The 144,179-nt window shown below is 43.7% G+C and overlaps 2 protein-coding genes and 2 pseudogenes across 2 annotated transcripts; 2 read left to right on the top strand and 2 right to left on the bottom strand.

Moving 5' to 3' along the window:
• Positions 1-32,930: 32,930 nt before the first annotated feature.
• LOC129524431 (glutathione hydrolase 1 proenzyme-like) lies at positions 32,931-50,373 on the bottom strand (annotated as a pseudogene).
• Positions 50,374-51,116: 743 nt separating this feature from the next.
• On the bottom strand, positions 51,117-89,719 carry LOC129524663 (immunoglobulin superfamily member 3-like). Its single transcript, XM_055350940.1, is given in 10 exon segments — positions 51,117-51,189; positions 51,514-51,585; positions 53,526-53,595; positions 58,980-59,390; positions 70,192-70,596; positions 73,874-74,275; positions 81,195-81,467; positions 81,470-81,583; positions 87,025-87,435; positions 89,314-89,719. Coding segments are annotated over 10 exon segments (2,637 nt in total).
• Positions 77,319-81,566, top strand: LOC129524428 (N-lysine methyltransferase KMT5A-like; annotated as a pseudogene).
• Positions 89,720-127,266: 37,547 nt separating the features above from the next.
• LOC129524662 (histone-lysine N-methyltransferase 2C-like) lies at positions 127,267-142,844 on the top strand. The gene is made up of 4 exons (XM_055350939.2): positions 127,267-127,372; positions 127,877-127,942; positions 129,209-129,421; positions 142,626-142,844. Exons 1-4 carry the CDS (start codon positions 127,267-127,269, stop codon positions 142,799-142,801), a joined length of 561 nt encoding a protein of 186 aa, XP_055206914.1. The 3' UTR covers positions 142,802-142,844.
• The last annotated feature ends 1,335 nt before the right edge of the window (positions 142,845-144,179 follow it).

Here is a 144,179-nt window from a genome sequence, read left to right as displayed (position 1 = left end):
GTACATAAAATATCAAAGTACACTGAATACGTATTATATACCATACATAAAATATCAAAGTACACCGATTACGCATTATATAACGTACATTAAATATGAAAGTACACAGAATACGTGTTGAATACAGTACATAAAATATCAAAGTACACCAAATACGTATTACATACCGTATATAAAATATCAAAGTTCACCGTATACGTATTATATACATGCATAAAATATCAATCTACAATGAATAAGTATTATCTACCGGTCAAAAAATATCAAAGTACACCAAATACGTATTATATACTGTATATAAAATATCAAAGTACACCGAATACGTATTATATACCGTAAATAAAATATCAAAGTACACCAAATACGTATTAAACACCACACATAAAATATCAAAATACACCAAATATGTATTATATGCCATACTTAAAATATAAAATTACACCTAATACGTATTATATACCGTACAAAAAATATCAAAGTGCACCGTATACGTATTATATACTGTACATAAAATGTCAAAGTACACTGAATACGTATTTCATACCATACGTAAAATATCAAAGTACCACAAATATGTAGTATATACTGTACATAATATATCAATGTACCACAAATATGTATTATATTCTGTACATAATATGTCAAAGTCCCACAAATATTTAGTACATACTGTACATAAAATATCAAAGTACCCCAATATCTGTTATATACTGTACATAAAATATCAAAGTACACCTAATATGTATTATATACCATACATAAAATATCAAAGTACACCAAATATGTAGTATATACCATATATAAAATATCAAAGTACACCAAATATGTAATAGACTGTACATAAAATGTCACAGTACACCGAAAATGTATTATATACTGTTCATAAAATACCAAAGTACACCAAACACGTATTATATACCATACATAAAATATCAAAGTACACCGAATACGTATTATATACCGTACATAAAATATCAAAGTGCACCATATACGTATTATATACGGTACACAAAAGATCAAAGTACACTGAATATGTATTATATACCGTACTTAAAATTTCAAAGTACACAGAATATGTATTATATACCGTACATAAAATAACAAAGCCCACCGAATATGTAATATACTGTACATAAAACATCAAAGTGCACAGAACATCTATTATATACTGTACATAAAATATCAAAGTACACTGAATACGTATTATATACCATACATAAAATATCAAAGTACACCGATTACGCATTATATAACGTACATTAAATATGAAAGTACACAGAATACGTGTTGAATACAGTACATAAAATATCAAAGTACACCAAATACGTATTACATACCGTATATAAAATATCAAAGTTCACCGTATACGTATTATATACATGCATAAAATATCAATCTACAATGAATAAGTATTATCTACCGGTCAAAAAATATCAAAGTACACCAAATACGTATTATATACTGTATATAAAATATCAAAGTACACCGAATACGTATTATATACCGTAAATAAAATATCAAAGTACACCAAATACGTATTAAACACCACACATAAAATATCAAAGTACACCGAATATGTATTATATACCATACTTAAAATATCAAAGTACACCGAATACGTGTTATATACCGAACATAAAATATCAAAGTACAAAAAACACGTATTATATACCATACATAAAATACAAAAGTACACAAAATATATATTATATACGGTACATAAAATGTCAAAGTAAACGGAATATATATTATATACGGTTCATAAAATATCAAAAAGTACACCAAATTTGTGTACTATTCTGTACCTAAAATATTAAAGTACACCAAATATGTATTATATACTGTACATAAAATATCAAAGAATGAAAAATATGTATTATATACTGTACATAAAATATCAAAGTACACCATATGTATATTATATACTGTACATAAAATATCAAAGTACACCAAATGTAAATTATATACTGCACATAAAATATCAAAGTACACCAAATATATATTATATACTGTACATAATATATCAAAGTACACCAAATATATATTATATACAGTACATAAAATAGCAAATTACACCATATATATCATATAATGTACATAAAATATTAAAGTACACAAAATATATTATATACTGTACAGAAAATTTCAAAGTACAACAAATATATATTATATATTATACATAAAATATCAAATACAGAAAATATTTATTATATGTTGCACATAAAATATCAAAGTACACAAAACATATATTATATATTGTACATAACATATCAAATTATAAATAATATATGTTATATATTGTACATAAAATATCAAAGTACACAAAATAAATATTATATTGTACATAAAATACCAAAGTACGAAAAATATATTTTACTTATTTTACATAAAATATGAAAGTACACAAACTTTATCTTATATAGTTTACATAAAATATCAAAGTACACAAACTATCTAATATTTTGTACATAAAATATCAAAGTACACGAACTATATTATATATATAGTACATAAAATATCCAAGTACACCAAACATTTCTTATATATTGTACATAAAACATGAAAGTACACCAACCATATCTAATATATTGTATATAAAATATGAAAGTAAACAAACTATATCTTATATATTGTACATAAAATATCAAAGTCCACAAACTATATCTTATATATTGTACATAATATGTGAAAGTACACAAACTATATCTTATATATTGTACATAAAATATCAAAGTACACCAAATATATAGTCTATACTGTGTATTAAATATAAAATTACCCCAAATATATATTCTATACTGTGAATAAAATATCAAAGTACCAAAAATATATATTCTATACTGTACATAAAATATCAAAGTACCAAAAATGTATATTCTATATTATACATAAATTATCAAAGTACTAATAAATGTATTCTATAGTGTACATAAAATACCAAAGTACCCAAAATATATGTTCTTTACTGTACATAAAGTATAAAGTACCCAAATATATATTGTATACTGTACATTAAACATCAAAGTGCCCAATATATATATACTATACTGTACATAAAATATCAAAGTACTCAAAATTTATATTGTATACTGTACATTAAATATCAAAGTACCCTAAATATATATACTGTACTGTACATAAAATTTCAAAGTACTCAAAATACATATACTATACTGTACATAATATATCAAAGTTCCCAAAATATATATTGTGTACTGTACGTAAAATTTCAAAGTACCCTAATTATATATTATGTACTGTACATAATATACCAAAGTACCCACTCTATATGTTATGTACTATACATAAAATATCAAAGTACCCAAACTATATATTATGTAGTGTACATAAAACATCAAAGTACAGAAACTCTATACTATGTACTGAACATAAAATATCAAAGTACACAAATTATATATTATGTAATGAACATAAAATATCAAAGTACCCAAAATACATATTATGTAATGTACATAAAATATCAAAGCGCACAAACTATATATTCTATACTTTACATAATATATCAAAGTACCCATACTATATATCCCATAGTCTACATAAAATATCAAAGTACCAACACTATATATTGTATACTGTACATAAAATATCAAAGTATGCAAACTATATATTATGTACTGAATATTAAATATCAAAGTACACAAAATATATATTCTATGCTGTACATAAAATACCAAAGTACACCAAATATGTATTCTATACTCTACAAAAGATATCAAAGTATACCAAATATGTATTCCACACTGAACATAAAATATCAAACTACACCAAATATATATACTACACTGTAAATAAAATATCAATATACAACAAATATATATCATATACTGTACATAAAATATCAAATTACAGCTATTATATATTCTATAAGGTACATAAAATATCAAAGTACACCAAATATATATTCTATACTGTACATACAATATCAAAGTACAAAAAATATATATTCCATATTTTACATAAAATATCAAAGTACCCAAAATATGTATTCTATACTGTACATAAAATATCGAAGTACCCTAAATATATATTCATTACTGTACATAAAATATCAAAGTACCCAAAATATATATTGAATGCTGTACATAAAATATCAAAGTACTCAAAATATATATAGTATACTGTACATAAAATATCAAAGTATTCAAAATATGCATACTATACTGTACATAATAAATCAAAGTTCCCAAAATATATATTATGTACTGTACATAAAACATCAAATTACCCAATCTATATATTATGTACTGTACATAAAATATCAAAGTACCCACACTATATGTTACGTACTGTACATAAAATATCAAAGTATGCAAACAATATATTATGTACTGTACATAAAATATCAAAGTACACAAACTATATACTATGCACTGGATATAAAATATCAAAGTACACAATCTATGTATCCTATACTGTACATAAAATATCAAAGTGCACAAACTACATATTCTATACTGTATGTAAAACATCAGAGTATCCAAACTATATATTGTATATGGTACATAAAATATCAAAGTACACCAAATATATACTCTATACTGTACATAAAAAATCAAAGTACACCAAATATATATTCCACACTGTACATTAAATATCAAACGACACCAAATATATATTCTATACCGTGCAAAAAATATCAAAGTACAACAAATATATATTCCATACTGTACATAAAATATCAGTTTACTCCAAATATATATTCTATACTGTACATAAAATATCAAAGTACACCAAATATATATTCTATACTGTACATAAAACTTCAAAGTACACCAAATATATATTCTATATTGTACACAAAATATCAAAGTACACCAAATATATATTCTATACTGTATATAAAATATCAAAGTACAGCAAATATATATTATATACTGTACATAGAATATCAAAATACCCCAAATATGTATTATATACTTTACATAAAATATCAAAGAACCACAAATATGTAATATATACTGTACATAAAATATCAAAGTACCACTAATATGTATTACATACTGTACATAAAATATCAAAGTACCCCAAATATATATTATATACTGTACATAAAATATCAAAGTACACCAAATATGTATTATATACTGTACTTAAAATATGAAAGTACACCAAATATATCTTATATACTGTACATGTACTATGGAACCTCCCCAAATATTTATTGCATACTACACGTAAAATATCAAAGTACACCAAATATATATTATATACTGTAAATAAAATATCAATTTACAACTAATATTTATTTAATAATGTACATATAATATCAAAGTACACCAAATATATATTATATACCGTAGTTAAATATCAAAGTACACCAACTACATATTATATACTGTAGATAAAATATCAAAGAACACCCAATATGTATAATATACTGTACATAAAATATGAAATTAAACCAAATATATATAGTGTACATAAATTATCAAAGTACACCAAACATATTTTTTATACTGTGCATATGTCAGAGTACACTAAACATATATTATATACTGCACCTAAAATAACAAAGTACACAAAATTTATATTACATAACGTACATAAAATAGCAAAGTACACCATAAATATATTATATACTGTACATAAAATATCAAAGTACACCAATTATATGTTATATACTCTACATAATGTATCAAAGTACACCAAATATATTTTATATACTGTACATAAAATAGCAAAGTACACCATAAATATATTATATACTGTACATAAAATATCAAAGTACCCCAAATATGTATTATGTACAGTACTTAAAATAACAATGTACCCCAAATATGTATTATATACTGTACATAAAATATGAAAGTACCCCAAATATGTATTATATACCGTTCATAAAATACCAAAGTACACCGAATATGTATTATATACCGTACATAAAATATCAAAGTACACAAAATACGTATTACATACCGTCCATAAAATATCAAAGAACACAGAATACGTATTATATACCGTACATTAAATATCAAAGAACACCGAATATGTATTATATTACGTATATAAAATATGAAAATACACTGAAAACGTAATATATACATACATAAAATATCAAAATACACCGAATACGTATTATATACCATACATAAAATATCAAAATACACCGAATACGTATTATATACCATACATAAAATATCAAACAACACTGCATACATATCATATACCGTACATAAAATATCAAACTACACTGAACACGTATTATATACCATACATAAAATATCAAAATACACGTAACACATATTATATATCGTACATTAAATATCTAAGTTCACAAAATACGTATTATATACCTTACATAAAATTTCTAAGTATACCGAATACGTATTATATACTGTACATAAAATATCAAAGTACTCCGAACACGTATTATATACTCTACATAAACTATTAAAGTACAACGAATGCCTATTATATGCTGTACATAAAATATCAAAGTACACTGAATACTTGTTATATACCGTATATAAAATATCAAAATTCACTGAATATGCATTATATACCGTATATAAAATATCAAAGAACACTGCATACGTATCATATAGCGTATATAAAATATCAAACTACACTGAACACATATTATATACCGTACATAAAATATCAAACTACACGGAACACATATTATACACGGTACATAAAATATCAAAGTACATGGAATACGTATTATATACCGTACATAAAATTTCAAAGAACACTGAATAAGTATTATATTCTGTAAATAAAATGTCAAAGAACACCAAATACGTATTATATACTGTACATAAACAATTAAAGTACAACGAATACCTATTATATGCTGTACATAAAATATCAAAGTACACTGAATACGTATTATATACCGTACATGAAATATCAAACTGCAACACATATATATTATATACTGTGCATAAAATATCAAAGTACACCAAATATATATTACATAATGTACATAAAATATCAAAGTACACCAAATGTATATTATATACGGTACATAAAATATCAAAGTTCACCAAATATGTATTATATACTGTAGATAAAATATCAAAGTACACCGAATAAGTATTATATACCGTACGTAAAATATGGAATTACACCAAATACATATTATATACTGTACATAAAATATCAAAATACACCAAATACATATTATATACCATACATAAATTATTAAAGTACACCGAATGTGTATTATATACCATACATTCTATTTCAAAATACACAAAATACACATTATATGGCGTACATAAAATATCAAGCTACATCGAATATGTATTATATACCTTACATAAAATATCAGAATGCACCGAATATGTATTATATAAAGTACATAAAATATGAAAGTACACCGAATATGTAATAGACTGTACATAAAATGTCAAAATACACAGAATATATATTATAAACTGTACATAAAATATGAAAGTACACCGAATACGTTTTATATACTGTACATAAAATATCAAAGTACACCGAGTACGTTTTATATACAGCACATAATATATCAAAGTACACCATATACGTAGTATATACCTTACATAAAATATGAAAGTACACCGAATAAGTATTATATACCGCACGTAAAATATCAAATTACACCGAATACGTGTTACATACCATACGTAAAATATCAAACTAAACCGAATATGTATTATATACCATACCTAAAATATCATAGTACACTGAATACGTATTATACACCGAACCTAAAATATCAAACTACACCGAATACGTATTATGTACCGTATGTAAAATATGAAAGTACAGCAAATACGTATTACATACCGTACTAAAAATATCAAAGTACAATGAATACGTAGTATATACCATACATCATGTATCATCTACACCGAATACGTATTATATACCATATATAAAATATCAAATTACACCGAAAACTTCTTATATACCATATGTAAAATATCAAAGTAAACCGAATACATATTATATAACATACATAAAATATCAAAGTAAACCGAATACATATTGTATACTGTACATTAAATATCAAAGTACACCAAATACGTATTATATACTGTACATAAAATATCAAAGTACACCGAATGCATATTATATACGGTACATAAAATATCAAATTTCCCCGAATACGTATGACATACTGTACATAAAATATCAAAGTACCTGAAATATGTATTATATACCATAGAAATAATATCAAAGTATCCCAAATATGTACTATATACTGTATAAAATATAAGGGTACCTAAATGTGTATTATATACTGTACATTAAATATCAAATTACCCCAAATATGTATAATATACTGTACATAAAATATCAAATTACACCGAATACATATTATATACAGTACACAAAATATCAAAATACTCCGAACATGTATTATATACCGTACATAAAAAATCAAAGTACACCATATGTGCATTACCTACTTTACATAAAAAACCAAAGTACACCAAATATAAATTATATACAGTACATAAAATATCAAAGTACACAGAAGACTTATTATATACGGTACATAAAATATCAAAGTACACCGAATATGTATTACATACCATACATAAAATATCAAGGTACACCGAATACGTATTATATACCATATATAAAATATCAAAGTACACCATATATATAATATGCTGTATATAAAATATCAAAATACACAAAATATATATTATATACTGTACATAAAGTATTAAAGTACACAAAATGTGTATCATATACTGTGCATAAAATATCAAAGTACACCAGATATGAATCATATACTGTACATAATATAGCAAAGTACACCAGATATGTGTCATATAATGTACATAAAATATCAAAGTACACCAAATATGAATAATATACTGTACAAAAAATATCAAAGTACACCAAAGGTATGTTCTACAATGTATATAAAATATCAACCGTATATAAAATATCAAAGTAGACGGATTATATATAATATACTGAACATAAAATACCAAAGTACACCGAATATGTATTTTATACTGTACATTAAATATCAAAGTACACTGAATATGTATCATATACTGTACATAAGATATCAAAATACACCGAATATGTATTATATACTGTACATAAAATATGAAATTACACCAAATATGTATTACATTCCGTACATAAAATATCAATGTACACCAAATATGTATCATATACTGTATATAAAATACCAAATTCCACCAAATATGTATCATATACAATACAATAAATATCAAAGTACACCAAAATTTGTATTATATACTATACAAAAAATATCAAACTATCCCAAATATGTATTACCTTTCGTACATAAAATATCAAAGTACCCCAAATATGTATTATATACTGTACATAAAATATCAAAGTACACCAGATATGTATCATATACTGGACATAAAATATAAAAATACACCAAATATATATTTTATACTGTAGATAAAATACCAAAGTACACCAAGTTTGTATCATATACTGTACATAAAATATCAAAGTACACCAAACTTGTATCATATACTTTACATAAAATATAAAATTACACAAAATATGTATCATTTTCTCTGCATACAACCTCAAAGTACACCAAATATGAAACGTACACTGTACATAAAATAGCAAAGTACACCAAATATGTATCATTTACTGTACAAAAAATATCAAAGTACACAAAATATTTATCATGTACTGTGCATAAAATATCAAGGTACAACCAAATGTATCATATACGGTATATAAAATTTCAAAGCACACCTAACGTGTATCATATACTGTATATAAAATATCAAAGCAAACCAAATATGTATCATATACAGTACATAAAATATAAAAACACACCAAATATATCTCATATACTGTACATAAAATATCAAAGCACAGCAAATATATATCATGTATTCTACAAAAAATATCAAAGCACACCAAATATATATCATATACTGTTCATAAAACATGAAAGCACACCAAATATATGTTATATACTCTACATAAAATATCAAAGCACACAAAATATATATTATATTCTATACATAAAATATGAAAGTACACGCAATATGTACGATAAGCTGTAGATAAAATATCAAAATGCACAAAAGATGTATCATATACTGTACATAAAATATCAAAGTACACAAAACATATATTATATACTGCACATAAATTATCAAAGTACTCAAAATATATATCATACACTGAATATGTAATATCAAATTACACATGATATGTATCATATACTATACCTAAAATATCAAATTACACCAGATATCAATCATGTACTGTATATAAAATATCAAAGTACACCAAATATGTATTATATACTGTTCCTAATATATCAAAGTACAAAAAACTTATGTTATATACTCTAAATAAAATATCAAAGTACCCCAAATATGTATTATATACTGTACATAAAATATCAAAGTATACCAAACAGACATTATATACGCTACAAAAAATATCAAAGTACAGCAAATATATATTATATACTGAACATAAAATATCAAAGTACACCAATTATATATTATATACTGTACATAAAATATCAAAGTACACCAAATATTTATTATATACTGTACATAAACTATTAAAGTACACAAAATATATATTATATTCTGTACATAAAATGTCAAAGTACACCAAACGTATATTATGTACTGTACATAAAATATCAGTGTTCACCATATATATATTATATGCCATACCTAAAATACCACAGTACACAAGATATATATTTTATTGTGTACATAAAATATCAAAGTACACCAAATATGTATCGTATACTGTACATAAAATACAAAAGTACAGCAAATATGTATCATATACTGTACATAAAGTGTTGAAGTCTTTTGCCCATTTTTAAAAAGTTGTCTGATTTTTATTTAGTTAGTTTGTTGTTGTAGATGTTTGAATATATCTTAAATATATTTAAAATATATTCTAAATTTTAGTCTCTTACAAGATAAATGATTTGCAAATATTTCCCCCTTTGTGTAGAACTTTAGATTCACAAACTTCATTAATTTGTAAGAAATCCTCAGCAGTTGACCCCAAACAGATAAGACTGAAGCAGTATTTTAGGAATAGTTGAAAGTATGATCACCACAAAACATAAGCGTAATCAAATCCTGCAAGCTACATGTAAGGCACAATGACAAATAAGGCAGCAAAGGGCCATCTGGTGATTAGTTCACCACACTTGTTGCAACTGTTTGTGCTGAAGAATTAAAAGATACCAGCATTCAACCCATGTCTCCTCTCTTGAAGTAAACTGTCGTATGTTGGCTGGCCTGAACAAGTGTAGATATTCTCCATCCTCAATTAATATGCATGCATGACAAAGAAAAGGAGGCCTGGATGAAAAAATATTGTGTGATTAATAATTATGCTTTAATTAATTTTAAAGGATATAATTTCAGTACTTCTAATTCTCCCATCAGCAGTTATAACAAAGGATTAGTGAATAAATACCATAGACTGTTTTGCCTAGAATTGAATCCAATCTGTCTATTAAACTTTGCTTTTATTCAAGTGCAAAATGCTAAAACACATAATAACTACAGTGACAGCCACTGTGGATCCTCAGAGGTAAAATTAGTCTTGGGACATAAATCCTGCAAGCTAATATTGTTTTTACAGGGTTTAGAAAACCATTTAACTGGGTTTCAAACCTCACAGTGTAAGCAGTGGGACTCTCATCAAACTATAGCATGTGCTTCAGTACCATTTGTAGACTGACTCATTCCCATTGCCTTAAGTTGCCATCAGCAAAATGCCAGGGACTCTATTTCTTGCTCCTTAGCTCCTCGTTCCTGCCTGTCTTTCCACGAGGGAAGATTTTCTGGCAGGAGCTCAAGCTGTGCTTTTAATGAAACACATCCACACACACTGTCCTGTTGTCCACATTAAGCAGAGCTCCCTGAATAACTCATGAACAAAAGCATCTATGACTAACTGTTGCTGTGTGTCCTCCTAGCCTCTGAGGAGTCTCTAGTTCACAAGGACAGAGGAGATGGAGAGAGGCCAGTCAATGCGAGGGTAAGGTTGCCTTGCTTTCTCTGAAATAGAAATGTTCCTTTCTTGGTGTCTTTCTTTTTCAACTGACTTTACATGTGAGAAAATGACAATGTCCATGACAGGTATTCAATGCAGTTTTCTGAGGGGGAGGAAGAAGTGACTCTTAGCAACTGATATGTAATCCAAAATGGCATTTAGCTATGACGGCTTCAGGTTGTAGACTGTATCCTTGGGATCCTTGTCCTTGGAAGCAATGTCTACTCCTTGGATTCAGTATTTTGCACTTGCCAACCTACGTGGACCTGAGAGATACACCATCCAGAAGCTGATGTCTTTTCCAGTGTGTATCCTACCCTTGTCTTGGAGGCCTTGAAGTTGACTACACTTTCTGATCAAGTTTTCAGTATTCATTGAGAGAAACAGAGCCTTGTGCAAATAATGCACAACATGACATACCCCTCAAAAAGTTCTGTTTCTGTATTGCAGGTGGTGCAGGTGGTGCAGGTGGCCCCTCTGAGGCGTGAATCTAGTAAGTATTCTGGGATCACTTGCCAAGAAAACAATCTGGATGCCAAGAAACGTGTGGCATCCTTGCCTGGTTTCAATGTGAAGAGCCACCCTGATCCTGGGATTGTGATAGGAATAAGTATAGGGGAAGTGTTTTTTTAAAACATGAATTCCCCAGGGAAAAATTATGGCCAAATTTTGAGGAAGCAGCTGTGCTCCCTTTTGGGTGGTGCTGAGTTGGGTGCTTGAGGATTGGTGGTGTCTTGTGTGAGGCTGCCTCGTGTGGTGTGAATGTGTGTGTTTCTGTACAGGTGAGGCTGTGTGTTTTCTCAGGAGAGATTTCCCACTTATACAACCCAATCACCAGTGTCCACTTCTAACAATAAAATCCACCCCCGCTCTACTCTCTCTGTACAGTGACTCCTCCACCCTCACCAGAGCCATCCCCGGGTCTGCCTTATTATCCCGACTGCTCAGGTGGAGAACCTGAAGGGCCAAGGGAGTGGCCCCAGCTCCTGAGGTCCTGAATGAAAAAGTGAAAACACGAACCCAGGAGTGTGGGCCAGTGCTGACACTGACATGCACTTAGTCATGGGGTGTTCACCACCACACAGGGAGTCCAGCATTCATGTATAAACCCAAAAGCAACGAGCCCAAAAGGCCCCAGACACTGCCCATCATCATAAAGTGGCCTCCGTGGTCACACAACCCAGGGCAGTTATAGGCTCATCTCCCCACGGACAGGCATAGTCATCAGTGTGTCAAAAGCACAAAGATCCCCAGGTGTTTGGCTCAGCTCACAGATCTTTTTTTTTTTTTTTTTAACTTTTAAGTTCAGGAGTACATGTGCAGGATGTGCAGGTTTGCTACATATAGAAATGTGTGTCATGAGAGTTTGTTGTACAGATTATTGCATCACCCATACATTGGCCTAATATCAGTTATTTTTCCTGATCCTCCCCCTCCTCCCACCTCCCACCCTCCAGTAGGCCCCACGCACACAAATTCTAAGAGGAGTGGGGGACCACAAAGGCCAGTGTGGCCCACTTCAGTTGTGAAGTTAATTTGCTCAGCAACTGGCCAAAGTCTATAAGGATGGGTGATGTATTTTAGTAGATTTAGTAATACTATCTTCCCAAGCCCTAAAATGCTCAAATCCTGCCAGCCAAAAATGGTGAGGAGGGACAGATAGAAACTCTGTGTAGCACTTGATTATTAGCCTGGCTTCCATCCCTTAGTGGCAACTCTCTTGTATATGTGGGTTAAAGACCCTCAGCATCAAGCCAAGCCTCCTCCATGAGGAGCCATCTCACTATTGACTGGCTAGTGCTGGGTATGGCCACCAGCCCAACTGAAACAAAATGTTGCCTTAAAACAAGTGTAAATCTCATACAACAGGCAAATGCAGAAGCAGTGTGGTCTCACAAGTTGTAAAGAGGACAGTCGCAATTTTGCTGGACTTCAACCTGGGTAGAAGACATGAGGGAACTCTGTCACTGAATCACGGCAGAGTTCAAGGCCACTTGTAGACTATTTCGTGTTACAGAAGGTGGCCTTTAGCTACTAAGCAAAGGCCTCGGTTTCTCATTTCTTTCCTGTTCATCTTCTTGGTCATCCTTCTTCCGCAAGGGAAACGAGCCCAAGCAAAAGGCAGTTTCAATATTAATTTGACCGAGGTTTTGTGCAGTTTATTATCATCCAGGTAATCAGGTGCAACCCAGTCTGCCTAGCAGCCCCCCTATCTCTGCTCTGTGTTTTCATTTAATAAACATTTTGGTCTACTTACTATGTGCTACATTTTCTCGAGACCAAGTAAATGAGAATCTTTATGTCGGCAGCTAAGTTAGATTTAACATAACTGACAAAAATTAAAATTTCTGATTTCTTGTAAAAATATTTTGTATGTGTGAATGCATACTGAATGTAAAGTGGATAAAAAAATCACACTTGCACTCATGGAAGGCTTTTCATGAATTTGTCAATTTCTAGTTTTTATATTTCCCCACTTCACCGGATAATGCATACCTGAACCTGGAAACTGATTCCGACTGCAGAAAGCGTTCTGAGACATATCCCTTAGCTTCACTAGTGCAGGTCCACCTGGGAGTATGTCCCAGCATCAGCTTGGCCCATGCTGTGATAAGCCAACTCCATGCACCACACCAAGCAACCCCCTGGGTGATTCACAGTCTCCACCACCAGGGAACTGACCTTTATTCTGTGTTCTTCAAGCTCCCCATGGGGACACCATCCACGACATCACGAACGAGGACGCCGTCCACGACACCGCCAACGAGGACACCTTCCACGGCACCGCCGACGAGGTCGCCATCCACGGCACCGCTGACAAGGACACCGTCCATGGCACCGCTGACGAGGATGCCGTCCAGGGCACCCCCAACGACGCCGTCCACGGCATCACCGACGAGGACACCGTCCAGGGCATCGCCAACCAGGACGCCATCCACGGCATCACTGACTGGGACGCCATCCAGGGATTCACTGACTGGGACGCCGTCCAGGGCCTCGCTGACTGGGACGCCGTCCAAGGCCTCGCTGACTGGGACGCCATCAAGGGCATCGCTGATGGGGACGCCGCCCAGGGCATCGCTGAAGGGGACGTCGTCCATGGCATCGCTGATGGTGTCACTGTCCAGGGCATCGCTGACGAGGACGCCATCCAGGGCATCGCCGACGAGGAAGCCATCCACGTCATCACTGACTGGGATGCCATCCAGGGATTCACTGACTGGGACGCCGTCCAGGGCCTCGCTGACTGGGACGCCGTCCAGGGCCTCGCTGACTGGGACGCCGTCCAGGGCCTCGCTGACTGGGACGCCGTCCATGGCTTTGCTGACGGGGACGCCATCAAGGGCATCGCTGATGGGGACGCCGCCCAGGGCATCGCTGAAGGGGACGTCGTCCATGGCATCGCTGACGGTGTCACTGTCCAGGGCATCGCTGACGAGGACGCCATCCACGTCATCACTGACTGGGACGCCATCCAGGGATTCACTGACTGGGACGCCGTCCAGGGCCTCGATGACTGGGACACCGTACAGGGCCTCGCTGACTGGGACGCCGTCCACGGCTTCGCTGACGGGGACGCCATCAAGGGCATCGCTGACGGGGATGCCACCCAGGGCATCGCTGAAGGGGACGTCATCCATGGCATCGCTGACGGTGTCACTGTCCAGGGCATCGCTGACGAGGACAACGTCCAGGGCATCGCTGACGAGGATGCAGTCCAGCTCATCGCTGACGAGGACCCCATCCATGGCATCACTAAAGAGGATGCCGCCCAGGGCTTCGCAAACAAGGACGCCGCCCAGGGCATTGCTAACGAGGGTGCCGCCCAGGGCATCGCTAACGAGGAGGCCGTCCACGGCATCCCTAACGATGCCGCCATTCAGGGCATTGCTAACGAGGACGCCGTCCAGGGCGTCGCTAACAACGATGCCGTCCAGGGCGTCGCTAACGAAGATGGATTCCACAGCATCGATAACGAGGACGCCGTCCAGGGCATCGCCAACTGGGACGCCGTCCACGGCTTTGCCGACAAGGTCGTCTTCCACGGCATCGCCGACGGGGACGCCGCCCAGGGCATCGCCAACTGGGATGCTGTCCAGGACATCGCTAATGAAGATGGATTCCACGGCATCAATAACGAGGAAGCCGTCCAGGGCATCGACAATGAGGACGCCGTCCAGGGCATCGCCACCTGGGACGCCGTCCAGGGCATCGCCAACTGGGACGCCGTCCACGGCTTCGCCGACGAGGTCACCTTCCACGGCATCACCGACGGGGACACTGTCCAGGGCATCGCCGACGGGGTTGCCGTCCAGGGCATCGCCGACGGGGACGCCATCCAGGGCATTGCTCTCGATGATGCCGTCCACGGCATCGCTAACGAGGACGCCGCCCAGGGCATCGCCAACTGGGATGCTGTCCAGGACATCACTAATGAAGATGGATTCCACGGCATCGATAACGAGGATGCCGTCCAGGGCATCGCCAATGAGGACGCCGCCCAGGGCATCGCCGACGGGGTCGCCGCCCAGGGCATCGCCGACGGGGACGCCGCCCAGGGCATCGCCGACGGGGACGCCACCAAGGGCATGGGCAACGAGGTTGCCATCCACGGCATCGCTAACGAGGACGCCGTCCCCGGCATCGCTAATGAGGACGCCCTCCACGGCGTCGCTAACGAGAAAATCAAATGTTAACCAGCAGTGACCTGCTTCAACACCATCATCGGAAGTCAGAAGTTGAATTCTTTTTTGATGTTTAAAGCCTGCATAATATTCGCTGTATTATTATTCAGCATATTACTATTTCCTTCATGATGGAAATTTGGTTTATCCCAATTTTCTATTCTATCAAAACACCACTACATAGAAAATCCCCATGCACATATTTCTCCTAATTGTGGAAATATTTTACATAAAAGACTCTAGACATGGGATGAAATTCCCAGGTTACTGGAATTTTAAAATAGATAGGTACTTCCAAATTGACCTCTTAAAAATTATATGAATTCGTAAGCTTCCAACAGTTATGGAGTTACCCCTTTTGAGAAATCTGTGCTAAAAGGACCCAAACAATGCTGATGACAATGATCAGGATAATAAGTATGCTGGGAAGACGACAAAATGATTTAGATCTTAGACAAGTCATTCTAGGTGTCTCCACTGTTTCAGTTCTTGCATTCGTTCATTCTTGTGCTTTTTCATTTTACCAAATAAAATAGCTCCTTGATGTCATATGAATCCACGCTATGCTTAATGAGTATTGGTTAGTAAAATGCCTATAACTAGTAATCTTCATCTGTGCAATTAAATATTAATTCATAAAGCACTTCAAATGTAAACAATAATTAGTAAATGAAAAGTACATAATACCTCGATTAGAAAAAAATCACTCCATTAAAAAGACATTATTTGTGTGATAAAAGAGTTTGCCATTTTTGTATTTTTCTACAAGGTTAAAGAAAACTAAGTCAACTTATACAAGTGAATTTTAAAAGACTTTAGGGCGGGCGTGGTGGCTCACACCTGTAATCCCAACACATTGGGAGGCCGAGGAGGGCAGATCACCTGAGGTCAGGAGTTCGAAACCAGCCTGACCAACATGGTGAAATCTCATTTCTACTAAAAATACAAAAAAAAAGCCCAGTGTGGTGGCACATGCCTATAATCTCAGCTACTTGGGAGGCTGAGACAGGAGAATCGTTTGAACCTTGGAGGCGGAGGTTGCAGTGAACCAGGATTGCACCATTGCACTCCAGCTTGGGCAACAAGAGCGAAACTCCATCTCAAAAATAAATAAATAAATAAATAAATAAATAAATAAATAAATAAATAAATAAATAAATAAAAGCCTTTAACCCAGAATGCAGAGTAAATTGGCCAAAAATGCTAACCTATGCATTTCAATACTATAGGAGTTGCGTAGGTAGAAATAACTAGATGAAATACTTCTGGTATTTCACCTTCCCACCTCACACAAGCCAGTGGTTTTCTGTGAATAACAAAAACATCAGAATTTACTTGCCTATCCATAAGAGGTTACCACTTCTGTGTGTTCCCCTGAAACAAGTGGTGGCTGGGTGAGAAGGTGGACAGCACTAGGGTAGGAGATGGGGGCTCCAGTATCGTGGGCGAGCTTCCTAAACCTCTGCAACTTTCAGCCCGTAAATGGGATGAGCCATCAGAATTTTTAGCACAATGCCCAGAACAAAGTAAGGATTTGACAAATGACGCCTCTCTCCACATTGTTCTGTCATCAGCCACCGCATCCTGTACCTCCAAGCCCACTGGGCTCTGGCTGTTTCCATCACATGGAGAATGACTCAGAGTCTGGCCTCCAGCCACCCTCCTGGCCTTTCTGCTTCTCACTCTGCCACTGGCTCCTCATGGACCAGCCTGGGTGTCCTCAGATATACTGCAAACTTCACTGTGGGAGTCACGCATCCCTCACTGCTCCTTCACCAGGGAGCCATGGGGCTTTCCTCCTCAGGAGGACTCTGCAAGCAGCTGGGTGAAGGGCCCTCCCATCTCTCATCCTTCCTTAACTTTTGTCACAGTTCTCCTTCCTTCCACTCAGTGCTGCGCACACTGATTAATCCTCCATCTTCCCCAAAAGACAGGAACAGCATGAGCAGTAGAGAGTAGATTCCAATGATAGAAAAAATAGTCAGTGATTTCTCATTTCCATTGATCATCAATGAAGAAAATGTATCCTGAAGGTCATGTACCTCCTATGGGACTGCTGCATCCTCAGCCTCCTGAATTTCAGCCCAGCACCTTCCTCCCCAGCACAGCAACAGGTCAGCCCTTACCAGCATCCCTCTCTTATTGCCTTTGTGCACAGCCAGCACCAGGGCCGGGGGAGGCCTTGGGATTGTCCCTCCCCAACAATCTGTGAAACAATCCTTTATGTCACCAACAAAGCACAGCCTTATGCATTGGTGATCAGTCCCTCCCAACACCTCTGTCACTGTAAAGCTGGCAGGCAACCCTCCAAGGTTGGCCTTCCCAAGCACTGCACCTCTAGGTGACAGAGCACGTCCTTACCTTGAGGCCTGGGCTCCCAGTCTATCCTGTCCAATGAGCGAGCTGTGGAGAAGGGGGGATTCCGGGTTAAGGGGAGACTAGCAGGGCTCCTGCTTTTATGTTACTCTGTTGGGAAGGCTATTAAACACAAAGTGCTAAGCAGTGGGGATAGAACATGTTTTCATTATTTAAACCAATACATTCCACAGATGGAATAATAAGAAATGCTACAACCAAGCTAACTGAATCCAACAGCATATCAAAAAGATAATCCACCATGATTCAAGTGGGTTTCATACTAGGGATGCAGGAATGGTTTAACATAGGCAAGTCAATAAATGTGATACGTCACATAAATAAAACTAAAAACAAAAATCACATGATAATCTGAATAGATGCAGAAAAAGCCTTTGACAAAATCCAGCATTTCTTTATGATTAAAACTGTTCATCAATATCAGCATAGAATGGACATAATAAAAGTTATCTATGACAAACCCACAGCCAACATTTTCCTGAATGGGGGAGAGTTGAAAGCATTCCCCCTGAGGACGGGAACAAGACAAAGATGCCCACGTTCACCACTTCTTAACACAGTGCTGTTCACTACAGCATTGGTTATAAGAGCAAGACTGGAAACAGAACGAATGGATACCCATAGCGGGGTGCTTAAGTAATTTCGGGAATAGTCATAGGGTGCAGTAATTTATAGCTCTGAAACAATACAATGGATTTACATTTGAAATGTGGAATGATAACTAAGGTGCATTGCCCAGTGATATATGCAGAGGCGCAGAGGACTTCGTGTAAACACGATCACACATCAGCATGCATTCCAGGTGCATGTTTCTATTTGCACATAGATTGCAGGGATGATAGGCAAACAAAAATGTTGACTTGGTGTTTGGAAGTTCAGAGTGGAAGGGAAACTTCCTTGCTAACCTTTTATGATATTTAGAGTTTCTAAATGTGAATACGTAATACATTTAGAAATCTTAGTTAATAAGAAAAGCCTCTGTTCCTGGCCTCTTGCTGGCACGTGTCAGGTGGAAATGGGGCTGTCATGCTAATGTGTGCAAACAGAAAAATCCAAGAATGGGAGTCTGCTTTTTTCATCATACAAATAATTGTTAATAGAAACAGTATGATAATTGCTCATTGATATACCATGCATATTCTATTAGATAATAATAAATTTCTGAAATTTGAACTATACTTACACATGGAAATTGAAATATATGGATGAAACATTGTGGCTTATATAGGCAATTGTTTTATTGGCATTTTACAAACATCATCATTCCTCATGGCACGGGTCTATGTGATATGAAGTAGCTTGTTATGCTTGGGAAAGGCAGTGATGACCACAAGAATGACTTCAAGTACTAAAGTACAATGGAGATTTCAACAATGTTTTGTTTAATATTTAAATATTTCATTGTGCTCCCAGGCTTTTTCTCACCCTAATAGCTCTCATCCATATCATGTGGGTCCCATTAATACAGATACCTCCGAATGCACCACTCTTCCATTATATCCAGTCAATTGCTGGTTACCTTGGGCCTACAACTGGGGGAGGGCAGGGGCTGCTGGCCACCTCCTCATCTACAGTAAGAGTCAATGAGAAGTTAAGTGGATACTGAAAACCATTTATCCTGCTGGCGTGAGAAATAAGTGGTTTCTTTCAACAGCGTAGTAAAATGCATCTTTTCCAAACTATTTATATGACTCAAGGCCCATCTCAATTTCAGATGTGGTTAGCCTCAATTCCTGATTCTCACGAAGGTGTGCAATGTCATCCACGGCCCAGTGCAGAGGAACACAGGTGCTGCCATCAGACTGCCAGGGTCCGATCCCGCCTCCTCACTCACCCCAGGAGATCCCTTTAAGCCGGGAGTCAACAGTGAGGATGGAAACATGAGTGCTTTTTAAAGTCCTGAAAGTTCAGAGGCCGACTGTCAATTTCTCCTCTACCCCTGGGCACACACCAGGAGAACTCTGTCTCCAGGTTGAAGGAAGTGCCTGTGAGAGAGTTGTGTCCCTCAGATTCTGTTCACCACAGGTGACACTCGATGCAACCCCAAACCTTTTGTGCACAATCCCAAGGGGTGCTGACTAATCCAACCCAAAGGCTGTGATGTTTGGCAGAGGCAGAAAAGAAAAGGCCAGGTGTTCTGGGAAAGACCACCTTCAAATAACACATCACCCTCATGGCCCAGAGAGACAGTTCTAACTATTATGCCAATAAACCTGGAAAAGACCAAATACAGTATGACACCTATTTCCTGTTTCGTTTTGATTTCATGCCCCCTCCCTTAACCTCCCAAGCAGCATGGATACCCCGAAGGCCCCTGGGAACTCTCTCCCATTGGATCTTACGTGGAAAGTAGTTACCTACCTACAAATCCCCATCATCGGATATGCTCTCCACAATCAAATCTTTAGAAACACAAACACCAGGATAAGTCATTAGAGAGAGGCCCACCCATTCCTCCCACCCCAGCTGAAGCCATGGTGCTTCGCACAGGATCCCCTGGTGTTTCACCATCTTGGCCAGGCTGGTCTCGGGCTCCTGACCTCATGAACCACCTGCCTCAGCCTCCTAAAGTGTTGGGATTACAGGCCTAAGGCACCATGCTCAGCCATATTTATTTATTTAATTATTTAGAGACAAAGTCTTGTTCTGTCACCAAGGCTGGAGTGCAGTGGCGCCATCTCAGCTCACTGCAGCTTCCACCTCCGAGGTTTAAGCGATTCTCATGCCTCAGCCTCCTGAGTAACTAGGACTACAGATACTCACCACCACGCAGGTATTTGTTTTTTCTATTTTTTTGTAGAGACACGGTTTCACCATGTTGGCCAGGCTGGTCTCAAACTCCTGACCTTAGGTGATCGGAAAGCCTCGTTCTCTCTAAGTACTGGAGTTACAGGCATGAGCCCCTTGCCCGGCCTCTCACTACATTTAAGTGACGCCATGGCTCATGCCTGTAATCCTAGCACTTTGGGAGGCCAAGGCAGGTGGATCACCTGAGGTCAGGAGTTCGACATGAGCCTGGCCAACGTGGGGAAACCCCGTCTCTAGTAAAAACACAAAAATTAGTCAGGCGTGGTGGTACAAGCCTGTAGGCCCAGCTACTTGGAAGACTGAGGCAGGAGAATCACTTTAACCAGGAGGCAGAGGTTGCAGTGAGCCAATATCATGCCACTGCACTCCAGCTTGAGTGACAGAGACACTGTCTCAAAAAAAAAAAAAAAAGAAAAAAAAGAGAAAGAAATATGATGCCGGGGCATCTCGGCCTCAATACCTGCGTGAGCACAGTCATGTCCAGGCCAGGGCTGCTGGTCGAGGTCCAGCCCCATCTCTTCCAGCAGAAAGGGAGTAAGCTTGCGGGGTGGCTGGGGGACAAGATCCCAGGATCTCGGCCTCTGCTCATGGATCAGCTCTGAGACCCCGAGTGAGCTGGGGGTGCTCTGTGCGCTTTGGTTTCCCCAGCTGTCAAGTAAAGGGATTGGATGAGGAAGTCTTGTCAAGGTGGAACGATCTCACATTTGGGGCAGCAGTGAATGATCCCACTCCCTGGGCCATGCCAGTGACCTGGCCTCAGCTGAACACAGCCCCAACACTCTGGAATGGGGATGAGGGGGCAGTCAGCTCTTGCTCCTAGTAAGAGAGATGCAACAGGGCTCTGTGGCTGAGCTGGGTGCCTTGCCTCACACCTGTAATCCCAACCTTTGAGAGACTGAGGCAGGAGGATTGCTCAAGACCGGGAATTTTGAGAGTAGCCTGGACAACATAGCCCGACCCCATGTCTACAAAATAATAATAAAACACACAGCTATAGTCCAAGCTACTTGGCAGGCTGAGGCAGGAGGGTCCCTTGAGTCCAGGAATTGGAGGCTGCATTGAGCTATAATCACACCACTGCACTCCAGCTTGGGTGACAAAGTGAGACCCTGTCTCTAAAAGAAAAAGAAATTGGCCTGTGAGCATGGGTTTGATTTTGAAACAGGACCCGGAGGGTAGGGTAAACGTGTGGGTAAATCTAAATGAATGTTATTGGTATAAAATGACAGTAGTATAGAAAATGATATCTTGTGGGGGTTAAAATAAGTAAAACATACTGAAATATGTATGCGTACAGTTATATATCTGGGATTTGCACTGAAATAATGTGGGGTAGAGGGAAGCAGGAAAGAGTATACATGAAATTAGCTTGGCCATAAGATTGTTGTTGAAATTGAATGGATACGTGGGGCTTCATTACACAATTCTCTTTACTCTTACATAGCTCTACACTCTCAACACAAATAAGAATAAAAACACAAAAAACACACAGGTACATCTATGCACACACACATATTTAAAATACACAAAAATATTAGCATATAAGTCACTGGGGGTAAATTTAGTTCCTGTTCCAAGGTTCTTGTACTGACTAGGAAGAGGATAGAAGTACTAACTCATAGGCTGGGCGCGGTGGCTCATGCCTGTAATCCCAACACTTTAGGATGCCGAGGTAGGCAGATCTCTTAAGGTCAAGAGTTCAAGACCAGCCTGGCCAACATGGTGAAACCCTGTCTCTACTAAAAAAGAATACAAAAATTGGCCGGGCATAGTGGTGCACACCTGTGGTCCCAGCTACTCAGGTGACTAAGGCAGGAGAATTGCTTGAACCCAAGAAGTGGAGGTTGCAGTGAACCAAGATTGCTTCACTGCACTCCAGCCTGGGCAGCAGAGGAAGACTCTCTCTATCTCAACAACAACAACAAAAAGTACTAGCTCATGTTAGACTTCGATAAGTGAAGGATGCATGTTGTAAGCTCTAAAATAATCCAGTCATCTTTTAAAATAACTCTAAGACTGCACAGTTATGAAACTAATAGAGAAGGAGGAAATTAAATAATAAAAATAATAAATCCAAAACAAGATGTGAGAGGAGATAAGAAGAAATAGAATAGGCATGGAAAACAAATTGGTGGTGGGTTTCAACTCAAATAAATCATTAGTTACATTTAAAAGGACAATAAAAATTAAAATAATTGAAAATAAAGTAAAACCCAACTAATGCCTTTTATATAAGGATACAGAGAGGTGGAAAATAATGAAAAATATGTCATGCATGCACTAACCAAGAAAGCTGTATAACTTTTTTTTTTTTTTGGAGATAGCGCCTCACTCTGTCTCCCAGGCTGGAGTGCAGTGATGTGATCTTGGCTTACAGCAATCTCTCCCTTCTAGGCTCAAGCGATTCTCCCACCTCAGCATCCCAAGTAGCTGGGACTACAAGTGTGCCAACTTAGAATTATATTAGCCACACCCAGCTAATTTTCATATTTTTTTGTAGAGGCAGGGTCTCGCCATGTTGCTCAGGTTGGTCTTGAACTCCTGGGCTTCAGTGATCCACCCACCTCGAACTCCAACAAAGTGCCAAGATTACAGCCATGAGCCACCATGCCCAGCATAACTATTTTTAATGAAGTAGACTTTAAGAAGAAAAGTATTATTAGAGGTAAGAGACACATCACGGAAAAGAAGAATTTACTGGAAGCCAGGAGCAGTGGCTCATGCCTGTAATTCCAGCACTTTGTGAGGCCAAGGCGGTGGATCACCTGAGGTTGGGAGTTCAAGACCAGCCTGACCAACATGGAGAAGCCCTGTCTCTACTAAAAATACAAAAATTAGCCAAGCATGGTGGCACATGCCTGTAATCCCAGCTACTCAGGAGGCTGAGGGAGGAGAATTGCTTGGACCCAGGAAGTGGAGGTTGCGGTGAGCTGAGATTGTGCCATTGCATTCCAGCCTGGGCAACAAGAGCAAAACTCTGTCTCAAAAAAAAAAAAAGTTACTAGCTAGTTTCAGTAATTCTTAACATCCAGGAAACTGGATGTGAAAGCTTTTCAGAGAAACTAAACCAATAGATTATACATAGAGAGAGATTTATTTAGGAATTGGCTCACATGATTGTGGGGACTAGCAAGTTTAAAATCTGTAGGGCAAGCCAGCAGGCTATAAATTCAGGTAAGAGTTGATCTCGAAGTCTGGAACCTCACATCTGTAGAGCAGTCAGGAGGCCAGAAACTCAGGCAGGGTTTGTGTGTTACAGTCTTGAAGCAGAATTCCTGCTTCTCTGGGAAACCTGTTTTTGTTCTTAAGGCCTTCAACTGATTGGAGGTGGCCCACCCATATTATGGTGGGTAATCTGTTTTACTTAAAGTCAATTGACTGTCAGTATTAACCACATCTATGAAATAACCTCCCAGCAAGATATTGACAAGTATTTGACCAAACAACGGGGCACCATAGCTTAGCCAAGTTGACACATAAATTAACCGTCAGGAACGAGTAGAATATCCAAAAAACAACATACTAGGGGTATTATATCTTATATAGCTATTATAATTTTATAAAACATATAATTATAGAATGAAGATATTAAGATAACCATTAGAACAAAAATATAAACTTTTCTTTCTTTTTTTTTTTTTTTGAGACCAAGTCTTGCTCTGTCATCCAGGCTGGAGTGCAGTGGTGCAATCTTGGCTTACTGCAAACTTTGCCTCCTGGGTTCAAGTGATTCTCCTGTCTCAGCCTCCCAAGTAGCTGGGATTACAGGCACCCGCTACCATGCCCAGCTAATTTTTGTATTTTTAGTAGAGACGTGTTTTCACCATGTTGCCCATGCTGGTCTCCAACTCCTGACCTCAAGTGAGCCACCCCCTCGGCCTCCCAAAGTGCTGGGATTACAGGTGTGAGCCACCACACCCAGCCAAAAATCACCTTTTTCACAAGGATCAAAGCAGTCATTATGCTGGAGATGACAGACCTCACTGTCACCATGCTCCTTTTGTATGTCTACTAGGCACGGTGCTGGGTCCACACTCACAGAAAGCTTAGGAGCTCGCACCCAGGGGCTCCGGCTGTAGCAGAATCCTAAGAATAAAACCTGGTGCTGAAAGAGTAGGAGATGAGGCCGGGCGCCATGACTCACTCCTGTAATGCCAGCACTTTGGGAGGCCAAGGCGGGCTAATCAAGAGATAGAGAACATCTGGCCAACATGGTGAAACCCCGTCTCTACTAAAAATACAAAAATTAGCTGGGCATGGTGGCTGGCACCTGTAGTCCCAGCTACTCAAGAGGCTGAGGCAGGAGAATCATTTGAACTGAGGAATCAGAGGTTTCAGTGAGCTGAGATCACGCCACTGCACTCCAGCCTGGTGACAGAGTGAGACACCGTCTCAAAAAAAAAAAAAAAAAAAGCAGGACACTGAACTCTGGGAGGGCCTCCTGGTGAGAGGTGAGCACAGAGGGGAGAGATGGAGGCAGGAGCATGGGCTTCTGGTGGCCCCAGCAGACCCTGTGGCAGTGTGGCCAGGGTCCTCTGCAGGGAGGAATCTTGGCCAGGATGACGCTGTAGCAGGCCTCTTCCTGAGGCCTCCAGCCAGCCCGGCCAGGGTCCCAGCATCCAGTGACCCCTGTTTCACAGCAGCAGCTGGGGCCAGCCCCAGGCTCTCTTCCACTCTCAGCTTCTTAAAACTGGAAGTGGAGAGAGTTGTTTGATAAAACACTGGGGCAAACCACATCCTCTCTTCACCAAGGGAGAGTTCGAGGGGATGCCGGCAGAGGGAGCTTTAGAGTAGAGACCCCTACCCAACCAGTGACCGTCAGGCACACAGCAGGGCATGCTATGGAGACCCCCAGACAGTCACTCGGTGAGACCCAGCAGGTCCAGACTCTTCAGAGATCTGTGGCAGCAGGTCCCCACTCCCAAAAGCCACGTGCCCACGGGTGGTCTCTGGTGCCTGAGACCCCAGTCTCATTTGCATCTTTGCAACTTCGAGTTTAAGTGGGTGTCGCATCCCTGTATGTCCTCCTGAGCAGAGGAGGGGCACAGCCCGGGGTGGCAGCTGGCGTCAAACCCTCAAATCCCCTGAGAGCCACTGGGGAGACTAAGCAGTCCGCAGCCCCCACTTGCCCCTGAGCTGCCATTCTCAGCCCTGTGGGAGGAGACAGAAAGCCCTGAAGAGAAACCAAAGGATCAGGTCAGGAGGGGCTAGGGGGGTGGCGTGAGCAATCAGGACAGGGAAGGATGGACAGATGGGGGAATGGAGGGAAGAAGTAATGAATGAAAAGGTGAATAAATGAACAAAGAGAGAGAATGACCACTCCTCCCTTGCTTTAGTTTACAAAGTACTGGGATCCTCCCAACAGCCTGCAAGACAGAATTTCTGGGAAGCAGACCAGGTGGCTAGCAGGGAGGGGAGGCTTGCCCTGGCTTTTGTGGGCCCAATGGGAGGCAGGGGGCAGGAAGGGGCATCCTGTATGTGTCCTCCCTGCAGTGGCAGCAGCACCGTCCTGGAAGAGGATCAGGAAACACCCACTGTGGCCCCTCTCCATCACGACCTCATCCAGGACACCAAGTATCAGTCACTCAGCTCACGAGACCCAGGCCCTGACTCAGGAAGAGAGGATGTGAGGGGTGGGGCACCGGGCTCCTCAGGACTGAGAGACCTGAGATGTGGCCCCGGGCTGGGTGTTGGGGCAGACTGGCTATGGCAGCATTGTGTGTACCCCAGCAGGCCAGCAGCACGCAGGGAGCCTCCAAACCCCTTCACCCATGACCCTGGGAGAAGACCCCAGCCTTGGAGAACTGGCCTCACTGAAGGGGCCTGCACCAGCCAGCAGGGTCAGGCGGGGCCAGACAGGTTCCCACCTGGGATATGCAAATGGGCCTCCTGAATCCTGGAGCCAGGTATGGACTCACACACCACCATTGTCCCAACGTCCCCATCTGCCCCACGGGCACACCCTGCCACCTGTTCTGTGCAAGGGCCCTGAGGCTGTCTCCTTGCGCTCAATCCTGCAGGTGCTGAAGCCCACACACACAGCTCCTGCTTCCTGGGCCAGTGCACGTGCACACACACACACGCACACACACCCACACATACGCATACCCACACACAATCACAGACATTCACACATACCCACAAGCCCCATACTCACACTCACACACACACCCCCACAAACACCCACACATACACTCACACACACAATCACACACATTTACACACACCCACACACCCACACACTCACACTCACACACTCACAGTCACACACACCCTCCCACAGCAAAACACAATCACACATATTCACACCCACCCACACCCCCACACACTCACACTCACATATACTCACACCCACACACACCCACACACTCACACATACACAAACACAATCACACACATTCACACCCACCCACACCCCACAAACACACTCACACATATACCCACACACACTCACACTCACACATAATCACACACACACACACACATGCTCACACACACACGCCTTCTCCAGGAGGGGCTGGCTGCCAAGGGCCACCCAGCTTCCTCCCACGTCTCACTCACCGTACAACATTTGAGCAGACCTTGGAGTCAGCAGCAACAGCAGCATGGACAAAGGCCTGGGGGCCACTTGGGGCCAGGTGTCGAGAGAGGAACACAGCCAGCACAATCACAGCCAGCGCCAGCCCCAGCCCCAGCCCCAGCAGGACCAGGTCAACCATGGCTCCGCAGTCCTGGGCCATGGCTCTGCGGCCCAGAAGGAGAGGGGAGGCCGGTGGGCAGACGGAGGGACAGATGGTTGGGCAGATGAATGGACAAGAAGATGCATAGATAGACTCACAGGTAATTGGACAGATGGACAAACAGGTGGGGGCTTAAGACAGACACGAAGATGGATCGACAGACAGGCCAGATAGCTAGAAAAAGAGGACAGTAAGAGAAAGATGGTCAGATAGACAATGGGACAGAGATGGGCTTACAGATGGGCGGACAGACAGACAGGTCTGAACAGCGGGCTGCCAGATGGACAGATGGGTGAATGGACAGATGGCTGGCAGCTGTGGTGAGCTGCTGCCCTCACCAAGTGCACACTACGGAGTGGCCAAACTCACGCCTCAACTTCTAGTTTTCAGCTCCTGCTTGTTCCTGGCAGGAGGCCAGGCAGCAAAGCGTCTGAGGGGAGTTTTCTTTGCCTAGAGAAGTCAGCTGCTGTGTTAACTCCCTCACTGCTGGTAGGTCCAAAGGCCCCACCTACCGCCTGCCAGAGCCCATGGTCACACTGTCGCAATGTGCAGGAGAACTTGGTGCCTGCTGCACTGCTGTTGCCAGGTAGGGGCAGGGCTCCCTGGAACCTCCACACCATTCCCCAGGTTCTCAGCAGCTCTGGGAAAGCAGAGCTGGGGCCGCTTAACTCTGCCCTGGATCCGGCAAGGCTGCCCCCCTCCCAGAGTGGAGCCCTGCTCCCCAGCTCCCATCTCTATCCCCTAACCCTCTCCGCATGGCCCAGCCTAGTCAGCATCAAGGTGGAGCTGAACAGACGCAGAAGGAGGAGGACCCAAGGTGGTGTCACTCAGGACCCGGGTTCAAGTCCTTATGCTTCTGCAGCCTGGCCTGGGTCCCCCAACACCCCCAGGGTGACCAAGGGCTTCCCAGTCTGCACAGAGGACAGCGGGACTTGACCGCATCAAATGCTGGTGACTACGAGACACTTACGTGGGAAATGCAGACAGACCATGCCTCTAGCCCTTGGTACCCGGCACCATCCATCCCTGGGACTTGCTGTCCTGGAAATGCAGCATGGACCTCCAGGGAGGGGGGCTGTGCCATGTGGGGGCCCCACCCCACCTGCAGCTCTTTCCCACCCTGGCTGCAGTTCTGCTTCCCTGAATCCAAATCCGCTACTACTGTGCTGGCAGTGCAGCCTCTCTGGGGACACTGGCCTGGCTCTGTTCTCCCCAGGCCTCAGGGTGCCTAAAACTGGGCTGGCTCTGTTCTCCCCAGGCCTCAGGGTGCCTAAATGGGAGGCAGCCAGGGGAGTGAAGACCCACCGAGGGGCTCCGTTGACCAGGCTCAGCAGGGGTGCAGGTGATGTGGGGTGGAATCCTTCCCACATGGCCCCCACAGTCCTCCCCGCTTCCTCCCCAGCTGAACACTGCCTGCTCCAGATGTCTACACCTGGAGTCCGGGCGCCTCCATCTGGGCAGCAGAGAAACTGAGGCACAGAGACAGACTGTGTCCTTACAGGCCACACAGCCTGCCAGGCCCCTATGTCTGGCCAGAGCCCCTGGTCAGCCTGGGCCGCAGTGATTGTTTAGAGGTAGGCTGTTCCCACGGCTGCCTCTCACGGTATGGGGGCCTGTGGACGCCTCCTCCCGCCGCTACCCGACTCCCAAGCCTCAGTGACATTGCTCAACCAGGAGCTGAAGTGCATTCCTGGGCTCAGGCCAGCCCACCCATCGACCCGCTGCAGTCCTGGAAGCCCAGAGGCCTGGGCAGCAGGAACAGTGGAGACAGCAGTGTGGGGGATGTCCCCCCTCCTCTCCCCACCATCCTCGTCAGGCAGAGGCCAGGGCGCAGGGACCACCCGAGCAAAGGCCCAGGGAAATGAATGGGTGTCATTCTAGTCCTGACCCGAGGCACAGCCAGGAAGGTCCCTGTGGGGAAAAGAAAGAGATATCAGACTGTTACTGTGTCTTTGTAGAAAGAAGTAGACATAAGAGGCTCCATTTTGTTGTGTAGTAAGAAAAATTATTTTGCCTTGAGATGCTGTTAATCTGTAACCGTAGCCCCAACCCTGTGCTCACAGAAACATGTACTGTGTCGACTCAAGGTTTAATGGATTTAGGGCTATGCAGGATGTGCTTTGTTAAACAAATGCTTGAAGGCAGCATGCTTGTTAAGAGTCATCACCACTCCCTAATCTCAAGTAAGCAGGGACACAAAACACTGCAGAAGGCTGCAGGGACCTCTGCCTAGGAAAGCCGGGTATTGTCCAAGGTTTCTCCCCATGTGACAGTCTGAAATATGGCCTCCTGGGAAGGGAAAGACCTGATCATCCCACAGCCCGACACCCGTAAAGGGTCTGTGCTGAGGAGGATTAGTAAAAGAGGAAGGCCTCTTTGCAGTTGAGATAAGAGGAAGGCATCTCTCTCCTGATTGTCCCTGGGCAAAGGAATGTCTCGGTGTAAAACCCGATTGTATATTCCATCTACTGAGATAGGAGAAAACTGCCTTAGGGCTGGAGGTGGGACATGCTGGTGGCAATACTGCTCTTTAATGTATTGAGATGTTTATGTATACGCACATCAAAGCACAGCACCTTTTTCTTAACCTTGTTTATGACACAGACATTTGTTCACGTGTTTTCCTGCTGACCCTCTCCCCACTATTACCCTATTGTCCTGCCACATCCCCCTCTCTGAGATGGTAGAGACAATGATCAATAAATACTAGGGAACTCAGAGACTGGTGCCAGCGTGGGTCCTCCATATGCTGAGTGCAGGTCCCCTGGGCCCACTTTTCTTTCTCTATACTTTGTCTCTGTGTCTCTTTCTTTTCTCAGTCTCTTGTCCCACCTGATGAGAAACACCCACAGGTGTGGAGGGGCAGGCCACCCCTTCAGGTCCCTGAATGTCCTTCCTCAGGAAATGATGGGGGAAAGGGTGATGAGAATGAAGGAGAGGATTTAAGTCCCTCACCCCCCGAGGTAGTCCTGGGCTGAGCCCCATGGGACCTGGAGAACCAGGCTGTACCCCACCAGCGTGTCGGGTCCAGGAAGTCTCATGGCCAGCTCCCACTTCTCTTGCTGCTGTGCAACCCAGAGCAAGGCCTGCCCCTTCAGCTTCAGTCTTCTCCCCTGCAAATGGGGTCACAGCCTTTCCTCTCAGGCCAAAATAAGGGTTGAGGCCGGGTGCAGTGGCTCACCCCTGTAATCCTAGCACTTTGGGAGACTGAGATGGGGGGACTGCTTGAAGTCAGGAGTTAAGACCAGCCTGGTCAACATAGTGAGACCCCATCTCTATTGGTTTAATTTTTAAAAAAAATTAAATAAATAAAATAAGGATTGAAGAGTGACTTGTACACCAGTTGAGCCTACCTCCACCTCACCCTTGCAGAGCCCCAGAGACACAGCCCTCCAGAGCTCAGACCCAGTGGGACTTGACTCCACAGGCATAAAACCCTGTTTGTCTATGGGCCCTTTGGAATCACCAGGTTTTCGGGGCTCCTGAAGGATAGCCCTGACCTGGCCTCACCTGGCCCCTGGCCCCAGTGCCCCTGGTGATATCCAGGTGCTGGGCTGTGATCACCGCCTCCCACCAGCCCACCTCCACCAGCCCTTCCCAGAACCCTGCTCCAGGTGTTGGAACTGTGCACAGAGGAGGGAGCAGGCCCCGAGGGAGGCCTGGAGGGGCTGCCAATGGTGAAGGCTGCTGTGTCTAGCTGTTTCCTTCTGGACCCACTCCCTCTGGGCTGCGTCCCCGGCTGGACCAAGCCCTGATCCCTGGGATCTGGGGACATCTTCCCGTTTGCTGTTCCCTGAGAACCAGGCCTCCCTCTGGAGAGGATCACAAGCTTGGGTTTCACTCTGGGTTTGCTCTTGGGAACCCCCCCAGGGGCGTGGCTCTGACCGAGATGTTTTCCTCCAGCCTGTTGCCCAGTCCCCATTCCTCGGACCTCAGCTTCACCGCCAGTGTCATCGGCAGGTTGAGCTGGAGGCCTACGGGTCTGAGAAGGCGCCCGGGTTCCCAGCATCAGCTGGCCACCCTCTGCCTAAGAAAGCGCCAGGGTCGTGACACCCCCTGGTGGCTGCTTCTAGGTAGTGTCACTGCCCAGCCCCAGTAAGGGAGGGCCTGGCCCCAAAGTCCGAGGGATCAGGGTGGAAAGGGGCAGGGCTTGGTGTGAACCTTCCCCTGGCCCCCAGCCATGTGCCCCACTCTCCCCATGCTGAAGATGCTGAGGCTAGTTCCAGTGCCCGCATTGTGAAGATCTCCGAATCCCACCCCTCTGTTCCTCCCCAGCCAGATGGCTCCATTTCACACAAAATACACTGAGGCCCAGAGAGTGGGGAGACAGGCCAGGGAGGCCACCTGGAGCCTGGCACAGTGGCCTCATTTATTATGCTGCTCTGCTGCTCACAGGGGAAGCCCGTCCCCCAAAGTCCTCTTCCTTATCCTCGTGAGTATCTTGTCCCTGGGTTGCTTGTCAGCCTTGTCTGCCTGGAGCAACCAGTAGCCAGCAGGTTCCCCGCCTTTCCTGGAGTCCGAGGCAGCTGCCCAGCCACCAGCCGTGCGGACGATGGCTTGCACCACAGCGATGAAGGTGGACACGATCTGGGTGTGATGGTGCCGGGTCTCCAGGGCTGCAGTCACTGCCTGGGGGTGGGAGGAGAGGGGAAGCCTGAGCAGGGCTCCAGATGCCACCTGAACCACGCCTGTGTGGTCACAGGCCTCAGCCCAGGTGGTGCCATTTCAGGCCAGGTCATCAGGAAGAGCAGGTTGGGGCATTCTGGGCCTCATTGGAGCAGGGGATTTGGCCCTCATGGCACAGGGGCTCCAGATGGCCCAGACACTAGAGAGAGGACACCAACCATTGTCCACTCTGTGATGATCCAGGCCTCCAGCCCAGGATGCTCTGGGGCCCCACACCGTGACTCAGTTTCTCCAACCCCTGGCCCACCTGGTCAATGTTTCTCTCCACTGTCGTGATGTTGGGCAGAAGCTGGTTGTGCAGCTGGGGCTCCTCCACGGCCCGCTTCACGTCATAGCTGAACCAGAGGTTGTAGATGATGGTCTGGGGCATTGGGAGTGTGATCAGCATGGCTTGGGGGCTGTGCGGAGTGGGAAGGGCCAGGGAGAAAAGGGGTGACGCATACCAGTGCAGTGGCTGTGGTGATCTGCGTGCCCCCAGCAGCTCCCACCACCATCCGGACCTGGCCGTCCTGGCCCACCATGATCGTTGGGAACATGGATGAGAGTGGCTGCTTCCCTGCGGCTGATGGGAGAAGACAGGGATGCCCATGAGCTGCCTTCCCAGGACACCCGCCCCTCTCCACCCCAGTCCCCCCACCCCCGGACTTCCACCCCATACCTGGCTGGATGAAATTGGCAGGTGAGGGGGGTACCCCAAACTCATTGGTGATGCTGGGAGAGCTGAAGTCGTCCATTCATTATTGAACAGGATCCCGCTGACCAGGGAGCAGACCTTGGAGCCAAAGCTACCACCCAGCCGGGTCAGACAGCGCCCGACCTTGCCTGGCCCAGCCTGGTCCCTATCCACCCACTGAGGCTGAAACATACTCACTGAGAGGCCCAGGATAAGCTACCAAGATTGGGCCTCAGTTTCCCACCAGGAAAAGAGGTGACGGAGCCACCTTACTGGATAAGTGGGCGGTCCCTGGGCCACCCACCTCTGGCACTTTCCCACCCAGGCGTCCCAGCAACCCCTACTAGAGGTTGATGGTGCTGGTGGCGGACACAGCACTGCCGTCCTCTGTGATGACAGACAGGTGAGCAGTGCCCCTGTCATCCGGCGTGTAGAACTCGGGCTTGTAGTAGGAGATCGGGTGAGTGGTGTTGTCAGAGATCTGGGCCCGGAGCTGGGCAGCGAAGAACTCAGAGGTCATGTTGCAGACCACCTGCCGAGACCCCAGAGCTGGCCTGATGAGGTGGGGAGGGAGGGTAGGGAGGGGGCACAGGTCTCAGAAGGCCCCTGACTGTGACTCTGACCAAAACCTTCTAGCACCCACAACCTTCCGTGGCTCCCCAGGACCCAAGGGCAGGCCCAGGACCTTGCACGACCAGTCTGACTCCCTGTCTTTGTTGCGTTTCAGTAACTCTGAATGTCTGTCTGCCTGGTCCTGAGCCTCCAGACCCTTGCCGCATTCAATCACTCATTCCTTCATGCAAAAAATATTTCTAGAGTTTGCACTGCATGCCTGGCACTGGGGAATCAACAGGGAACAGACACTTACGTCCTGCCCTCATGCCAAGAAAAACAAACACACACAGGGAAAGTGCTGAAACCACAAGCCAGGTAAGGGGAATCAAGAGGCATGAGGTATGGGCAGAGTGGTCAGGGAGGGCTTCTCAGAGGAGGCAACGTGTGAAAAGAGCCTGGAATGCAGCCTAAATGGTCAGTGCAAAGGCCCTGAGGCAGGTGGTATAGGCTGGTGAGCGATAGGCAGAGAGTGAATGGAGTGGGGTGGGGAGAAGAGGATGAAGATGCAGGCTGGGGCCCAACCCACAGGACCTCCTAGGTCCCATAAAAACTGGCTTTTGCTCTGTGCCATGCAGGCTTAGGGCAGAGGAATGAGCAGGCTGGGGAGTGTTTTCACAGGGTCCCTCTGGCAGCTATGACAGGGATAAGGATAAATCCCAAAGGGGAGGCTGTGGGTATCAACCAGGCAAGAGATGATGGCCTGGGTGGGAGAAAGAGAAGAATCAAGGATGGTGCCGACTAGCGAGATAAACCCTGCAGAAGGGGCAGGTTTGGGGATGGTCAGAAGCTTGATATTGGACACTTCATCAGACCTGAAGAGCATGGGTGCAAGTATAAAAAAAATAAATAAATAAGCATGGGTTCACAGGCAAGGGCAGGCTGAGAGATGAACATGGAAGTATTGACATTGAGTGGCTGCTGGATGCCATGAGCCTGGCCAAGGTCCCCAAGGCAGTGGCGAGGAGGAGATGAGGAGGTCAAGGAGGAGACAGAGAGGATGGACCCAAAGGCCGAAGAAAATGCCTCAAGAGAGTTTCAACATCAGGCGCGGTGGCTCATGCCTGTAATCCCAGCACTTTGGGAGGCCGAGGCCTGAAATCCCAGCACTATGGGAGGGCGGATCATGACGTCAGGAGATCGAGACCATCCTGGCTAACACAGTGAAACCCCGTCTCTACTAAAAATACAAAAAGTTAGCTGGGCGCAGTGGTGGGCACCTGTAGTCCCAGCTACTTGGGGGACTGAGGCAGGAGAATGGCGTGAACCTGGGAGGCGGAGCTTGCAGTGAGCCGAGATCCCGCCACTGCACTCCAGCCTGGGGGACAGCCTGGGGGACAGAGCGAGACTCCGTCTCAAAAATAAAATATAAAATAAAATAAAATAAAATAAAATAAAATAAAATAAAATAAAGTTTCAGCAACACCCCACAGATTAGTTGACCAATCCCAGGGAAAGGTGTTCTGTCTGAAACTGCCCTCAAGGAAACAGAAAGGCAAATCCACGATGTGGGACATTTTCCAAGACTACTGCCCTGGGCTTTACAAATCAACAAAACAAGCCAGGCACGGTGGCTCATGCCTGTAATCCCAGCACTTTGGGAGGCCGAGGCAGGCGGATCACGAGGTCAGGAGATCGCAATCATGGTGAAACCCCGTCTCTACTAAAAATACAAAAAATTAGCTGGGCGCAGTGGCAGGCGCCTGTAGTCCCAGCTACTCGCGAGGCTGAGGCAGGAGAATGGCGTGAACCCAGGAGGCGGAGCTTGCAGCGAGCTGAGATAGCGCCACTGCACTCCAGCCTCCGTGACAGAGCAAGACTCTGTCTCAAAAACAAACAAAAAAAACACACCTGTAATCCCAGCAATTTGGGAGGCTGAAGTGGGAAGATAGTTTGACCCCAGGAGTTTGAGACCAGTCTGGGCAAGACCCTGTCTCTAAAAAAAATACAAAAATTATCCAGGTTTGGTGGCACGTGCCTCTGGTCCCAGCTGCTCAGGGGGCTGAAGTGGGAGGATTCCTTGAGCCCTGGAGGTTGAGGCTGCAGTGAGCCAAGATCACACCACTGCACTCCAACCTGGATGACAGAGACTCTGTGTCTAAACAAAAACACAACAAAAACCAAACAGCCAAGGGAGCCTACTGTAGGCAAAGAGAAGGGACAGCAGGTTATGTCACCCCGACATCCTGCTGTGCTATGTTCAAGTCTCACTTTTGAGACACACCCTGAGGTGTGACATCAGTAACCTACTGTGGAATCCTTCAGAAAAACACGAATCCCAATAGATGTGGGTGGAGACGGAGAGAGTTAGGAAATCTGGCAGAAACGTCCACACTGCAGACTCCAGGAAAAGGGAACATTGATGCTTGGGCAGTTTTGGGATTTTTTTACATTTTTGTAGGTGCGAAAAATTTGCAAAATGAAAACTCGAGGAGAGTGTGGTGAGCTGTGTGAGATGCTGCTGAGTGGGGCCTGATGGGGAAACTGAGGCTGGACATGAAGATCTGGTGGCATGGGGATAGAGCAGGGGAGAGGATACCCTGAAGGGAGAGAGGACATAGCCCAGCCATGTTTGCTGTAAGAGGAGCAAAGGACAGAAGGAGGCAGCAGATAGAAATTTCTAGAGCAACAACAGCTGCCTTTCTTTCGGGAATAATCCGTGATAAAGAAGTAAATCGTCAGAGGCAGAAAGGAGCATTGTAGGAACAGCACCCCGAGCCAGCAAGTAGATGAAAGAGCTGGCCTTAGCCAAAAGGGAGGGCAGAGGGACACGCTGCAGTGGCTCTGTCCCCTCAGAGAGACAAGACACCAGGTCACTGGCTGCAGCGGGAGTCAGAGGTGCAGAATGCTCACGGGGAAAGAGAAGACACCACCCGGGCAGCTGACGCCCCTCCTGGGAGGTCACTGGTCAGTGTGGGGGTTCTGCAGATCCACCCAGGAATGCCAAGGACCCAAGTAGGTAAGGAGGAATGTGAGGATCCTCAGCGGGAAGGGATATGACAGGGTCTTATAGGGACCCAGCGTGGAGCTGGGGCAGCTACTGAGTGAGTGGGTCAGGTGGTGCAGGGCTGAGGGTGGCATCTGGGAAGCATTAGTTTGGAGTGACAGGGAGTGGGTGGCCGAGGTCTCTGTTCACCTGGCCGTCTCCCTTTCACCCATCCATCTCACCATGCCCGAGGGCTGCAATGCCCCCATGTGTTCCTCATCTCAGCACTGAGCACTCGAGAACCACAGCATGTGCAAAGGACCTGAGGTAGGAGGGTGGCCACTAATTCCCCACACTGTCAGTTCTGTGGGGCAGAAGCCAAGACTGGGGGTCACCCACCAGTCCATCTGAGCACACAGTAGGCCCGCAATCAAAGTTTGTGGCAGGAATGGATTCAGAAAGCATATGTGAGGCTGTAGCCACCCTGGGGAGCCCACCCGATGCCTCTACAGCAGGCCCCACACCCACAGTGGGCCAGCCCCTGCCCCTTACTTCAGTCACATCCACAAACTTGGGGTTCCCAAGCAGGGTCCTCTTGGCGTAGGCAAACCGGAAAGCCTCTATGATGCGGTGGTACGTCAGGCCCTTCTGCTCGGGGGTCTCCACGCTCTCCCGGGAGAAGCTGTACCCTGGTTGATCAGAGCCAGGTGCATGTTGCTGAGCCCCAGAGACTCTGAGGGGCTCAGAGGGTTAACAACTGCCTGAGCCACTTTGCCCACCTCAAGGAGCGTTTAATAACCAATAGCAGCAGCTGCTTCAGAAGGCTGTGGTGAGAGTGAAGTAAGGTGAGGGCTCCTGAGCCTGGGCCTCACGTCACGCATCAGCTCTGGCCATTCAGTGACCAAGTGGCAGGGTCACCCACTGGACCAGGGTACCCTCTGGACCAGGCCCTGCAGCCCTGAGCTCCTGCACCTCTCTCCCTCCTGATGACTCCTGTTCCTCCTCCAACCCTTGAGCATTGCCCGCTTCAGCCCTGTCGCTCTGCACTGCCTCCTTCAGGACATGGTGAGCTGTGATGCAGGGACACACCTCGGGAGCTCAGTGATGGAAAGATGTGGCATGGGGGGCGAGCAGAGATGCAGCAGGGGTGGGGCGTGGGGAGAGAGAGGCAGTGTCATGGGTCCTACCACACAGCTGTGGTGCAACCACTCAGCTTTGAGGATGTTGAGGATGAGGGCCAGTACGGGCCCACTGAGCGGCGCACTGGGCATGTACAGCACTGCGTCTCCCAGACTGATGTTCAGCGGGTGCTCGATCAGCTCAGCACAGTAGTTATTCAGGCCCTCAGCTGTCACAATGCCCCCTGCAATGGGACAGCAGCTCGAATGGGCACTGGGATGGGGCTGCATCACTGCGTGGAGGATGGAGCTGCACCAGTGGGGTTGGGGGCAGGCATGGCTGCACCATGGTGGTGGGGAAAAGCCTGTACCTACCAGGGAGGACAGAGTGCACTACTGGAGGGGTGGGACTGTGCCCTGGGAGGGGGCCACAGGCAACCTCACCTCCTTGGGAACCTCACCAGCTCTGGCACTCCTGTCTCCCTGACACTGCTCACCACCTGACAGCCGGTCTGGGGCCACCTGCCCTCTGCCTGCTTGGCTTAGTGGCTTCCTGTCTGCCTTCTCTCATCTGTGGCCAGAGAGTGTTTTCTGTTTTTTTTTTTTTTTTTTTAGAGATAGGATCTTGCTCTGTCACCCAGGCTGGAGTGCAGTGGTTTAATCACAGCCTTGAACTCCTGGGCTCAAGTGATCCTCCAGCAGACCCTCCCCAGTAGCTGAGACTAAAGGCACAACTACACCCAGCAAATTTTAATTTTTTTTGTTGTGTTTTGCTATATTTCTTTTTTTTTTTTTTGAGATGGAGTCTCACTCTATCTCCCAGGCTGGAGTGCAGTGGCGTGATATCGGCTCACTGCAAGCTCCGCTTCCCAGGTTCACGCCATTCTCCTGCCTCAGCCTCCCAAGTAGCTGGGAATGCAGGCACCCACCACCACACCTGGCTAATTTTTTTGTATTTTTAGTAGAGACAGGTTTCACTGTGTTAGCCAGGATGGTCTCGATCTCCTGACCCTGTATCCACACGCCTCGGCCTCCCAAAGTTCTGGGATTACAGGCGTGAGCCACCATGCCCGGCCGGGTTTTGCTATATTTCTTTTCACTATGCTTTGAATTTTTTGTTTTCTTGTTCCCCACCCCCACCCCCACTATATTTATGTAGATTCTCAATATTTTTTTTGTAGACTCACTATGTTGCCCAGCCTTGTCTTGGACCTCCTGGCCTCAACTTCTACCTCAGCCTCCCAAAGTGTTGGGATTACAGGCATGAGACACAAAGCTTGGCCTCAGAGGGCCTTTTCTTTCTTTTTTTTTTTTTGAGATGGAGTCTCACTCTGTGGAGTGCAGTGGTGCAATCTCGGCTCACTGCAACCTCAGCCCCCCAGGTTCTAGCGATTCTCCTGCCACAGCCTCCCAAGTAGCTGGGATTACAGGCACAACCCACCATGCCTGACTAATTTTGCATTTTTAGTAGAGAAAGGGTTTCACCATGTTGGCCAGGCTGGTCTTGAACTCCTGACCTCAGGTGATCCACCCGCCTGGGCCTCCCAAAGTGCTGGGATTACAGACGTGAGCCACGCACCTGGCTCAGAGGGCCTTTTCTAACTGGAGAATTCCTGCCGGTGTCCCTGCTGCTTAGCCTCTTCTCCTCACGATGAATGGATAGAGGGAGGGAGGGAGGCTCTTAATTCTCCTGGAGTCAGCTCCAAACAGACAGGGTATTGGCATGCCAATTTCCAGCCTCAGTGGTAAAGGTCGACAAGCTAATCACCCTCCTCCATGAAACAGTGACAAAAATTACCTGAAGAAAGCCACAGCCAAGCTCCAGGCCCCTGCCCCACAAATCCCCTTCCCCATGCCTCTTTCAAGGCGACCCTCATCCCTTGTAACCCTCTTGGTGAATCAAAGCCCCCTCTACTGGGCCTTAGCCCAGCTGTTCCTCTGCTAGGAATCCCTTCCTCTCTCTGCCTAACGAAGTAATCTGCAGCCCAGCCACCACCTCCTCCAAGAAGTCCTCCTGGATCTTCAGGCTGTATTCTAGTGCTTCCCCAGCCCTGGCTCTTGCCTACACCTGCATTTACCCCAACAGGGACTTGCTCTCCTGGACTGTGTGGCCTCTCTTGGTTTTGATATAAGCAGGAGCTGTGGACCCACATGGCCAGTCACTGACCCTCCTCCACCAGGAACTTCCTGCAGGCTCAGGCAAGACAGGAGGACCCCATGGCTCTGGGCTACAGCTCAGGGTTTCCACTGCAGAGTTCCTCACCCGGGCCCTTGAGGTTACCCACTCACCGGCCGCCTGGATGTCCTTCACAATCTGGGCCGTGAGGCTGCCATTGTAGAAGGCCTGGGCACCCTGAATGGCCAGCGTCTCGTAGGTGTCAGCCAGCCGTGGCAGGGTCAGTCTCTCCCCCTCCCGAAGCACCTTTCTATCCCGGCAGAACACCTCACTGGGGCAGAGGGGGCTCATGTGAGGCAGCAGGTGGGGTGGACTTAGCTACACCACCCCCCACACCTGCCCACACGGGAGACCAGCACAAAGCAGGGGCGGCGCCTGTCACAGGTGGGTGGCCCCGTCACTCAGCACTCGTCCTCCTAGTGTCCCTTCCGGGAACCTCCTAGTGTCCCTTGCCACTCAGGACACATGGCCAGCCACAGTGGCCACTGGGACCCCACACTCAGAATGTGTCCCCACACGTGGTGGGAAGGGTCTGTATCTCCTCATCCCATTATCAGCGCAGGGTCCTGAAGGCAGAGGGCCGCTCCACTGCTGCTACAGCCTGCAAGGTCCTTGGGCTGTGCCTGCCCTGCCTGTGTCAGGGGGCCACACCCACAGACATACCACAAGACAGGCTGCTGCTCGATGACCGTCCGCTTGTTTTCCAGGGCTACTGCCAAGCCCTTGCCCATGGGGAAGCCCTGGCGGGCCAGCTGGATGCTGGGCTGGAAGAGGCGAGCCCAGGGCAGCCACCCATGCCGCTGGTGTGCCAGCTCATAGCCTCGGATCTCCCCAGGCACCGCCACCAACAGCCCTCCTGGGGAGAGAGAGCCACAGTTAGTGACCCTGAGTGGGGGACATCGGGATCTCTCGCAGGCAGCATCCCAGGCACAGTCCCTGACTCGTTTTACAGATGGGGCAATGAGGCTTAGGAGGAAAGGTTTTTTTTTTCTTTTTTGAGTTGGGGTCTTGCCATCTTGCCCAGCCTGATCTCGAACTCCTGGATTCAAGCAATCCTCCCACCTCAGCCTCCTGAGTAGCTGAGATTACAGGCGTGAACACCACACCCAGCAGAAGGGGATTTTTAATTTTTTTATTTATTTTTTAATTTTAATTTTTTTTTTAGGAGGGGATGTTTAATTTTTTTTAAGAGGGGCTCAGCAGGTAGGAGTGTACATGGACCAGGGATGTCTGAGGAGGGCACAGGAGGGGAAGCAGTAGCATGCGGCTGGGTTTTGCTGTCCCAGGATGAAGTGTCTGTCTGTGCAGGTGCCTGCATGTCTAAAATCCTGTGCCAGGCCAGACCCCCTCCCATCTCGCTGACCACAAGGGCTTATCCTGTAAGACTCATGGGCTCCACCAGAATGTGCCAAAACAAGAGCAGATCCCACCCTGACCCAGGTCAAGCACAGGCCACCTTCAAGACACAGCCAGCCCCAAGAAAGGGCTCCCTTCCTCTTTTCTACTGCCCCAGAGAGGCAAGACTGAGCCTTAACCTCCATCCTGTCCCCTCTTGCAGCCTCAGTTTCCCCATCCAACTATAAGGGTTTTTGTTTGTTTGTCTGTTTTGAGACAGGGTCTCACTCTGTTGTCCCAGCTGGAGTGCAGTAGTGCAATCATGGCTCACTGCAGCCTTGGCTTCCCAGGCTCAAGCGATCCTCCCACCTCAGCCTCTGAAGTACCTAAGACTACAGACATACCCCACTACACGTGGCTTTTTTTTTTTTTTTTTTTTTTGAGATGGAGTTTCACTCTTGTTGCCCAGGCTGGAGTGCGATGGCACAATCTTGGCTCACTCCAACCTCCACCTCCCGAGTTCAAGTAATTCTCCTGCCTCAGCATCCCAAGTAGCTGGGATTACAGGCATGTACAACCATGCCTTGCTAATTTTTGCATTTTTAGTAGAGACGGGGTTTTACCAGATTGGTCAGGCTGGTCTTGAACTCCTAATATCAGGTGATCCATCCTCCTCAGCCTCTCAGAGTTTTGGGATTACAGGCGTGAGCCACCACTCCCAGCCTAATTTTTTATTTTTATTTGTTGTAGAGACAGGGGTCTTGCTACGTTGCCAAGACTGGTCTCAAACTCTGGCCTCAAGCAATCCTCCCACCTCAGCCTCCCAACATGCTGGGATTACAGGTGCACCCAGTCTATAAGGGGTTTTGCCTTCCAGTTCTGACTTTTGAGGAGGTCATTGGAAACAGACCCCTGGGCCTGCTTCCCCCCGAGCCCCACTGCCCATATGGACACTACAGACACTGACCCTTTGCCCAGAAAGGTACAACTATGGCCTCTGCCCCCAGGTACTCTCCTGCTCTTGCGAGAGATGTTGGGGCCATTTGGCTTGGCTTGGCGGCTGCTGCTCTAGAACTGCCTCTCCCACCCTGAAGCCTGGCACAAGTTTCCAAGAGCTGGTGGTTTCAATTCCTAGAAGCTGCACATACATCCCGGAAGGTCTGACACCCAGCACATGATTCCTTCCACCTTGTAGTTAGACAGAAGTTCTTTTCTGTTTTGTTTTGTTTTTTGTTTGTTTGTTTTTGAGATGGAGTCTTGCTCTGTCTCCCAGACTGCAGTGCAGTGGCATGATCTCAGCTCACTACAACCTCCGCCTCCCAGGTTCAAGCGATTCTCCTGCCTCAGCCTCCCGAGTCGCTGGGTTTACAGGCACAGGCCAGCACACCAGGCTAATTTTTGGATTTTTAGTACAGATGGGGTTTTGCCATGTTGGCCAGGCTGGTTTCAAACTCCTGACCTCAGGTCATCCACCCACCTCAGCCTTCCAAGGTGCTGGGATGACAGGCGTGAGCCACCGTGCCCAGCCAAGACAGGAGAAGTTCTAATCTTTGATAGCAGACCAGGGTGATGATGCTTAGCAACAGTATTTTGTATATTTCAAAGTAACGAAGAGAGGACTATGGTGCTAACACCCAGAAATGAAAAATACTCAAGGTGACGGAGACTCCAAATACCCTGCCTTGATCATTATACACTCTATGCATGTAACAAGCACTCACATGTACCCATAAATATAGAAAATATCATGTATCAATATCAGAAAAAAATCTTCTCCTGACCTCAGGCCAATCAGACTCTCATGCCGCCACACTTGCCAAGTTCTCTGGTGACCCCCACACTGCCAGACCCAGTGCCCCTCTCAGCTTTACTGGGCTCATCACTCTCCCTGAGAGCCGCCCCTGCATCCCAGCACCTGGCTCCACCCGAGTCTCCCCCGCCTGCCATCCTAGCTCCTACTCTCCCCTCTGTCTTTGCTCTCTCTCCTCGTGGTCTGCTTGACATCTGAGCTTCAGCCTCCATTTATGCACTAACTCCCAAATTGACCTGCTGGCCTGGACTGCTCCTCTGATCACCAGACCTGAGTGTCTACCTGCCTGCTTGAAGAAAACATCTCAAACTTCACCGTGCCCAAAACCGAGCTCTGAGTGTCTGCTCAACCTGCGTCCTGAGAACTCTGCCTGTCTCCATTAGGGTCACCCCATCCTTCCAGGTACAGACAAAAGATCAGGGGTCCCCGGGGACTCCCTACACAAGCATCACACCCAACCCATCCTCAAATCCACAGGCTCCACTTCCAAGTGTGTCTGTCCAGCATCAGCCACTTCCCAGCACCCTCTCCACGAATTACTGCAGTGACCTCTGGACAGGTCCCCACATGCTCCCTGCCCCTTACACAGCAATCCGTAGGCCAGATCCATCCCCTTCCACTCACACACGCCACGAGCCCCCACTTCCCTCAGACAGGAAGCAGAGGCTTCACCATAACCTAAGAGATCCCACACAACCTGGGCCATTTCCCTTGGGTCACTTGCTGCAGCCTCCCTAGCTCCCCACAGGGCTCTGTCCCTGCCATCACACCTGGATAGCAGACCAGGAGATAACTCCCCTGACCCCATCTCTGCCTCTGGGTCTTTGCTCAGATGTCTCCTTCCCTGACTGGGTCACCCTCCATAGAGTCCCAGATTTTGAGGCCCTCCAGGTCTGTTTTTCTACAGCCCGTAACACACCCGCACCTGCCTAGTTTCTTTTCCCACCTGGAGTGTCACAGATTTCCTCTGCCATCTTTGTTTTTCACCCCAGCTTCAGGAACAACAGCTGATTCTTTAAGACAATGCTCAATACATTCTAGTTAAATAAATGATTCTAAGCATCCACAAGGTGCCAAGCCTATGATTCCCGCATTCTCTTACCCTGAGCAACTTCATGTCTACAGATGCTGAGTTTCTCAATGAGTATTAAAAACAAATGAAAGATTGGCGGGGCACAGTGGCTCACGCCTGTAATTCCAGCACCTTGGGAGGCCGAGGCAGGGGGATCACGAGGTCAGGAGATCGAGGGACCAGCCTGGGCAACATAGTGAAAACCCGTCTCTACTAAAAAATACAAAAAATTAGCCGGGTGTGGTGGCAGGCACCTGTAGTCCCAGCTACTCGGGAGGCTGAGGCAGGAGAATGGCGTGAACTCAGGAGGCAGAGCTTGCAGTGAGCCGAGATCGCATCACTGCACTCCAACCTGGGCGACAGAGTGAGACTCCATCTGAAAAAAAAAAAAAAGAAAAAAAAATCAAAGATTGAGTATGTTGCAGAAGACTCCAAAGGGCGCCACCCAGGACCCCCACCTGAAGTCTAAGGCCTGCTATGGTGAGTGTGTCCTGCCCCTCCATCCTCCAACTTGTTTTTTTTTTTTTGAGACGGAGCTTCGTTCTTGTTGCCCAGGCTGGAGTGTAGTGGCATGATCTCGGCTCACTGCAATCTCCACCTCCTGGGTTCAAGCGATTCCCCTGCCTTAGCCTCCTGAGTAGCTGGGATATTACAGGCCTGTGCCACTATGCCCGACTTATTGTACTTTTAATAGAGAAAGGGTTTCACTATGTTGGCCAGGCAGGTCTTGAACTCCTGACTTAGGTGATCCATCTGCCTCAGCCTCCCAAAGTGCTGGGATTACAGGCGTGAGCCTGTGAAAAAAAGGCCCAGCCTTTTTTTTTTGACAGGGTCTCACTTTGTTGCCCAAGCTAGAGTGTAGTGGTATAATCATGGCTCACTGCAGCCTCAACCTCCTGGGCTCAAGTGATCCTCCCACCTTAGACTCCTGAGTAGCTGGGACCATAAGCACACACCGCCATACCTAGCTAATTTTTTTTTCCCATTTTTTGTATAGATGGAGTCTTGCTATGTTGTCCAGGCAGGTCTCCTGGGCTCATGTGCTCCTCCTGACTTGGCCTCCTAAAGTGCTAGGACTAGAGGCGTTGAGTTGTTGAGACCCTCCCATCCTCCAACTTTTATCTCACAATCTATTGTGCCTCCTTTGGGGACAGACAGTGGCTTCCTGGATGGACAGTGGCTTCCCTTCATGTACCTGGGGAATTTGGGGGCCTCCTCTCCACTTAAGACCAGATTAGAAAAGAGAGACTCCACCTCACATTCTAGAGCGCCATCCCCACAAATGAACAAATGAGTGAATGGGATGCCTGTTGAAAAGGCAGGATATAGACAGCCTGGGTTCAATTTTAGCTTCACCACCTCCCAGCTGTGTGACCTCAGCTGATTTGCATGACCTGTCTGAGACTCAGCATCCTCACCCTGTAAAATGGGAATCCACACAGCATCCCCTAGCCCAAAGGAGCAGGGAGGGTTGTGAGAGGCTCGTGGGTGAAAAGCGCAGAGCAGAGCGTGGGCCCCAGTGAGCCCTGGTCCATGAGGTCTGCTAGCATAATAATTATTCTTTCCATGTGCTGCACAGAGTGGCCCCGGAGGCCTTAGCAGAAATAACAGAAGCTCTCGGCCCTTTACCGTGGTGATGATGGTCCTGACCACTCATTGTGGGACGGTGCTATGGGGCCAGGAAGGGATGGGGGGTACTAGAACTGCCCCTGAACCCTGACGGGAGCAGGCTTCTGTGGGCAAGGCCCCTTCCCGGTGGCTCAGCCAGCTCTGCACCCATGCCCCAAGTCTGCAGCATGGCTTACCCTTCTGGGACTGCTCCGAGCTGTTGAACATGCTGGCAAAGGCCAGCCTGGGGGCCACCTCGTGGGCATTGATGACCTCAGCTTTTCCTAGAAGGAGAAGCAGGTAGGCAGGCCCACCCACCCAAACCCTTTATGCCACGTGAGCCTGGGGGCCACCGAACTGTGCCTCGGCCCAACCCACAACCCCTACCCCTCTCCCTCTCCTCTTCCGAGGCACTCATGGGTGGTGCTGTTGTAGATGGTGAGGAAGAGGCCACCCTCGATGCTCATGCTGTGGGCATTCATGAGCCCCACACACAACAGGGCTGCAATGGCTGCATCCACTGCAGAGCCAGCGTCCCGCAGTGCATCCCTGCCATGTGGCACATAAAGGCATGAGAACCTGCAGGCTTCCACCCTGGCCCCGCATACACACCCTGCTGCCCACCTGCCCAAAGGAGGATGGAAGAGAAGTCCATTCGAGTTTTGGGGTTTTTGTTTTTAGTTTCTTTCTTTTTTGTTTTGAGATGGAGTCTTGCTCTATTGCCAGGCTGGAGTGCAGTGGCACGATCTCAGCTCACTGCAACCTCTGCCTCCCGGGTTCAAGCCATTCTCCTGCCTCAGCCTCCTGAGTAGCTGGGACTACAGGTGCATGCCACCATGCCCAGCTAATTTTTGTATTTTTAGTAGAGACCGTGTTTCACCATGTTGGCCAGGATGATCTCTATCTCTTGACCTCATGATCCGCCTGCCTTGGCCTCTTTTTTTTTTTTTTGGAGACAAAGTCTCTCTTTGTTGCTCAGGCTGGAGTGCAGTGGTGTGATCTCAGATCACTGCAGCCTCAGTCTCCTGGGCTCAATTGACACTCCCATCTCAGCCTCCCAAGTAGCTGGGACTATGGGCACATGTCACCATGCCCAGCCAATTTTGTTTGTTTGTGTATTTTGTAGAGATGGGGTTTCATCATGTTGCCCAGGCTGGTCAAGAACTCCTGTGCTCAAGTAATCCACCCACCTTGGCTTCCCAAAGTGCTGGTATTACAGGCATGAGCCACTGTGCCCAGCCTTTGTTTTATGAGACAGGGTCTCACTTTGTCACCCAGGATGAAGTGCAGTGGCACAGTCTTGGCTCAATGCAGCTTTGACCTCCTGGGCTCAAGCAATCCTCCCACTTCAGTCTCCTGAGTAGCTGGGACTACAGGTAAGAACCACCACACCGGGCAATTTTTTGTCTTTTTTGTAGAGATAGGGTCTTTCTATGTTGCCCAGGCTGGTCTCGAACTCATGGTCTAAAGCAATCCTATCGCCTCAACCTCCCAAAGTGCTGGGATTACAGTTTCTTCTTTTTCTTTTCTTTTTTTTTTTTTCTGAGACAGAGTTTCACTCAGTTGCCCAGACTGGAGTGCAGTGGCATGATCTTAGCTCACTGCAACCTCTGCCTCCTGGGTTCAAGCGATTCTCCTGCCTCAGCCTCCTGAGTAGCTGGGATTATAGGCGCACACCACCAAGCCCCGCTAACTTTTTATATTTTTAGTAGGGACAGAGTGCACCATGTTGGCCAGGCTGGTCTCGAACTCCTGACCTCGGGTGGTCTGCCCGCCTCAATCCCCCAAAGTGCTGGGATTACAGGTGTAGACCACCTTGCCCAGACAGTTTCCTCTTTATGAAGCAAACAAATGTACATGATTTTTATAATTGGGACAAAAAGGGAAATTGCTATACTTCATTAATAACATTTTTTTTCCCTGCTAGAGATGGTGGCTTACACCTGTAATCTCAGCACTTTGGGAGGCCAAGGTGGAGGATCACTTGAGGCCGGGAGTTCAAGACCAGCCTGGGCAATAGAGTGAGACCATATCTACAAAACAGTCTTTTTAAATTAGTCAGGTGTGATGCATGCCTGTAGTCCTAGCTACTCAGGGGGCTGAGGTGGCAGGATCGCTTAAGCCCAAGAGTTCAAGGCTGCAGTGAGCTATGATCATGCCACTGCACTCCAGCCTGGGTGACAGAACAAGACCCTGTCTCAAAATATGAAAAACATAATATTTTTTCTGTTTAAGTCTTTAGAAGGGAACTGATCTTTATATATAACATGAGATAAGAGTCTAAAATAGAATAAAACAGTAGAAGCCAGGCACCATGGCTCACACCTGTAATCCCAGCACTTTAGGAAGCTGAGGCGGGAGGATCACTTAAACCCAAGAGTTTGAGGCTGCAGTGGGCTATGATCGCTCCCCTATACTCCAGCCTGGGTGACAGAGTAAGACTCCACCTTAAAAAAAGAATAAGCCCTTCATGTCCCTGTTTGGGCAACAGCGTTCCTTGGGGGGAGGGGGGAGGGATGGCATTGGGAGATACACCTAATGCTAAATGACGAGTTGGTGGGTGCAGCACACCAACATGGCACATGTGTACATATGTAACAAACCTGCACATTGTGCACATGTACCCTAAAACTTAAAGTATAATAATAATAAAATAAAATAAAAAAAGAAAGAAAGAAATTGTCTCCTATCCAAAAAAAAAAAAAAAACCAGAAAAGAATAAGCCGGGCATGGTGGCTCACACCTGCAATCCCAACACTTTGGGAGGCCCAGGTGGGTGGATTACCTAAGGTCAGGAGTTCGAGACCAGCCTGACCAACATGGTGAAACCCCATCTCTACTAAAAACACCATAATTAGGCCAGGCCACAGTGGCTCACACCTGTAATCCCAGCACTTTGAGAGGCAGAGGTGGGAGGATCACAAGGTCAGGAGTTCAAGACCAGCCTGGCCAACATAGCAAAACCCTGTCTCTACTAAAAATACAAAAATTAGCTGGGCATGGTGGCACATGCCTGTAGTCTCAGCTAATGTGGAGGCTGAGGCAGGAGAATCACTTGAACCTGGGAGGGGGAGGCTGCAGTAAGCCAAGATTGCACCACTGCCCTCCAGCCTGGGTAACAGAGTGATACTCTGTCTCGGAAACACACACACACACACACACACACACACACACACACACACACACACACACACAAATCTGTTGAGCGTGGTGGCACACGCCTGTAATCCCAGCTACTTGGGAGGCTTAGGCATGAGAATCGCTTGAACTTGGGAGGCGGAGGTTGCAGTTAACTGAGATTGCACCACTGCACTCCAGCCTGGCAACAGAGCAAAACTCCATCTCTAAATAGATCGATCGATAGATAGATAGATAGATAGATAGATAGATAGATAGATAGATAGGAAGAAATAAGTAAAAATAGCCACCAAACAACAAAACAGTGGAGTTTATCCAAAGAGACAGAGACTCTTAGAACTGAGAAAAGGGGCCCTGTTTGGCTCTAGGAGACCCACATCCTGCTCTCGGAGTCACCATCCCCTTCCCAAAGGCTACTGAGAGAGTCCAAGCAAAGCTTACATGTGGGAAAACTGAGTCTCAGAGGGGTGAAGGTATTGCTCTGGTCCACTTGCCCAGTTTTCAGGGCCCATGTCCCATGCCCTGCCCCACTCACCTCCCAATCTCCGAGCACTGCTTGGCATCCGCAGCCACGGCAGCCCTGGTATACACATGGTTGTCAGGTTCCTTGGAGGCTGAGGGCAGCCAGAGACAGAGGACGACAATGAACAGCACCAGGACCACGGCCAGCAGGCCCAGCACCACTAACTTCTTCTTCATGGCTCTGCTGCTCCCACGGGGTAAGGAGCAGGGTCAGGCCCAGCCTCAGACATTCCCTGGCCCCTCCCCAACAGGGCACAGTCTAAAGTCGGGGCTCAGAAACACAAGGCCTGTGTCTCCTTCCTGCTTCCCAGAATACGTACAGGCTGTCAGGCCCCCAGACCTTTGCGCAGGCCATGCTCTCTGCCAGAAGCTCTGGGCCTCATCTCTGCCCTCCCAAATCCTCCCTGCTTATCTTCAGAGCCCATCCTGGTAAGAACCCCATCTCCAGCAGCGAACCTTCCTGGGAGCCCCCAGATTTCCTCACCCCTCTTTCTGCAGGGCCTTGCCTACCTCCTCACAGTGGCTGAGCCTCCACTGCTTAGGGAGAAGCTCCAGTAGGGATGGGCCTGGCCTGGTTTCTCCTGTGTCCCCCACCTCAGCTTAGAGCCTGGCACTGTCCAGGAGTCCTCTGAAGACCCTCCACCCCACCTGGAGCATGGGGTTTAGCTTCCATAGTGCCCACAATCAGAACACCCCACAGATTCACTGCCACGGGGACAGGACTTACCGTCCAGCAGCAGACGGGGACCCCAAGCCTTGCCTGGGGTGTTGGCCACAAAAGACAGGAGGATTTGGTGGAAACACCTGAGGAAATAACTGGGGTCTCCCTCACACTCTGCTGAAGCCTGCAGCCACAGGATCTTCTTCAGAGACTCTCTGATCAGGCAGCCTTCTCGTTCTCCTGAAGGTCAAGGGAGGTTACCTGAAGCACGCGCAGCCCAGACCTTTCTGGGGGACTCCGTGTTACCTCCCTCTGCCTCTGGCTGGTTTCTCTGTCTCCAGTTGAACTCTGGAGGCAAAGAGGCTGTCAGTAACACATTTGTTTCCATGAATTCTCTCAGCACGTCTCCCAGGCACAGCTCAAAGAGGGTTTTGCATGGGGCAGGGCAGGTAGGGGACAGGGCATTCCTGCAGAAGCCCAGGATGTGCATGTGGTAAGCATGGCAAAGGGGGCTCAGGGGGCACTGCCAGCCTGCCCTGCTCTGACGCTGGACTTGCCACTCACCTGCTGTGGGGCCTCAGGCAAATCACTGAACTGTCCAGCCTGGATGACGGCAGCACCTCACTTGCCTTGCTGCTGGGAGTTTTGTGAATAGAGTAGGTTAGACTGTGGGCAGGACTTGGTGAATGGTAGCTGTGATTATCATCATGGCTGCACTGGGGACACCCCCAGGAGGCCTGAGTGGCACAGGTCTCTTGCTCACTCTATGTCCCCTGTGGACTCCCTTCCAGGCTGTGCAGTGAGTGGCAGCAGTGACCCTTGGGAAGTCTCATGGATATGGCAGCAGGTGACAGGTGTGACAACAGGGAAGAGGGATGTGGTGACAGAGGTTGGAGTTCCCCTCTCCCACAGTCAGTTTCCCACAAAGGGAGGTGTCTGCCAGCAAGCCCCTCCAATGAGCCCCAAGCTGGGTTTCCCTCCACTCCACCCTGTCCCAGTGCAGAGCGTCTGACCTCAGAGGCAGACACACTGTCCAAGAGGTGGTCTATGAATGGAGTCCCTGTGCCCTCCCCACACACAGGGAACATCCAGATGCCATCGTGGAAGTGTGGCCACCTCCCCAGGCTTGGTGGGCCTGGGGCCGATAGTGTGATACATTTGACCCCCTCCCAGCCCTGGATGCAGACACCAAGAGCAGAGAGACCTGGCAGTAGTCATGCAGCAGCACACCACCCCACATCCCCAGCACAATCCAAAGCAGCCCCTCATCCCCACCGTGACCACCACAGCGTGAATCCAGGTGCCACCTGTTTCTGACCTGAACTCCCTCACAGCCGCTGCCTGCACTCCCTCTCTCCAACATCGCCTGCCCTTCAGTCTTCCAGAAAGCTGCTAGAGGGCTCTGTCTGTCCAACTACAGAACAGGCCCTGCCTCCTCCTTGCCCCGTTGGACAGCTCACACCCTTCACCAGGCCTGACAGCGCTCTTGCCACTCCAACACCCTGGGTCCCAGCCGGGAGTCCGGGTCAGGATTAAGGGTCCCTGATAGAGACACCGATTCCTGGAGGTCCAAAGAGCCTCAGGAGCTGGGCCAGCAATATGCAGCATCTATTATGGACACAGAACATTCCCATCACATGGCCGGGTGCAGTGGCTCATGCCTATAATCCCAGCACTGTGGGAGGTAGAGGCAGGTGGATCACCTGAGGTGAAGAGTTGGAGACCAGCCTGGACAACATGGTGAAACCCCCATCTCCACTAAAAATACAAAAAGTTAGCCAGGCATGGTGGCAGGTGCCTGTAATCCCAGCTACTCAGGAGCTGAGGCAGGAGAATTGCTTGAACCCGGGAGGTGGAGGTTGCAGTGAGGCAAGATTGCACCACTGCACTGCAGCCTGGGCAACAAGAGGAAAACTCCGTCTCAAAAAAACAAAAGCAAAAAACAAAAACAAAAGGACATTTCCACCACAAGTCATGGGGCAGGGGCCTGGCCTGGTGAGTGACCCTGTCCTAGCATGACAGCCCCCTGCACCAAGGAAGCTACCCAGTCCCGTCCACTGGGCCGGGTCATGCTGAGTGCCCTGGAGGGCATGGCCTCATCTCTCCCAGGCTCAGGGTCATGAGCTGAGCCCCCGGTCAGGGTCCTGGGGTGGTCAAACCATGACCCAGCCTCCCCTGTCTGTTAATCTGTCTACCCAAAGGCCCAAGTAGGCACCTGGAGGAGCAGGGGGCACCCAGCCAGGCTTAGACTGCTGGGAAGAACAGGGAGGGGAGTAGGCAGTGCTGGGCCCTGTCCCTTCCTCCCAGGGCAGGTCAGCAAGGGAGGGTGGGCCCAGCCTCCCATAGGCAGATGTCCCCGGCTCGGAGGAAGACACCCTGCTGAGGTCCTGGGCTTCCATTTCCCATCCCTCCACCCTCAAAACTCACTGAAAGAATGTCCAAGCTCAGAGGCCTGGTTCTCACCCAAACAGTGTGAGAGCTGCACACACTAGGGGAAACTGAGGCTAGAAAGTAGGTCAGCTGCTATGGTTGGCCTCAAACCCAGAACCCCTTCCTTGTGACCCTGATGGGCTTACCTGAGGCCTGGGGACAGTGGGGGCCCAGGAGAGCACCTCTTCCTCAGAAGACAGTTCTGGGCTGCACCCGCTGGGGAGGAAGAGACAGACTTGTCTGCCTGGGAAAATCCCAGCCACAGAACTGGCTGGGCCCCCCCACTCTCCAGAGTGGCTCAGAGCCATGCCTGCGGCCCCCTGCAGCACTCCTCAGGGGGCCTCCGAATTGGGAGTGGGATCTGGGGGTGGCCACCTCCGAGGAGGAGCAGAGGCAGGGAAAGAGCAGGAGCGGCCAGAGGACCCATGAGCTTACCTAGTCCAAGAGACCAGCCAGGGGGTGCCCAGCAGCCCTGGTGGACAGTGGGAGGCATCCACACAGGGTGCTGGACAGGCAGGCCTCTCACAGAGATCCAGCCTGGCTGGGAGGATGGGGAAGCTGACGTCACAGCAGCAAGGAGGCACACAGTGACTTGGCACGGTGACTTGGCCTGTCACCACATGACTAAAGTTCACGCAGCCCTGGCAGGGCCCTGGATGGCAGGTGCTATGAGCCGGGGAAAGGGTTTCCTTCCTTTCAGACTCAGTTCCCTCCAAAGGGCACTGTCTGCCCACGAGCCCCTCCAGTGAGCCCCAGGCTGGGTCCCTCTGGCTCGCCCTGTCCCTGTTCAGAACATCTGAACTCACAGCCAGTGTCCCAGAGATGGCTCTGGAGGTGGTGGAGTAGTGGTGCCCCTGGCACTAGACCAGAACCCAGACTAAGGGGCCTCACCACACGCTGCTGTCAATGCTAAAAGTGTGTTCCGGGAACATGGCCTGGGGCCCTGAGTGCAGACTGGTTCTGCTGCCCATCCAGAAACATTAGCACCCCAGGCCCGAGGAACCACCTGAACAGCCCAGAAAGGCAGGGCCCAGAGAGGGCCTGAGCTGGCCCAAGCTCACAGAGCCCAGCAGTGCAGACTTGGCCACCTGGTAACTGCCCCAAGTTACTGCATGTTTCTGACCAGCCCACCAAGAAGTCTGAGCCAGGAACAGCTGCGGACCCAGCCCAGGGGACTTTGGACAGTGCTGCCCATTCCCCTGTGGCCCTCATCTGCCAGGGATATGGGCCAGAGTCTCCCTGAGTCATGGCTCTCTCCCCTGATCCTGGCCTGCTGTGTCTACAGTGCCGGAGAGCCCCTGCAGCCTCCACCTGAGGTCTATTTCGTGCCCATAACACCTACCCCACAATCATCCTTCCAGGCTGCCCCAACCTGACAGAAGGGGACATGAAGGCTGACCCAATATTGCTTCCTGCCTGGGTCACATACGCCTGTCCTGTCATCCACTGCTCTCAAACGGGCTCTGGACAGAACCCACCAGACACACAACTGTGAGATCCTCAATAGCCCTAGGATGGAGGTGCTATGACCAAGCCCTTTCTCAGGCTATTCCTCCCCCTGAAGATCAGGGTGACTGGGAAGATGACAGGGCAGGAACCAAGGCCCCATGACCTGTCCCTGAAGGCTAGACAGCCAACAGGAACATCACGGGATTTGGCCCTGCTGAGTGGCTGCATTCCATGGCAGTCAGCCGGGAGGGGTCTGAAGTGGAGAGCCACAGGGCTCTGTCCCCTGCCCAGCTCAGCAGTTTCCTCTCTGCCTGAGAGCATATAAGACATGCATGTTCTCACTCATAGGTTGGAATTGAACAATGAGAACACTTGGACACAGGAAGGGGAACATCACACACTGGGGCCTGTCGTGGGGTGAGGGGAAGGGGGAGGGATAGCATTAGGAGATATACCTAATGTAAATGACAAGTTAATGGGTGCAGCACACCAACATGGCACATGTATACATATGTAACAAACCTGTACGTTGTGCACATGTACCCTAGAACTTAAAGTATAATTTTATATATAATACTATATATATTTATATATTATAATATATTATATAAATTACATAAATATAATAATTATATATATATATATACACACACACATGTATATGACATACAGGATTCACAGCAGCAGGTGGGCAGGAAGAAAATCTGAGTGAGTAAAGGATGGCCCAGATCCCTGCAGCTGACCCCAAAAGGAAAACCCTGGGCTGGGGAAAGTAGGGAGACAGAGCTGCCTTCAGTAGGGCACAGCTGAAGCCTGGCAGCAGCTGAGGATTCCAGAGAGGGGAGACAGGAGGGGAGTCACTTTATCAAAGGACATGTTAATAGAGGTAGGGCCTACAGAATGAAGGAGGCTTTTCCTCACATGCTGAGTGTGTCACATTCTGTCCCAGTCAGCCCTCTACCCCCTGAATGCAGAGAGGGCACCTAGGGGGAAGTGGGTCCAGGGAAGCCATGTCACCTGAGGAAAGACTGCAGGGGCTGGCCTAGAAGTCTTCTCCAGACCCCACAGCTCTTGTCCTGGGCACATAAGGTAGTGAGTTCCCTGTCCCCAGAAATGTGCAAGCCTCACTCACCCGGAGACACTGACTCTGGTATCAATACCACCCACTTCCAACACACGTGCAAGCACGTGCACACACACACAACTGAGCCTCATCTAGGCTGGGCAGAGCAGCTTCCCAGGATGCAGCAGAGAGAGCAGTACCAGGAAGAGGTAGACACGGCAGCCAGTCTGAGGTTTCCTGGTTAATCCTTCAACCCAGCTTGATGGCTTTGTCACCACAACCCCAGAGCCACAAAGGTGAAACCAGAGCACAGCCCCAACCCCATTCACAGGCAGGAAACTGAAGCTTAGACAAAAGGGATTTACCAAGGTCAGCTGGCTCCAGGAAGTCTGCAGACCTGCGGTTGAGCCCAGGACACACCCACCCCTTACCCTGCCAGCCCCCAGCCTGGAGTCGCTATCCCTGGATATCAGAATGTACAGATCTCTGGCTGCTTCCCCAGGACCGTCTACACCCCTGGACTGGATTCTTACTACCCAGATGTGGAGATGGAATCTGTCTCTCACAGTTTCCACCCTTGCGGCACAGAGTTGAGAATCAGAAAAAACACCCCTTCAGTAAGATTTAATAACCACTACCTGCTGGAAACCTGTAGAAAGAACTATATATATCCCTATATATATAGCTGAGAGGTGGCAGGTGCTCCCTGGAGTTGGGCAATGACCCCTCGCACAACCGGCCCTGCCCCACCCCAATCCACAGGCACAAACAGAACCCAGGAGCGAGGCAAGCATGGCCCAAGGACACAGGGTCCCCCCAACCCCATCACAGCTCTGGCTCTACTCCAGAGCTGACCCCCCACCCCCACTCAGGGCTGCCAGATCCTCCAGGGCCTGTTTGTTCATGCTGCACTCTTTCCTCTTAATTCCAAGAAGCCACGGCTCTCTCAAGAGCTTCTTTGCACAAGTCAGGTGACTCCCCCCAGCCCTCCTTCACCCACCCGCATACCTCACTCAAACTCACGTAAACTCATCAGCCAAGAAACAGAGCCCCCCCCCAGCCCAGACCCAGTCGGATAAAGAACCCAGGGCTCTCCCCTTCTGTGGGATCCCTCTGCAGGATGCGCCCACACAAGTCTTGCCCCCTTCACCCCAAAGTGCAACTCACTCCCACGGCACGGGTACACAAACCGAGGCTCGGAGAGGAAGAGGAACTCCTCTAGAGTGCAGCAAGCATATGGCAGAGCTGAGAATGGGACTCAGGACTCCAGACACTCATGGGAGTGCCCTGACCTGAGCTTCCCCACCTATGATGTCCACCAGCTCAGAGAGGGTGAGTGGCGCCTCTGGGTCACACAGCACTGGGGCGCAACCAACTGCTCTCACTTCTGGGCTCACTCGACGCCCGGTCTGGTCGTCCAGCAGCACACTAAAACCAAGCTAAGATTCCCTGCTGTGACCCAGCTCCTCCTTCCCTCCCCCAGTGGACTGGGGGCGGGGCAGGGGGAGGGGAGGCTTTAAAGGCACAGGAACTGCTGCAGGTGGGATGTGGGCTGGCTCCTGGTCCCATCCCTGGGGCTGTGTGATCTGGGATCGCTGCAGGCTGCAGGTCTCTCTGAGCCCGGTGGGGTCTCAAACCCTGAATGAGAGACCTGAACTCTGAAAGCCTCGGTGGGGCTGAATGAGGCTGGGTTTCAGCGGGAGGCAGATTAGACCAAAGGTTCCCTGGGAGATGGGGCCACAGAGCTGGGCTGCAGCCAGATGCCCATGCCAGGAGGAGCTGGAGATGTAAGCATCTGAGGCCCCACAAGGTCTGAGGAGCCTAGATCACCTCTACAACCCCAAGGCAGGGGATGCTTCTCCTAACAGGCCCTCTCCCCAACTTTCAGGGCTATAGGCTGGGCTCTAGGAGCTGTTAATCCAAGGACCCTAGTCACCTGGACTGAACAGAGTCACGTGATCCAGGAGGGTCCTTCCTCAACCCCCAGTTTCAGGGGTCTGAGCAGACAGGCTGACCGAGGACCCCAGGCAACGGAAGCAGGGGGATGAGGCCCATCCGTCCATCATGCCCTCACCTGCTCTGCCCCGTTCAATGAGATGAGATAGGGTGGGTGCCCCCACAGGGCTGGCAGGTCGAAGCCTCTAAGCCCTCAGATCAAGGTCCACAAATGGTCTGCAGCCTGCCAGAATTGTCACTCTTAGCAAGGCTAAGAGTGGCAACACAGCACCCTCCATGGCCCATCAGGAAGGACAGGCAGAGACAACAACGAATTGTAGGGATGTGAGAATAAGGGATGGAGAGGCACTTAAGGCTACACTATGTGAGAAGTTGAAAGAACTAGAGATTTTTAACAGAGAAGGGGCATACATTTCATGTATTTGAAAGGAAATGACGCAGACTTCTCTTTGTTTTTTCCATGGGCAGATCTCAAAAGGGAAATTACAGGAAAGTGAACTTTTCAACAATCAGAGCTGCCCAAAAGTGGAACTGAGGCTTGCAGAGTGAGTAGCTCTCCCTCCCTGGAAGCATTCTGGCAGAGGTTGAGTGCCACCTGTGAGGGAGAGGAATAAGGGCTACACCATGGGGTCGAGGAAGGGCCAGAAGAGGAATGATTCAGTTTGGAGGCAGGAAAGGCTTGTCTGGGCTGGGCTGGGAGCTAAGGAAGAAGGGGGATGCAGATGCATAAGACCAGAAAATGCCTTCTAGGTAGGAACTCTGGGTGTGGAGCTGGTGTCAGCCCAAGATTCAGGGTGCAAACTGCAAATCCAGAAGAAGATTCAGGAGCTGCCATGAACCCTGCCTTGCCACATTTTGCTAACCACAGCTGCCCTGCTCCTTGGTGAAGATGCTATCCACAGAAGCAGGGTCAAGGATGCTTCCATGAGTCTGCCGTCAGCATCAGGACCCACTGCAGGTAAAATGGATGGGATTGCAGTGTGCTAGGGTGATGGTCTGTGTACCTGCACCCACACTCAGCATGCACCTTGCAGACAGTCTCTCCACACCAGCCCCACAGAGCCCCACCCACCCCCAGGCAGTCTCTGCACTAAACCCACTGACCCAGGACAGCCCTGCCCTGCGGCCTTACCTGGCTGTTTCACAGTGACTTCTGTGCGCCCAGAAACCTCCTCTGCCAGCTTGTACCAGGCGTAGTTGGGGCTCAGCAGCCACTTCTCCAAGTGGCAGTAGTAGCTGCCGCTGTCGCTGACCTCGGCTCTCTGGACGGTGAGGCTGAACAGGCCCCCCGACACATGCCTCTCAAACTGGAGCCTGGCTCTCAGGCCCTCCTCCTCCGCGTAAGTACCGTATTCGAAGGCGGAGTTGTGGGTAGTCTTCAGGATAAGCTTGCCGTTGGCATCTGAGGGCTTGTGGACGTACCAGAGCACCGCAAAGTGGGAGTTCTGGCTGGTCTGAGACTTGACTGAGCAGTTCAGCTGAATGGGCTTGTTTTCCACCAGGGTGAGGGTCCTCTTCGATTTGCTCACCTGCAGCTTTGTCACTGCAAAGGAAAGGGGAACACAGGAATCACCACAGACTCCCAGAAACGTGGCCCATCCACCTTGAGGTTCTGAGTCAGTTTTCCTCCAGCGCAGTTCCTGGGGGATTTAACACCGACTGCCTTCAGTGTGAGGAAGGCAGCACGGAGCCCAGGCCACCGCTAAATACCCTTCCCTGTCTCCTCCTTGCCATGTGCCTGGCTTAGGCCTTCACCATCTCTCCCCTATCCACTGCTTGCACAGCCCACCATCACAGGGCCTCTGAGGGTGATCCTGCTGAAGTACAAATCTAGCTATATCAGGTCTCTGCTTGAAAAGTTTAATGGCTCTGAACTACTTACGGGCTAGAGAGAAACAATTCCCTTTCACAGCACAAAGTCCCTTCAGGATCTGGCCTTCACCCAAGTGTCCTGACTCATCTCTCACGACTCACCCTCAGGCACCCTCCACAGGCGCACGCCCCTGGTGCAGTTTCCCTGAGTGCTGGCCTTTGCCCTTGCTGTCCTCTCTGCCAGTCTCCTTCTGCCACCTCCCACCCTCACCCTTCTCTCCACTTATCCCTCATTCCCATCCCCCTGGGCTCCATACCCTTCCTCAGCACCCTCTATATATCTTTGGGCTGTGTGTCCTCACATCTCTCTCCCATATCCTAGATGGTGAGCTCCCCCAGGGCAGGGATCAAGCTCTTTCCACTCAATCAACCAGTATTTACAGAGTGCCCACTCAGTTTCCCACAGGATGCTAAGTGCTGGGGATGCCCTGAAGAGTAAGCCAGAGCCCCAGCCCTCATGGGGCGGAAGGCCTAGCAGACATTCTTATCGCTGCACCCCCAGAGCCTAGCACAACACCTGGGCCAGGAAAGCATTTGATCAGTGTTTGCTGAAATAGGTGAATGAGTGGGTGAGCGAATGAGAGCACATTGGAGAAACACGGCAACAGGGAATTAGAGGATGCTGCGGGGGCGGGGAGAGGCGGCTTCCTCTAGGGGAGTGAGAGAGAAGGCTGAGAAGACAGTAAACCACGGGACAAGGCAAAGCCAACTGCAATCCTCCCTTCTCCTCACTGTCCCGCTCCAAAAACAGACAAGAGGGCAGCCTGTGGAGCGCCTCCCCAGCAGCTAATTAATGACGATGTTCACCTTGCCAGTGGCAAGAAGCCAAGGTCTAATGAAATCCATCTTAGGAAGGTGATTTGAGATCTCACCCACCCTATCATCATTAACCTTGGCTCTGCATTCCCCCACCCATGCCTCTGATGCTACTAAAAATGAAAAAAAAAAAAAAACAATTCTAAGTTCCTCTTAGGGAACTAATAGCACAAGCATTGTTCCACCTCCACCACTCTCTTCACACTTAGTTTTTCCGCCACAGGGACCAAACCACTTCCCAGCTGAGAAAGAAAGCAGGGGCAAGGTGCAGATTCCACCTAGGGACAGCAACCTAGGCCTCCTCCAACCGAGCTTGTGTGGAGGGCAGGGGCAGGGGCAGGGCAGGGATGCCTGGCCAGGCTCCAGCACTCTGCTGGTCAGACTCTTGTCTCTTTAGTCCAGCTCAACCCCAGGAACTGCATCCAGACCCAGGACCCAGCCCACTGGTCATGACCCTGGTCTGCCAGCTGGCTTAAGCTTGGTTTGGCAGCATCAAGGGTTGATTGAGTCCCATGCATCACAGAACCAAAACTTGTGAAAGCCACAGACTGCCACTTGGTCTCCCTGTAACACACAGACAAATGTTCTGAATGGATGGAAGGATTTAGCAAGCCAAGGTGTGGCAAAGTCCAATTCCCAATGCCATGACTGAGCAACACTGCGGAGCATCTCCCGGCGGTGAATCAGACATTCTCTCCAGGAAGACTTGTTGAATTCACAAACCCACAGACCTTCTCACGCCATCAAGAACACACCAGGCACCACTTAGAGAGAAATCCTGTGTGCCACGGCCCCACCCTCCCGGGTTCATCTTTTTTGTTAGCAAGTCCAATCTTCTGCCTTCTCCCTTCTTCAAATGCAGAAAGTCCTCTAGGGCACACTAGGAATCCAGGACAGGGTTTACCATTAAGCTCCCAAGCTCTGGAAGTTAGATTTGCGTTCACTTGCCAGTCGACTTTTCAGATTGGATTCCTATAATACTTGAAACAACCGGCTCCCTTTTCATTCTTTTCCAACCCAATTCACCGCATGCAAATGATATCTATATCAGTGCAAATGACACCACCTGAATTATCTGGTACTTGGCCAAAAAAACTGGGTTGTTCAGCATGGAGTAGAATGAGGTTTAAAATGTATTATTAATTGGGACTGGATTATTTTTGCAACTGTTACTAAGGAAACCTCAATTGCTACAGTAACTGCATATGTTAAACTGGAATCCTGTGAGTAAACTTCTATTCAGTCACATGGTCTGAGAACAAGAATTCAAGGAAGAGGAATGTTCCAAAGCATTTCCATTTTTTTTCCTTCCCGTGTCAAAATATTGTGAAGTGTTGAGAAGCTTGAAAGAGAGGCATTTTTTAAATTTGGTGCATGTCTGACAGGTGGGCAAGGGGTCAGCTCTTATTCTATGCTCTGGATTTCCTCCCACATCTCCAGGGCAGGTAGGACCTTTCCTGAGGCACAGGGGAGACTGGAATCTCCCCATATAATTAGGGAGCCCTCCCATGTCCTGCCAGAGCCCTGCCCTGGGTGGTGTACAGCTTGCGTGCACCACCTTCCTCCACAGAGCTAGGAGAGCCCTGCCCACTTAGAGACCACAGGTGTTTTCATCTGCAAAATAAGAACAATGTCTCTATCTCCATTAGGAGTTTTGTGCAGACTAAAAGCAATTGTCTATAAAAAGAGTTTAGCACAGAACCTGGTATATAACAAACACCCAGTGAATTTTAGCTATTTTCATTCCTTTTTGGTTTCTGTGCCTTGTCCCAAGTTCAAAGTTCAACACTTAGATTGGGAGTTGTCAAGCATAAGTGGTAATCTTCCTGCTCAAAGTGCTGTTCTCAGACCAGCAGCACTGGGAGCTTGTTAGAAATGCAGACTCTTAGGCCCCACCCCAGACCCAGTAAGTCAGAATCTGCACTTTAACAAGATCCCCAGGTGATTCACAAGTAGCTTCAAGCCTGAGAAACCCTGGACTTGGCGTGTGAGTGAACGGGCTTTGAGAGGCCATAAATGCAGACGTGAAAGAAAAGAGTGAGGCTTGGTTAACCCCCAACAGTGAATTGGCAGGAGGAAGAAAGAATCCAGCAAGAGACAGGAAGAGGGTCCGAGAGCTGCTCCTGCTCACGCCAGCAGCTGCCTTCACAGCAGCCCCCAGGGGCCAGGCCCTGCTTTGAGGGAGTGGCCCTTTCTTTCTGCAGCTGGAGAGTTTCCTTCCCAGGCTTGTGATTAAAACTTGGAAGATCTGTGTTTTGTATGGTAGGAGAGGCTGTTGCGTTTGTTACAAGCCAGGGTAGGGTGGTTTCAAGGTGAGACAACAGGAAGAGGGAAGAACTCCACAGCGGAGACCAGCAGCAGCTTTCTCAGCCAGCCTACCCTCCCTTCAGATTCCACTCTGTGCATGCTCTTCTCACTCAAAACTCATTTATTTCTTCAATAAAGGATTCCCTTATGCTCCACTATAGCTGTTACTGCTGCCTTACAACGAAGGTAATTTTTAAAGTCTTCTCTTTCTTACAAAATTCTAAGCATATGCAGGGCAGGGACTCTGACCCAATCATTGTTAAACTAATCAATGAATAGTTGAATAAATGTGGTTACTTTTTAAAAGGAGGGGCAATTCTGATTTTGATAGAAAAGAGAACATTTCAAAAGGTATGTGGCCTCTGAGCTAGGCCCTGAGAAACAAGTGGAGAAGGAGAGTGAAAGGGCACGCCAGAGAGAGGGGACAAGTGAAGAAAGATGACAACTACCCTGTGCACTCTATTCAAGGAGGAGCAAGTGCTCAGGTGTAGTGGATGAGGTTAGAAAGGTAAGCTTCAGCCACACTAGAAGGGGCCTGCAACTTGTACTTGATCCTGACCACCTGTGGCCCTCAGGGTGCATGCCATGGATCTGCAGATCAGCATCACCTGGGAATTTGCCAGCACCTGTTAAGTCAGAAAAACTGCGAGTAAGGCTCAGCAACCTGCAGGCTCATGAGCCCTCCAATTGATTCTGATGCACATTCAAGTTTGAGAAGCAACAGCTGTGCTGCTGAGGTGGTTGCCGGTAAGTCTGGAGAAAGCGGTTTCTGTGCAGTGGTGTGAGCAGCAGCCAGAGTGGCAGGTGCAAAGAGATGGGCACTGAGGGAGGAAGACACTGCTCTTTATTAAAGACAACAGACAGTAATGCTAGAGATAGAGGCGGCCAGTGTCTGCGGCAGGAGAGATGTTTCAAGTGGAGAGAAGCAAGTCAGATGAGAGACAAGGAAAGAATGCAGGGTGAGCTGCATGGGAAGCCAGTGGCACAGGTGCCTGCCAGTCAAACTGTTACTACCCCTGAGTCCCTCTGTCCTTAACACCCCTTGGCTCCCTGCTCTCTCCACATGACCATTCCCTATTTGGGCCCTCAATGATCTCCTTCTCAGGCTCTTATAATTGGCCTGCATGTGACACTCCCTCCCTCTCGGCCTAGCCACAGCCAGGGGATTTCCCTAAATGGCAAATGGGGCATGCTACTGCCCACAGCTGCCCACCCCACAGTCCATGACAGCAGTTCTCAATAAGGCAGCTAATTGCAAGCAGGTCTCTGGTTGCCATATTGATTTGGGGAGGGGTATATATTCAATAGAATAAAGCCATTAAAGATGTAAAATCATATATGGGACAACTCCATGCAACAAAACTCTGCCTCGTGTCCTGTGTGACTTTCAAATGACATTCATGTGGGCAAAAATTATGCCTCTGAGCCTAGAACCTACTTTCATTTTACTATAATCACAATACTTTTATTTTGCATGGTTTTAATATATGCCAGGTCAGTCAAGAGAGGATTTTCCTTTGTTTTGTTCAGAATTGTAGCAAGAGTTACTCAGGACTTCAGAAACCCTGTCAGGATGGCAGTCCTGCTTATGGTGCCAAGTCTGATACGGTGACTGTTAGTGTGCATTTAGGGACAGCGTTGACTGTGACTGTGCCTCCTAGCATAGCTGTCCTGAGCATTTACACATTGAAACACATTATTTTACTATGAACTACTTTATAAAAAAAAATACTTTCTTTATCCCACAACTAGGACAGTATAGCAAATTTTAAAGATATGATTAGGAATGTTATATTGTATATGAATTTCATTTCTGGGTAAAGGGAATATTATAAATTATTACAAAAATGGAGTATATGATCTGGGTATGAGCTAAAGTCCTAATTTCTGAGTTTAGGATGTTCTTATTTATTTAGCAAACTTTCATCTGGTCCTATGTGCTCAGCACTATTCTAAGCACTTTATAGATATTAACTATTTGGTCCTCACCAATCCTATGAAATAAATATTATTCCCAATTTTATAAAGACACTTGCCCAAGGTCACACAGCTGGCTTAGTGGTAGAGCTGGGATTCAAACCGAGGCCGTCTGGTCTGTCCTTGCTTTTAGCTATTACATATGCCCATCCTCACCCCATGCTCCCATGTACAAAAGGGACTTCTTGATCCCTGCCAGCTTGCCTGGGGGTGAACCCCTCCCAGACCCCATGCTTTAGTCATCTCAAGATAAGCATGCTGCTCCCACCCTCCATGACTATCTTTATTCACACTCTTCTCTGAGCCTGAAATGCTCCACTTCTCCTTCCCAACCTCCCACCCTCACCCCTACCCCATTCTCTCCTCACGCCCCCTGCCCCCTGCCCCGTGTTCATGCCCTGTGCTGGCTCTGCCTCCACACCTGTAATGCTTTTCTGCTCTCCTCTGTCCCTAGGCCTCCTGCCTCCCACAGAGCCCGCAAGGCAGGAATGTGACACACCCATCTCAGCAGCCTCACCAGCATGGCAACCTGGCACTTAGTAGGTGCTCAATGCATGCAGAGAGACAGGGAGGGAGGGGCAAGGGGAAAGCAGCAAGAGTCTGCAGGTGGAAATAGCTAATGAAGGTTACCCAGATGTGCCCTACCCTGCCTTACCTGTCTGCAGGCAGGGCAGTGACCCTGGCTCGTTGATGCCAATAGCAAGTGCCCCGGTGTTACCATGACAACAGGCCTGAGGCATCTGGGAGGGGCTGGGCTCTCATCTTAGGGCTCTTGCACTCATGCCCATTCTATCTTGGCACAGACAACAGGCAGAAGCCACCTGGGATGGAAGAAGGAGAACCCCAGACTCCCCTGAAAGAAGGCAGAGGCCAGTCCTCTGAGGGATGGGGCAGTCATCCCTCAGAATGTGAAAGGAGAGCCAGTGTTCACATGCTCTGGACTCATGGAAGTCAAAGAAAAGCCCTCTGCTATCCCAATCTGCCAGGTCAGCAATAAGAAATAGAAGAAAACCGATTTGGCAACATCCAGAGGGTATTAAATATTCATCCTGAGTGCCCATCAGTAAAATCCCAGCAGAATACACCCTCTGACAAGTCAGCTTTCCACCACTGGAGGCTGTCCTCATGGGAGCTTGTTTATGGCTTTGTCAATTTTAATAGCCAAACCAAGATATTGTCGTAAACATTTGAAAAATGAGTGCTGACATTTCCCTTACTGCTTCTGTATTTAGGGATGTGTAATTGGAGGGCGTTTTGAGCTAAAGAAAATCAGAAGGAAGCAAGGCAATTATGCTTTACAATTAAAAGAGAAAACTGATCAAGAGCTAACAATCAAATATGTGAACTGGCTGAAAGTCTTGCCTAAGCACCCCTTGAGGGGTCACACTATGTGATCAATGGGGATCAGACGAAGCTAGATCAATGGCAATATGACAGTGATGGCATTCCTTGAAGATTCTGTTGGGGATGTGCATACACAACAGGAAGCACACACAGGGCATGGTCAAATAACAGATCCACAAGTCAACTGTGCCATCCAACCAGAGATTCTGATGAATACTGATATGGGGGCAGGATCAGCAGGGACGAGTCTGGGGCACAGACCACAAAGAAGCTTGCTGTGATAAATGATATCACAGCAGTGGAAGGCTGATGGTAAATGGACCAGCATGAGTGAGTCAACAGTCCCTGGGTTCCTATTTGATTCTGATGGAATACGAATATTTAACACAATATTCTTTAAAACGGGGGTAGCAGGGGACACTTCTATGGAAGACACCAGAGCAGGGCTAAGAATCTATGTTTTGAGGGGCAAGGTACGCAGGGAGAGCAAAAGAAGAGAGGATAGCGCTGGTATCCCCAGGTCTTAGAGCCACCTTGTGGCAGAAGCTGGAAGAATCAGGAGTTAAAAGAGGCACAAGATAAAACTTCTACACCATCAGCAAACTGTGTCTTGAGGAACCTCTACCAGTGTCTTATGACCCCAACTTCCAAAAAACAAATTTAAGGATTTGCTAAAGGGGATTAGGAAATCAGGAGTGGTTAACCAGAGAGAGGAAACTTTAAATACAAGCATACGGTACCAAAGAAGATTCCTGAGAAGAAAAGCACTTGTCTAGAACATATAATAATAAAATTAGGGACTTGGACTCTGGAGCCAAACTGCCTGTCTGGACTTGAATCCTGGCTCTGCCACTTACTATGGCACACTGGGCAATTTATGTAACTTCTGTGTCAGTGTCCTCATCTGTGAAGTTGGGTAAAACGGTCCCCCTCACAGCACTGCATGGATTAAGAAACAAGGAACTAAGTTATTATGTGTAAAGCATTCCCAGTGGTTTACAAGAAATGCTCAGTGAATATCAGCTGCTATTGTTGTTACTACCAGTAACGCTAGTGCCATAACTCCTCCACATCATCAATCTACAAGGAGAAAATTCTTCTGTAAAGGACAGCATTAACTGAATGCAGAAAGAAGAATCTCTGATTGCATAGCCTTTAAAAAGGTCAAAGTCTCCCTACCGCAATTACTTTTAAACAAGGCACACCTGGATTCAAATCCCAACTTCCCCCACTCACTAGGTGTTTAATTTGAGGAACTGAGAACCTCTCAGAGCCTCTGTTACTTCATTTATAAAATGGGAAAGCAATATGTTCCTCCCAGGGTTGCAGTGAAGATTAAGTGAGATAATATACACCAAGTGTCCAACAGTCTCCAGCACACAGTCAGCTCTCATGTATTTTTCCACTTCTATTTCCCCAAAATCAATGCACCAGCACCAAAGTATACAGGAAAGAGTAAAAACTCTTATGAAGCTCTCTGGAAAATATTAAGTGCTAAATGCATAAATATTTAATAGAGGAGAGACAGTAACACTTAAGGGGATGCACTCTCCTGGTGCCTCAGCTGTCCTCTGGGAGTCCTGCATGGCCTCAAGCACCCACCTTTGCTCTTCCTAGCCTCCAAAGGGCCATAAAAGTATATTACTGTGCACCTTTAAGTAGAGGCCTCATAACAGCCCAAGTACAGTGATACTCATAAGTCTCCTCTGCCAACCACTGTTCATTCTCATTTTACAGTGAAAACACAACAGAAACCAACTCGAGACACCCAAGACACAAAGACAACCTCAGAGCAGATCTGGGGTCTCCCAACCCTCCAGCTACTTTACCCAGGAGGCAATTATGGTATAAAGGAAAATGTTTGCTCTATGGAAGTCAGAGATACCTGGGCTCCAATCTCAGTTCAAATCTCAGTTTTGCCCCTTAACCAGCTGGCTTGCCTCCATCAAGATTCCTGACCACTTTGAGCCTTGGTTTCCTCATTAGCAAAATAGGGATACAAACACCTACATTATTAGGTTGTTGGATAAATTTAAAAAAGAAAACATGAGTAAAGCACTAAGCACAAACCTGGCATCCAAGAGGTACTTCATACATATTTTTCCCTGTCTGCCTTTAGTAACACCATAAATTAATCCAAATAATTAGAACCTTCAATGAACTCATTCTGTATTCTTCCCTTAGGCACTCCAGTCTTAGATTCCAAGTAGTACCAGAAACAGGCAAATACTAGGGATGGATTCAAAAAGGCAATGTCAGACAAGGTCTTGAGGTCAGCATCTCCTCTACCTTCTACAGCTGCAGAACCATGTGATGGGCAATGCTGCTCAGAAAACTGACTTTGAGAGCCAGAGGGGGCCAAAAAAGGTGCAATTACAATCCTAATGTCCCACTCAATAACGCAGGCAAGTAGGTACGTCGACATTTTCCACAACAAGGGTTCACATAAAATGGGGTCTCTGCTTAACCTTCCACTAACCTGAAAATCCACTTAAGTAAAACAGCCTCTTCTCTGGGCCTCTTGTCAGTCAAAGTTTAGGCTCTCGTTGGCCAAGGGAACAGTCTCATCATTTATACAACTCACTTGTTCCAAATCTGGTACAGAACAGAACTCTGTTATGGGGTTGGAAGAGGTGAAGGAGAAACCCAAAGGTTACCATTATTTAACCTCATGTTGATGAAAACAACACTGTGGCCACCTAAAGTAGTCGGGAAGACCAGGTCAGGCCCTAACCATGGCTGTTAGTGGACAGAAAAATCCCTTTGGCAAGACGTTCCAACCATCTTTGCAAAGTCAAACCCTTGCCCTTGCCTGCACAGGTATCTGTCCTAGCCGAGGCATAGGCTGGGTGAGGGAAGGAACACAGGAGCCTACCGCCTGGGCTCCACCCTCCACCAGCTTCTAACCTGGCAGGAGACAAGGACAGATGGAGGAAAACCATAAGAGCTGCATGTACTTAACTCCTCCCGCATGTCAGCGGAAGAGCCTGATGAAGGTGAGAGTGTTTGCAGAAAGCCCTACTGACTAATGCTCTCCAAATTAATCCATCCTGATGATCCGCTTTGAGACAGACTCAGCCTCCATAGAGAAAGGAGCTCAAATTCAGGGCCCATACAACTGGACAGGGCCTGGGTGCAGGCAACATTGTGGGAGAAAGACAACCGGAGTTCAAATCCTGTCTCCACCATTCACTAGGTACATGACCTTAAGCTAGTCACTTAAATCTTTCCTGGGGTTGTTGTGCAATTCTAATAGAATAACTGACCTTCAGCACCTCATGCAAAGAAGATGCTCAATAGGTGCCTATTACCCTCCCTCTTTACTCAGAATTTCCTTGTCTATGAACAGGAGACAATGATATCACTTCCCCATAATTGTATGAGGATTACAGGAGATGAGGTTAAGTAAAGAAAAGGGCTTTCTTTAAAACAATTGGCCTGTGCATTTCACAAATGTCCATGTCTACAGACACACACATACACACACACACACACACACACACACGCAAACACACAGGTTAGGGAATTGTTCTAGATTAAAGGAGTCTAAAGAGACAGGGTAACAAATGTGATGTGTGATCCCTGGTTGGATCCTAATCTGAAAGGGAAAAATAAAGGGCATGATTGGGACAACTGGGGAAATGTAGGTGATAGAACTACACTAACGTAAAACCCCAAGGGTGTGATAATGGTGCAGTGGGTGGGTAGGTTCTTAGGAGTTACATGCTGAAGTACTTAGGGAGAAGTGTCCCAATGTCCACAGCTTTGCCTCCAATGGCTCAAAAACAACAACAAACATACACACAGAGGAAGAAAACAAATGCCGTCAGACAACAACTGGCTATCAAGGAAAGGAAATACAAGTGTCCACTGCATGATTCTTAAAACTTCCTATTGATTTGCAATGTCTCTAAATGAAGAGCTGGGAAAGGGGGAAGTGATGCTAAGGGCTCCATGCACACTTTTCTTTTTCCCTCACGTCTGCTCAGGCAGCATGGGCACATTGCCCACAGGTCCTCAGCACTCACCTGGCTGCAGCAGCCTGATCACCAGCAGGCTGGAGGTCCTCTCTGCCAGTTGTGTCCAGGTGTTGTTGTAGTTCTTCCGCCACAGCTCTGCCACACACTGGTACTTGCCTGCTTCCGTGTCACTGGCTCGGCTGATGCTTAGGCGGACGTTGTTGCTGGGCTCAGCCTTCTCGGTGGCAGTTCGGGTTTGGAAGCTGGAGGACCTGTTCCCCCACTGGACCCCTCCGTCCCGGGTGAAGGTCACCAAGTCATGGAACTCCACCGTGCCCACCGGCTGGAACCACCATGTCACTGACACGGGGACCTGGGCAGGGTAGTGGGGTTTGATGATACACTGCAAGTCAAAGGAGTCGCTGTAGGTCACCCCCGGTGCCCGGGAGATGGCTGTGACTGCGAAGCCCATTTCTGGAGAGAGAGCAGAGAGATTCAACCAGAGGAGGCATGTGGCTTTCTCAGGGCAGTATGACATCAGCAATGGGGCAGCTGGCAAAGCAAGCAGTGTGGAGCAGAGGCTCTCGGGGCCCCTTTTGGGTTCTCAGGCTAGTGTTGCTTTTACTATCCTGCTGAAGCCCAGTCCAAGAGTTTCCAAGACTCCAAAGAAAGGCCCACCGCAATTCCCCCTGAACAGCACTAGCCTAACCCTTCCCAATGAGATCCTCGTGCATTTGCTCCTCCCCTGGAATTAGACATCACAATCCTCTCAGGGACTGATTGCATGTAGGCAGGGTTGCTCCTAGAAATATTGAGATTCCATGAGAAAACAGGAAAAGAAAACCCCAAAGCCAATTTCCTCCATTGCACAGGAGGAAAACACAACCACACAGCCCCAACACCTCTTTTCCTGGTCCCTTAGTGCACTGGTGCCGAGAAGGGAAGCAGATGGAGTCGGCCTCCAGTCTCTTTCTCACGGCCCTCATGAAATCCAAGAACAGAGCAGGTGGGGACCTCCAGTGGGGTGGGACAATTGTCCTAAATGCAGGGTTCTGCAGTCTCAGTGGCTGTGGGTCTCTCAATATTCCTTATTGAATGGGCAGCACTGCTAAGCTCTAATACTGACTCCTCAATATGAGTACCTCAGAGTTCCTTCAGCCGGGAAATACTGTTTAATATTCATACATTGATCACAATCATAAAGCTAACAGTAGCCAGTATTTATTGAGCACTATCTAGGTGCAAGCATGGTGCCAACTGCTTTGCTCTCATCATGCTCCACTGAATCCCCAAAACAACCTTGTAGAACAGGCAGGCTTGTCATCTCTTCCTGCAGATGTAGAAACTGATGCAGAGAGAGGTTAGATAAATTGCTCAATATCAAGCATTTGGTAAGTCAATGACAGAGTTAGTCTCCAACCACATGTAACTGATTCCAGGGGCCTTTTTAGGTTACTTTACCCATGGAAAGCATAACACGGTGGTTAAAGGTCCAGACTCTGGAGCCAGCAGCCAAGCCTTTGATACTTCCCAGCTAAGTGACATTAAAGTTACTTAACTTCTCTCTGCCTCTGTTTTCCAATCTGTAAAATGAGTCTCTGTGAAGATTAAATAAATCAGTGTTTATAAACATTACAAATAGTACCTGGCACATGAGATATACTATATTTTGTTAAATATTTTGTTAAAAAATGAAATAGAAATTTAAAAAAAGTACTTTAAACACTGTAATGTGAAAGACTGGACACAGGATGAATCTTTTGGCTTTCTATGGGGAGGTTAAGTTGGCAAATAGGTAGGTACAATTTGCTGAAAACTCTGGACCTTTGATTTGGATTTCATGGGCTATCTCTATATACCCTTTAAAAAAGTTTATGACACGGAGGCCCATCCTTAAACATGAAGCATCTCTGACAGTCACTGTGCATCTGTGTGTAGTAGGTGTTGCATGAGGGTGGTGTAGGACAGAACCTCAGGGACAGGACCCACACCAGGTGCTCCTGGCCTCACACCTGAAGGGGAGAGAGCTTCCCCAAGCAAATGACTTTGTCTAGTCCTGACACAGACACATGCCACAGTCACAGAGCACCCAAGCTGCTCTAACTGAACAGCTATAATGGCCCATTGTACATTTGGGACCCGCATCTAATTATACTGATATGAAAATTCATGTGTGTCATTGTTAACTTTAGACTGAAAAGACAACATCAATTAATCTAGAGTGCCCTCCCATTCTTCCTTGTTTAGTCCTTTGGGCCACCTGATTATGGCTGTAACCAGAGGTATCTCAGTGGTGGAGATCAGGTGAACAGTGCTGGCCTCCAGATCCCAGGGCAGAGCCCCTCAGTGCCCCTGGCTGTGAGAACCACCAGACATATGGTGAGTAAGAAAAAACTCAGGGGATAACCTGATACCATAAATTACTTCTAGAGAAACAATCCTCACTAACTCTAATCACTCATTGGACATTCCTAACCTTCCAGGATGGTTAAAAAAAAAAAAAAAAACCAGTACTGGACATTCAAAAGTTGTCCCCCAAGTTCCATCTCACTGGGTCCACATAGTTGCTGAGTATGGACACAGGAACTGAGCTTATCAGGAAACGCAATCACTGGAGGAAGTTTCTAAGACAGAAATCTGAGCCATATAATTACTGCAAAAAGCAGGTCAATCTTTAGGATTAAGCTTTAGAAAACAAATGTAATTCTAATCTCAAAGGGGTAAGAAAATGGAGGACTCTGTCAAGGACAAAAACCACTCGGGGCTGCCGTCTTTACTGGAAGTATCCAAAAGCACCACCATCCCGACCTGCAAGGAAGGTGGTGACACAGTCCCAGGGAGTGGGACATAAAGTTGCTGAGGACAACCGATGTCTCCTGATAAACAGGAAGACCTGACATAACAAATTTCTTTCCCAGCAAAGTCACAGACTGGTCATTTAAAATCTAATATACTGTTTATATCCAGGCAGATAAATGTTGATAGAAGCCTCTTTACCCCAGTGAGAAGCAAATCTAATCTTCCTTGGTTTTAGCAAATCTCAAGGTATCTTTTCATTCCATGCTAATGAGGGAATAGCTTTGTTAGGTATGGGCCCCATCAGGTAGTAGAAACTTCTAGCCTTAGGCAAAGTATTTAATGTGTCTCAGTCTCAGTTTCCTCCATAAAATGAAAGTGTCTGTCACTTGGCTAGGTGGGGATTCAATGGGACAACTAAGCTTAAGTGTTAAGGATTAGCCAGGAACATAGTAAATGCTAAATAAATGACAACAGATAATTTTATACCCTTCTCTGCTCTCTTTCAGGAAGGCTGGCCCCTGAGGAGCAGGGCAGGAAAGACATGCCACACAGTGCTCAGCCACTCTGCTCTCTTTAAGGCCAGGCTGGCAGTGGCCATGCTCCTCCACCTGGGGCCACCACTATGGCTGGGTGGCTTCACTAACCTGGATGGAGTTCTGATAACATCACTCTCTCCCAGCCAGACGAGGAGTAGTCACAGCTTCCAGCTATTGCTATCCCTCAGGAGCCCCATCATCCACTGTGGGTCCCTTAGTCCTTGCTAGCACTATCTTAATTAATTAAACCCTTATAAGAAACAAAATAGATATAAAGGAAAGTACTTCAAACTGTATAGGTAAAAGACTGGCCATAGTTTCCTGCTAGAACTCTGACAGACAAAAGTCAGGATAAGGTGTTTGACACTGAAGCTGTCTCCATACCAGACCCTCTGCCAGTCCCACCGCTCACTCACCAAGAGCTATGATGGAGATGGGAGTGCTGGCCCGGCGCTCCCCAACAATCTGCCACTCGCCATCCACCACCCGCACCCATTCAGTCACATGGCATTCATACTGGCCCTTGTCCTCCTTCCTGCTGTTGAAGATGCCCAGGCTGAATGAGTTGGGCTGCACCTGCTCCATCTGGACGCTCCCAAAGCTGCTGCGCTCCCAGTAGGACGAGCCTGGCTGCACGGTGCCATCCCGGTCTAGCCACATGATATTGCTGCGGCGGTTCTGCCTGTCCACAAGCTGCCAGATGACAGAGAAGCGACCCTGCAGCCTGCCTGCCATGCGGACGCTGCAGGAGAAGCGCAGGTCCTTGCCCTCAAGGATGACGCTGGCATTGCTGGCCACCTCCACGGAGATGCTGCTCTCTAGGAAGAGGGAGAGAGAAACACCCTGGAGGCTTTATGGTCTCCACAGCGCCCTCCCCACAGAGGAAACAGGAGGAGGGGTGCAAATGGAATCATATTCAGGTACGGTGAGCCTCAGAGGGTCAAAAACACTCTGACCCTAGCTGATGTAAGCCCTGGCTGGTTCTGGGCATTGCTCCCTGTGGTTTTAGATCTGATAATCTAGGATGTTCTTTGCTGTGTGCAGAGAACTGTGATAACGAGGTTCTAAGACCTGAGCCTGAATAAGAACCTAAGAAATACAACATAGTGGCATGATGATTAGGGCATAAAACAATTTATTGGGTAATCTATTCAGCTGGAGTTCAGGGTTTTTCAAGTTGAATTTTCAGCAAGAAGAGTAACTCCAAAATCCTACTTCACTTCCCTCTTCCTACCATTCGATACTACAGCAGTCAAATAAAAGCTGAACATCCATAATGTGCCATTTGAGTCCTTCAGGACAATTTAGGAAATATGAAAAAAAAAACTGACAGTAAGTATTTGGATGATAACGTGTGCTTAAGTGTGGGTAATAAGGGAGCACAGATGGTCTAGTTTCGCAGAGTGCATGAGGAGCAGGCTTTCATTCTTTCATTAACACACAGGAAGAAAACAAAGCCAGCAGCTCGTCATCCACCACTCTCCCGCCTGTCCAGTCAGCCCTGGGGCTCCTTTGCTCTCTTTCTAGAAACATTCGGCCAATCAAAAGTTTGGGATAAGGATTCCACTCCCTTCTCTGTCTCATCTAGCCTCTGCTGCTCACTTAACTATCTGAATTCACTCAATCAAATTATTTAAACTCGACATGCCTCAGCCTCTTCTTCTGTAAGACAGGTAGAGAGCCACCTTTAATTGTAGAATTCTTTAAATATTAAAAAGTAAATGAGATGATGCGTATAGATTCACCTAACACATAGTAGGTTTTCAAAAACTGGTCATCATGATCATGATTAATTTTACTATTCCACATAACTCTTTGTTTTTATAAACATCACAGATAGCCTAATATGTTTTAATTATGCCTGTAGTATTTTGTATAATTATCTATATTGAGTTCAGAAGGTCTGTAAGTATTAAAGAACACAAAGTAACTAATCTGGCTCCAATTTTGGGGTACCACCCACATTAAATACATGCAATAATTTAAACCAATTAATTAAATCAAATCCCAGATTTTAAGACGCACACCCAATTACCAAGAGAAAACACACACATACACATAACAATGCATTTGAATCAAATCTTTTCTCTCCTTTATTTCCCCAACAAGCAGAAACAAAGACGAGCACTGAGCCTCAAAATGTAGCTCTTATTATAGTGAGGATGCCTGCTAGCCATTCTGGATGTGCTTGTTTTATGTGAAAAATAAAAGGTCTGGATGGGGCAGGGAATAGCAATTTTCCCAGGAGGGCAACCTCCCCCAGGAGTCATACCAGGATGATTCATAGAGATAATCAGGCTCCTGAACAGTCACCATCTATAGCACTAATGGTTAAGGGGATGCATTTGGAGACTTCCTAACTCTGTAATCCTGTGGTTCTTCCTTAACCTACCAAAGCTCCAATTTCTCATGTGAAAAATTGAGATACTAATAGTGCCTACTTCTTAGGGCATGACATTGACAGGATTAGATGAGGTAATTATTTTTCATCATCATTAATAACAACAATATTCCTCTTTAGATTAAAGACTCATCCCCACTGTTACCAATTCAAAATAAGGGATTAAAAGGGCAACTGCAGCATCAAGGAAGAAAATCCTTTCACTTGTCTTAAGTAGGAGAATGACTTGCAGGACCTTACTCTCATCCCCTACTGTCATCCCAGTGGACTCTTACGCAAGTCCTAGCTCATTTATTGAAAGGGCTACTGTTTGGTGGTGCTCTGTTGCTTGAGCAAGCCTGGAAACCCACATAGTTAGAATGTGGGGCTACAAGAAGAAATGCTATTTTATTACAGCAGCTGAGGCAAAGGCAACTACAGACCTGGTGCCTCACTGCCCACTAACACTATTTACAAGAATCTCCAGGCCTGAGAAAAGGCAGCCGACAATTTTAAACTCTCTGGATTAAGTGAAAACTAGGACAGAACTAATAAAAATCTGAGTACACATTCGCAAATGAAATTTCAAATCAGGAAGTTGATGGTGTAGCACAGGCTAAGCGCAGGGCGGTGGGTGTGGAGTTAGAAGCAAATATTTCCTAATGCAATGCAAGCTCAACCACTAACTGAACAATCAGCTCTGTCACTTCCTGTGTGGTGCTCTGATTTCTTCATTCATTCGATGGATATCATATTGGCCTCTACGAGGATTTGAGAGGTGGGAGCGGAGAAGATGATATATGCAGAAGCACTTTGGTCTCTTAGGAGGAAAAGCGCCATTAAAATCCAAGGCATTATCACCATTATCGATGTGATTGTTGTTGTTCTTCAGCCGACTTACACAAGTGGCCTTGGGACAGGATCTGGTGGTGCTGGGGGATTTTAACTACCCAGTTATCTGCTGGAAAAGCAATATAGCAGGCCACAGATAATCAAACCAGTTCTCAGAAGGGGTTGGGGGAAATCTTAGCACAAAAAATATAGGAAGTAAACAGCGTGGCTGCCCTTCACTTGATCCTTAGAAAACAATGAGGAATTAGTTGCAGATTTAAAAGTAGAGAGTCCGTGGTTAAGGCAAGCACAGACTGACAGGAAAATAGTAAAGACAGTGGGCATTCAATTCAATAATTTCAGTTGTACGGTATTCAGCGAGCACCTACTCTATGCAAAGCACCATGCTAGGCATTGCAGGGCGGAAAAGGCTAAGAAACAAAAGAATTTCAAGATAATTAGGTGGAGCGGGCGGGCTGCTGAGGACGCACCGCCTGCGCCTCCCTCCCTGCGTGCCTCACCCCGGGCGGCCCGGGGCTGCCGCGGTGCGAGGGTGCCGGGCCCTGCCTTGCCGGCCACGGGGGAAGGGGGCGCCATGGGGCGCTGCCGGCCCTTCCCCGGGGCGCCGCGGCAGCGCTGGTGGCGGCGGCAGCAGCAGCAGCAGTGGCAGCGGCAGCGGTGGTGGCCCGGTAGCGGCGGCGGCTAGGGCGCGGGGCGCGCTGCCATGGGCCTGGCCGGGCTGCAGGCAGGAAGATGTCCAAGCCCCGCGCGGTGGAGGCGGCGGCGGCGGCGGCGGCGGCGGCGGTGGCGGCGGCAGCGACGGCTCCGGGCCCGGAGATGGTGGAGCGGAGGGGCCCGGGGAGGTCCCGCACCGACGGGATAACGTATTTACCGGGCAGTCAAAGATCTATTCCTACATGAGCCCGAACAAATGCTCTGGAATGCGTTTCCCCCTTCAGGAAGAGAACTCAGTTACACACCACCAAGTCAAATGCCAGGGGAAACCATTAGCCGGAATCTACAGGAAACGAGAAGAGAAAAGAAATGCTGGGAACGCAGTACGGAGCGCCATGAAGTCCGAGGAACAGAAGATCAAAGACGCCAGAAGAGGTCCCCTGGTACCTTTTCCAAACCAAAAATCTGAAGCAGCAGAACCTCCAAAAACTCCACCCTCATCTTGTGATTCCACCAATGCAGCCATCGCCAAGCAAGCCCTGAAAAAGCCCATCAAGGGCAAACAGGCCCCCCAAAAAAAAGCTCAAGGAAAAACGCAACAGAATCGCAAACTTACGGATTTCTACCCTGTCCGAAGGAGCTCCAGGAAGAGCAAAGCCGAGCTGCAGTCTGAAGAAAGGAAAAGAATAGATGAATTGATTGAAAGTGGGAAGGAAGAAGGAATGAAGATTGACCTCATCGATGGCAAAGGCAGGGGTGTGATTGCCACCAAGCAGTTCTCCCGGGGTGACTTTGTGGTGGAATACCACGGGGACCTCATCGAGATCACCGACGCCAAGAAACGGGAGGCTCTGTACGCACAGGACCCTTCCATGGGCTGCTACATGTACTATTTTCAGTATCTGAGCAAAACCTACTGCGTGGATGCAACTAGAGAGACAAATTGCCTAGGAAGACCGATCAATCACAGCAAATGTGGGAACTGCCAAACCAAACTGCACGACATCGACGGCGTACCTCACCTCACCCTCATCGCCTCCCAAGACATGGCGGCTGGGGAGGAGCTCCTGTATGACTATGGGGACCGCAGCAAGGCTTCCATTGAAGCCCACCCGTGGCTGAAGCATTAACCGGTGGGCCCCGCGCCCTCCCCGCCCCACTTTCCCTTCTTCAAAGGACAAAGTGCCCTCAAAGGGAATTGAATTTTTTTTTACACACTTAATCTTAGCGGATTACTTCAGATGTTTTTAAAAAGTATATTAAGATGCCTTTTCACTGTAGTATTTAAATATCTGTTACAGGTTTCCAAGGTGGACTTGAACAGATGGCCTTATATTACCAAAACTTTTATATTCTAGTTGTTTTTGTACTTTCTTTTGCATACAAGCCGAACGTTTGTGCTTCCCGTGCATGCAGTCAAAGACTCAGCACAGGTTTTAGAGGAAATAGTCAAACATGAACTAGGAAGCTAGGTGAGTCTCCTTTCTCCAGTGGAAGAGCCAGGACCTTCCCCCTGCACCCCCGACATCCAGGGACGGGGTGTGAGGAAGACGCTGCCTCCCAATGGCCTGGACGGGATGTTTCCAAGCTCTTGTTCTCCTAACGTCTCGACAGGCGCTCACTGAAGTGTATGAATATTTTTTAAAAAGGTTTTTGCAGTAAGCTAGTCTTCCCCTCTGTTTTCTCGAAAGCTTACTGAGCCCTTGGCCCCAAGCACGGGCCGGGCATAGATTTCCTCTTCCACAAGCTGCCGCTTTTCTGGGCACCTTGAAGCATCAGGGCGTGAAATCAAACTAGATGTGGGCAGGGAGAGTGTTGCTTACCTGCCCTGCTGGGGCAGGGTTTCCTGAAACTAGGTTAATTCTTTATAGAAATGTGAACACTGAATTTATTTTAAAAATAATAATAAAAATTAAAAATAATTTTTAAAAAAACCACAGAAAACAACTTACATGTATACAGGTCTTGAAGTGAGTGAAGTGGCTGCTTTTTTTTTTTTTTTTGCTTTCTTTGGCTTTTTGTAGAAGAGATTGAGAATGGTACTCTAATCAAAAATAAAGTTTTGTAGTGGAACCAGAGATTACTTATCTGACATCCACCCCCATTCCCCCTCATCCTGCTGGGGTTGAAAGTTCCAGACCTGCTGTCGAGGCCTTGTGTTTGTCAGATACCCAGTGTCCTCCTGCAAGGATGCAACTGAGCTGAGGTGTGAGCCTAGGAGCCCAGGACCCCTGACCCCAGCCGCTGCTGCCAGCCTCAGAAAGGCACCCAGGTGTGCAGGGGAGCACACAGGGCCCGGCAGCCCCCAGGAATCAAGGATAGGGCTAAGGTTTTCACCTTAACAGTGAAGGCAGGAGGAATAGGTGGCTGCTTCCTCCCGCCCTTCACAGAACTGATTCTCACACACTGTCCCTTCAGTCCAGGGGGCCGGGGCTCAGGAGCCATGACCTGGTGTCTCCTGCCCACCCTGGTCCCAGGTAAATGTGAATGGAGACAGGTATGAGAGCCTGTTCTCATCTTTGATTTTCCCCCCAACCCCACCTCGGGCCTTACGACGGTGTTACCTAAGAAAGTCTTCCCTCCCACCCCCTCCCCCATGCTAGCCTGGTCAGTGGTCAGCAAATTGGAAGAGGATCCGACGGGAGTATAAATGTGAGACACAATGTCTTGATTATACCTGTTTGTGGTTTAGCTTTGTATTTAAACAAGGAAATAAACTTGAAAATTATTTGTCATCATAAAAATGAAACAAATTAAAATATGTATTGCCAGGAAAAAAAAAGATAATTAGGTATGTGTGTGCATGGTTTTTAACAAAATAATAATAAGCATAAAAGAAAATAATCCAGTTGATGAGAAAAGAAGAAAAGACTGACAAGAGGACCCCTATGGCTACTTTTTACTTCACACTTGAAGAGAAATATTTTAAATATTAAAACATATAAATAAAAAGTAAAGGAAATTATTACAAGGCTCAGAGAAAGAATAGTTTTAGCAGCTGAGAAAAGGTTAAAGGTTAGTCTTAAATCTTTACCACTTGTTTAAAATCAGAGCATCATAGGTTTTTATTCTCTTTACTAAAAACAGAACTATGGGAGAATGAGATTAATAAGAATATCTTGATACTATGAATGTTTAAACACAACACAAGCAAACACCGGTAGTTTCTGGAATCCCTAGCAATGGCCACTACCCACCCACACAAGGCCAGTCTACATGAAGGCTGGGAGCCCACTGAGGCAGCCTCAGAAATCAGCTAAGCTTAAAAGGCTATGCTCCAGGAAGATGTGAGAGGTCCCATCCACTGACTTTTAGAAACACAATTTCAACAGGGAAAAGCCATTTAGGGAAATGCCAGCCTTTATACCTGAAAAACCCAGATGGCAAATCCTTAATAATGCACTTTATGATTTAAAATCCTCCCATAAAAGACCAGCTCTCCTTAAGTGAGATTTCAAGGCAGGCATCTATCTACCCACTTCTTCTGGGACTTGATTCCCACACAAGAGCAAACAGCTTTCTGGGATTCCTGGTTTCCCTCCAAGCTGAGCTGGCACTGCTTGTGTATGCACAGGGCTGCTAGCAATCAGATAGGCCTATGCCCAGCCCTATCTGGACACCCTGATCCTGGACACCCCTGATCCTGATCCTCTGCTATGGGGAGACTGCTAAATGTAGGCAGGTGGGCTACAACAGGGAAGAGAGGCTCAACGGTTTTTCCCCCAGCTCTGCATTAACCTCGAGGGTTCCATCTGTCTCCCCTCACCCTCACCACACTATTCTCTCTCCCCCTACCTCTCCTAAATGATGCTGAGCCAAAGGAGAAGAAAGCAGCACATCTCTCTACTTACCGAGGGGGAGGACTATGATGGGGATGTTCTTGGGACGCTTGCTCTCCTTATCAATGAATTCCCCCGTCACGGTTTTCTCTCGCTCAGTCACCCGGCAGTTGTATTTCCCTCTATCTTCCTGGCGGAGGTGGTAGATCTTCAGCATAAAGACACTGTCGCTCTCTTTGGCCACGTTAAGCTGTCCCCTGGCTTCCCGGTGAGCAAATTCGCTGATGAGGACAGGCACAGCGTTAGGGCCTATGGTGGCGATGAGCGAGCTGTTGAAGGCCCAGGGACAGCAAAGTAACGGTCGGGAACATTCTGAGCCTCCAGGATGCATCTGAACTCCACCGGCTCGCCCACCGTGTGCAGCCGCTTCTCTGTTTCCAGCCGAACAGTGAATTCTTTGTCTGAGAGAACAATTAAGAAAAGAGACGCATTCTGGGTGAATGAGGGCCCCAGCCAACTAAACCACATTAGCACATTCCCACTATCCTTCCTCTTCTTTACAATACTAATTGCAGGGAAGACCACAGCACTTGGCTTGAGAGTAAAATCCAACTCAGACCCAGGTTATCTGAGGTCCAGAGAAACGCCTGAATATCACAGACAGAATTCAAAACTACTTCAGCCCAGACGGTCTAAGCAAACTGTTACCCCAGTTAAACCAATGGGGCTCAGTCTGAAGCTTTAGATGTCTTGCATGAGACCCCCAGTTCAGTGAGAAGCTACTAATATCACTCAAATGGTGGATTACAAATATCTAGCCTTGATATATGCACCCAGAACTCTATTTAAGCAACAGCATTATAAACATTTTCAGCAGATATTGTAAGACTTACCCCACTGAGGTCTGTGGGAAAAAATTACAGAGTGGCCTAGGTGCTGGCCCAATCCTAACAAATGCTCAAAGATTAAAATTCCCTCTCTACCCCCCGCCATGTGAATACTAGAAATAAGATGTAGCTATGACAAAACCCTAACAGAATTACATAGAAAAAATAAAAACTAATGTCTGTTCACTAGTTTACCACCTGTCAGATCAAATCTTTAGGCAGATTTCAATGGAAGTAGGTACTTTCCCACTGAAGTACCTACTAAGTACTTAACGTTAGTAGGAAAGTACCTACTTTAGTGGGAAAGTACCTACAAAGTACTCATGCCTGGTTAAACCTTAGTAGGTACTTTCCCACTTAGGAAGTACTTAGTAGGTACTTTAGTAGGAAAGTACCTACTTCTGCTGAAAGCCAGACAGCCTCTGAAATGATTACTAAACCCAAGCAGCCTCCAAAGAGCTAGGTGTTTTTTAAATTTTTATTTATTTAGTTATTTATTGTGACAGGGTCTCGCTCTGTTGCCCAGGCTGGAGTGTAGTGGCATGATCATGGCTCACTGCAGCCTCGACTTCCCAGGCTCCAGCCATGCTCCCACCTCAGCCTCCAGAGTAGCCACCATATCTGGCTAATTTTTGTTGAGTTGGGTGTTTAACCAGGCGTGAGGGGGTGACCAAAGAGGGCCTCATCACCACTAACAGCATCACCACAACCTATGTACCAGTGTACAGTGGCTATTAATCCCATTAGACAGCTATCGTATCTCATAGGCACCCAGGGCAGAAGTCAGGGGGAAGAAAACGGAGTTAAGGGTTAGAGACTGGAGCTGTGACCACTGCCCAGTTCTAGCTCTGTTCCTCTAAAAAGAACACTGAGGTGGAAAAAATCTCATGGCAGAGATGTTTGAATTCCATGTAGATTCATTAGCTCTGACCTTGTCTGCCTTCCCTAGACTGGCATGTCTAGTCTTTCCCACTATCTTCAAGATCTTGCCCATTCATCCCGTCCTAGGCACTCTTCAAGCAGACGAGGTTTCTGTTTCCCCGAGAAAACATAAGAGTCACGCATGAGCAGCATCCACATTCCTCTTTTCCAGCCCCAGCTCAGCTTTACCCCTCCCGCTCCTCAGGCTCTCCAGCCCCTCCCCCCGATATAGGCCAGTGTCCTGCTGCAAACACCCCTTTCCAGTGACCTAACTACTTCCTCTAGCAGCCAAACTTCCTGACAGGGAAAACCACGTCATCAACTCCAGGGCCTCCCCTCCAATGAAGTAGCTGCCATCACAGCTTCCAGCTCCCAAGAGACCAGTCTTAAGAGGCATGGATTGAAGGAAGCACATTTCACTCTGCCACCATCTGCCTGGATGAACACACCCATATGGGACAGTCCCCGTGTTATCTGCTGGATATTATCTCTCACGTCAACCCAATTAGTCATTTATAACCCGACATCAATGGCAGAAAAGCACTCCTTCCACATAAACACCACTGGAGCTGTGCAAGGGGTACCCTAGACCTCAGACCTTTCCATTGCTCCAGGTTAGCCTGGCTGTAACTCTGGCTTTCTTCTTTCAGCGGCCAAAGACTCTGCTTATCTCAGGGGAATCCCCCCATGCCTTGGTGACACCTTCATGTTCCCAGGTTGAAGACACAAGATTTACCCGCATCACCCCCGTTTCTGCCCTTGGTTATGCCCAGTCAATTACCTCTCCAGAAACTGACCTGTGCTTTTTCCAATACCCCTTCCACTTCATCTCACTGAAATTAGGCTTCACTGACTTAGCAAATGTCACGAATGATCCACCCTACCCCTACCCCTACCCCCATCCTAATCAAAGGCTTTCCTCAAGCAGGTTGAGGCCTCTGAGCCTGCTCTATGATCCCTTCTCTCCTGCTCTTCTTCTTGCTGGCCTGCCCACTCTGTTCCACTCTCTCACCTGTTTCTCTGGTCACCTCTTACTGCTGCTGTTCTCCCAGGCCCTTTCCCATTTTAACCCCATGGGCTCTTCCAGGGCCCTGATCACTCTCAGGCTCGGTCTCTGAGCCCCAGACCCCTATGTCTGAGGACCCACTGGGTGTTTCGCATACTGAGCATCTCTATCAGAGTCTATCTGATGGATGGGCTCTTTCAGTGGAATTTACAAAAAGAAAAGGCAGCCAATGCTGCCACAAATGCAAAGGTCCCGCATGTCCTCATTATTGTTCCTTCCCTCCCACAGTTCAAGGAACCCCCAGAGCCACAGCCCCAGCCCCTGGGCTTCTAGACAGTTGGACCCCTCCTTCCATTGTGCTCTTTATTCTTTCACCTCTGGCACCTACTGACCTAGCCTTGGCTCTTATTAGTTCTTTTCTACCTGGTCTCTTGGCTTCAGATGCAACGGATTTAATCAACCTCCAGGTGGCCTCCATAGGTTTTTCTTTCTGAAACCCTGATCTGATTGTCTTACTCCCTGCTTAAAAATCTCTACCTCCTCTCCAGCTGTCTGCAGCAGAGGTCTTCAAACTTTATGAAGAAGAGGACAAAGGAAGGGGACTTTTTATTCATATAAAATCTTCTGCTGCCAAACATAGTTGAAGCAAGGGGGGACCACCCAGGCCCTCGCATGCCTTCTCCCTGCACTCCTGGGTATGTACACGTGCACATGAACACCAACACACACCCATGTCTAACCTCCTAGGCACCTTTGAGGGGCTTCCAGGGTTCCAAGAACAGCTTGAAAACTCTTGGCCCACAGAGTCAAGCCCCGGCTCTATATCACTGCATTTGGGGCTTTGGGCTCCCTTTCCTCTCATCACACACATCTGGAACTCAACATCTGGAACTAGTCATACTTGACTCCTTTCTGCTTGCCAAACATATCAAACACTTTTGCACTTTTATGCTTCTTCTACTGCTGACTCCTCAAGCTTCCAGACTCAGTTCAAGTCAAGAAACTTATTGGTGTTCCTGGATTTGTCTTATCAACCATCCCATTCAGAGAAAACTATCGTTGCAAGAACACTTCCTATTTCCGGTATTCCCAGAGCACTCTATACAAATGCTATCAATGCACTTAGCACATTTTACTTGTCCATTGGTTCTCAGGTCTGCCTAAGTGCAGGGACCAGTGCTAGTCATCTTTGAAGCCCTTAATGCCTATCACCATCACACCTTCAATGCTGTGGAGACTGGCTACATGTTTACTGAAATAAACTGAGAAGGGTAGAGTTGGAGATGCAACTGCTGAACCTAAACAGCACAGGAATGCAGAGTGAAGTCATCAACTTTTTTTTCACTTAGTTTTCCTTTTGATGGCTTAGTCTAGATACATTTTCAGGGTAAATTCAAAAAGTTCTAATTCCAAATTGGTAAGATTAAAATAAAGAAGATTAACTGATGCAACCTAATTTAAAAGCATTAAGACTCAAAATTTGGCCCAAATTTTTGAAGTTGATCTTAAAACTATCCAGGAAGGGAAAGGATAAATATAAAATAAAGCCCCTTGGATAGATTTTTTAATACTGAAAAATCCAGAAGCTGCTAAATGTCCTACAGAGCAGATAAAGTGCTCCCTATCCCTACCAACCCCTATGGTAAAAGATTTCACATCCATTAGATGACTTATTAAAGTGATGTCCAGAGAATTGCTTCTGCCCTAGAAGCTTTGCTTGAAAAAAATGTAGATAGCAGAAGAATCACCTGGGAAGCATGCCAGAAATCCAGCTTCCCAGGTCCCATCCCAGGAGCCTCCAATTGAAGACTTCTGGGAAGAAGCCCCAAAATGTGTACTGTTAGCTGAGTCTGAGGCATTACTCTAGAATGGCAGAGAAAGTATGCAAAGACCCAGACAACTAACTGCAGCAAATGGGACAGGGAGCCCAAGAGACAGGTCCTGAAGAAGGACCCCACCTGTACTGCAACTCACCAGCTCATTTCCCACAAAGCCACACTCACTCACCAGAACCACCACAGTCCTCACTGGAAGTGAGCATCCGCACAAGGAAAGGCTTTCAGGCCACTCATCACCAACTTAGTGATGGCACAACAACCACGCTCCAATCAAAGCTGGGGGAACTGAAGGCCCATGTGAGAACCTGCCCTCAGCCCAGCAGAGGCAGCCAGCAACAGCTGTCAGCTCTGGCCTGGAGCCTGGTGGGCTCATGAGACTGGGGAGTAGAGTCTGGGGCCACAGGAGATACCAAGAGAAGTCAGGGAGGGTTTCAGCTGGCTGTGCCACCATCATTTTGCCTCAAGACAAATGATGGTGTCTAAAGACATCATGCAACCTCCTAAGGACCGCTTCCAGGCCTTCACTTAAGAAAACATCTACAGTGGAACTTGGTACTCTCAGACTGGCCTCATCAACATGCCCTATGACTCCTCTTGAGCCCCAACATAAAGTAATCTGCATTCAGCATCCTCACCTGCAAAATAGGAGTACTACCACCTACTCACCTCACAAAACATCTGGGGGATGGTGAAGTAATATGTGATAAAGCATTTTGGAAACTACAAAATATCACCAAAGACAATTATTAGATAAAAAATAATAATTTAAGCCAAAATTTCTCTAGTTCATAATGTTAGACCTTGGATGGAAGTCTCATTATCTCAAATGGCTTCTGCAAATGAAACCAGATGGGTACCCAAGGAAGGCAACATCATTAAGCGGGGCAGCAACTGTGGCTAATGGGAATGAAAGCCCAGAGTTTTAAGATACAAATGGTTTCTCAGAAATCTCCCAATTTTTAAAATGAGTTTCTAATTCAAAAAAGTGTAAACACCACATAGGTGGAAGAAAGCATGTCTCTAAGCAGGATTCAGTCTGTGTGGCACCTGCCTGTGACTCAGGTCTTAGGATACCTATGTCCCGCACATCCCTCAGCTCCCTCCGGCCGCACACAAGACAGGCTTTAACTTCACATGAAAACCTGCCGTCCTGGTAGAGGTGCCCAAAGAAGGAGTCTCCACATTCTCCCAGTATCTGACAGCTTTCACCACCAAGTAAAGGACAGGACAAGAGGCTCAGAGGGACTGACCAGTTGGCTGGACGTTGACCATGGCTCCCTCGGAACGCTTTCGGGTCATAGCATACCATGACCCATCCGGATCCTGGATCCACTCGGCGGCCTCGCAGTAGAACTCGCCCTGGTCAGAAGGCTGCAGGTGGAAGATGGTGAGGCGGAAGGTGGTCCTCCCCAGCTTGTCCAGCAGCACCTCCCCCAGGCTCTGCCTCTGGGCATATTCGCTGCCGGAGTGAAGCATGAAATCTCGGCTCAGGGAGATGACCTCCACGGGCTTCTCGCCAACTTTCTGCCAGAGCCAGGCCACAGACAGGTGGCTGTGCTGAACGGTCTCCGAGGCCACCTCACAAGTGAGCTCCAGTGGGTCCTGCTCCACTCTGTGCAGAGTCTGGGGCATGGCAGTGGTCTGCAGGGAGTCTGGGATCACTGCAACACAGAAATGTCCTGAGACTGCAGTCACAAAGCCACAGAATCTGAGACTCCCGGGGCTAAGCTCCCATTCCACGCAGGTGTCACTGCACTGCGTCCCTAACAGTCATCCTTGAACCATCGATTCAAGGCCACAGACAGCCCCAAATGCACATAAACAGAAAGTTTTCTGTTCAGATTTGGAAATGCATTATTTTGGTGCTTACACTTACCTGTCTCGAATTCTAATAACACTTGGATAAAACATGGGGTGTATTGCATATTACATAATAAATGAACTCCCTGAAAATACTGTCTTTAAACAATTGTCTTATAGGTCAAATAACATTTGTTGTTGATTCTGGCACTGCTTTGAGATACTTTAACTTCACTTCTGACTGATCCTCTAATGGAAATACCTCCTGGAACTTTTAGTTTTACATTTCTATACAACATCCTTTCTTTCCTTCCCACATCCCCATCCTGTAACTTACTTCAGCAAGGCAGCCCTAGGAAGATGATTTTTTTAAAAAAACATTTTTGGTAGAAACAATAATCATCATACCCTATTTTTAGTGGGTTTAATTTTCACGTAATTCATCGATCAAAGGGGTCCTCACTGGAAGGAAGCCACAGTCTGGAGAGATTCAGGCAAGAGAAGAGATTTTCTCCGTGATCCCTTGGTCAGAATCATACCCTGATCCTTGCTTGCACCTTTCTGGAGATTAAATAGCACCACCTCTCTGTATGATGAGAGTACCCTAGTCACAACTAGTATGTGTTTTCTCCCTGTTCTCACCCAAGGATTGGGTCTTATAGGTCTCCTGCTGGGAACGGCCAAGTGCAGTGGCTCACACCTATAATCCTAATACTTTGGGAGGCTGAGGGAGGCGGATCACCTGAGGTCGGGAGTTCGAGACCAGCCTGACCAACATGGAGAAACCCCGTCTCTACTAAAAATACAAAATTAGCCAGGCATGGTAGTGCATGCCTCTAATCCCAGCTACTTGGGAAGCTGAGGCAGGAGAACTGCTTGAACCAGGGAGGTGGAGGTTGCAGTGAGCCCCATTGCACTCCAGCCTGGGCAACAAGAGCGAAACTCTGTCACACACACACACACACATGAAAAATAAAAGGTCTCCTGCTGGGACACAGACTAGTTAGAGAAAGGAAAAATAAACAAATGATAGTATGTGTATTAATAAAAGAACTAGCAACACCCACTGCTTAGTTGTGATAATAAAAACTGGACATTAAGATAGGCAGAAAAACAGAACAGCCTTGATACGGTTAACCCTTTGACACTGGCAAACACTGTGACCAGTGCTGCCCACACCGGAAGCTCCTGCATCCCTCTTCCTCATGTTTCCTTCAGCATTAAGGAGCAACAAGGGAGACAGCCAGTTCATAGTTCCTTACGCATGGAGCCAAAGGACCTTCAATGTACAAGGTCTGAGCAGGGACCCGCAGCCGCATGTGCTTCCTGCTTCAGCAGTGCCCCGTGGGTCTCAGAGCTACCCAAAGGCCTATCCTTCTGAGAGGTTTCTCCTCTCTTCCAACTGATGTCATAAGTCTCACCTTCGTTGTCATTCAGATCATCAACCACAAACGTCCTTGCCTTATGTTTTCATATCCCTTTTCACCAGTTACAGGGTTAGTTAACTTATGAAATTCTTAACCTCTGCATTAGACCTTTTTAAAGTTTCACCCTCAACCACCTATTATTTAGAAGTGAACACAGAAATTTAGTTTCCTTGTGCTATCTGTTGACCCCTAAAATATGTTGGGAGTTTTGGGATTTTTTTTAAAGTCAAATGCATGGCATAAAGCAAAATTACACTACTAAAGAACTGAGTCAGGCCAGACGCTGGCAACGTGAAGACAGCTTCTCCTTACCCACTAGGTTCATCTTTGCACTGTAAATCCCAAAGTATTGCTTATCGGTGCTGGGTGTGTGGCATTCATATTCTCCGGCATCCCGGGCCTGAAGATCTGTGATGTGCAATAGGGTTGGGTTCCCCTGGACTCTTTCTATGAAGATCTTCCCTTCGCGGATGCGCTGGGTGTAGATGGCATAGGGGAAGGAAGAGTCCATGGTGCTGACGATCTGCATCTCTCGCTCTGGTGACGAAGGCAGGTAAATGGACCACTGGAAATTCTGCTCAGAAGGTCCCTGGTAGCCACTCACATTGCACCAGATAGTGATGTGGGAGCCCTCCGTGCTGTACAAGGGTCCTTCCTGAACGGTAACCTGCCGCTGTGCTGACACCACACCTACGAGGGAGAGAAACACACGCAACATGCTGACTTACTTCTCAGACCAAAATGCAAAGTAGGCAGCAATCTCCAAAGGTTTTGTTATTTGTGTGATATGATAATAATATAAACAGCTTACTGGCCCTTTCAAAGGCACTCTGTGATTTATAAATATTAATTAAAACACTCTGTGGTAAAGCACTGTCCCTAATTTGCATATATGGGAATTTGATCATGCCAAGATGTGCTTTTGTTACTTACTCAACAGCTGACCCTTGGGAATTTCATTTAGCCCCTCTGTTTGTCATGTATATGGCAGTTTATATCTATTTATTAATGCTGTGTATAAAGTTTTTAATAAAATAAGCAGGAAAAGTTGAATCCTTGGCACAAATTCAGATGAAAACAAATAAAAGCAACCATCTAGAAATCTGGCTGAAATGAAATGCTTCTTCCTTGGTCCGAGTGCTGTTGGGAGGGAGTCCTGGGAGCACCTTTTTACTGGTGCTGCACCCTTCATTTTCCCATGTAGCTGCTCCCCAACACCACCCCAAAGAGCATTCCTTAGTTTCTCTTCCCTCCATAAATGGAGGCAGAGCTGAGCTCCTGCAGGCTGCTATCGTTTTAAGCTGAGCACACCCAAATACAAATGTGAAGGGCTGAAACAGATCCCTGATGCCCAGATTCCCACAAACTGACAAAGGGGGGAACTAACAGTGCCCAGCTAAACCTGTGACAAGGACAGTCAGGCTACCCTTGAGTTTCCCACTCAAGACTCCCTTGCTGACCTCCTGCCTTCTGGCTCAGATACTGTTCTCCAAGGTCACTTCTGCCTGCCTTCTCCATGTTCTTCTTAAAGTGGCATGGTGAGTTTAAGTTCTCATTTCATGCCAACTCAACACTGATTGTGCCTGAGCCACTCAGAAGGTGGGAGGCGCACACCGCTGCCTCTTCATTTCGGCAGTGGTCACGTACTGCAGGTTGTGAAAAGCGCAGGTGAGTTATAGGCGCAGCTTTGCCACCAATTAGAGCTGGTTGTGTCATCTCAGACAACTTGCTTTTCTTCTCCAGACCTTGATCTTCTCATCTATCACATGATTTCTAAGAAGGCTTTAGAGAGGACTAGCATGGGTTCCGATGCTGGCTTTGTCACTTATTAATTGTGGTCTTGGATAAGCTGCTTAACCTCTCTAAGCCTCAGTTTTCTCATCAGTAAGATGGGGATAATAATGCCTGTCTCATAGGGTTATTGAGAAGATTTAGTAACATCTGTAAAGACCCTAGCACAGAGCCTAGCCCACAATCAGTCCTCAATAAAGAGCTGCTGGCTAAGACATATTTCTGCTGGAACATTCTGTGGCTCTGGATCCATAGAGGATAGGATTTGGCCAATGACTGCTTAAGGACATTTCAATGGCCCCTTGACAATGACACCATCGCTGGGCTGCCCACCTCATCCCACAGCTGCAGCCCATTCTTGTGATAGCTTCCCTTTTCCCCCACAAATGGGAATGGCGGCTGCCCTGGCTATGCCTATCTGAAGTGGATCCAGCTGGTGAACAGCCGGGACAGCTCAAATACTAGTGGAGTGCAGCTCTCTGCCTAGCCCAGCAGGTGACTGTGCCTCAGTGTAAGCTAATCTAATCTGCAAGATGACAGACCTCAAAACGGCCCATACAATGAAATGCCCATGGCTTGCAAAACTTTAATTCATGCAGAACCTTTCCTCACAAACAAAATCTTACACAGAACCCCATCTTGGCTTCAGCAGAATCAGGAAAAATAAAAAATTGGCAGGGGAAGGAAATAAACAGAACAAGTGGTATCTGAATTTATTTGATATATTCTGGTTGATGGCATTAATTATGATACTTAAAGTCACCATGAGGACAACTCATTAGTAATATCAGTATGTTAAAATATGCTGCATAACATTTTTACTATATGTACAGTCATGCACTGAATAACATTTCAGTCAATGAGGAAACACATGTGCAACAGTGATCCTGTATGATTATAATGGAGCATATATAGAGATCTAATATATGGCACTTAATGTTGGCGTGGCAGATCAAGTAGGGGAAATGACTGCTATTTAGTAACAGTGCTGGGACATTTGATTTTCCATAATAAAATATATAAATGAAAAAATATATATCCCATCTAGGTTTGTTGAAATACTCCCTATGATGTTCACACAAGAATGAAATTGCCTAACGACACATTTCTTAAAACATGTCCCCATCATTAAGTGACCCATGACTGTATATACACACACATATGGTGACATTTGAATCAAGTGATTGCAGTATTCCTGAAACACAGAACATTTTGCAAACAATTTACCTACATTCATAACATTAGGTATCCTTTGAATTGCAGTGTTCTATGACAGAGCAACTACAACCAACCCCCATCCATCTCTTGCAAAGAAGGCTGGAGGCAGGTCAGGGTACACCAGTATCTTCAAGGACTGCTTCTCAGTCCTGGACCTACACTGGAATCACCTGGGGAGCTTTAAAAAAATAACAGTGCCTGGACCCCACCTGACATAACTGGTCTTAGGATTAATTAGGATTTTTTTTGGAGCTCCACAGATGATTCAAATCAGGTGTAGCAAAGCGCTGTTACTTTAAAGTGTCTCTACCTACATGGTGCCAGCCAAGTGCTCAAATGAAATATCTTAAGGCTCTCACTAGCTTTAAGTTTCTGTCTTTGGTAGAGACCCAATCACTGGTTCAAGGAAGTTTCATTCTCCTCCAGTCTTCCCCAGTGCAAAAGAAAAGAGCCGAGACCCATCAGATACTGGCTTTTGTGATGCAATAATGAGTTTAACCAGAATGCATCCTATTTACAGACCTTACAAAGGCACTCGGCCAGCGGATCATGCATGTCCTCCCCACCCAAAGGTAAACAGTGTTAAGTGGCCTGAATGAGCCAGGACAGAAGGGTCAAATCTACTTGTCTAGGCTGGAAGCAGGTTATAAACAATCCGGACAAATAAATAACTACTGGATTGCACTTTAACCACACACATTCAGCTGCACCTGTTTATCAAATACCTCCTTAATTTCCCTCTGCCCCACAAAGGGCTTCTGACCCCTGAAAATAATGCTTCTCAACATAAAAATAATTGTTTTCTTCTTGGCAGTTTAATTCCCCTTCCACACATCCCACCCCACCCCCCATTTCCCTATAATGGTAATACACTGCTGTGCAGACCTCTGCTGCCTCCAAAGAGACACAGGCACCCAACCCTGACCAGGGCATCCTCTGACCCACAGCCCCTCTATCTCCCCTCTCAACCTACAATAGAAAGTTCCTCCCAGGCAAGGATCATTTTTTTTTAAATAACTTTTTTAACTTTAGACATTCTGTACTCTTTGGATTACTCTGCAATAAGCAAATATGACTTCTGTAACATAAAAAGAAAGATCAAAATGTTATATATAACTGCATGAAAAGAACTAGAAAGAAAATACTAGGTGACAGGATGGCAAGTGATTTTTATTTTTTTCTTAATATTTTACTCCTTCCCCCAGTCCTCTGCAATGAGTGTGTACCAGTTTTATAACTAGAAAAAAATTTTAGCCAAAAAGAAAAATAATGCATGTTTGCTATATAAAATTCACTACTGTAGTATTTATATATATATATACATATTTGGTCTTTGTCCCCAGTTCCTGGCACTGAGCTCCTAAACCCCTTGGAACTTCCTAAGCAATGGGAATACCTTTTGTTATTTATAAGAAGCCCCTTTTGGCCATCCCAGAGTTTATGCTAATGAGGTGACTGAAGGTGAGCACGGAGGCAGTTTCAAGGAAAGAGCTGGCCACGCTTAGAGTTGTGGAGTTTTCAGCCCCAGCCTTAGACCTCCAAGGACAAGAGGGGGACCGCAGATTGATCCAATCAGCATTGGTCAGTGATTTGATCAGTCATACCCATGTAATGAAATCCCATATGAAAACCCTAAATAACGGAGTTAGGAGAGCTTCTGGGTGCTGGAAGCGGCGTGCACCAGGAGAGGGCATGGGCAGTCAGCACTACTCCCCTCTCAGACCTTGCCCTATGCACTAAATAGGACTGACCTATGTGACCAATAGGAAATGCACAAATGGTAGAATGTGACTTCCAGGGCTAGGTCATAAAAAGACAAGCACGATGTTATGAGGACATCAAAGCAGCCATATGGGGAGGACCACATGAGGCCTCCTGCCAACAGCTAGCACTAACTTGCTAGCATGTGACTGGAAGTAGATTCTCCAGCCTCAGTCAACTCAGTCAAGCCTTCAGATAATGTCAACCCCAGGCATCTTTTTGTTGTTGTTGAGACAGGGTCTCACTCTGTCACCCAGGCTGGAGTGCAGTGGTGCAATCATAGCTCACTGCAGCCTTGACCTCCGAGGCTCAAGTGATCCTCCCACATCAGCCTCCTGAGTATCTGGGACCACCAGCACACACCACCATGCCTGGCTAACTTTTTTATTTCTTATAGAGACGGGATGATATGGTTGGGGTCTGTGTACCCACCTAAATCTCAGGTTCAATTATAATCCCCAATGTTAGAGGTGGGGCCTGGTGGGAGGTGACTGGATCACAGGAATGGATCTTTCATGAAGGATTTAGCATCACCCTTTTGGTGCTGTGCTCATTAGAGTTCTCAAAGTATCTAATTGTTTAAAAGTGTGTGGCACCTCCCCCCTCTCTCTCTTGCTCCTGCTTTGGCCATGTAAGGCGTGCCTGCTTCCCCTTCACCTTCCACCATGATTGAAAGTTTCCTGTGGTTGCCCCAGAAGCCGAGCAGATGCCAGCATTATGCTCCCTGAACAGCATGTGGAACTGTGAGACAATTAAACCTCTTTTCTTTATAAATTCTCCAGTCTCATGTATTTATAGCAATGTGAGAACTGACTAATACATAGGGTCTCACTGTGTTGCCCAGGCTGGTCTCAAACTCCTGGGCTCAAGTAATCCTCCTGGCTTTGCTTCCCAGAGTGTAGAGATTACAGGCATGAGCCACTGAACCTGCCCCTTTCCCCCCAACAACATCTTGATTGCAACCTCCTGGGAGACTCTGAGTCAGAAGTATCCAGTTAAGATGTTACTGACTTTCTGAACCACAGAAACTGTGAGATAATAAACATCTATTGTTCCTTTAAGCCTTAAGTTTGGGACTTTTTTTTTACACCAATATATAACTAATATCCCTAAGATTGGATGCAAAATCGTGTTACATACACATGAGAGTGTTCTTCTGGGAAAAGAGTCCATAAACTTCAAAAGATTCTCAAAGGCCAAGACCCAAAAAGATTAAGAAACATTGCATCAGACAATAGATTGTCAATGAGCAAGGTCCTGTCCTTTTAGACTGGGTTTTGAAATCACCCATCCCACAAATATATGATACCGCTTAACTAGTTTTTCAAGATATTTCTTGTTCAAAGATGCTCCCACTTTTTCTTTGTGCTCAAGTCCTAGATAAACCTGGCTAGGGGCAGGAGGTATGATTCAGGAGTTAGTGAGCCGGGAGGGCTCACTGTGCCTGGGAAAGCCAGCTTCTCATGCAATTTTTGGAATATGCCTTGGCTCAGAAACCTACCTCTCTAGGCACAGGATCCAACTTACATGTTCAAGATGCGTGACTGAGCACGTGAAAGTGTCAGATGGATCAACCTCACCATTTTACATCTACTTTTCCAGTTGTGGCCCCTACAATCATCAAAGCCCATTCAGCACCATGCTTCTCCAAATTCTGCATACGACTCAGCCACACTAGTATCTTTCTTCATCTATAAGATGAAAGTAATACAATGCACCATGTAGCAAACTCACAGGAGACCCTAGAGATCAAATAATACTGTGAAAGCCACCAAATGAATATTTTAAAATTTTATCTCATTTCTGTCAAGGTGAGATATCAATCTAAAAACAGGATAAATCTTTGTAAGTACAAGAACATTAAAAAGAACATTAAGTTTGGGTTAAAAATGCAAAACTGCATATGCAGGAAAATTACCTTTAAAAAAAAATCCTACACCTACAAAAACAACCAAACAAAACATTGATGATACTGGGCTGAATCACTGAATGGTGAGAATATGAGTGATTTTCTCCTATCCTATTTTTCTCAATACCTTTTCTCTATTACCTCCTTTTTTAAATAAGCAAGTATATATTGTTCTAAACTGAAGATAAATGATCATGAGTAGCACTTTCCCAGGCACTGTCCTAGTTGCTCTGCATACATCATCTCATTTAATCCTCACAACAGTGAATGGGGTCGATTTCATTACAGCCGCATTTACCAGACAACGAAATGGTTTTCAAGGTTAAGTAACCTTCTCATGACACAGAATGTGACTAAGAGTTTTCTTATTCCGTGGCAACAGCCCTCTGAGGTAAATACTCCTAGTGACCTCACTTTACGGATGCAGAACCTGAGGCAAGGAGTTAGGGAGTAAATGAAGCTGGCTAAAGACACTTGCACTGGCCAGGCACAGTGGCTCATGCCTGTAATCCCAGCACTTTGTGCTGGCCAACATGATGAATCCCCAGCTCTACTAAAAATACAAAAATTAGCTGGGTGTGGTGGCACACACCTGTAGTCCCAGCTACTCGGGAGGCTGAGGCAGGAGAATCGCTTGAACCCGGGAGCTGGAGGTTGCAGTGAGCCGAGATTGTGCCACTGCACTCCAGCCTGGTGAAAGAGTGAGACTACGTCTCAAAAAAAAAAACAAAAACAAAAACAAAAACAAAAAAAAACTAAGCATCAGTCAATAAATCAGACAAAGAACAAGTTAAATTCAAAGAAAGAAAAAGGAAAAACATAACAAACAAATGAAATACAAAAGAAACACACAATAGAATCAGCCAAGCTAAAACTTGTGGTTTTTTTGGTTTTCAGATAGGGTCTCATTCTGTTGCCCAGGCTGGAGTGCAGTGGCTCAATCACAGCTTGGTACAGCCTCCCCATTACAGGCTCAAGCGATCCTCCCACCTTTGCCTCTCAAAGTGCTGGGATTACAGGTATGAGCCACCATGCCCTACTAAAACCTGGTTCTTTAAAAATACATTATAAAATTCACAGACCTTTAGCAAGATTTGTCAAGAAAAAACATTCAAAAAACAATCTTGCACAGGAGGACTGTACTACAGATAGAAAGACTCTGAAAGGAAGTCATAACTTGCAGGCCAAGAACGATGGCTCGCACCTGTAATCCCAGCACTTTGGGAGACCAAAGTGGAAGGAATGCTCAAATTCAGGAGTATGAGACCAGCCTGGGCAATATGGCAAAACCCCGTCTCTACCAAAAATACAAAAATTAGCTGGGCATGGTGGCACGTGCCTGTGGTCCCAGCTGCTTGGGAGGCTGAATCAAGATGGTGGCTTGAGCCTGGGAGGTGGAGGCTGCAGTGAGCCATGATTGCACCACTGTACTCCAGCCTGGGCAGCAGAGTGAGACCCTGTCTCAAATAAACAAATTCATAATGTAAAATTATGAATACCTTTACGCCAACAGACTTTAAAGCATAGATGAAAAATCTTTTTTTTTTTTTTTGAGACAAGGTCTCATTCTGTCACTCAGGCTGGAGTGCAGTGGCACAATCACAGCTCACTGCAGTCTCGACCTTCCAGGCTCAAATGATCCTCCCACCTCAGCATTCCAAATAGCTCACACTACAGGCACCCACCACAACACCAAGCTAATTTTTTTTTTTTGTAGAGATGGAGTCTCACTATATTGCCCAGGCTGGTCTTGAACTACTGTAGTCAAGTGGTCCTCCCACCTGAGCCTCCCAAAGTGCTGGGATTACAAGCATAATCCACCATACTTGGTGAGATATGAATTTCTAGGGAAAAAAATCAAAATTGACTCAAAAAGTAGAAAAGAAACTTACATAGATTAACTATATTGAATCAGTAATGAAAAAACTTCCCATAAAGAAATTTCCAGGCCCAAGTGCCTTCACCAAAAAGTTCCATGAAACATACAAGAGAAACAAACCAACCAACCAAACAAAAAAAAAACTGCCACCAACACAAACAAATAAAAAAAGAAGACTCCCCAGTTCATTTTACAAGGTTAAAATAAAAATAACCTTGATATCAAAACCCAACAAGGCAAGTGCAAGAAAAAATATTTACAGGCCATCATTATTCAACATGGATCAGCAATTATTTTTAAGATGTACTGGCCAGGTGTGGTGGTCATGCCTATAATCCTAGTATTTTGGGAGGCCCGAGTGAGAGGATGGCCAGAGCTCAGGAGTTTGAGACCAGCCTGGGCAACAAGGCAAAATCCCGTCTTTATAAAAAATACAAAAATTAGCTGGGCATGGCAGCACACCTATAGACCCATCTGTTTGGGAGGCTGAGGTGGGAGGATCACTTGAGCCTAGCAGGTTGAGAATGCAGTGATCCCTGATCATGCCACTGTGCTCCAGCCTGGGCAACAGAGTGAGACCCTGTCTCAAAACAACAACAGAAAGATATGCTGACTGCCTGTGATGCTGGCCAGGATGGCGTATGCATGCTACGGCCTGTCATTTCCACTGATCGCAATTTGAAACTCTGGACAAAATATAAATAGCAATGACCCAAGTACTCTGAAAAGTAACCAGCAGACAGGTTGGGAAACGTCAAAACCTGAAGAATTATCTGGATGGCGGTGGTGAGAGATCATATTCTGGGTCATAAAACAAACCCTATAGTTAAACAATTAAAATTCAGTGAATTATTTTCTCTGATGACAGAATTAAACTAGGAATCTAGAACATTTCTAGAACATCCCCAAATATGAGAAGTTAAATGGCGTACTTCTAAATGGCCCATAGGTCAAAGAGAATATCTTAAGACAAACTGGAAAACAGTTTGAACTTAATAAATATGACATCATCTTATCAAAATATGTGCTTACAGGGCAATTTGTAGCACTAAATTATGAGAAATGAAGCATCAAATCAATAATGTAAGCATTTACTTTAAGTAAAAAAAGAACCAAATAAACTCAAATCAGGCATAAGAAAAACAGAGAAAATCAGTAATATTTAAACAAAGACAGTAAAGGAAAAAAATTCAACGAAATCCAAAGTTGGTTCTTTGCAGGGGTGGTGGGAGGTGGAAATCAATCAAATGAGGAAGCCTCTAGCAGACTGACAAAGGAAGAAGAGAAAACACAAATTGCCAATACCAGAAATGAAAGGAATATTATTCCAAATCCTGTAGACACTAGAAGGCTACAATGGATACTACAAAAACAAAACAAACAACTATATGCTTCTAAATTCTACAAATTAGTTGAAATAGATCAATTCCTTGAAAGACAGACTACCAAAACTCAAGAAGAAACAGACATCTTGAATACCCCTGTATTTATTAAAGAAACAGAAGTGGCACAGCACTTTGGAAGACAATTTGGCAGGTTCTGATAAAGTCAAACGTACATAGACCATGTGACTCGGCAATCCTACCCTTAGGCATTTGCACAAGTGAAATGAAAACCTATGCTCAGACAAAAAAGCACTTTGTGAATTCCAATCCACTTATAATTTACCAAAAAGTGAAAATAGTCCATATTCCTCCAATGACAAACCAATAAGCAAACCATGTAGTATTTATACAATGGATTACTATTTGGCAATAAAAAGGAATAACTGTTGATACAGTACATGAAAGTAGCCAGACTCAAAAGCCTACATCCTGAACGATTCCATTTGTATAAAATTCTGAAAAAAAAAGCAATGCTAGAGGAACACAGATCAGTGATTTCCAGAAGTTTACAATGGAAGGTTTTACTATAAAAGGCAAGGTAATTTTTGGAGTGATCATATAATTTTGTAATCTACCAAAAACAAACATAATAAATGGGCAGATAAGTAAAGTTCATGGATTGGAAAGTTCAGTATTGCAAAGGTCTCCCAAAAATGACCTATCAATTTAATCCCAGTGGAAATTCCAATCAGTTTTGTGAAGGCTGCTAAGTCAACTCTAAAACGGCCAAGAATAGACAAGATCACCGGAGAGGAAGCAGGGAGGTGGACACAAATATCTTCTGATTGATGAGTGAAATCATTAGAAGGCCAGCAAAAATACAAGTAAGCCAGAATTTCTAAAGCACCACAAAAGAACACTAGTTAGTAGTGCATATAGGTATCTCCCAAATTTGTTGTAAACATAGGCCTTTAAAAAAATATTAGAAACTGATATTTAAAGAGATATAAACTCATATTAAGCTTTTAAAAAATTCTAAGCAAGGGCCTCACCTAATTTCATAAAAGGTTGTGTAGAACCAACCATTGCTGCAAACGATGTGCTGCCCTGAGATGTGAGGATCCCAGTGGTCCCTCTGGGTCAACAGCAGCTACCACGGCTGAGCCCAAACTCTGATACATTATCTATCTACAATCTTTATTTTTAACAATTTATATCAATGCTACCCATAAGGCACAGAGAAGCAGAAATGTTTATGTGGCCTCCTGCCAAAAACAATCACTTGCACTTATTTCTAGTACTCCAGAAGACAGTAATAGAAGTTTTTCAATTTAGAAAAACATTTACAGCAAAGAAAAAAATCTCTGTAAACTTCCTGCTTAACCAATCTAGTGAATTGTGATGAGCCATATAAATTCATTTAGCCACCTTATGAAAGACTTAATCCAAAGTCACTTCTAACTTCTAGAAGAGCTAACGTATTATAATCACAGTTGTGAAAGACTCAAAGGCCAGAAATGTCAAGGTGTGGTCTATATCCTAAGTCCAGAAAAAAAAAACAAAAAGCAACATGTACAGGCCAAATGATTGCCAATTTCTTCTGCCTACGTCATCTTTCTTCACTATAGCCTGAAATTACATTTCATGTCTGACAATTCTCAGCAAGGAGACAAAACAAGCTCATGAGTAAAATAATAGAAAGCAGAGCCACAGAGAGGATGACAGGCAGGAGTCATCTCCCAAGTCCAAGTTCCACTTCTATATTATTAGACAGGGCCTCAGTGTTTTTGAACTGCAAGGAATTAATATTGATTGTAGCATGAGTAAAACCTATCTTCTACTCATCATGAAAAGTCACAGTCGTTTTGTTTAAAGACTCCAGAATTATTATAGGCAGAAACAAGAAGGTTACACACCTATTTGGTGAAACGAGGAATCAGGAATGAGCATTCCCAAGAGAATACAATTACAAAAGTAAAATCACCTAGAGTTTTTGGGCTGCTTAAAAAACCCAGAAAGAAGTGCCAAATGAGAAAATAATCAAATTCAGTGGAAAAACTCACTTGAAGGTATCATGGTCAGCTGCGTTTCCACCCCTTTGTTGCACTTCAGATCCTGGGTATTCCACAAAGACTTGCTCCTTTCTAAAGGCTATTGTTCACGTTCAACAGAATAGCAGCAACCACCATGAGCCTGAGGGCTGGCTAGTCTTCAGTATTCTGCCTTATTCAAAGAAATGATCATTTCCCTCATTCCTAAAGATCTCCCAGGTCCATTACAAAAAAAGGAGCAGCAGCCAGGCCCAGTGGCTCACACCTGTAATCCCAGCACTTTGAGAGGCCAAGGGGGGAGGATCACCTGAGGTCGAGAGTTCAAGACCAGCCTGGCCAATATGATGAAACTAAAAATACAAAAAACTAAAAATACAAAAATTAGCCGGGTGTGGTGGTGTGTGCCTGTAATCCCAGCTACTTTGGAGCTGGGTAACTGGCAGAGGTTGAACAATTTGCAGGTCTCAGAAGACAGGAAAATGTGGGAAAGTTTGAAAATCCAAGAGACTTGTTGAATGGCTTTGACCAAAATGCTGATAATGATATGGACAATGAAATCCATGCTGAGGCAGTCTCTGATGGAGATGAGGAACTTGCTGGGAACTGGAGCAAAGGTGACTCTTGTCACCTTTGATAAGATGGTGGTTGAGGAGAGGTCTTGGCAAGCGGTGATGTGTGAATGTAGTGAGGGGCCTGAAAACGGAACTCAGAGAGGACACTGGGTTTTAGAGGCTGAAACTACAGAAAGTCCGCTGCGTTCAAGGCCTGCTTCCACCAAAATCTAGCAGTGTGGCCTCAAGCAAACCATTTCACTTCTCTTGGCCTCAGTTTCTACATCTGCAAAATGGGATTTATAATCCTACCCCAGCCCACAGAATTCAGAGTTATATGAGAAGGCTAGAAGAGCTCACCTATCAAGGGACTCTTTTAATGGCAAGGTGGGGAAACTGAGGCACCGAGAGGGCTAGGGCTCTTCTAGCTGTCACCCAGAGTCTGATGGACCTGCGATGAGAAACCAGAACTCCTGCCCCTAGTTCCCCCGGCTTTCCTCAGGCTGGGGAGCGAGTGCGGTGAATAGAAAGGGCAAGCCCTCCTGCTGTTTCTCTCTGGACAGGGGCGGGATGCTGGGTGAAGGGTGAAAGGAAGAGGCTGGAGAAGGGAGAAAAGCTCCAGCTCACACTAAGTCTGAAATTTTTTAAAATGCGGACTCCGTGGCCCCTCCCTTACCCGCCCCATTCCTCTCTGAAGTCCTGCTTGTGAAGGGCCAAGTCCCAAAGTCTGCTGCTCCGCCTCTCTGTGTGCAGAGCTATGGGGCCTTCACAGGCTGCAGTGGGTCCCGAGTCCCCAGGGCTGTGCCCACTGGTCCTGACCAAGATCGCGGCTGCCGAGGTCAGTCCAGCGCCAAGGGCACAGGGCCAGGGCAGGCAGGGCAGGGCTACCCGAAGCTCATAGAGGCTGCTGGTGTCAACGTGACGTCTTCTGGGGCGCCTGGCATCCCTAGGAGTGGAAGCCGCTGATGAAGTCAAAGCTGCCTCCTCCTTCGGGAAGACTTTGCTCCCACAGCTGGCGAACAGGAAGCGGAGCAGCGCCAGGAGGATCTGCGGGCGCTGCTGAGGGCTTCTTTGCAGGGACAGTGCAGCAGGCAGCCAGGGACAAGACTGCACGGCAGCCCCCCATGGCCAGGGGAAGTTCAGAACCAGAGTCGCCCGCCGCCCGGCGATTCTCCATCCCTGGATCGGTACAGGGGCATTTGGACGCTGTGGGGAAGTCGCGGTCTGGGGATATTGGGTCCAGCCTTCGGGTAGAAGCAGGTGATAAACGCAGTCAGGCCAGCCCGGAGCGTCAGCCACACTGCGGTGCCCACGATGCCCAGGGTGAGCGCCACGAGGCGCAGGAAATTGGCTAGGGTGGGAGCTCACTGGTAGGTGGCCCTGGAAGTCAAAGATCTGCTGCTCCAGCGCTGCCACCAGTTGCAGGCAGCAGAAGGCGAGGAGCGTGTGGCACCCGCGTACTCGCCCATCGCGGACCTCTTTATCCAACCTTCAATAATTATTCTTTTTATTATATTCAATGATTATCTACTTTTCATAGAGAGCAGCTGTCAGTCCAATAACACACTTAACAAATGATATACGTAGTCCTCAAGGTTAACAAACACATGAAGACCAGCCCAACCCTGAAAATCAGTTTGCAAACCTTCGCTATGTCTGATGCCATTCCTAAAAATTTTTAGGGACAAGTTTTGTTTGTGGTAAACAACATAAGGTGGGGTGTGTGCTGAGCCCAAAGCTGACCGATTGCTCACAATTACTCATAACTACCCATTGACTTGATTTTATCAAACTTCAGACAGTCTTGTCTCCTCTCCTCAGGCCCCTGGACCTTCGCTCACCACCTAAGACTGAACAAGCACTAAAGGACAGACCAGCCCGCTAACAGCTCACTCCAAAAATGAGCGGGACTCCCAGAGAAACTATTTTTATTGGAGCATCCTGGTTTTGCCACCTGCTCACCCCACTGCCTGTCCTTCTCTCCAAGGAGGCTTCTGCCAGCCCTGCTTGTCCTTCCCTAGAAAAGGAAAGCCTTTTCCTGTTTGATCCTGAGACACCTGTAGATTGAGTTTGGAATATTCTCCCTATTGCAATAGTATTTTTGAATAAGTTTTATTTTTCCCTACCTCTGGTTGATTTTTAATTAATACCAGTAAGCTTGGATGAAAGCCTGCACACCTTAGGGGTGTGTGTGTGTGTGTGTGTGTGTGTGTGTGTATGTACTTTAGCATTACCATGAATGTAATAACAGTAAAATCAAACAAACACAGATGGATAAGCAATATGTTGGACTAGTATGAAAACGGCATTGGCAGCAGTGATATGATTTTTTTTCAAAATGGTACGCTTTTTGAAGTGTAATCTTATTTTAACCTAAAATCTTACTATCAGAAAATGCAGTGTACATTAAAATGTTCTGAACTGCTTTTATTCATATATTAAATGGTTGTACTCAAATATCTACAAATTTGTTTTTCACTTATGTAATTGTCTTATAGAATGTTCAAAAGTCATGCAGAATGTGAGACAATTTTCTATTGAATACGATTGCTTTATCATTGCAAGACATCAAACATCCCTGTTTCCCGCCAAATAAATGTACAATAGCAATAAATGTAAAGATGTGTTTTGTAAAAAAGATATATTTTTGAGTTACAAAACAAGGATTTTAAAACTTGAATTGTTACAGTGAATATGTCTTAATACAGGCCAGAGTCATTTAGGTAAAAAATTACCTCACATCTATTCTTTGCAGTATCACTTAAAGGTGTTTATTTAGCGGCAAAGATTTTTTTTTGTGCCTAGAGGCAGATATTTTGCCCCATGGCTATTTACGGTATGAAACTGTATTTAAATGAGTGTACATATATAAAAGCTGCCATTCTGGCTGTAAACTATTGCAGGTTATCAAGATTAAAAAATAAACAAATAAAAATATTTCTGTTTTTCTATGAAATGTCTTTACTCGAGTCCAAATGTAGAGATATAAAATGCTTGAAATTCATAAAACCAAGTGTTTCACATATTTCAGTTGTGATGGCCTTTGTCCTACTTTTGTTAGTGAAGCAGGCAGACTGCATTTTTTCCCTCTCATACACCTTCAAATGGTGGACAGAAAAATTTGATAAAACTTCTAGGACATTATCTGATGAAACACATTAAACACTAAAGGAGAAATACAACTTCATTGTTTATAAAAGACGTATAAGAAGGAAACCTACATACATATATCTATCAGTTTTGTATTTTCAAGAAATATTTGCCTTAAAATGAACTTCATTAGAATATGTTTTCTTCCACAGAGCCAAGGAAAGTAAGTTAGACACAGGATCTGGAAGTCTACCTGTGTGATGTAATTACATTGAAAACATTCCACAAATAACGCAGAAATGTATCATTGTGACCCAAAATATTCTCTAAATTTTCTCAAAGCAATGTGGCCACATCTATTATCTTTTACTATGACTAGTCATCATTCCATGCATTTGAACATTACCTCACCCATTTGCAGCCTCCTATCTCTGCAATTAATTATGGCTAACATTCTCAGCAGTCCAAACATCTTGCAAGTGACAGCTTGAAAAAGCCTACCAGAATGATGTTCACTCTGCCACCTGACTAGCTTGTCTTCCATCTAGACATTGCAGTATGTAGAAGAGTGCTTTTAGTATTATAAATTTGATCCAACACGTGTTCAATTAGATGAAATATTAAATATTGCACTACATGTGAATTGGGAAAATGTTAATTTGCTTCTGTAGTTTTAAGTGTATTCTCAGAGGCAGATGAAGACATATTACATCACTGAGTTCAAGAAATAAAGTAAATAGAAGAAAAAAGGTGTTATTTTAATTTGGTTATGTTTATATTTGAAGTTTTATTTTCCAGATTTAGGAGAACCTACTAAATACACTGAAAAAAATCTGGTAGCCCTGGGTTAAATATCATACCTTATTTTTTGTTTATTAATCCCAGGGTAGAGTAGAAGACTATGCTCTCTTATATAATATAAAAATGATATGGGGAAAAGAAGTAAAAAATTAACTTAGAGACACCATTAATTAATTTCTTTTATAAATGAAACACTAGATAGTTTCTATTTGTTTTGACAAATAGAGAATATATTTAGAATCAATGCTTTATTTCTTGGAAAGTGGAGTAAAAAATTTAAATGTAGTATTCAGATTGTATTATAACTATGCACTACAGATCACATACATTTGTCTTTTCTTTGTATTAGACATTATTTAATGGTAAGCATCCTTTCAAGGGCTATTTTATATAAGTAGTAAGGTATCTGGAATTTCTGAAATAATAAAAGTGACCTAAATCACTGTGTTTGGTAAATTCACAATATCCAAATAGCAGGAGGGGAGTGCTAGAGGTAGGGAGGGGAATGCTCATGTTCTCATTATTCCCAAACAGATTCTTAAAGTCTTCTCACTGGACACATGGATGCACCTCTGTAATACCCAATGTCTTAGCCACAACTGTCTGCACTTTTTAATGAGATACATTTCAACATTATTCCTTGTCACCTCAATATCAGATACTTTCTCATGTAATCTTTTACTTCTGAGGAGTTGAATTATTGATCCATAAACTGAATCCATAGCTATGTATCTGTGGATGTTTTTAAATTATGTGAAAATTTTGTATATGCATTTTTCAGGGGAAAGTGTCAGATCACCCACCTGGTGATTGTAACAAAAACAATCACTCCTGTTGATATTTAAGTCTTAATTAATTCAGAAAAATTTGCACACACCTTAAGGTCAGATAGTATTTTGTACCCTACATATAAAAACTCCTTTTTTTTTTTTTTTGGGATAGAGTCTCACTCTGTTGCCCAGGTTGGAGTGCACTGGCATGATCTCTGCTCACTGCAAACTCCGCCTCCCATAACATTAATGATCACTGATCACAGATCACTGTAATGAATATAATAATAAGGAAATATTTTAAAAATTGTGAAGATTACCAAAGTGTGAAACCAAGACACAAAGTGAGCACAGGCTGTTTGTTAAATGGCACCAATAGACTTGCTTCACCAGGATTGTCACAAACATCTCATTTGTAAATAAAAGAAAAAATGTTCCTATCTGTGAAGCACAATAAAGAGAAGTGCAATAAAATATGTTTGTATTAATTTGGTTAACTTTATTCCAACTTAATGTAAATTAGTTTTAAAACAGTTTATAAAATTCTAAAATGAACCTGGCAAATTTAGAGCAATAATAAAATGATTTAAATTAGAAAAGTCTTTTTTAAAAAGGATAAATAACAAATGTCTCATTGGAATTATTAAAGTTGTTTCAAGTTCAGCTCTGAGGTTCTTAGAAACTAAAGTAAAAAAGTATGACCAGTTTCTGAAGTCAAGATAAAATCATACAATCTTTAACTTAGAAAATTATCTTCTGTGTTGTGTCCTAAGCATAAACAAATGTAAGGACTTGCCCTGACACTCTGTAAGTAGTTCCACTCCAATACGCCCTGCAGAAATGTTTCCTGGCAAGAACAGCAAGTCAGAAGCCTTTTCAGCATGGCAATGAGGGAGAGAGACTATGCTATTAAAAAAAAAAAAAAAAGATGAGCAGGAACAATAGCATCTTAGACAAGTGAGAAGTTTCAAAAGAGACTTTTGAAAGGAGAGCAGTTGCAATTATAAGGAGCAAAATATGGAATGATGAAAAAAGATACTTTAAAGAAAGTTTTCCTCAGTACTTTGCAATGCACTTGCCACCTTCTGAAGAAAGCTGGCTCCTCCTGGAACCTTAGGGTATTTGGACCCATGCTTTGGAATGGGGTGACCATCAGCATCAAGCTAACTTAAATTCAAATTTGTGTGCATAGGATAAGAATAATTGGGTTAAATAAAATTCACTTTTAATCTAAAATGTCATTCATTAATTTGACCAACTTTCCTTACCACTGGCCACTTGGTCCTTGTCTTGTTTGACAGGGTTGTCAAACAAGGTTTGTTGTTTCCTTCTTTGAAGGAAAGAGTCAGTGTTTCTTCCATTCCAATGCATCCACTTGAGGAATTTTTAATAAAGTGGGCAATGAATGGGCAGCAGAAGAATTTACAGGCCTGCTAATCAAATGCTAAGTAATAAACCCTGGAAATTCTAAACTCGTTTGCATGAAGACCTTGCTTATTTTGTAACTATTATGTATTATCAAACATATACTTAATTCTTTGAATGTGTTAGTATGTGTTCAAAGTACACCTTAATTTTATATATACATATATTTAAATTACATAAAATAAATAAGCCACTAAAAATTTTTAAACATTTTCTTATATTTCCTTTCAGTATTTTTATGTGCATGCAACTGTACTTGGTAATATTGCTGAATGCATGTTTGCATTGACAAAGCCTCTCCCCTTGCCCAAACTCTAGTCAGGATCCTCTAAGCCTCCTCTCAGCCTCAGCCTTCAGTGTTCGTCCTAGTCTGGCCCACATCTCTCAGGTTTAGGAAGAAACTTGCAAAGAATCCCCCACTCTCAGTACTGATCACCTTTGATATCTGATCAAATTTGTTATCTCCCACCACCCTCCAGATGATTTCTGATCAGTCTGGCCTGCCTTCAGTAAGAATCCTGTTCGATCTGTTTAACCCAAATCCCCTTTGCCCCTGATGTTTCCTCTTAGTATCCCCAGTTGAGCCAATTTTAACCATTAAAAAAATCTTGGAAAAATTAAGTTCAGATAGGTTCCAGAGTGCTTATGTTCATTTCTTGGCTTTCTGAAGACCTGGCATATCCTCTTTAAATTGCCTCAATACAAGAAAATGCAAAATGGAAAGAAGTAGACATTAGAAATTGGAAAAATGGAGAAATACAGGAATGAACATAAGTTTCTATTTCAAGTAATTAGGTAAATTGTAAGGTGTTTATATTTAACTTTTTCTCATTAGCTTTAGCCCCTTGAACCTTTGAGAACATGTTATTACTATATTTATCGAATGTCATATTTTTTATTTTAACATAGAATGGCATTTTCACTCAAATCTCTTGAAACATATATTTATAGTCAATAGTTAAATTTTATTTAATATCAGTTGTTTCTTTTTATTAGTATTTTCTTAAAAAATAATATTGGCCCGGCGCAGTGGTTCACACCTGTAATCCCAGCACTTTGGGAGGCTAAGGTGGGCAGATCACTTGAGGTCGGGAGTTGGAGACCAGCCTGAGCAACTTGGAGACAACCTTTCTCTACTAAAAATACAAAAAGTAGCCGGGCGTGGTGGTGCTTGCCTGTAATCCCAGCTACTCAGGAGGCTTGAGGCAGGAGAATTGCTTGAACCTGGGAGGTAGAGGTTGCAGTGAGCCGAGATCGCACCACCGCACTCCAGCCTGGGTGACAGTGCGAGACTCCATCTCAAAAAAAAAAAAAGAAAGAAAGAAAATGCCAGACATTTGTTGAAGGGCTGGGATGGTATAGTGAAGTGTTCTGAGTCAGTTGGGCTCTGATTGATAAAGAGCTTGGCATGTTTGAAGGACAGCAAGGAAGCCAGAATAGCTGGAGCATAGCAGCAGGGAGACAAGTGCCACAAGATGAGTTGGGGAAAGGTTTGTCTTTTAAGTGCTCTGAGAAGCAATTGAAGATTTGAAATAGAATAGTGACTTGCTTGATCACATTTGTACTTTTGAAAAGTTCCTCTGGCTGCTGTGGGGAAAGGCTTGAGTAGATGCAGGGTGGGAGAAGCATAACCAGCAGTAGACTCTTGTGGCAGGTTAGGTGAGAGATGGTGGTGGCCACGACTGGGCTGCTAGTGGTGGAAGTGACAAGAAGTAGAAGGATCGGAGACAAAACTTGAAGATAAAAAGTCTTGAATTTGCTGATGATTTGCATTGACGAAGTGTTGGGGGAGAGGACTGAAGGAGCAGAGGAGAGTGACAAGGGACTGGATGCCATTTATAAGGATGGGGAAGACTGGGATGAAACCGGTTAAGGGAGAAATTTTAAACATGGCAAAATTAAGAGGGGTTTTATGTGAGAAAATGGAAATGCTAAGAAGGAAGTTGAAAATCCTGCTAATTTGGAGATCTTTGATTAAAACTAGAAATAAGAATGTGGGAAGCATCAACTTCCAAGATGCCCTCATTGTAGATAACACCATTTAGGATCTAGGCTCAAGCCCTGGGAAACTCCAGGGCTTCGGAAGTCAAATAGAGGAAGAACACGTACAGGAGATGAAGAAAGATTAGCGAGGAAGTCAGTGAAATATCCACAGGTGGGCTGCTGCCAAATCCAGCAGAACAGTATGCCAGATGTTAGGAGCATGAGTAAAATGAGAAAAGAGAAATGGCTTTTGACAACACTTCCCTACTAATAGTAGGGAAGAAGACATAGGTACAGATTCAAGTTGATTTCAAATTATGAAAGTGAGATAATTGACCTGCAGTGGTTGCTGCTCAGTGAAATCAGCATAGTGATTACCTGAGCTAGGTTAGAGATTTGATGGGTAAGAAAGAACACCTGAGGGTAATCCTGGAGGGGAAAAAAATAAAGTGTTTGCTGGAGAGAATGAGTTGGATTGCTGGACTTCAATGTGTGTGGGTTGAGTTTGTGACTTAAAAATGAAACCAGTCTATTGCTTGTGTGGCTTTTCCAAAATACTGTTATTCCATTACCTATCTCTTACCCCAAGAGTAGTCACATTCTTATTTCTGGTTATTTTAATTCCTGGTATTTGTACGTGATTAATGAGATAGTACTTGTTAATTTGATGATATTCTAGAAACCTGGTAAGTACTATGTACCTTGTCTTAAGTTTTGGTTACTTGATTGGTAAAATTATGCATGCACCATTGAATTACCTAATTCAAAATATATTCTTTTATTGTTTGACATTTGTCTTGTTTTTCTTTAAAATGTTATCTTTGTGGAGTAAACATTTTTCTTTATGCTGTTTAGCATCTTCAGATTAGTTCAGGGTATTGCTGAATGTGGTTGTTTGGAAGTAAAATGCTTTAGTTTTAGTTATATAGATTTTAATAAGATAATACTTTCTATATAATTTATCAGGTACTTTAGGCATTTTAATTTGCAAATTTAGGACAATTTGCTTTAACGTTTCTTCACTTTTGTCCATTGGATGTAATTTCCATAAAGTATTCATTTCTCTAAGTAAAAACCGAAACCAAACCGACAACTAATGGTCACTGAAGAAAGAGTGATTAAATGCTAAGGTTATAATGGTATTTGCATTTGAATGTTACCAGCTCTCTACAGTGTAAAGTTTATGCATTTATCGATTGCTTATGTTTCTCATTGCATTCTTTGGCCTACTGGTTTTGGTTGTTTATAGCCATAGAATATAGAATTCCTTATGGTTATCCATTTCTCCTTTTAAGTAGAGTGATAGTTGTTAGAAGAAAAATAACCCCCCAATACTTTCTTCTAGTGTTAATTCTTAAAGTGTGATTGACTTTTATTTACTTTTTGGTGCAGTAATTGCAGTTCATGAGTCAATGTTGATATCATATAAACCTTAATTTTTAAAGTTTCATTGTAGTGATGTCTCTGTAGCAGCAAACATTTAAGTTATTTAAGTTATACTTAAATGTTTAAATCACTGTTAGTGATTAGCTTATTTTGCCTTCCTTGAAGCAATTTGTACTAAATTTCCATACGTTTGCATTTGTTTTTGCTGTTCTAAAATTCCTTAGTTGCTGGCTTTGACCTTTTATGTTGCTGAGTTTTACACATCTATTTTCTCAACTGCCGTATCCTAGGAGGCTTGGAGTGCCCAAAATACAGTGAGCCCACCTTCCTGGTCCCCAGACATTTCAGAAGGTCGGGAAATTTTTAAACCCAGGCAGCTTCCTGGCAGTGCCATTTGGAGCATCAAAGTGGTAAATAAAATTGCATTTACATTCATATATCATTTCTGTCTGATTTGTTTTGCCCTACTGGGTGTTAAGAATTTAATCTTTCTTTTCTAGATTGAGCTTCCAGAAACACTATTTAAATCTAAAAATTGTAATGTAAAGAAATAATATGCTTGCATTTAAAAATCAAGTATACATTTTTAATACCTCTTTTTATGGTTAATTCCTTTTGTTGTGATTACTACTGGTTTTATGAGGGAGAAGTCCTTGACATGTAGACCAAAAGGTAATTAAGGACCTTTTCATTCATGATATCATAAAGCTTTGTTGCTTAGAAAAAAGCAGAAGAAAAAACTCCATTAATTTATTATGTTCTCATGGAGAAGAAATACCAAAATTGTGGCAGATTTCATTGTCTGTTTAATACCTTAAAATGACAAGGCTTTTTCCCCCATGACATTGGTTGATGGCTCTGCCAGTCCTTGAAGTGAGTTAAGTAGTGTGATGCATTTTGAAGAGAAAAAAATTAATTTGAAAAAGTATTAACTCAAAAGTTAAAATACTTCATTGACTGGAGATGACAGTTTTTCTTCATATTCTATATTTAATATTCTGGAATATGGCTGTTTAATTCAGACTAATGAAGGATTTTAAGGAATTCTAGGTTATACTTTATTTTCTTTCATGACTGGAAGAACTATTTTTTTTTTAACCTCCCTACCTCCCCATGATATCATCCAAGATATTGAGGTATAAATATACCTCATTTGACAGTTTGATAATATAGACCACCAATTTTTACTTACTTTTTTTCTGGGTCAGCATTTCATGTTTGAGAAAATAAATTGAGAGACTACTGTAGTCTTGATTTTTAATCGCTGACTTAATTTTTCAAAAATCTTTTATACCAATTTAATAACAAAACAAACTCGGCCGGGCGCAGTAGCTCACGCCTGTAATCCCAGCACTTTGAGAGGCTGAGGGGGCAGATCACTGGAGGTCAGGAGTTCGAGGCCAACCTGGCCAACGTGGTGAAACCCCGTCTCTACTAAAAATACAAAGAGATTTAGCTGTGCATGGTGGCATGTGCCTGTAATCTCAGCTGCTGGGGAGGCTGAGGCAGGAGAATAGCTTGAACCCAGGACACGGAGGTTGCAGTGAGCCAAGATCACACCATTGCACTCCAGCCTGGGCAAAGAAGCGAGACTCCATCTCAAAAACAAACAAACAAACAAAAAACCCAAAAAACTAACCTGACCCCATCCATCTGTTGTGCAAAGAAGCTGATGCACTTCTCAAAAGGGATCTCAAGGAGAGCAGGGTAAGAGAAGACAGGAGTGGCAGTTTGAAGCTGGGAGCTGGCTGTATTTATTACATCCAAAGGGAAAAAAGCCATTCCTCCCATTCCTTTTGTTCATGTGTTTCTATTTTATGCTTACAGTATCACCATCAATTTTTGACTTGGAAACCATTCTGCTAAATAGGGAATAAGTTCATTTCAAACTATGATAGGGACATCAGTTGAAGATATGACATATTATTTAACTTATGGTGAGGGAAACACCTAAGTATTTTCCTGAGCATCTGGATAATTTTAAATATACATAATTCATCTACTTAGGTAGGTGCCAGGTTTTTTCAAGGAGTAATTAATTAGTACAAACAAGGGTGAGGGGGCAGGGAACACCATACTCTGGTACTTAATGTCTGAAATTATCAGGGAATTTAACACATTTTCCAATAGGTTTATTTCTTGTGTAAGAAGTCAGATAAATTATTTCCATTTCAAGTATTTATTATTCAGATTATTTAAAGCAAAGCTTTCACAAAGCCTTTTGTCAGCTTTCCTGTAATCCTCAAATAATTTTTCCTGGCTGGACGCTTTGGCTTACTCCTGTAATCCTGGCACTTTGGGAGGCAGAAGCAGGAGGATCACTTAAGCCCAAGGGTTCTAGGCTGCAGTGAGCTGTGATCACACCACTGCACTCCAACCTGAGTGACGAAGAAAGTTCTTGTCTCAAAAATAAAAGTAATAACAATAATAATAAATTTTCCTCTAAATACAATGGTGAATGAGGTAGAAATGTTGAGTTCATAAGAGAGCTGTTGAATAGTGAAGGAAACTGACTTAATTTTAATGACAGGAAGAATACTGTTACACACTAGCAAAAATGAACTTTCATGCTGATGTAGCAGTACAGAATATGCTTCCAACCCAGGGACGCTGGAGCCAGACTTTCTAGCTAAGCGACCTTGGACAAGTTACTTAACCCTTTTATTCCTCAGCACACTCATCTCAAATGAGGATAATAAAACCTACTATATGGGATTGTTGAGAGTAAAAAATACTTAGATTAGTACATAGTAAGTACTCAACAGATGTTAGCTATTACTGTAATCACCGCGAGACCAGTTAATGAGAGAGTTCTTCCTTATCCTTACTCTATATTGAATACAACTTGTTGCACTTCGAAATATCTGGATAAGGCTATAGTTGTTGTCGTCACCGAGAATGTAGGAGTGCGAAAGAGAAAAATCATGCAAAGCCTTGCTGATAGCGTTCACAGTGACAGCCCGAAAGTATGATTCTAAGGTTGTAAGCATTTTATATTTAGATTTTTAAGTTGTGGAGTATACTTTTAAAGATAAAAATAATAAGCCAGGTCTCTTAATACTTATCTAAAGAAGTGTTTGTATAACATTTAATAAAATATTTTATCTCAGTGGCATTTGGATTTAAAAATTATTTTGGGCTGTCACAGAATGTTGACTTTTCCTAATCTATTACATAGGGCCGTGGGTCTGGATTTCCAGGAAAGCGGAGACCTCGAGGTGCAGGACTGTCGGGGCGAGGTGGCCGAGGCAGGTCAAAGCTGAAAAGTGGAATCGGAGCTGTTGTATTGCCTGGGGTGAGGCTTGCTTCATGTATATTTTCTCTAATCTAAATGTCAGTTAATGATGAAAATCTCATAGCAAGTTATTTTGAACTTAAGAGTCATATAAATAGGTCAAAATGTTTATTTTACTGTCCTACTTTGCTTTTTTTTTTGAGCCTCTGGTTACGTTTTCTTGTATATTTACTTTCTCATCCTTTCTCTTTTCTTACCTTCCTCTTTGACTCCTTATCTTTCTATGCCAACCCTCTCTAAAAAGTCAGTATGTAATATAGTTGCTCTTTAATTTAAAAATTTTAAGATTGATATTTGCTTACTATCATGTTATGAGGCTTTATTTATATGTGTATTACAAATATATTTGCTAACTACTAGCAAATATTTTATGTAATAACTTTGCTATTTATTAAAATCCTGTTTTTAAAATTCTGAAATGTCATTTTAAGTATAGGAGACAGGTGAAATTGTTCAAGTTTACTACTAAACCAGGAATAAGGAAGCTTAGATTCTCGTCCTTTTTTCAAAAAGAAAAATTTTCAAACCAGGCTTATTGAGGTATAGTTGATATAAGCTATATTTGACATGTACAATTCCATAAGCTTTGATATATACATATACACCCTTGAAAACGACACCACAATCATGATAGTGAATATATTCATCTCCCAACGTTTCTTCATGTCCCTCTGTAATTTTCTGCATTCCCCCTGCCATCCGTCCTTGTCCCCAAGATTAGTTTACATTTTCTAGAGTTGTATATAGGTGGAATCATACAGAACTGTATGCTTTTTGGACTGATTTATTTCAGCACAATTATTTGGAGATTCATCTATGCTGTTGTACTTGTTAACAGTGTACTCCCTTTTCTTGCTGAGTATTAATAAAACTGTGGATGCACCACAGTTGTAGACCTGTGCACTTTTTTTCTTCTTCTTTTTTTTTTTTTTTCGGAGACAGGTTCTCTTTCTAATTCCTGGCTGGAGTGCAGTGGTGCGATCATAGCTAACTCCAGCTTTGACCTCCCACCTCTGTCTCCCAAGTAGCTGGGACCATAGCTGTGTGCCAACACACCCAACTACTTTTTAAAAATTTTTAATAGAGACAGCATCTCACTATGTTGTCCAGGCTGGTCTCGAACTTCTGAGCTCAAGCAATTTTCCCACCTTGGCTTCCCAAAATGCTGGGATTACAGGCGTGAGTCACCATGCCCCCGCCTGTAGTCTTACATTCTTGTAATGTCTTCATCTGGTTTTGGTATCAGCATAACTCCAGCTTCATAGAATGAATCAGAAAGTATATTCTCATCTTCAGTTTTCTGGAAAAGTTGTGTAGTAGTGGAAATGTATCTTCTTATATTATACATGAATTTATTAGTGAAAGCATCTTGGCCTGAAATTTTCTTTGTGGGGGGTTTTTGTTGTGTTTTCTTTTTTTCTTCTTTCTTTCTTTTGAGATGGAGTTTCGCTCTTGTTGCCTAGGCTGGAGTGCAATGGCACAATCTCAGCTCATGCAACCACTGCCTCCCAGGTTCAAGTGATTCCCCTGCCTCAGCCCCCTGGTTCACCATGTTGGCCAGGCTGGTCTCGAACTCCTGACCTCAGGTGATCCACCTGCCTTGACCTCCCAAAGTGTTGGGATTACAGGCGTGAGCCACCATGCCCAGGCTGGAGTGCAGTGGCGTGATCTCTGCTCACTACAGACTCCACCTCTCAGGTTCAAGCAATTCTCCTGCCTCAGCCTTCTGAGTAGCTGGGATTACTGGCATGCACCAACATGCCTAGCTAATTTTTGTGTTTTGGGTAGAGATGGGGTTTCGCCATGTTGGCCAGGCTGGTCTCGAACTCCTGACCTCAGGTGATCCATCTCCCAAAGTGCTGGGATTACTGGATGAGCCACCGGTGCCCAGCCTGTGGGACAGTTTTTAACAACAAATTGTATTTCTTTAATAGGTACCTATTTAGGTTATCTGTCTCTCCTTGCATAAATTTGCACCTTTCAAGAAATTTGTTCATTTTGTCTATCTTGACAAATTAAAGGAATGGAGTTGATCATAATGTTTCTTATTATTTTAATACCTGTAGAATCTGTAGTGATTTCACCTCCCTCATTCTTGATACTAATAATTTGTATCTTGTCTTATTTTTTTCCTGATCAGTCTGGCTAGAGATTTATCAATCTTATTGATCTTCTTGAGTCAGCCTTTGTTTTCATGGACTTTTCTCTGTTTTCTTTCCTCTTTCTGTTTTATTGATTTATATTCTCATCTTTATTTTTTCCTATCTTCTCACTTTGAGTTTAATTTGATCTTCTTTTTTTGTTTACTCTTACGTGTCCCTGCTTGGAAGGGACACTTGTGAAGTTTAGGTCAGAGCTTTCTATTCTCCTTGACTTATATCTGTGGTCTAGGAAAATGAAATTTCTATCACCTTCTGGATAAATCACACTATTATCTATGCAGGCAACAATAGCACATATTTTCTCAAAGATTACCTTTGCCCTCAAGTTAGGTTTTATTTTTCTAGCAGTCTAAAGGTCATGAAATAAATTATAAAATAAAAACAGTGGGTCTTCAAGCTAGATGATACTGTTTTCTTTCTTGCGTGGACAATTATTTTAAAATATTTTGGTTTTTCTGCACTTATTATTTAAATATGACTCCCCACCCCCACGTGAATCTAGGGACATTGCAGTTTTCTACTGCAGACTTTGTTTCTGGTTTATACTGGGAATATATTGTTTATCATTTTCAGTGAAAGCATCCACTGGTTAAATTTCCTTTTAAAAATAATAATGGATCTTTACAATTTCTTTGAGCTGCTCAGTGTGTACAATGTGTTGAATTTTCTGTTAGTAGTTGGGAGGTAGAAATAGATACTTTATCTCTATTTTAGCCATTTCCCTAATTATATATCTCAATAGTCTTGTCAATGCATCATTAGTCCTATGACTGAATTAATGATTACTTTTAGTAGTCACTTAATTTCTTACTGATGATGATGATTCTACTTCTGTGAATCATCTTGGATGATTCTCTAAAATCTTAGAAAGCTAATTTTGTTAATACTATGCATATAACACATCAATACATTTTCTCTATTAAAAAAATTAAAGCGCTATAGGTAGATCAGAATTTACCATTACTAACTCCTCAGTCCTCCTTATTTCCCTGTTACCAGTTTGGTATATTTATATATTAGGTTGATCCATATGAAATTGCCAATATTATTTCTGAACTGATGAAAAGCAGCAATTTCTTATGATTCAACCTGTTATATGTGCCCATAGACTACATGTAATGACTTTGCAGGTTTTTATATTATAGTGCTATACCTCAAATACTGTTCTGCAATTTATTTTTTCACTCAACAACGTCTTTTGTAATTTCTTTCATGGCAGTCTATACAAGTTTCTACCTCCCTACTTTTAAAATGTTGCATAATTTTCTAATGTTTGGATTTGTCATGGCTTTACTTACTCCCTAATGATGAATATTGGCATTATTAACACTTGTAGTCATTAGGGTTCATATGACTATAAATTGCTCTTATAAAGCATTAGTACTATCCATTAAAACTGCTTTTAGGCTGGACACGGTGGCTCATGCCTGTAATCCCAGCACTTTGGGAGGCTGAGGTGGGTGGATCATGAGGTCTTGAGATCAAGACCATCCTGGCTAACATGGTGAAACCCCATCTCTACTAAAAATACAAAAAATTAGCCGGGCATGGTGGCAGGCACCTGTAGTCCCAGCTACTCGGGAGGCTGAGGCAGGAGAATGCCGTGAACCTGGGAGACAGAGCTTGCAGTGAGCTGAGATTGTGCCACTGCACTCCAGCCTGGGTGACATAGCAAGACTCCATCTCAAAAACAAACAAACAAAAAAACAAAAAAAAAAACTGCTTTTAAATGTATTTGTATTGAAAAATACTGAGATGTAGTCCTTCTATTTAGTTAACCAACCAACCTTCCTTCCTTCCTCTTTTTTTTTTTTTTTTTTTTTGGAGACACGGTCTCACTCTGTCACCCAGGCTGGAGTGCAGTGGCATAATCTTGGCTCACTGTAACCTCTGCCTCCTGGGTTCAAGTGATTCTCCTGCCTCAGCCTCCTGAGTAGCTGAGACTACAGGCATGTGCCACCACGCTCGGCTGTTTTTTGTATTTTTGGTAGAGACAGTATTTCACCATGTTGCCCAGGCTGGTCTCCAACTCCTGAGCTCAAGCAATCCACCCACTTTAGCCTCCCACAGTGCTAAGATTATAGGCATGAGCCACCACACCCAGCTGGTTAATCTTCTTTCAGTTGTTCCTCAAGAAAAGTAATTCAGTTGCTTTATGTTTTGACCTTGAACATAACCTGTTGTGTTTCAACTCTGTCTTTCCAGGCTTAGGTTATAAGCTTTTTAAAGAAACAGGATTGTATTTTATGATTTTGGCAGTGCCCTCCTTGTCTTCTTTCTACAACTTCTAGTTCAGAGCTTTATTTTGTTTCATAATCACTCTAGAAATTATTAACAAACCAGTGGGTACTTAGTTGATTTAGTCAAATAGAACTAAGTCCAGACTGAAGAATATTGGTTGATAATCATTTGGCTGATACTGAAATTTGGATGTTATTAAAAATAATATTCTAAAGCGGTGCTAATAGAAATATAATGAGAACCACATATGCAATTTAAAACTTCCTAGTAGCCACATTAAAAAGTTACAGTGAGCTGGGTGCAGTGGATCATTTGAGGTCAGGAGTTAAGAGACCAGCCTGACCAATATGGTGAAACCCCGTCTCTACTAAAAATACAGAAATTAGCTGGGCATGGTGGTGGACAACTGTAATCCCAGCTACTTGGGAGGCTGAGGCAGGGAGAACAGCTTGAACCAGGAGGCAGAGGTTGCAACGAGCCGAGATCCCACCATTACACTCCAGCCTGGGCAACAAGAGTGAAACTCATCTCGAAACAAAATAAAGGTTATAGTGAACAGGCGAAATTAATTTTAATGCCTTCCATTTTGACCGATATATCTAAAATATTACCATTTCAACATGTAATATGTAATTATGTGCTGTATTTTATGTTTGCAGGACATCTCAGTTCAGACTAACTACATTGCAGATCCCAAGTGTGTGTCATTAAAATAGTGATAGATTTGTGTGTGTACATACTTATAATATTATCATTTATAGTTTCTTGATTAGAATTCTGCATAATCAAGTCTTACTAAGACAGGTTTATTATATTTTCTCATTACTTCTTGGTCTAAAGGAATTCTACCTCTAAAGAGAGAATGAGTTGAATAATAAAATGTCATGACTCCATTTTACTGTAGTATCTTAGCATTAATATTTGGAATTGTTATTCTAGACCTTAGCAAAAATATATGTTTTGATTATGAATTTTCTGAAGCTTTCCAGTTAAGTGTAAAACAAGTGAAAAATATAACTTTGTATTTTGTGTATTTTGCTTTTTATAGGTGTCTACTGCAGATATTTCATCAAATAAGGATGATGAAGAAAACTCTATGCACACTACGGTTGTGTTGTTTTCCAGCAGTGACAAATTCACTTTGAATCAGGTTTGAACTTGACAATTTACTGTCTTCCTCATTGAATTCCTCCTTGTATATTTCTGCTTTATCTCATATACACAGAAGTGATCCAATATTTAGCTATAGAGCTGTATTAGTTAAGAAGGTATTTTTAAAGTAAAATTTGTAGGTTTTTAGCTTAGTCTCCATTTAAAATATGTTCTGTTTTCTTAACTTCAGGATATGTGTGTAGTTTGTGGCAGTTTTGGCCAAGGAGCAGAAGGAAGATTACTTGCCTGTTCTCAGTGTGGTCAGTGTTATCATCCATACTGTGTCAGTATTAAGGTAAACATCCTTAAATTGAGTTAACAAATATGTATTGAATTTTTATTTGGTTTTAGTAGTAACATGAGCTCCCAGTTCTCACAATTAAGTATTATGATTATTAAACATATGTGACAGTATTTAAGTACTTTAAATACTGCTTTTAAGGGTTTGCTATCTGAAGAAATTTGCTTCTCTATAAATCTTATATTGTACTAATATCCTGCTTTTGTCTTGAAAAAGTAAAACATAAAAATATATGCATTTAATTTAAAAGACAATTTATACTATTCACAAAGGTTTTAGGTTTAGCTGATTCATTTTGTCTGTTGATTTATAAAGCTGAGAACTGGAGTATTTAGTAAAAAATTATTAGCCCATTCTGTTCTTTCCCACATTCTCTCTCCTCTGTGCTCACTCATACACAAAATGACATTTTCTCCTTATAGCCAAAAGAAACAAGTGTCATATTTAATGCAATTGGTAATAATCGAGAGTCAGCACTGCTCACTTTCAAGCATTTCAGGATAGAGGCTTTCTGGGGAACCTTTTAAGTGGTATCGTGTGCTTGGTTTCAAATATGGACAGGTCTCAATACTTCACTAGTTTTATCTAAGGTTCTTGGTTTTTTCTTTTTAAGAACTCAGTCTTAATAAAACTTACATATTTGAATAAAGTGTCATGGCCACTGGAAGCAAGCATGGAGGTATAGCTGTACAGCAGAGGTCTTAAACTGTATACTCCACAAGGAAATCTTTTCTAGTATTGCCATACCTTGTAATATAAATACTAACCTCAGTTTCAATAATAGGTTGTGAATCATGAGTGATTTTTATACCATTCTCCCTGCCCTTCAGACATCACTGTGTTATATCATTGTCAGTAAAATGTCAGTATAGTAAGCCAATCAACATTATCTCCTTCAGAATTCTTTGTTGATAACTACAGTAGTATTTATTTTATAGGGTAATACAGGTTTTTGTGAATTTAGGAATCAAAATGAAAGATTGTAATTAATACTATCCAAAATAGAAGACTAGTACGGTTAATTTATGTAGTTTTTTAAAATTAGTTGCTCATGGTATATGACTGAAAAACACAGAGTATATAAAGCCAATTAAAAATGAAGTTATATATGCATAAAACATGTTTATTTTCTTCTTTGTGCTTTATATTCTGTATAAAAGTAGCTGCTATCATTAGATTTTGTTTTTTAGAATACTTAATGTTTTGGACCTAAGGAAATTGAATAAGATCCCTTTCAAGATAGTAATATATTTCTTTTAACCCATCCAACAATTACCGAATTCCCATTTTACAGATGAGTACGACTTACATAAGTTAAGTTTGGACAATTAGTGCACTATCAGACACCTAGTTATTCCTGTTTTTAAAAATTATGTGTGGTTCCTTTTACACAACACTGTTTTGGACAGTATAGAATACTGCAGTCTCATTGAGAAATACAGCAGTATCTAGAAATATACTAGGGATATGTGAATTGGCTCAGCTTGCATTTTTATTGCAGGAGGCAATTGTTTGTGGATAAGCTTGATACCTTTGAAGCTTCTTTTTAAGCTTGCTGGGGCAAGTCTAGAAAGCCTTCACTCTAAGGTGGATATTTTCAAACTTTATGGTTTTAGAACCTTAACACTCTTTAAAATTACTGGGGATGCCATAGTTTTTGTTCATGAGGATTTTAACTATGGACTATTCAGCATTTTAGAAATTAAAACTAGGAACATTTTGTAACACAAGACTACAGAAGCACAACCTGTACAATGTCAGTGTAATATTATGATACAACATGTAGCTTCTATAAACACCACTGTATAATTGTGAATAAAGTGAAAAAAGGCAAATTAAATCTTAGTATTATTTAAACTTGTTTTAACTTTACAGACCCACTGGGGTTCCCTAGTCCACATTTTGGTAGCTGCAGTCCTAGCATTAGTTTAACCCTATACTTAAGTTTCTGGGATCACTACTGAAATCTACCCCCTGTTCACCAGTGTCTTTGTACTCTGACTGGTTGTGCTTCACTTGTCTTTGAGCCTTTTGCAAGCTCTGGTAATTGTGCAGCTTACAAATTCCCAGTAGATGTACTTTCCCCTGGTTGTGGGTCTTTGGGCTTCTAGAAGTACGGCTTGGTGTTCCACCAAAGACTTCAGGGGATCCTTTGTAGATTTCTGGAGCTCTTAGTCCTTATTGCTTCTTCATTTTGAGTACTGTGTCCTGCAAATTCCACTGCCTCACCTTCCCTAACCTCAGCGAGGCCATTGATTGTACTCTGCTGAGGTTCTCCCTCCCTGGGCAGCGTTCTGGAAAATGTTTCTAGGCAGAATATCATAGGACTCCCTGAGTGTTTCCTTCCTCTCAGAGACCACTGTCTCCTTTACTATGTGTTGTCCAATATCTGAAAACAGTTGTTTCATACACTTTGTCCAATTTTCTACTATCTTATGGGAGAACAGGCTGGTCCCATCTACTCCATTATTGTTGAAGCATGTATCCGTATTCGATTATAAAACATATCTGTAACAACTTTGGACATGGTACCATGGATGGAATCCTGGATGACATCTTATTTGAAAAAACTTTTAAAACTAAGGCTAAACTGGTTCAACAGAAGAAAAAAATGATAGTGCAACCCCAGTACCTAAGTTAAAAGGAAATTTCAAAGAGGGAGAAATTGTTGAAGTGTTGAAGTACTAGAAGTCAAGAAACACAAACACTAATGTTTCCATTAGATTTGAGAATAAGAAGGTCTTGACAAGCCTGGCTTAAGCAGTTATGAGTGGATGTGGGTGTAGAGACTAGACTGTAGTGTTTTGAAGAGTGAATATAAGCGGAGAAACTTGAGAGTTTGGTTGTAAAAGGGACCACAGGTATCTGTGAAGAAAACTTAATAGGAATGAAGATAAATATTTTAAAAATTCTGCCACTAAATACCTCAGATCTGTCTGCCACTTTGTCTTCAGGTCATTGTTTAAGCCAGGGTCAGGCAGACTGGCCCATAGACTAAATCTGGCCCATTTCCTGTGTTTGCAAATAAACTTTTATTGAAATATGGCCATGTTCTTTTGTTTACATATATTTGTAGCGGTTTTTTCATTACACTGGCAGAGTTTTTATAAAGTTGCAACAGATCATATGGCCCTCAAAACTTTGTGTTTACTCTCTGGCCCTTTATTGGAAATGTTTGCTGGCTACTGCTCTAAGCCACCCTGATCTTACCCCAGGCCATTTCCTTCATTTGGGCAAATAACATACTAACTTGGTAATCTAAGACAAATTCTTAAAAATCAATAAGCTAATCAAAATAATAAATATACATGTTTAAAAATCAAATGACATTAAAAGCCTTGTAACGGGCCGGGTGTGGTGCCTCACACCTGTCATCCCAGCACTTTGGGAGGCCGAGGTGGGTGGATCACTTGAGAGCAGGAGTTCAAGCCAGCCTGGCCAACACAGTAAAACCCCATCTCTAGTAAAAATACAAAAATTAGCCGAGTGTGGTGGCTCATTCCTCTAGTCCTAGCTACTCAGGAGGCTGAGCCAGGAGAATTATTTGAACATGGGAGCTGGAGGTTGCAGTGAGCTGAGATCACACCACTGCACTCCAGCCCAGGCAACAGAGCAAGACTCCATCTCAAAAAAAAAAAAAAAAAAGGCCTTGTAATGAACAACCAACTCTTGTCTTACTCTACCTCCACATCTGAGGCAATCACTTTTAATCTTTTCAGGTGTTTTTTTCTTGTGGTTAATGTTACAGCTCTAAATAATCAACTGGTTTACTGCCTTATCAATGCTAGATTTTGTTGACTTTCTGCTATGAATAAATAAATTCTGATTTAGGTCTTAAAATACACCCCCTTCCTTCTCCCAATATAGTTGTATTACTATGTTTAGTTCAATTAATAAGGTGTTGGTTATGACTCAGTAAATGTTCACTGCAGATCTAAACAGTATACTATGAGTTTCTTCTGTCTTTCATGGAGTTTTTAATAACAAGAAAGTAATAGTGACTCTCCATTCGTTCTTTGTTTTTGCCTACTATAGAACTATCATATAAGATTATTTTTTAAAGTACTGTTTTTTTCTGGGAGAAGTCCTACCCTCCTTCTAGACATTCCCTTCTCCTGCTCTGATATGTGCCAGTGGCTTCTGGGTGTGTTGTTCTCATCCCTAAACTTCCCTGGCCTGATGTTCTTTGTTGGATCTGTTGATTTATAGATCCCAAGTCTTCCTTTTCTTTGTAATACATCCTCATTCTGTTCCGCATATCTCTAAGTAACTTTATTAGAAGGAGAATGAAGGAGCTGAATTTTGAGTCTTCCTGTGTCTACAACGTATTCTCTCTTCACACATAGTTGCTTGTGTAGCTAGGTTGAGAATTGTACTTTGAAAAGTATTTTCCTGTAGAATTGGAAACTTATACTCTTCTAGCATCTGGAGTTGGGAAGTTTTGTGCCATTCTGATGGGTGTTCCTTTGAATTTAACTCTTTTATTTTCTTCTCTGGTAGCTTTTAGGCTTTCATGTACCTCATGATCTGAATTTTTATTCCGTACCCTCATTACTTGCTGTTTCATTATAATGTGGGCACTTGATTGGTTCTGTCTGACGATCCTAGTCTTTTGAGATGTTAAAGAAGTTCCGCAATCTTAATATTACATGGTGTGGTTTCCTTCAGGAGTTTGTTAGGGATTTGGAGATTCCCAAATATTCTGCTAACTTATACCCTTGAGAGAGGGGAGAATAAACAGAGGAGTGAATGTGAACTTCAGAATTCCTAGCTTCATAGTCTAAATAGAAATCCTCTAAGATCATAAAATGTCCCTAAGAACTCATGCTTTACATTAATTTTTTTGGTATTTTTTCTATTGATTCTAAGCATGGAAATGTAGATGGAGATTTTGTTGATGTATTTTCAAATTATGTATCAATAATAGTGAAGCTTACTTGATTTCTTTAAAATCTGGTCGCTATATCTATAAATATAGTGGACATTAAATGTACAGCATAAGGTAATTATGTGGACTTTAAAAAGGCATTAAAATATGTGCCATTTTCTATTATTCTGCTCAGTAGGCTCCTAAAAGCGTGTATGAACATGCCCAACCCAGTATTGGGCCTCCGTAGGTGCTCAATAAATGTTAGTTGATTGCCCCTTTCTGCTTCTAGGTACATAAGCACCATATTAATTTATATAGTATATTTGATTATGTTAGGTTAATGCATAAATCACATGGATTGGTTGTTTCTTTCACAGATCACTAAAGTGGTTCTTAGCAAAGGTTGGAGGTGTCTTGAGTGCACTGTGTGTGAGGCCTGTGGGAAGGCAACTGACACAGGAAGACTCCTGCTGTGTGATGATTGTGACATAAGTTATCATACCTAGTGCCTAGACCCTCCATTGCAGACAGTTCCCAAACGAGGCTGGAAGTGCAAATGGTTCTCTAGGGTTTGTTTGCCTTGTCAGTCTTTCAAGTTCAGAGCTTTCTCATACCACTTTAGTTTTTAAAAATTAGCCATACCTATTTAATTGAATAATACACATATTCTATGATAGATACCACTAATCAGAAAAATTTTCACATACACATTAAATCATTTGCCCCATTATGTTCGTATGTAGCTTCCTGAATTACAGTAACTGAATAACTAAGAAAATAAAATTGAGACTTTTCGGGGGGATTTGGATTTCAGGTGTGTTTGGTGCAGACACTGTGGAGCAACATCTGCAGCTCTAAGATGTGAATGGCAGAACAATTACACACAGTGCGCTCCTTGTGCAAGCTTATCTTCCTGTCCAGTCTGCTATTGAAACTATAGAGAAAGATCTTATTCTGCAATGTAGACAATGTGATAGGTATTGTGCTATTTTTTCATCTTTTTAAAGCTTTTCTCTTTGAAATGTAGCAAAAAAAAAAAAATGGAAAATAGCTTTTCCTTAATCACAAGTTTTAGGTATGGAACTTTTTGCCTTGTAGATTTTTAGTCACCTAGAAACTTACAGAATTGGTTTCCTGTTTTGAATTCTCAACTCCAGACTAAAGTTTTGTTTTGTTTTGTTTTTAAATTTAGAGACAGAGTCTTGCTCTGTCGCCAGGCTGGAGTGCAGGGGCGCTATCTTGGCTCACTGCAAACTCCACCTCCGCCTCCTGGGTTCAAGCGATTCTCCTGCCTCAGCCTCCGGAGTAGCTGGGACTACAGGTGCATGCCACCACGCCCAGCTAATTTTTGTATTTTTAGTAGAGACGGTTTCACCATGTTGACCAGGATGGTCTCCATCTTTTGACCTTGTGATCCGCCCACCTCAGCCTCCCAAAGTTTTATGATTATAGGCATGAGCCACTGTGTCCACCCAAGACTAAAGATTTTTAATTTAGGCCTTTTTGAGGGTTTAGGCATCCCTTGAAATTAGATGGAGAATTATTGCCTTCATCTATGCCGTTTCTTATGAAGGGTTTCTGAATCTTTTAATAGATTATAAAAAATATCTAACACTTTCTGTTCTCCTTAAACCACTTTCTCTTAAAGCTCTAGATACTAGATATCTAGGTATTAGATAGCACCTTCTGCCCTCCCTACATAATTATGTGGAATTTCAAAATCAAGAATGTTTCTTTGCTTTCATTGGTATATTGTTGTACTCTTCAGAAGTTAAGCAGTGAACATATATTGATAGTATTATTTTATCAGTAGTACAGTATTCTTGGGACTCTGGCTACTAATTATCTGTTCCATTGCAAGACAACTTTTTACTTTATTTCCCAATTACCATTCAACATCGCTTTCCATGAGATATGTCTACTTCAAGTTAGATGCATTGCCTGGAGCCCATATATGCTAGCACTGCCATTTGCAGTTTTCTGAATACCTTTGTGTTTGCCCTAACTAGCTTCCTTGCTGTCTTTGAAATATTTAATATATGATTATAAAATAATTAGCTTCCTTATGTAATGTGCTTTGCTTCCTCTCTAGTAGTTGTTCTCATTCCTTTTTATTTCCTCCTTAGCTCTATGAAAGTTTTTCTGTTAATAGGGATAGTTAGGAGAAAAGGGCAAGGTAGGAGGAGCATGTGAGGCTTAGGGCTTTTAAGTTTGAAGACTCAGTGTTACAGGTTTAAAAGGTAGCAGTTCTCAGTATATTCCATTTTTTTAAAAAAAATGTACAAATATGGTCTTTTTAGATGGATGCATGCAGTTCGTCAGAACTTAAATACTGAGGAAGAAGTGGAAAATGTAGCAGACACTGGTTTTGATTGTAACATGTGCAGACCCTATATGCCTGCGTCTAATGGTAAGAGAATAATTTAAACTGTGAGTCTGCACTCTTGTACCACTCATTTGCACCTTACTGTCCATAACCAATGAATTAGCTTAGCTCTACTCTATTTTATCTTTGTGAAACTTACTTTGACAAGTATTTTATGAAAAATATTATTGTTGGTTATACATGACTTATCACAACTTGTTATAAAACAATTTACATGAAACAATAAAAAGCACATACTTTAGATGTAAACTATAATTTTGCCTCCAAGGAACATGATCTTGTAGTTATTGACAATATGTCAAAATCCAATGTGTTGATTCTTTCTTAGCCAGGTTTTCCTCCATGACTTGAGTATTTCCTTCATCACTTCTTGTTTTGTTGTTGCTTTAAAAAGTGCTTTTAACTTTAGTGTTCAAACATTTATTTTAATAAAATGAGTATAGAAACAGAAAATTTAATCATATATAAGTATGTAAATACACTTTACCTTTTCTGAAAAGAATTACCTGTATTTTTTTTTCATTTCAGTGCCTTCCTCAGACTGCTGTGGATCTTCACTTGTAGCACAAATTGTCACAAAAGTAAAAGAGCTAGGTAAAATTTGAAATGCTTTACTTAATTTAATTAATTTACTTTGCTTAATTTTTACATAATTGGCTTACCACTTGTAAAATCTGCTTCAATCATATGGGTGTTCTATCCAAATTCCATAATGTTGGTAATCATTTCCACAATGATATATAAAATGTCATCCAGCTTTACTGGGGCAGTATTCCTATAAATTTCAGCAAGTTGGCAACAAAAATAACAGCTCTTAGAATAACCATTAATGCCATACTTACTTTGGTTTCATTGATACATTACTGTGCTTAATTATCAGTTAGCAGAAAATACGGCCTAGTTAGCAAGCAGATTTCTTTTAGAATTAATTCAATCTGTTAATTTTTTAAAATAATTAATAAGCCTAGTATGGTGATTAATATGACATTCTTATTAAACAGTCATTCTTTTGAATACTTGTATTTAATAGTACCTGATACAAAAACATTTAGATAGTACAGGAATTGTTCTAAGGAACAACAGTTTTGTACATTTAAAATTAAATCTGCAGGATTTGTACTTATTTATTACTTCTCCTTATTAGTAATTATGTTGATACTCTGATTTTTCCAGATGAGCTTCTGGAGTATTCTCTCTTTTCTTGTGTAAATAGATCCCTGCCTTTTGATCTTTTCCAGGAAAAAGCTCATAGTGGATTAGCTGAGCATTGCATTTCTTTGCAGTGCTTCTAACTCTTTTTATTGGGACATGAAAATAGAAATGCCAGGAAGACTTTTTTGAGACGGAGTCTCGCCCTGTCACCCAGGCTGGAGTGCAGTGGCACGATCTCGGCTCACTGCAACCTCCACCTCCCGGGTTCAAGCGATTCTCCTGCCTCAGCCTCCCGCATAGCTGGGATTACAGGTGCCCGCCACCACGCCCGGCTAACTTTTTGTATTTTTAGAAGAGACAGGGTTTCACTGTGTTAGCCAGGATGGTCTCGATCTCCTGACCTCGTGATCTGCCTGCCGCCTCGGCCTCCCAGAGTGCTGGGATTACAGGCATGAGTCCCCGCACCCGGCCCAGGAAGACCATTTTTTAAAAACATGTAACATTTCTGCCTATAATCCAAGGAAGTTTGACCTATTTTTCCTAGTTTTTATTGGGTTTCATGAAGTTAATTATTCATGCATTTCATAGATACGTAATTGCTTTCTGGAACTACAGTCACATTCCCTTGACATGGGTATCAGTAATCAGTAATCAGTCAAATTTAAAATGAAAGTTTAGATTTGTATTCTTGGGATTTTGTAATTTTAGACCCACCCAAGACTTATACCCAGGATGGTGTGTGTTTGACTGAATCAGGGATGACTCAGTTACAGAGCCTCACAGTTGCAGTTCCAAGAAGAAAACTGTCAAAACCAAAACTGAAATTGAAGATTATAAATCAGAATAGCGTGGCCATCCTTCAGACCCCTCCAGACATCCAATCAGAACATTCAAGGGATGGTGATATGGATGATAGTCGAGGTAATACTAATTTATTTTCCATGAAATATGTGTGCAAGAATTACAGCATATAAAGTAACTTTTGAAATATGTGTATGATTTACCAAAGGGTAAATCACACTGACTTAGATAACCCCGATGTGACCCTTGCCATCTCCAAATGAGTGATCTTCTTAGACCTTGCCTTTTCAGGTTCTCTTCCTTTCACACGTTTTAGAACAGACCTACCTTACAGAAATCCCAAGGAGCACCATATCTTTGAAGATCACAGGTGGGGAAATACAGAGGGCTTGACTTTAGTTTGCTAGATAACGACACAAACCTTCTCAGATACTGTGAGCTTGGATTATACCATGTTTAAGTGAAGGTAGTTGATGCATACGTTCTAGAAATGGAAAAGCTGTCATTTAATATTACTTCAGGTATAACTTCATATTCACCAGTGTGCGTCATAAAGTATTGGTTTATAAACATTTTCTTAATCAAAGTAAATATAAGGTTTTTCTAGCTGAATTCTTTTTTTTTTTTTTTTTTTTTTTGGTTGGGAGACAGGGTCTTGCTCTGTTGCCCAGGTTAGAGTGCAGTGGCATGATCTTGGCTTACTACAACCTCTGCCTACTGGGTTCATGCGACCCTCCTACCTCAGCCTCCTGAGTAGCTGGGACCTTGGATGCGGGCCACCACGCCTGGCTAATTTTTGTATTTCTTTGTAGAGATGGGGTTTTGCCATTTTGCCAAGACTGGTCTTGAACTCCTGGGCTCAAGCTATCTGCTCTGCTCAGCCTGCTGAATTCTTGAGATAGCAAAATGTTTTAATAGTAACCTAAAATCCAATATGAATTAAAGAGGATTACTGTAGGTTTCCTCATTTTTGGGGTGGTTATTTATTTTCAACTGATTCAGAATTGAAGCGATAATTATTTCTGTTCCATTACATTTTATTTCATAGTTTTTTTTTTTTTTTTAAGGGGCAGTGTCTTGTTACATTGCCCAGGCTGGTTTCCAACTCCTGGGCTCAAGTGATCCTCCTGCCTCAGCCTCTCAAGTAGCAGGTACTACAGACATGTGCCACTGCAGCCGGCTTTGAGACAATAGAATTTATTGAATACCTACTGAATGTCAGATGTTGGAAATCATATCAGTGTACAAAACAGGTAGAATTCTCTGCATAGAGTTTATATTTTAATTTTAGGTAACTCAACTCTTAAAAAAAATCAGTTAATTATAATGTGTTTGGCAAGTCCCATGGTAAAAATTAAGTTTGATAAAGAGGAATTGCCTGGCCAGGCACAGTGGCTTATGCCTGTAATCTCAGCACTTTGGGAGGCCAAGGTAGGTAGATCACTTGAGGTCAGGAGTTCGAGACCAGACTGGCCAACATGGTGAAACCCGTTCTCTGCTAAAAATACAAAAATTAGCCAGGCTCAGTGGCATGCACCTGTAATCACAGCTACTTGGGAGGCCAAGGCAGGAGAATTGCTTGAACCTGGGAGGTGGAGGTTACAGTGAGCCGAGATTGCACCACTGCACTCCAGCGTGGGTAACAGAGCAAGACTCCGTCTCCAAAAAAAAGAAAAAAAAGGAATTGGAAGTACAGACAGGTGTTTAGGGTCCATATGAAGAGAAAGCAGTATTTGAGCACAGATTTTAAAGAGGTGAGTGAGTGAGCCACTTGATTACCTGAGAGAAGAGCATCCCAGATAGTGAGGAAGCCAGTGTAAAGGCTCTGGGTGATAGTGTGCTGAGCATGTTTGAAGAGTGTTGTGGAGACCAACAGAGTGAGCAGAGGGGACAGTCAGAAGGTGAGAAGATTAGAGATGTGAGGACAAGAAGGACGGCTCAGTATATCTCACACAACCATAAGGTGATGTGTCAGTAGTTTGTGCTTAATAGCAATGGAATAGGAGGCCATTGAATGTTCCTGAAAAGAAGAACACCATGATCTTATTTATATTTTAAGAGGAACACTCTCCTATGATATAAGTAGATGATTAGGTGCAAGAGTTATGACAGGTAGATCAGTGAGAAACAATGGTCCAGGTGAGAGGTAATTGTGGCTTTGAAAAGGTATGTCTTTTGTGGCCAGGCTCGGTGGCTCATGCCTGTAATCCCAGCACTTTGGGAGGCCAAGGCGGGTGGATCACCTGAGGTCAGGAGATCAAGACCATCCTGGCCAACATGGTGAAACCTTGTCTTTACTAAAAATACAAAAATTAGCTGGGCGTGGTGTCAAGCACCTGTAATCCCAGCTATTTGGGAGGCAGAGGCAGACGATTGCTTGAACCCAGGAGGCAGAGGTTGCAGTGAGCCAAGATCAAGCCACTGCACTCCAGCCTGGTGACAGAGTGAGGCTCCATCTCAAAAAATAAATAAATACATGAAAAGATATGTCTTTTGTATGTTCTTGATAATTTTTGTTTTTTAGTGTGTTTTGGGTCTATGTTGCTGGGAGAAACACTTTCTGATGCTTGTATGTAACTGATTTTCAGATACAGTTGAACAGGTGATTTGATTTGGGGGCTTGGAGTTTGCAAAGAAGTAGTCCATATACTTGGAGGAATTGATCAGATCAGCATTAACAAGAATTTCCATTTCTGAGGATGTTAAAAAATGTCTGAAAAAGGTTTCCATAGTCTCTTAAATTTGGGAAGTGCTCCATTTCACAAAATATGAAAGGTTTCTTGATAATAGTACACATTGTTTCCCAAATTATGTGATTATAATACCTTTTTAAAACAACACAGAAGACCTTGGAAGGTTTTCCTTGTGACTTAACACTTGTAAACACTGAGAAATGGTGATATGTTTCAATTTCATATTTTCTCATTGACTCGTATCGGTAAAAGAAAATCAGTTGAAAAATTGCCCTTGCTTTTTTAAAATTTACGTGATAAAATAGCCCATCTGAGTTTACTGAATTTGTCCTTATTTTTATTGAATATGAAAAAAGATTGTTTAGTGTGTTGGATGTTAAATGCTAAGACAATTTTAGAATTTAAGGAATTGAATATACAGTATTTTCATGACTAGTCCCTCATGTTCATTTACATGCCAGGATCTCACATCCTTTGCAGAAGGAAAGGTGCATTCCTAGGGATAAAATAAATGCATGTTACTTGGACAACATTTTTGCTTTCTGTTTGCTAAATAAAAATCATTTTTAAAAATTTAGTATTGCCACACTTTGCCATATTAAAAATGTTTTAGATTACTATATTATCCTGAAACTACATGTACACACACACCCCTAAAATAAGTTTTATGGTATTTCATATGCCTGTATGGGAGAAAAAATAGGAAAAGAATACAATCATCATAAGTTCTTATTATTACGTTATGCTGAGATTTCTAATAACGCTGCCCTTTTCTGGGTATTTTTTATTAACCTAAAATTTGTGATGTTTTAGACTGTTTCACTAACATGTTTTGATAACGTCTCAGTACCCTTGGGAAAGCATTATAAAGTAGTGGGCAACGATGAAACCTACTCTGGATGTTTTTAGGCAAATTTTTTAACTTCTCTGATGCTAGTGTTCTCATTTATAAAATAGGTTAACCAGGATGAGCCCATAGGATAGTTGTGCTGATGAGGTGCAAGGATGCATGCCAGGCACCCAGCACTGGCTCTTCCCAGACATGGAGTGCTCAGTAACTGTGAGCTATTAGAATACAAGTGCCCAACCAGTGCTTGAGCAATTGTGTTCTCTGTCCAACAGAATTCAACAGAATCCCACGTTTGTCTTTATATGTGAATTCAGTTCCTTTTGAGTTAGTAAGAAATTATGCCTGTGTTGGGGTAATTGAACTTTCAGGAGGAGGGAATTGTCTGCCACAATTATTCTCTGAGCTTAATGTTTCCATGTCTTTTTCTTCATTTTGGAAGTTGTGGAAAAATTATAATGAAAGAGTATATAAACGTTTTCCTCTGTATTATAGCGTATCTGACAGTTTCCTTTATTAAAAAGTATGATATATTAGGGAGAGACTTGATGAATTTAAAATTAAAGTTTGAAAAGTGTTACTGACTATAAGTGATCTTCAGCTGTGCAGTTTTCAACTTGAGGTTGTCAGAATGTAATATTACACATTATATTACACACATCTACAGAATCCAAATTGTGATGTTCCTGGAGTATTGGAACAATACCTATGACTTTTTGTTTCTATTGATTTTTAACTCTTCTAATAACCACTTCTTTAAGAAAAGTCATACATCATCACTTTGGTGTATCAGAAACAAATTCCTTATGCAATAAAAGCATACTTCTTTCTCATTCACCTACTGGGATCTAGAAACCCTGTTAATGCAAGAAAAAAATCCCAAACCTCAATAAAATAACACTCTGTTTGTCTCAAGAGTGGAAACACAACACATTTCCTCTCAACTGGTGGTCCCAGATCGACCATCACAGTGTATGGATGTGTTTGGAGGTGTGGGAATAGGACTGCACTGAGGCTCTAGAAGGCCAGCAGGTGGGGCAGACTGAATGGAGGGAGGAGAGTGGCATTCAGTAACTACTGGAGCGTGGGAAGAGTGAGGTAGACTGTCCATCTGGTGAAGGTGGCTGCTTCCTTGAGGTTTGTTACTTTCTGTAATGTTAATTCCCTCAACTTTTAAAATTTGATTTTTAGACAAGTTATACATTCAAATGATTTAAAATTGGAAAATAATAAAAAGGTAAACAGTGAAGTCTCTCCCTTTCCCATGCCTTCATGCCCCCAGTTTACATCTCCAGAAACCTCAGAGGTTTCTCGTGTAACCTTCCAGATGTGTTTTATGCATGTACAAGGAAATGTGTGTGTATATATATATATATTTTGTGTGTGTGTGTGTATATATATTTTATTCTTTTTGTCTTACTACTTTTTACTGTCCTTCATTTTTTTATGGCTGCAAATATTCCTTTGTATGGATATATAAGCAGTTTAATTTACCTGTTCTTTCCCCTGTTGATAGACCTTTGGGTGTCTTTTAATCTTTTTTTTTTTTTTTTTTTTTGAGACAGAGTCTTGCTCTGTCACCCAGGCTGGAGTGCAGTGGCACGATCTTCGCTCACTGCAAGCTCTGCCTCCTGGGTTCACGCCATTCTCCTGCCTCAGCCTCCTGAGTAGCTGGGACTACAGGCGCCCGCCACCATGCCCGCCAAATTTTTTTGTACTTTTAGTAGAGACGGGGTTTCACCATGTTAGTCAGGATGGTCTCGATCTCCTGACCTCGTGATCTGCCTGCTTCGGCCTCCCAAAGTGCTGGGATTACAGGCGTGAGCCACCGTGCCCGGCTTTCTTTCAATCTTTTACTGTGAATAGTACAATGAATCACCTGGTATATTTATAATGTTGTATGTAAGTGGGCCTGCAAAGGTGAATTCCTTGCTAAATCCAAAGACATAATGCATTTGAAACTGTTTTTGGAAGGTAGGATACAGTTTTTTGGGTTTTTTTCATTTTTTTTATTATACATATCTGAGGTATACAACATGCTTTGTATACATAGTGAAATGATTACTATGGTCAAACAAATGTCTGTATCCTTCACCTTCCATAGTTTCTGTGTGTGTACACCTAAAATCTCTTTCAGCAAATTTTCTGTACACAATATTATTAACTATGGTTCTCATGCTGTGTATTAATTTGATCTCTAGAATTATTCATCTTACCTAACTGCAGATTTGTACCCTCCGACCTACTTCTGCCCATCCCACCCATCCTCTACCTCCAGACCCTTGAAAACCACCATTCTACTCTCTATACGTTCAGCTTCTCACCCCGCTGCCTCCCATTCTGCTTATTAAGTGAGATCATACAGTATTTTTCTGTGTCTGGCTTACTTTATTTAGTATACTTTCCTCCCGGTTCATCCATGTTGTCACAAATGGCAGTATCTCCTTTCTTAAAGCTAACTATTCCATCGTATAAAGTCCTCATTGTCATCAGTAAGTTCTTAGAAACTGTGGTTAAGAGGGGAAAAAAAGTATGACAAAACTGATTTTTTTTTTCATTTTGCATTATGCCAAAATTAGATTGAAGGAAACAGTGTTACTTGAGGACCTGCTGTATGTTCATTTAGCTTAACGTCTCAGTTCCCAAGAACCTATTGATGACATTAAGGGAGGACTTAATATATGTATATGCAAACGTCACAATTTCTTTATCCATTCATCTGTCCTTGAATGGGTAAGTAAATTGTCCATCAGGACTCTTAGTTTGTTTCCATATCTTGGCTATTGGAAGTAATGCCGCCATGAACGTGGGAGTGCAGATGTCTCTCTCAGATGCTGATTTTATTACCTTTGAATATATGCCCAACAGAGGCATTGTTGGATCTTATGGTAGTTGTATTTTTTTTAAGGAAACTCTATACTGTTTTCAATAATGGCTATACTAATTTACATTCCTATCAACCATGTACAAAGGTTTCGTTTTCTACACATCCTCACCAACACTTATGTCTTTGCCTTTTTGATAATAGTCATTATAAGAGACACGAGATGATATCTATTGTGGTTTTAATTTTCATTTTACTCATGATTATGATGTTGAGCATCTTTTCATATACCATTTGACCATTAGTGTGACTTTGGAAAAATGGCTATTCAGGTCCTTGCCTATTTTAAAATCCAGTTATTTGGGTTTTTTTTTTTTTTTTTTTTTTTTTTTTGCTACTGAGTTGTGTGAGTTCCTTATATGTTTTGGATTTTAACCCCTTATCAGATGTGTGGTTTGCCAATATTCTCCCCTAATCCCTGTCCTACCTTTTTACCCCTGTTTTGTTTTTTTTTTTACTGCTATGCAGAAGCTTATTTGCTTGATGTAGTCCCACTTGCTTATTTTTGCTTTTGCTACCTGAGCTTTTGATGGGATATCCAAAAAATCATTGTCAAGGAGGATATTAAGAAATTTTTCTCCTAAATTTCCTTCAAGGAGGTTTATGGTTTCAGGTGTTAGGTATTTAATCTATTTTGAGTTGCTTTTTATGTATGATGTGTAAGATAGGCATCAGGTCCAGTTTCATTCTTTTGCATATAGATATCTAGTTTTCTTACCACCACTTATTGAAGACACCATCTTTTCCCTATTGTATCTTGTTGGACTTGTCAAAAATTAGCTCATAATATATGTTTGGGTTTATTTTTGGGCTCTGTATTCAGTTCTATTGATCCATGTGTCCGTTTTTATGCCAGTACCATACTGTTTTGATAACTATCACTTTGTAATATAAGTTGAAATCAGGTAGTGTGATACCTCCTACTTCGTTTTTCTTTCTCAAGATTCTTTTGGCTATTCAGCGTCTTTTATGATTTAATACAAATTTTAGAATTGTGTTTTCTATTTTTGTGAAAAATGCCTTTGGAAATTTGATAGGGATTGCATTGAATCTGTAGATCACTTTGGATAGTATGGACATTTTAACAATATTCTTCCAATCCACAAACTTGGGGATATCGTTATATTTATTTGTGTCTTTAGTTTTTTTCTGTTTTTTGAGACAGAGTCACACTCTGTTGCCCAGGCAGAAGTGCAGTGGTGTGATCTCAGCTCACTGCAACCTCCACCTCCTCCTGGGTTCAAGCAATTCTGCTGCCTCAGCCCCCCAAGTAGCTGGGATTACAGGTGCCTGCCACCACGCCCGCCTGGCCAGTTTTTGTATTTTTAGTAGAGACAGGGTTTCGCCATGTTGGCCAGGCTGGTCTTGAACTCCTGACTTCAGGTGATCTACCCGCCTTGGCCTCCCAAAGTGCTGGGATTACAGGCGTGAGCCACCATGCCCGGCTGTGTGTCTTCAGTTTACTTTGTCTGTATTTTATAGTGTTTAGTATATAAAGCTTTCACTTCCTTCATTAAGTTTGTTCCTCAGTGTTTTATTTTTTTGATGTTATTTTAAGTGGAAATGTTTTCTTGATTTTTTTCAGATCATTATTTGTATAAAGAAATACATCTGATTTTTGTATATTGATTTTGTATCCTGCTACTTGACTGAATTCATTTATTCTAGTAACTGTGGAATTTTTAGGGGTTTCTACATACAAGATCATGTCATCTGCACACAGGGATAATTTTACCCCCTTTTTTCTGCTGATGCCTTTTATTTCCTTTTCTTATGTGATTGCTCTGGCTAGGACTATGTTGAATATAAGTGTTAAGAGTAGGCATCCTTGTCTTGTAGCAGATATTGAAGAAAAGCTTTCAGTCTTTCCCTGTTGTAGGTTTGTTTTTGAATAGGCAATACCTGTGCATGATACAAGAAATACAAAGGTCTTAAAAAGAGTGAACAATGTTAAGTTAGCCTACCTTTTGGCCATCCCTTCCTTGGAAAGAACCAGTGTTTTCTTATAACTTTCCAGAGATTAGTCATCTAGATACAAGTATGTATATATGGGAGAATTTCTCATATTTGGGTGATAACGGTCTTTTTCTCTTTTCTTTTCTTTTCTTTCTGTCTTTCTTTCTGTCCTCGTCTCATCTCTTCTCTTCTCTTTTCTTCGTTTCTTTTGACGGAGTCTTGCTTTGTCGCCCAGGCTGGAGTGTAGTGGCGCAATCTCGGCTCACTGCAAGCTCTGCCTCCCAAGTTCATGCCATTCTCTTGCCTCAGCCTCTGGAGTAGCTGGGACTACAGGCACCCGCCACCACGCCTGGCTAATTTTTTGTATTTTTAGTAGAGATGGGTTTTCACCGTGTTAGCCAGGATGGTGTCTATCTCCTGACCTCGTGATCCACCCACCTCAGCCTCCCAAAGTGCTGGGATTACAGGCATGAGCCTCCGTGCCTGGCCAATAACGGTCTTTTTCTTTATTTCAGCCTGTGGGAATCAGAAGGCCCTTGTGAAGATGTTGGTTAGAAGAGACTTTAGCTACAGTGATACCACTTGTGTTAGGGCACTGTATGTGCTACTTTATGCCATTCGTCTCAACATGTATGCTTACTGGTGTCACTATGAACCTCATCAATAAAAGTGCTCTCTTGGTTTTTACTGTCCTTGTGTGCATTGTTTCAGGTGAAAGGTGGTCTTTGTACTAGATCCAGTGCTATCCTTGGCCACAAACCATTACATATGATTAATTTGGGGATTTCCTCTTTATCATTCTGGAGATCATCTTCTGTTTTCTCCTGTGTTACATGTGTTTTCTGCAATTTCATGAATTTCCCTTTATTTCTTCCCTCAATTTGGGTGGAACGTATCTTCCGTAGCTCCCTGACAGAGAATGTGTGGAAGGTAAGTTTTGAGCATTATATACTTCTGAAAATGTCTTTATTTTACCTTCCTACCTGACTCATCTTTTCCAGGTTGGAAATACATTTTCATTTATCATTTTTAGTCAATTGATCCACCGTCTTTTAGTTTCTAGTATATGAAGAACTCGGTTTTTTCTATGTGACCTGCGTTTTCTTGGAAGCTCTTAAGATTTTGGGAAATTCTTTGTCCTCAGTGTTCTAAAATTTCATGAGGATAACGTCTGTTTTTGTCTATTTTTGACATTTAAAATCTGTTTTGTTAGGCACTGAGTGGTCTCTTTCAGTCTGCTGTCTTATATCCTTCAGTGGTAGGAAATGTTCTTGAACTATATTATTGATAACAATTCCCTCTCTTTTTCCAGAATTCTGCTTTTCAGATGTGAAACATACTCAGTTTTTCTCTGCTTCTTTCCAATTCATGTCCTTATTTTATCTTCCTCTACTGAGTTTTGTTTTTATTTCAGTTATTTCAAGAGCTTTCTTTCCTCCCTTTGAATGTTTCTTTTGTAGCATCCTATTCTTGTCTCAAGGGTATCTTATATTATCCCTCAGAGGATTTTAATCTTTTTGAAGATTTTCTTTACTTCCTACTTAGTCTGTTAATTCCAAATTGTCTTTTATGTTCTCAGGTCTCTGTCTTTTATGTTACAGATCAAGGGTGTTGCAGATCTTCTGGCTTCCATGGCCCACATTGGAAGAAGCATTGTCTTGGGCCACACGTAAAATACACTAATGATAGCTGATGAGCTTTTAGAAAAAAAAAAACAAAAAAACCTCATAAAAAGTCTCATAATGTTTTATGAAAGTTTATGAATTTGTGTTGGGCTGCATTTAAAGCATCTTGGCTGCAGGTTGGACAAGCTTGTTATAGACCATTGTCAGATAATCTTTATGGTACATGCATGATTAAAAGTGAAGAACTAAAGATGGAGACTGGATAGATAGTATTTTTATTTTTAAAAAAGGAATTAAGTAGTTGATTAGAAAGCTTTGAGTATGTGGTGGTGCTTGTCGATTTGTAAGTTTAGTGGGGTGATTTGTGCTGACCATTTGGTGAACCCTCTGGTTTCAGTATCTTTAGATGTTCTTCTTGAACTGATCAGGTTCCCCACAACAGTCTTTTCAAACCTCATACTTGGAGGCCAGAGATCTGGCTGCTAGCTTTCTGAGAATTCAGTGGGGAAATGTGGGGTCCGGCAACGGGAGCAGAATGGGGTTGTCCACACTTAGTATGCCCATATTTTCTTGGTCCTATTTTCGATCTTCATCCCATTGTTCCATTTAAGGTCACCCAGGAATCCTGCATCCCACAAATGAGAGTAGCAGCTTCTCAGTGTGTAAACCTAGGAAGCAGGTGTAGGGAGTATAACTTCTGCAGATAATTAAATCTCTTGTTGCTTCAGTTTTCTCCCACTTATTTCCAAAGGTGGCCAGTTTTCCTAGTTTCTCAGCCTTCTGAGGATTGTTATAAACTGGATTCTTTTTTTCAGTTCTTTCTGCTCTCAACTGAGAATTTGCCTTTGTTAAGTTGTTTTTCTCCTTTCCTATTGTCTTTTTGTTTTTTTTTTTTTAAGGAGATTGGGTCTTTCTCTGTTGTCCAGGCTGGAATGCAGTAGTGTGATCATAACTCACTGTAGCCTCAACCTTCTGGGCTCAAGCAATTCTCTTCTCCAACCTCAGCCTCCCAAATAGCTGGGATTACAGGCATGCCACCATGCCACAGCTTGATTTTATCTTTTAAAAATAGATTATTTCAGTGTGTTTTTAGTAGGGTTTCAGGAGAATGATTTTAATGTATGAATTTAGTCTGCCACCTTAAACCAAAATTCCCTGTCATTAACTTTTAGGTGGGTTTATTTGAAGGTAAACAATTGGTATTGTCATCTTTGGTGTTTGTTTTTTTCAGTAATTTTCTTTTTTCTTTTCTTTTCTTTCTTTCTTATTTTTTTTTTTTTTTTTTGAGACAGAGTCTCGCTGTCACCCAGGCTGGAGTGCAATGGTGCCAACTCGGCTCACTGTAAGCTCTGCCTCCCGGGTTCACGCCATGCTCCTGCCTCAGCCTCCCACGTGGCTGGGACTACAGGCACCAGCCACCTCACCTGGCTAATTTTTTGTATTTTTAGTAGAGACGGGGTTTCACCACGTTAGCCAGGATGGTCTCCATCTGACCTCATGATCCGCCCACCTTGGCCTCCCAAAGTGCTGGGATTACAGGCATGAGCCACCGCGCCCGGCTTTTTTTTTTTTTTTTTTTTTTTTTTGAGAGATGAAATTTCACTCTTGTTGCTCAGGCTGGAGTGCAATGGCACGATCTCGGTTCACTGAAACCTCCGCCTCCCGGGTTCAAGCAATTCTCCTGCCTCAGCCTCCTGAATAGCTGGGATTTTAGGCGTGTACCACCACGCCCAGATAATTTTGTATTTTTAGTAGAGACTCACTATGTTGGTCAAGCTGGTACGGAACTTCTGACCTCAAGTGATCCACCTGCTTTGACCTCCCAAAGTGCTGGGATTATGGGCATGAGCCACCATGCCTGGTCTATAAACTTTTCTTTTCATGGTTTAGTCATAAGTCCATAGCCATTATCAGACTGTTATGGAATTGGCCTCAAATATAGACCAAATATAATAAAAAAGAAAAGACAAATACCCTGTTCATGCCATTACAGAAATACGTTATCTCTAATACTGAGAATATTGAAGGAGTTAACAACTTGATTTTAAAATGTATTTGATAAACATGTCTTTTTCCTGTAATACAATGTAAAGCATATATAACTTGGAAAAGTTTGATTACCACAGTGTTAAAATAGCATTCTCTAAAATAGCATTCTCTAAGCATTCCATTTACCTCATTCAGTGAAGTATTTATTGAACATGTATTAGGTATCCTACTAACAATACATCTGTTACTAAGAAAATCTGTGTACCTGTTCTCATGGAGAATATAATCTAGCAGGGACACAGATTTTCAAGAACCAATAAAAATGAACCATGACATTCATACATACGAGCATAAAGCTGTTTGACATAATCTTATCTAAATATCAGGAATTCTTTAATACAGTGAAGTTTAGAATAAATCCTGAAAGATAAGTTAGGTAGAAGGCAGAAACTGGGGAAGATAGTGGAAGAAAGAGCTTGATACATTCAAAGAACTGAGTGTAGTTCACTGGTGGGAGTGAGATGAAGCTGGAAAGTTTACAAGAGACTGTTGTAATGGACCTTGCAATTTGAAGTTTATTTTGAGGGCATTGGGAAGACATGAAAGGATTTTAAGCAGAAAATTGATACATATTTATAGAAAGATCATTTATGCAGTAATTTAAAGAATTGATTGGAGAGAGGTAAGCTTTGAGGTGGGGAACTAGATAGGAGCATATTGTATTAATAGTGAGTCATCTGAGGTTGGACTAAGATGGTAGTAGAGAGTGATAAAATGCATTTCAGAGGTATTGAGGAGTCTTGGTTGTAGGAGGAAAGAGATTAGGAATGATTAAGGTGGTCTTCCAGGCCTCTGTCTTCTCCAGGTTACATTTCCATGCCTTTTAATGATGATAGGTAACATGGGAAAAAGGAGAAAGTTTATTTTAAATTAATAGTTCATTTTGGATATACAGTTTTCAGTAACTAGGTAATATTCAATTATAGCTGTGGTTGAAGCTCAGAAGAGAGTTCTAGTCTAGAGACCTGGACCTGAAGACATAATTAAAAGCAAGTGAATTTGTTAAGTGCAAATGGATTGCACTTAACAGAACTCTGAGTTCTGTGTTCCCCTTCTCTGATTATGTTTTATTTCATGGGAACACTGCACTAAGCAGCACAATTTCTACAACCATTTGGGGCTGCTTCTATCTCCTTTCATACTTTCCCTACCAACAGGGATGTACAATTAAAATGGTTCAGCAACAACCCTACTTTTTATTCCCCATTATGTAGGGATTATATATTTGATAGGGTTTTCCAGTTTTGTGTATATATTTACTTTTTTCCAGAAGGAGAACTTATGGATTGTGATGGAAAATCAGAATCTAGTCCTGAGCGGGAAGCTGTGGATGATGAAACTAAGGGAGTGGAAGGAACAGATGGTGTCAAAAAGAGAAAAAGGAAACCATACAGACCAGGTATAGTGCCTGAGGTAGACATTTCAATATCATCAACACTTGGTTAATTAAAGAAAAATACAATACTGAAGACTTCAATTAAAATTAAATATTCAGGATTAAGAACTGTCTAAACAAAAATATGTGCACATAAATTAAAGAACTAAACTATTTGAATACGACTTTTTAGCTCCAGAGTTCTTTATTTTGAGTATGTGAATACTTCACAATGAACCATTATTGAATGCCTTATCCCAAATGTTAACCATTTTATTAAATGCTTTACTAGATTGGCTTTTGTTCATACTTGGAGTTTGAAGGCCATTTATATAGTTCCTCTGGATGTGTACTTCTGTAACGCTTTAATTTTCAGTATTCACTTTCTAATATCTTTTTTTGAAAAAACTTATTTCAGTGTTTATGCAGGAATGCCAGTAAGTATACAGTGTGAAGGGGAACAAGACAGAGTTATTATGGCTCCTAGAATTTATAGTCTAGTTAAAAACCATGACTGATTAAACACTCATTTCTTATCTGCCTCAGGAGTGGAGAGAAAAGCGGTCTTGCTTGTCAGTTTTATTTGCCTTATTGGAAAAAATTATTAAAATTGTCACAATACAGAAGTTGTAGGCTTTTATATATTTATTTAAAAAATTTTTTCCGCTTTTCACACGTGTTGAGTAGGCTTTCCTTAGCCAGTTTATTAATGTCTGTTTACCAATGAGGTTTTAAATTGGATTCGTACAATCTTTATGCTTCTTATTGCTTATATTTTATTGGTAAGAGTGATCTAAATCCCTTTTGATATGTAAGGAAGAACTTTCTTACTTCGTTCGTATTCCATGAGACCTTAAAAGATAACCTGTCTTTTAAATAGGTCATATCTATAATAAGGACCTAAGATGAGTTGCTTCTAAATCGTTTTATGAAAATGATTTCATTTCTTCCTAATCATGAGGCTTATAAGTGTACTTTTTTAGACATTGCAGATTTCTTCCAGGAACTTGTATTTACTGTTTTCTTTTCCTCTGCCTCACATGGAAGTCAACCCTCTAATTGAGGGACCCATTAGGTCACAGAGTATATTGCTAGACAGCGATATCATTTCACAAAAGCTTATAGTGTTGACTGTGTACCAGACCTCTATTCTAAGCACTTCACTTATGTTATTTGTCCTTTTAACATATGTATGAGAAGCTGCTTTGCCTTACCCCCATTTTTAACCAGTGAAAGAATTGAGGCATTGAGAAGTATTTAGTGAGTAAGCAGAATTACATAGTCTGACTCCAGATTCCATGCTCTTAACCACAGGGCTCTATGTGTCCCATGTATAAATGCCCTCATACGTTGGAGTACCAGACACCGTCCCCCTGAAATCATATCAGTCAAAGAATATTTGTGTCATCTAGGTAGTTTGTGTCTTCTGTCCTCCAGCTAATGTACCAG

Source organism: Gorilla gorilla, chromosome 13, assembly GCF_029281585.2.
Source record: "Gorilla gorilla gorilla isolate KB3781 chromosome 13, NHGRI_mGorGor1-v2.1_pri, whole genome shotgun sequence".
Lineage (NCBI taxonomy): Eukaryota > Metazoa > Chordata > Mammalia > Primates > Hominidae > Gorilla > Gorilla gorilla.
The sequence above is the reverse complement of the archived record's forward strand: the minus strand, read 5'-3'. Positions and strand labels throughout refer to the sequence as shown.

What these genes read in the sequence shown, in the direction of transcription:
- LOC129524662 (XM_055350939.2), top strand. Translation starts at nt 127,267, where the DNA reads ATGCATGCAGTTCGTCAGAACTTAAATACTGAGGAAGAAGTGGAAAAT. An exon ending in CTATATGCCTGCGTCTAATG is followed by an intron (nt 127,373 to 127,876) that starts GTAAGAGAATAA and finishes TTTTCATTTCAG; the next exon opens with TGCCTTCCTCAGACTGCTGT. An exon ending in CACAAAAGTAAAAGAGCTAG is followed by an intron (nt 127,943 to 129,208) that starts GTAAAATTTGAA and finishes TTGTAATTTTAG; the next exon opens with ACCCACCCAAGACTTATACC.